The sequence below is a fragment of the Papio anubis genome, chromosome 7 (assembly GCF_008728515.1).
Source record: "Papio anubis isolate 15944 chromosome 7, Panubis1.0, whole genome shotgun sequence".
In the NCBI taxonomy this organism is placed as follows: Eukaryota; Metazoa; Chordata; class Mammalia; order Primates; family Cercopithecidae; genus Papio; species Papio anubis.
This window is the reverse complement of record NC_044982.1, coordinates 41,994,359-42,137,634: the sequence shown is the minus strand read 5'-3', so window position 1 is coordinate 42,137,634 and position 143,276 is coordinate 41,994,359. Positions and strand designations below refer to the sequence as shown.

The window sequence follows — 143,276 nt, the reverse complement described above, 5'->3', positions numbered from 1 at the left end:
GATAAAAATATACTGAGTTTTCACTTGCAAGCCATACATATTTGCATCTAAGTAGAAATTTGTCAAAGCTGAGTCTTTAGAAAAGCAGTGAGTACAAATATAATTTGTAAGCATTACGAGTTTAGTTTTAGAAGGCCATTTTGGGCCAGTAAGAATAGTGATTATAAAACCGTCTAGATTATGTACAAAAGTGTCTTGGCCCAAGTTAAAGGATACTAACTCCTACCGTCGTGTTGCTGAAGCAAAAATCACATGGGCAGCTCAGCTAGCAAGACTGAATAAAACAAAATTTAAAAGCAGGCAAGCCCCGCACCTCCTTTTGGTCTTGCAAAGTGTGAGCTGAGGAGGTGAGTGAGCAACTCCTGCACTCCCCAGCACTCATGCGTGTAAGGTGAAGGTGGAAACACCTCCTGCTACTGCTTGTGACCACATGGAAGATGACCGCGAAGGCTGGCATTTGGTTTGCAGAAGGACATGAGGAATCAGTTTCTTTCTTTTTTTTTTTTTTTGAGATGGAGTCTCGCTCTGTCACCCAGGCTGGAGTGCATGGAGTGCAGTGGCGCAATCTCAGCTCACGGCAACCTCTGCCTCCCAGGTTCAAACAACTCTCCTGCCTCAGCCTCCTGAGTAGCTGGGATTACAGGCACACGCCACCATGCCCAGCTAATTTTTGTATTTTTAGTAGAGACCAGATTTCACCATGTTGGTCAGGCTGGTCTTGAATTCCTGAACTTGGGTGATCCACCTGCCTCGGCCTCCCAAAGTGCTGGGATTATAGGCATGAGCCACCACGCCTGCCTGGGATCAGTTTCTAAGTCTGAGTTTTTTAACAGGATTAGTGACTTGATTTTTAATATGTAACAAGAAGAGTACCCACTTTATTGACAACTATAAAATGATGTTCTATCTTTGTGCCTTGGGCTTTCTTTCTGAAGGAAAAGTGAAAGTAAAGATGACTTTACGTTTATTTTAGACATGGCCTCGCTCTGTCGCCCAGGCAATGGGATGATCATGGCTTACTGTGGCCTCAAACTCCTAGCCTCAAGCAGTCCTCCTGCCTTAGCATCCCAAGTAGCTGGAACTACAGGCACATGCCATCATACCCAGCTAATTTTTTATTTTCTGTAGAGGTGGGGGTCTCACTATGTTGCCCAGAGTGGTTTAGAACTCCTGGCCTCAAGTGATCCTCACCTCAACCTGGTATTACAGGCGTGAGCCACTGTGCCCAGCTTTAGTTTATTTGTAATGCTTTTTTACATCCTAGATGAGCACAATGCCTGGACTCCCCACCCGGCCCTGTTTTTATGATATTGATTTGGACCCTGAAACAGAACAGGTGAATGGATTATTCTAAACAGGTAAGTTGTTACTGGGTAAGAATTTTGCTTTTTTCCTTATGTAGCTTATTTATGAATTATAGAGCTCAAACTGACGCTACAAAAAATCACATTCTAATGCTTTCAAAACATTTCTTTTCAGACTTCCCTGAGGGGAGAGGGGATAGGAATGAGAGTTGGCAATAACCAATGAGTTGAAATATTTATATTTCAACACATTTTTGGAAGAAGTGCAGCATGGCTTGTCACAGGTTGACAGTGTAGCGGAGAAAACTGCTGTCCAATAAACTACAGAGGAAACTACAGGAGGCGTTAGACTCCCTCTGCTGAAGCCCCAGGAGGCTTGGGGTTCAGAGTTGATGACACATTGCAGGTCAGGAACAGCTGATGGTCTATATACTCTGAATAGGGAGTTAGAAGGCAAGAGTTAGTAAATGTCTTAGGAAGTATAATAGAAAAGAGAAGGAAACAGGACCAATCTGGAAGTTCTTAGGGCCTTAGGTGAAAGGGCCCTGAGTACCGACTACAGTGAGTGACGTTGCATTGTTTGATATTTTTGAAATTTCAACAGGACGTGTCTCTCCTTAGGCAGGTCCTTGGGGCTGAAGAAGCAAGCTGCAGTGTGCACTTATATTCCTAGACACGTCCTGTTGAAATTTCAAAAATGTCAAACATGAAAATCCCAACATCTTTCTCCAGAGAATAAAAAAGTGGCTTGCCTATGAAAAAAATGAGAACTAGACTTAACACCCGTCTTATTGGCAATAAGAAGCTTTTAGACAATGGAGGAGTGTCCTGTAAGGTCACAGGGAAGATGACTTTCAACATGTGCTCACACCTAACCGAATCTATCTGGATGTTTTCAGACATGCGAGGGTTTGCCGCCCCATATCTCTTCCTAAGAAGTTATTTAGCAATGTACTTAGCAAAATGAGGAATTAACCAAGAAAAAAGGAAGACATGAGTTTTGGGAAACTGAAGCCTCATTTGCACATTAGTGAAGGGGCATTCTGATAAGCATGCAAATGACCTAGAGTTACAAATCCAGTGTGGAACAGGATGGGGAAGCACCTGAGAAAAACTAGAAAAAGCTGGAAAAGACAAGGATATCAAATGGTCATAGTACAAAACAAAAGCTCTTGCATTATTTGAGAAATTTAAGGTCCAAGTAGAAGCAAACTAGTTTGATGCTAGAACACTATTCAAGTCCATTTATGGACATGTCCTAGAAGAGCTGGTGGTGGGAAAGGATGTAAATGTTAACAACTTTGGCAATGTGAGTGGGTAATGGTGCAGTATGGAAGGAACAGGAAACATTTCAGTGCTTAGAGAAAACATTATTTCTTGTTTGTTTTTCCTTCCAGATCCTCATCCATCTTCAAGAAGCTACTTTGAAAGTCTGGCCAGTGTCTATTCAGGCCCACTGGGAGTTAGGAAGCATAAGGAAGCCAAGAGAAGTCAGCCCCTGCCCAGAAACTAATAGTAGGAGTTTCCCCGGAAGTCATTTTCAGCCTTAATTCTCATCATGTATAAATTAACTTAAATCATGCACATGTCTATTTACTTTAGTGACGTTCCACAGAATAAAAGGAAATAATTTTGCCATCTTGGTGTTGCAATATGAATTACAGCCTTAACAGACCGTGCCACAGGTCTCTGCCGTCCTTTGTGAGCTCATTTGTCAGGTAGACCCTTGGGCTGAAGATGCAAGTTGCAGTGTGCCCTTTATGATACTGTTGTGTTTAGAGGGAAATGTATGCATGCTTGTGTATTTCTGAGAGGACACACAATTCAGGGGACCTCCTGAGAGGGCCGGGTTGGAAGCTAATGACTTACCTTTTTATCTTACACCTTTCTATGTTGTTGAATTTTGTTTTTCTACCCTGAGGAAGTATTGCTTATACAAGTTTTTGCCTGAACTTCCTTGGAATTCCCATTTCTGTCACAGCTTTAGCACTCTATGTTTAGAGTTCTCAAGAAGGATGGTCATACAGCACCAGCCTTAGGTGAGCCTCTATTCTGTTGGTGCAGCAAGTATTCATTGAGTTTCTTCTAAATGCCTGGGCTCTACCCTTCCCTACAGACTTTCTTTTTTTTCTTTTTTTCTTTTCTTTTTTTTTTTTTGAGACGGTGTCTCTGTCACCCAGGCTGGAGTACAGTGGCGCAATCTCGGCTCACTGCAATCTCCATCTCCTGGGTTCAAGCGATTCTCCTGCCTCAGCCTCCCAAGTAGCTGGGATTATAAGCATGAGCCGCCATGTCTGACCTAGACTTTCTTTTTCCTAAAACATTAGGTTGGTAAAAACCACAATTACTTTTGCACCAACCTAATGTTTTTTTTCCTCCTCTTCTGGCTGGGCGTGGTGGTGGCTCATGCCCATAATCCCAGCACTTTGGGAGGCCTACGTGGGCGGATCACTTGAGGTCCGGAGTTCAAGACCAGCTTGACCAACATGGTAAAACCCTGTCTCTACCAAAAATACAAAAATTAGCTGGGTGTGGTGGCAGGCACCTATAATCCCAGCTACTTGGGAGGCTGAGGCACGAGAATTGCTTGAACCCAAGAGTCAGAGGCTGTAGTAAGCTAGGATCATGCTGCTACACTCCAACCTGGGAGACAGAGCTAGACTCTGTCTAAAAAAATAAAAGAAAATAAATATTTTTCCTTCTCTTCTTGTTCTTTATCTTCTATCTCTGTTCTTCCTCTCCCATTTGTTTCCTTCCCTTTTCCCCTCTGTCTTCCTCCACTGGATCCTTCCAGAGTATGCTGCATGTCACTGGTGCCAGTGCTAAACCCTGCTGATGTTGGCAGAGCAGTATTTTCCCCAGTGACCTTGGTTTTATTATTTTTAATTCCCTAGGTCCACATCAATGTTGTAATACAGTCAATTTTACAGTCCACAGAAATGATAGCAGTGCCTTGAGAGGCATATGGCAAAGGGGTCACAATGCAGAGCCCCAGCTCTGTGGCGCAGAGCCTCACCCACCTCCCTGCCTCCACATCCTCACCATGGAAATAGGAGCACTGTTGGTACCTACCTCGTGAGGGCGGTTCTGGAATTACTCAAACACATCATCTAAGATGCTTTGTACAGGGCCTGGCACATTGTAAGCACTTGTCAGTTCCTGTTGCAAAGCATCATCCAGGCCCTGTTTGCACAGTTAATTGCTTCTGGTACTTTCTTTTTTCTGGTGGGAGTGACAAGAGTCGTGCTTTGTTGCCCAGGCTGGAGTGTAGTGGCGTGATCTTGGCTCACTGCAACCTCTGCCTCCCAGGTTCAAGTGATTCTCCCGCCTTAGCCTCCCAAGTATCTGGGATTACAGGTTCCCACCACCATGCCTGGCTAACTTTTTGTATTTTCAGTAGAGATGGGGTTTTGCCATGTTGGCCAGGCTGGTCTCAAACTCCTGGCCTCAAGTGATCCTCCCACCTTGACCTCCCAAAGTGCTGGGATTACAGGCGTGAGCCACTGTGCCCGACTGCTTTCTAGTACATTTCTTAAATGTCCTATGAAACTTCACCTGGAATGGGATTTGCTGGGAATTAATTTTATAGACAAGGGAAGGATGCAGTCTTGTTAGATATGGTGACTTAAAGATCATCTTAAAGGATTTAGGTTTTCTTATATTGCCAAAAACCACATGGGTTTAAATCCTCAATACTGGTAGGGGCTGGGCATGGTGGCTCACACCTGTAATCCTACCACACTCAGCTGAGTTTTGGAGTTTTGTTTTTTGTAGAGATGGGGTCTCACTGTTTTGTCCAGGCTGCTGAGGCAGGAGGATCACTTGAGCCCAGGAGTTCAAGACTAACCTGGACAAGTCAGACCCCATCTCTACAAAAAACAAAACCCCAAAATTCAGCTGAGTGTGTGGTGCACGCTTGTAGTCCTAGCTGCTTGGGAGACTGATGTGAGAGGTTTGCTTGAGCCCGGGAGTTGGAGGCCACAGTGAGCTATGACTGAGCCATTGCACTCCAGCCTGCACAACAAAGGAAGACCCTCTGTCAAAATAAAAAAGAACTATAGAAGCACTCGTGCTTGGGGTAACTATTAGCATGTGCTGGCAGAGAAGGTCTAGTGCCTTTACCTTGGTGCTAAGAGTCCCTCCAGAGAGTGGCTTCCCCGTGCCCTTTCTCTTCTCTGGGCTGCTAATGCCTTCCTTCCCCATATTAGTAATATTACTGATAAACAAATTGTGCATTCTGTGATCTCACTTCAGAGACTGTTTCTGTGCATTGAAGATGTACATACAGTCTTAATTCAAAAGAGATAACATTCATGTGCTGCCACATTAAACAGATTGCAACAGTATTACTACTGAGTTTGTGTTGACTCTGTGCAACCCTCATGGTGCCCAGGAACACATGAAACCACCAGAGACTTGGAGCCTCAGGTTCATTCAATGGCGTCCCAGGGAACGGGGTTGAAGGGCTTACTCCCAGAAGGCCTCTGAAATGTAAGAGCTATTAACAAGGAGTTGTAAGTCATTTTTGGTAGCTATAGGCCCAGGCAGTGGGTAGGTAGAGATCAAGATGGGAGAAATGGTAAGATCAGTAGAGTATTGTTCAGATAAATATGTAAGCTGTTTTATTGGCACACTGTATCTGGTGATATTAACATGATAAGCTATAGTCTGGATACCAATTTCTCATCAGATTGGAGAAATATATTTATAGCCTATTTCCTGTTATATAATGAAAAGCTACTAATGGGGTAGTAGACAATGATATGGGTAATAGCTTAAACAGCCTTCGTTGTCACTTACCTGAATTCAGGAATGACAGGTTTCTTTCATGCATGAGGTACTGGATACATTAAACACACACACACACAGATATAGCATTGAGTTCTAGTCATATCCTAAAGAAAAACCATGGTGCGCTATGTTATAGTACTATACTATGTGTGAGTGGCTCTGTGTTGGTGGAGGTCAGGGATGACTTGTTTGTAATATACCTTAAGGAAGTCTGTCTGAATTTGCCCTTTAAATACTAAATAAATTTACCTCTTACCTCAAACTGCCTTTCAGTTCCCTTTTACTAATTTTGTTTAAAAGAAAGGCAAGTGAAGGCCGGGCGTGGTGGCTCACACTTGTAATCTTAGCACTTCAGGAGATCAAGGCAGGAGAATTGCTTGAGCTCAGGAGTTCAAGACCAGCCTGAGCAACATAGGGAGACCCCCATCTCTACAAAGAAAAAAAAGAAGAACCTGGGCATGTGGTCGCATACCTGTGGTCCCAGCTGCATGGGAGGCTGAGGTGGGAGGATTGCTCGAGTCAGGGATTGTACCACTGCACTCCAGCCTGGGCAACAGAGCAAGACCCTGTCTCAAATAAAAATAAAAATATGACAGCTATTCTACCCTGTCTTCACTTAAATAAGCTCATCTTATTTTTTGCCTGAAACTCTTGCAAACTCCCAGGACTGCTAGTTTTGAGATACCTTGGATCTCAATAAAGAATAGTTCTCAATTGCTTATGAGTATAATGTATTTCTTTTGGCTTAAAGTTCAACACTGGCAACAAGTAGGGCTAGCAACCCATAGAGAGATACGAAGACCATTTCCATAGGCGTGTTTGCTGAGTGAAGAAGGCTGACTGAATTTTTTTTTTTTTTCTTTTGAGACAAGGTCTTACTTTGTTGCCCAGGCTGGCGTGCAGTGGTACAATAGTGGCTTACAGCAGCCTTGACCTTCTGGGCCCAAGTGATCCTCCCATCTCAGCCTCCTGAGCTCCTGAGTAACTGGGACCATAGATGCACCACCATGCCCAGCTAATTTTAAAAATTTTTTTGTCTCCCTTTGTTGCCAAGGCTGGTCTCAAACTCTTGGACTCAAGCCATCCTCCTGCCTTGGCTTCCCAAAGTGCCGGGATTACAGGTGTGAGCCACTGCACCCGGCCCTGAATTCTTAATTACAACTAAACTAGATGCTTGTGGATTTTCCTGTTTTACAACTCTTGCCTCTTTTATCTGTAAATTTAAGATCTTGACAGTTTATATTTGGCTTTGCTTTTGTGTCCCAAGAGTTCTTTCCGTGATAAGCCTATGTGGAAACTACGGAACCTTACAAATATAAAACATTTCCAGAAAAACATACAAAAATGGACACCTGACATTTATACTCCCTAAGATCGTGATCCTCTTGAAGAAGGGAGATGAACGCGGCTGCTTTTCAGTAGTTCTTCACTCCACCTTACCAGGTTCTTCATCTGGATGCTATGCTGTGAGGGCCTGAGGAGGAGGCTAGGATTGTGATGGATCCTACTGGATTTTACAGCTGGAGCTCCCAGGAATGCCCTCATAGGGAATGTCCTGAAGGGAATCATGGGTAACTTGTAAGCTACCTCAACTTATTTTTGGAACTATGTAAGATATAAGATGGATGGAGCTGGGTTGCTGTGCCTTTCTCGCCTTGTCCGCATAGAGATGCAGCTGCTCCTGCAGGCCAAAGTTCTGCACGAATCACCTCCACCTGCTTCCCACTGGGAGACAAAGGTCTGAGAGCCTGTTTAGCGATGAACCATGATGATCTTTTTTTTTTTTTTTTTTTTTTTTTTTGGGAGACGGAGTCTCGCTCTGTCGCCCAGGCTGGAGTGCAGTGGCCGGATCTCAGCTCACTGCAAGCTCCGCCTCCCGGGTTTACGCCATTCTCCTGCCTCAGCCTCCCGAGTAGCTGGGACTACAGGCGCCCACCACCGCGCCCGGCTACTTTTTTTTGTATTTTTTAGTAGAGACGGGGTTTCACCGTGTTAGCCAGGATGGTCTCAATCTCCTGACTTCGTGATCCGCCCGTCTCGGCCTCCCAAAGTGCTGGGATTACAGCCTTGAGCCACCGCGCCCGGCCTACGATGATCTTATACTCAAGTCACTCCTGAGAAAGTCGGGTTTCTTTCTGTTTCCATTTCTATATGTAATTTTCGCTTCAAACAAAAATGACCTCGCTATTCTATACATAGTTTTGAATCCTGCTTTTAAAATGCGATGTCTGCCTTGTCTTTAAATATTCTGAGGGGGAGAAGAGGACATGTGTAACAGGACTGTCTATAATTTGAAACCGGACCTCACCATTTAGCGTCTCAGAAACGCGGGGTTCATTGCCCTGGCCGCTCCCCGCCTTCCCTCCGCCCCCCAACCCCGCCCCGAGCCTTCGGCTGGCTCTCGCGGTCCCCGCCTCGGCGCTAATGTAGTCTGGCGGCGGAGATTGGCGCCCGGGCGGAGCACGGTGGCCTTCCCCGCGGCAGACAGGCTGCTGCTGCAGGTGGGTCCCGGCGTCCGTGCCGCCCCCCGCCTCCCGCGGTCGCCCCGCCCCTGCCCGCCCGCTCGGCTCTGCTCCGCTCGCATTGGAGCTGCGGGCTGTCTGTCCCCGCGCGGTGGGGAGGGGGCGCACCCGGCGGCGGGCTCTGCAGAGGGCGCCTTGCTCCGGATGCGACCGCGGCTCCCTGGAGGCCTGGGCGCCGGGCCCCGCGAGCGCGCCGCCACCTTGGGAGCAGTGTTGGCCAAGGACCCCGACGCCCTATGTGAGTAAAGGCAGGGCGGGGAGCCTACTGGAGAGGAGGGTCGGGGGCAGTGTCCGGTCAGCGGACCGCGGAGTGGGCAAGAGGCGCCCACTGGACATGGGGGATGTGAGCCCCCTGAGGTGCTGGGAATAAGAACGCGGGAGGTCGCTTGTCCGCAGGAATCTGCGGCCAGGACGACCCTCATCAGGTCTGCCCACCTATCACCTTCGCGTTACAGCTTGTCTTAGAAGCATGGGTTGCCGGTGGCTTTTTTCCTTCTTTATCCCTCTTTGCGAAATGTGATTCTGGGTTTCTGGCCATTACATTATAATTCTGCAGACAGCTTGAAGCTGGGTTATCTGTTCCACGCCCCCGGCATTTTCCTTTTTGAGTACTTTATCCTGCGCTCTGTCTCCTGCCATAAGGGGCGTCAAGCCAGAATTCGAGATTCCTTCCTCCAGGAGGAAGCTTCGTGGTCCATATCTGGTGCTGGGAAAGATGCATTGCTTTCCTCGGGTAGTGGATGTTCTTTGCTGCTCAAGGGAAAAAGGAAAGGGAGTGTTTTCTGTGACATGAGACTTGAAATTCTATCAGGAAATGAGCACAGGGACTTTAAGATTTCCTGAGGCGATAAAGCTACCCTTGCTGGTTAAGAGCGAATCCTTTGCAGTCTGACATTCTGCAAAGTTTTAATGTCTACAGACTGCATTATTTTCCCCCTTCAGTTAAGTTTCTGTTTGGGCATTCGTTTTATTTCTAGTGTGTGAGACACATTCAAGTGAGCTTCTCAAACCATTGTCTTTGCGCAATCCACGTTAGTTTTAAATGATACACTCCTGAACATCTCATTTCAATATTTCTATTATGTGGTAATACAGCCTCTGCTTAACAAAAGTGCTCAGGTGTTGAAAACTCACAAGAGGTGAGAAGATTTAAACAGAGTTATCAGCTGAGGTTCTAGTGCTCACTGAAACATAAATGTGAGGAGAAACACTGTCAAATGTTCATATTTTAGTTCCATCATTGTTCTAGAATGACTTTATCTTTCTGTTAGAGGCATACAATATGAAACACCCAACCTAAGAGAATATTTACTTAGATCATAAACTGATTTTCAGGGTTCCAGTTCTTTCTACAGTTCATAAAATTATGGGTTACCCAAATGAAACTTCAGTGAAGGATTTACATAAAAACAATATAAAGAATGAGTCCCTTTGCTTATTTTAGGGCATCCACCCACTAAAATTCATAGGATCTTTGTTAGATAATCACTTCCCATTTCCATTCTTTGGTGCCATCGTACCATTCTGAGGATTAAATTTTCAATACACCTTTGTATTATCTAACAGTTTGCCAATTGCATAGTTTATCAACCTATTTTTGGCTGTTAAATTAGTTCCTGAACCAAAAAAACAAAATATAAAGAATTTCAAAAGCTTGGTTTTCAAATAACAAGAACTCAGACTACTCTTGGTTCAATTATGAGTTGATAAGTGCCTTATGATTAAATGACCATTAATCAATTTTTAAATTTTTTTACTAATGAATATACTGCAGATTAGTATCCCCAAACAATCCATTTTCTGATGAAACTCTTAAAGCCCAGTTTCAGAACATAAGCTTTAAGCAACAAGCAATCTTGTGTTTAATCTGAGCTCTGTTACAGCTCTGCCCTAATCTCAGCCAAATTGCTTCATCTGTAGATGGTGATACCACCATCTTTGTAATATCGTGGTGAGGATTACAGATGTATGTAAAAGTGTGTGCACCGCCTAATACCCAAGAATTGCTCAATAAATGTCAGTTATTGTTACTCTTACTGACCTCCAACTATGTGCAGATTATGGTGGAAACATGTGATACAGCAAATACAGTACCTAAATGAAAATGTCAAAATTATACAACTAATTTAAGAGTGGGAAATGACAGTAATGCTAAATTTTCCTAAGAATATGTATGAAAAGTAGCACTTCCTTGATGGAACATACATTTTTAGAACAGAAACCTTATGTTATAATGGAAAAACTAGAGAGTCAAAGTCTCTAGTTCTAACTCTGGCTATGACCTTATCTAGCTGCATGGCTTTTAACAAGACAATTGCTCCCCTCTGGAGTTCAGTTTTGTCATCTGGCTGGATTTGAGTAATCTCAAATAATCTCTAAAGTCCTTTACAGCTTTCAAATTATTTATTGAGTGTGATAAAAAATACATTAGCTTGTTTTTCATCCTGCACTTCATTTTTTGTTCTTCCTGTTGTTTGCTTAATTTGCACTTTAGAGCCATAAGCAATTCACACAGACAACACAACTAAAGAACTAATAATATCAGACTTGCAGGGTAATCCAAAATGAAGTTTCAACAAAGAGGATAAAACAATAGAATCACATTGAACTCTTTAACAGGGCCAAAGTAAACCCCAACGTTTATTCTCCAGTCATTTCATTATTATATGGAAAATATGCCTGGTAGAATCTTATACATTCAGCTGAAATAGTCTCCATAGAAAATAATAGGCTCATAGTGAAATAAAATACCACTTTCTTTTCTCTCATCAGGTTGATCTTTAAATAAAGCAAAAATTTATTCAAGAAAGGGCTTTCATCAAGAAATTAACGAGAGAAATTACAAGCAATAGAGAAACTGGCATTTCTATACTAGAGAAACCACCTAAAACAACTGTATGCAGTAAGATGAAAGGTATGAATATGCCTGGATGAAATTTTACCTAGTGTGACATTTTTGCCCATCTTTTTGTCACAAAAGGCTGCTAAGGAAGAGAGAATATAGTTTTCTAGAGAGTAAGAGTACAGTGTAAAAATGGAAACCACAGTTTCAGAAATTCATGTAGAAAACAAGGATGAGAAGAGATCAGCAGAAGGTAGTCCTGGGGCTGAAAGACAGAAGGAAAAGGCATCCATGCTTTGCTTCAAGAGAAGAAAGAAAGCAGCTAAAGCACTGAAGCCCAAAGTTGGCTCTGAAGCTGCTGATGTGGCAAGGAAGTGTCCCCAAGAAGCAGGAGCTTCTGATCAGCCAGAGCCCCCACGGGGGGCCTGGGCCTCACTCAAACGTCTTGTAACACGCAGGAAAAGGTCAGAGTCTTCAAAGCAGCAAAAGTCATTGGAGGCTGAAGTGCAACCTGCAGTAAACGCTGAGGATGCTGATCTTTCTAAGAAAAAGGCAAAATCTAGACTTAAGATTCCCTGCATAAAATTCCCAAGAGGGCCAAAAAGGAGTAATCATTCCAAAATTATAGAAGACTCAGACTGCAGCATCAAAGTCCAGGAAGAAGCTGAAATTTTGGATATACAAACACAGACCTCATTGAATGATCAGGCAACAAAGGCTAAGTCAACCCAGGATCTAAGTGAAGGCATCTCACGGAAAGATGGTGATAAAGTCTGTGAATCAAATGTAAGCAATAGCATAACTTCTGGAGAGAAAGTGATTTCAGTAGAACTTGGATTAGATGATGGGCATTCTGCTATTCAAACGGGAACTCTAATCCTTGAAGAAATTGAAACGGTCAAGGAAAAACAAGATGTTCAACCCCAGCAAGCAGGCCCACTTGAAACTTCAGAAACAGACCATCAGCAAACAGTACTTTCTGATGTTCCACCTTTACCTGCAATCCCAGCTCAACAAATTATGGAAGAAGCCAGTAACAATATCCTAAAAAGTGCACCAAATGGGAAAGACTATGAAAGTAGAGAGATTGTGGCTGAAGAAACTAAGCCAAAAGATACTGAATTGAGCCAAGAATCAGATTTTAAAGAAAATGGGATCACTGAAGAGAAGTCCAAATTAGAAGAAAGCAAACGAATAGAACCAATTGCTATTATTATTACAGACACTGAAATCAGTGAATTTGATGTTAAGAAATCAAAAAATGTCCCTAAGCAATTCTTAATTTCAACTGAAAATGAGCAAGTAGGGGTTTTTGCTAATGATAATGGTTTTGAGGATAGAACTTCAGAACAATATGAAACACTCTTAATTGAAACAGCCTCTTCTCTTGTCAAGAATGCTATTCAGTTGTCAGTAGAACAGCTGGTTAATGAAATGGCCTCTGATGATAATAAAATAAACAATCTTCTACAGTGACTTACTCTCCAGAGTCATGGCAGGAAAAACAAGCTTAATGAAGAATTCTTTTATACATTTGTGGCATTTCTTACTCAGTAACAAATGAGAGATTTATCATCTCTAGAACTTAAAAGGTACAATTCCAGCGCAGAAGTGCTAAAGATTAAGTCAAGTTTATAAAACTCTACCACTGAAATGCAGTCACTTCTGGATTGGAGGAAGTCAGCACAGATTGCAGTATAAAGTGACATAACATACAGGGAGTTGCTAAAACGGCATATGGAGATTGGAGTGCTTTGGGGGAGGAAGATGTATTTATTGAGCACTTATGGTATGCCATAAGCTTTTTAATGACCTCTGATATAACAAAGTCTGGTTTCCTTTTGATAATTCAGCTGTGTATAGGCTAACATCACATTGAGTTTTTAAAAACTTATTTTTACAGTGCACATATATGTTGTTTAAAATGGTGAATAAGGTGAGCTACTTTTGTGAATGTGATTTGTAATTGTTACATTCCTAAGCAGTAGGCTTAACTCAAAAAATACATTGCATTTTCCCAATTTCAGCAGATAGTGTGCAGAATACGCATATTGAAATTAAACGTGAGTGGTTTTCTAGTCTTAAGTCCCTTATAAGAGCTATTTGGACGGGTGTGGTGGCTCACACCTATAATCCCAGCACTTTGGAGGCCAAGGAGGGTGGATCAGCTAAGATCAGGAGTTTGAGACCAGCCTGGCCAATGTGGTGAAACCCCGTCTCTACTGAAAATACAAAAATTAGCTGGGCGTGGTGGCGTGCGCCGGTAATCCCAGCTACTTGGGAGGCTGAGGCAGGAGAATTGCTTGAACCCGAAAGGTGGAGGTTGCAATGAGCCAAAATTGCACCACTGCACTCCAGTCTGGGCACCAGAGCAAGACTCCATCTCAAAAAAGAAAAAAAAAAAAAAAAGGAGAACCATTCACAAATCCTTCAATCAGGCAAACTGTTACTAAGTGCAAAAGTGTAGAAACAAGGAGTGGGTTTTTCCCTCTCTTCTTTCTGCCTCAACAGATCTGTATATATCCATTTCTGCATGGATTTATCTGTGAAAAGTTAAAAAACGAAACAGCAAAAACAAAACAAGGGGAATATTATTCTTCATCCAGGAGAAGGGAAAATTCCCAATTAAATTATCATAGGTAATATAGGATTCATCTTGCAGAATTACTTCTTTAAGGGCCATATTCATCAACCTCTCTCCAAAGAGGCGAGAGTAGATTCAAAGCCAGGCTGGTAGTAATGGTCCTGGAAAATCCTAATAATCTAGTGCAAATATTATTTATTTTTGGCCAAAAATGAGCCATGAATGTGGGTGAATAGAAAGTGAAAAGTTAAAGCACATTATAATTTAAATGTCAATATTACTTCCTGTCTGTGTGTTGAGAGAAACCAGTAAAAACCATTTTACATGGATATTGAAAATTAACTTTTTCATCACTATTTTCCTTTCTTTTCTTTTTTTGAGACAGCGTCTTGCTGTCACCCAGGCTGGAGTGCAGTGGCGCGATCTCGGCTCACTGCAAGCTCCACCTTCTGGGTTCATGACATTCTCCTGCCTCAGCCTCCCAAGTAGCTGGGACTACAGGCGCCTACTACCACGCTAGGCTAATTTTTTGTATTTTTTTTTTTTTTTTTTTTTGAGACAGAGTCTCTCTCTGTCGCCCAGGCTGCAGTGCAGTGGCCGGATCTCAGCTCACTGCAAGCTCCGCCTCCCGGGTTCACGCCATTCTCCTGCCTCAGGCTCCTGAGTAGCTGGGACTACAGGCGCCCGCCACCTCCCTCGGCTAGTTTTTTGTATTTTTTAGTTGAGACGGGGTTTCACCGCGTTAGCCAGGAAGGTCTCTATCTCCTGACCTCGTGATCCGCCCGTCTCGGCCTCCCAAAGTGCTGGGATTACAGGCTTGAGCCACCGCGCCCGGCCAATTTTTTGTATTTTTACTAGAGACGGGGTTTCACCCTGTTAGCCAGGATGGTCTCGATCTCCTGACCTCGTGATCCTCCCGCCTCGGCCTCCCAAAGTGCTGGGATTACAGGCGTGAGCCACTGCACCCGGCCTTCATCACTATTTTCAATCCAGATATACTTTACAAAAATGAGAAGGGCTTATTTGCATTTTTATTTACATATTGAAAGGGAAGCATCTGATCTCATCAATGATTGCCATATTTTTTGAAAAAGTAATCCTATTTCAATCTTTCCTTGTGTGAAATGGCCATAATACCACAATGCACTTCCCTACCTCACAGGTTAGAATTCAAAGTGTGTATTCCCCCATTGTGTAAATTGAGTGATTGTGTTACTACTTGAAACAGATGAAGTAATAAAGATGAAGTACGAGATGTAAGGTATTTGTTCAAGAGCTCCATGTGGAGGAAAGAATGCAAATTAGATGATTTTAAATGATCTGGGTGAATTCTTGCATTGTGTATGGATTGCATATAGAAAGTATTTGCTATTTTGTCCTACAGAATCAGCTTCGTTTCTGTAAATACATATTGAGACCTCTATCAAAAGAAACTAATCTGACTTTGAAATTGAACCAAATCATGGATATTATTAGCAAGATTCTTTGCTGAAGTGCAAAAATATTTCCCCCAGATTTTCCTACCTTCACGCTTATAATCTTGGGGGGGGGGGAAGTCCTTCAATTTAGCAAGATGAAAAGTGTGTCATTCAAAACACATGACCCAAGAAGTAAATTTCTTTTAATTGTACAATTTTTGAACATAAAAAAAAAAAAGACGAAGTCATCTTCTCTGAAAACACTATTTAACTCACTATATATGGTGCTAATGGACTTGGACAGCTACCAACTATCATATTTAAAAGTGAACAATTTAAAAAACCTGACTAAGGTTGGTGCATTTTACAGTGTATTGAAGAATCCTGTCCTCATTTACTGCAAGGATGCCTCCAAGCCAATACACTTGCATTGTAAATGTTTAATAATCTCATGAACAAGCAAAAAGTATAGCACTTACTGTTATTGAAAATATTTTGGGGGATTTTAAAAAAAACAGATAAATGGTAAATATGTGTATTGAATTTTTTGGTTAAGAAAGTAAAATTTTATCTAATGCTAGGTTTTTACTTTTTTCACTGTGGTTTAATATATATTTTTGTTTAGAATGTATTGATTGTTTTTATGATGAGATGTATATTTTACTTGCATTCATTCTTAAGTGGTTTCTGTTTTTCTATTGAGAATAGCTGTTGAATTAAGTACGATTTCAGTTAGAAAAAGGAATTCAGAAATTAATTGGTCTCAATCAGATTATATGTGCTACATGGCCAAATCCTATTACAGTGAATTCTAAGGTGATTCAAATTGTTTTATTGTTATAGAAATATGCAGAAATCAGATGGCTTCAAAGTCATAAAATATTTTTCTTGTAATAGTATTTAAGCAATTTGACCTAATATGCAAACATTAAGTGAATATAAATAGGTTCTGGTTCAATTCATGTCCATTTAACGACATTAAAATAATTATTAGGAACACCACATGAATTTTCATTTACATTTGCTGTGGTATAAATTCTGCTTTTAATGAATGTTTATTTATTTATTAGCCATAATTAAGTTTCTCTTTGAACCCAGAATTTTACAAGGCTGGGGGTTGGGGACGGGGATTATTGGATACGTGTTAACTTTTTCAGCATATTATTCACTTTGCTTCTTACAACCCAGAGAAGGTGAAAATTCTCCTCTATTTTATGTAGCACTATTCACTTGACAATTTTTCAAAGCACTTTATAGGATATAAAAATAGTACCCTAAGTAAAGGTAGCAGAAAACAAAAGAACTTTCAAACAGAAATTATGTTCCCTGCCACCTCCTCCACCTCAAAGAATAATAAGCATGTGGCACAAAATGGAGTTCTTCAGAAAAGCTGTCTGCATAATTTTCCTTCAAGGTAATGTGTTTGACAGCATGAAGTTTGTGATGATCTTACTTGGTCTACTATTTAGTGGAGTCTTAGAATCTCTTTTATTTACTTCTGAGACATTGTTATTTCACCAGTATATGTGAACAGGCTTGCTAAAGGCATTAAAGATATGGATCATGAGGGCACCAAATTGGCTTCTGTATGCAATCCAGCATTAACTTCATCCATAAATTTCTAACTTCAAGTTGCCTTATTTTTTATAGTTAAGAATGTTTTTAGAGGTTTACAACAGAATTTTAAAAATAATTGTCAGGCTTTAGAATCCCATTGTTTGAAAAGATCCTTTTAATGTCAACTTTATTGAAATATGTAGTCTACTTTCTAATTTCATCTGATACTCAATACAGCAGGATTTGATTTTTCTGCCTGCCATTTCTGCATTAAAAAAAAAAAAATCCTCATTTAGGATTTAGAGTTATTTAGGTTCAAATTCCTATGATGTTTTATTGGGTAACATGAAGTCTCTTATACATAATTCAAAATTTCAATCCATGATATATTTTATGGTACATTTTTGAAAAGAAAATTTGTAATGCTCCTTAGTTACAAAAATTAGAAGGAAGCTACATAAAATGCAGGTGTCCTAATTAAATTAAATTTAATTCAACACACGTATTAGGCAAAACTCATACCTAACACTATTTGATAAGGGGGACAGGCTCCCTGCTCTCCAAGAGCTCAACCTAGGGAGCAGTGACAACAGAAACTGGGTTGGGGTTAAGGCAAAGAGCCATGGATAATGCTGCAACATGAGTGGCATAGACGGGAGTACACAGAGAGAGCAATTAATTTTGGTGTGGGGAAGGTGGTGATCTGAATACAGCAGCAGTTTGAAAGTGTTCCATTTTTAAATAAACAGTATGCTCATTTTTTGATTTGTGACTAGGTGTAGAAAAAAGCCTGCATAGTGTTACATATTTATAGTAGTTCTTTGTAAAAACGTTAAGTGGATGAGCTATTATGAGCTATTATGAAAGTAAAAGTTTCAATTTTTTCTCATTAAAATTAGTACTAAATTACTGTGGATCAGATGATAATATTAAATAATACTCTGTAGAAAAAACGTTTCAAGTTGAATTAATTTATGTACTGATTATTAATACAGAATAAATGTTATATTGACTCATGTTTGTTTATTCAGATCTTTTAAAAGAACTGTGGGCAAACTATGTTCATTTCCTAAAACTACAAAGATCACATTGATGGAACTACTGAGTTTGCACTACCAAAAGTTCTACTCTGCTAATTGGAAATTGGACAGAGATTTCACAGTAACACTCCTAAAACAGTCCTTCAGCAAGAGAAATAAAAACACCTAAAATGTTGAACTAATTCAACCAAAAGGGCAGTTCTGAATTTGATGACATTTGTGAATCTGACAAAAACACACTGTTTTCATCTCTTGCTATACTAATTAGTTGTTTTTTCTGCATTAACCTATGAATTGTTAATAATCTTTATGATTTTTCAAATGACTAATCAATGTGAAAATGCTAGAATTATTCAGATGGTACATACTAAAGGTGGGTGTTTAAAAAGTTCTGTATTTACTAAGGCACTGATTTCATTTTGGTAATGTTAACACCCTAACTTTTCGTAACCACAGTCCAATGATAACAATCAGGCTCTAGGAAGGAGTGTACTTTCCAAATCTTGGGACCAATTTAAAACTTGATAGTACCTTAAAAGTTGTAAAACTAAATCTGGCTTCAAAGCAAAATGCCTTCTTAATGTACAAACATGGTAATAGCGTAGCTAATATTTCACATTTTGCAGGATTTTTAAAAGTTTTATGGTCCAGCGCGGTGGCTCACGCCTGTAATCCCAGCACTTTGGGAGGCCAAGGCGGGCGGATCACAAGGTCAGGAGATCGAGACCATCCTGGCTAGCATGGTGAAACCCCCATCTCTACTGAAAATACAAAAAATTAGCCGGGCGTGGCAGCGTGTGCCTGTAGTCCCAGCTACTCGGGAGGCTGAGGCAGGAGAATGGCATGAACCTGGGAGGCGGAGCTTACAGTGAGCCGAGATCACGCCACTGTACTCCAGCCTGGGCGACAAAGCGAGACTCTGTCTCCAAAAAAAAAAAAAAAAAGTTTTATTAAATCTTATCTTCTTGGTTTAAAAAAAAAAAGATACACTACACTTCACAAAACTTGTCCTCACAGGCAATTCTGTTAATCCCTTTTTAGACCTACCTTTAATGCTGACGTCTGGAGTCCCCAGCCCTTCTGTGAATATCTACTTTTCTTTCTTTTTTCCTTCCTGAAAGCTTAAGCTTACTGAGGGTTAAGTTCCTGAGCTTAGGAAAGAGAGTATGCGTGTTTGTACACTACACATTCACAGAAAGTCCTCTGCAAAACTGGGTGTGGGCACAATGAGCAGTGAACGGAAACCTAGGTGAGGAGAGGACGGTGTGGCGCTGAGCCTGGGAAACTCCACCCTATCAATCGGAGCAGTGTACCCCAGTTTCAGGACATTAGCAAGACTAGATGCACTTTCCCCACCACTTGCTTTGTGGTGAAACTCAAAAAGAACTTTTGGCCTTGATCTGACAGTGCTACTATGGGAGAAGGATTATACACTTTTCACAGCTGTACTTGTGGTCTTAGGACCCAGGCCTTCCATTTCTGCACTCCTGGGAGATAGGGAGCACAAGGTGACACCGAAGCAGATGCAGTCATTTGTACACTTGTAACCGAACCTTTTATTCCCCAAACCCTAGTCTGACATCTAAGCTGTTAGGTCACAGAAAGGTCTGGTTAGTATGGCTACACGTGGGTTTCTGTACCATATCTGTGATAACCATCACAATGCAGCTTCAGGCATGCATGTGCTGCTAATCAAATATCTATAAATTACAATGCAAAGGTTCCATATGGAATGGCCATTTGCAGCATAAACTCTTTAGAATATCACTTCTGTTTAAACAGTTCTTTCAAAACTAGAGTATTTCTATCCTCCTGACAGAATGACTAAGTTAGAACTGCCTTGTACTCTACATGGCTGAGATGCAGAAAATGCCAAAACAATTGGTCACGACTCAATTCAGGTAAAAAAAAGTCAACCTGAGTTTTTGATCTTTTATCCAAATGTATCCTAAATGGCCTTATCAGTAATTGTCCTGATTTCAGGGTGAATTTGTTTAGAATTCTTTAAAAAACCCTCAGTATCTGGCTGTTGTGTTTTTCCTGAAGGATTACCAGTGAATAATGATAATCATTAGGGTTCATCAAACTCTAAGACATATTTTTCTGAGTGGTATGAATCTTTTTCTCATTGAGGTATAATTTACATACAGCAAAATCCGTCCTTTTAATACAAGTTCTACCAATTTCGACCAAGACATTAGTTGTGTCACCTACGGGTAATTTTAAATCTTATTCTGATTTCTATACCACTTGTCTTAGTTTAATCCTGACTATATCAGTGAAAACTGCTACTTGCTGCAGAAATTCAAAATAAGGGCTTCTTAAACCCAATGTTTAAACCAGGATAAGGAAACGCAAGGCTGTCATGCACAGCTGTGTCATCGGCACAGCACAACTTTGGGAGAAGCCTTCATTCAATTGAGGCACCCCTAGCACTGTCTTGTGTACTGTCTGCATGGCCATCATGGTGGCTCTGAGTGTAGCCAGCAGCTTGAGAGAGCAGCAAAAACTGTGGTATGTTGATAGTGAAATAGGAGATATTTAAGATTTAAAAAAAGGATTCTTCCCTTTATGTGTCTTTCCTCATAGACTTTAAAATACTGTGATAGAGAGGACAGAAACCACTGAGCTCACACCACCAGACCACACACATGTGAAAAAAGAGCAATGTTGGGAAATGAGAACTGGTCAGCTAGGAATATTGTTGAGATTCACTCCCCTCCAATCTTTGATCTGCATTGTAAAACCTCTCCCCTCGCCTTTGCAAATATATTTTCGCCTTCAAAAAGTAACCGGTGTGACTTCACTTTCTACAAAACCACTCCAGGTTCTTCAGGTTTTCCTCCCTATATAGTAGTTCATAAATGCCAGTTCAAAAAAAATTTTTTTAATTACCTGCATATGGTCTGAACTAAGTTTCATATGGCTTCCACTACAGAAAAAATGTGGCAGAGCTAAATGCACAAGATCCCATTCCTCAAAGGCCTGCTGGATGCACATAAATCTGACAGGGAACCTCCTGAAACTTGGTAATAACACAGACCAGACAAGGGATGACGACCACAGTGGGTGAGAGCAATCTTCTCCAGCCTCCCTCCTGGCACAAGCCTCTCCTGTTTCCAGGACAGTAGGGACACACCAGTTGTACAGAAAATCTCTCTTGGAGCAGTGTAATTCCTTCAGGCATGTGACATGAAAGGACACCATGGTGTTCCAGTAGCTTAACACTTTATTATTTTGATACAATATCACCAAATTGTTTCAATGAAAAAAGTTTCAAACTTGTATAAACAGTGGAAGAGAATGTATCTGAGGGAGAGTGGGTTCATTTTCCAAGTTGGCTTATCAGCTGTAAAATAAACTTAGGAGAAGCAATTGGTGATTAGGTACGAAGTCCTAGGATGATGAGAATAATATTGTAATCAGAAATGAAGGGGGAGGCAGACTGTATTCACTCAGTATTGGAAGGTGAGAAGAGTTGAAGGTAAGAAAACTCTTAACTTGGGGGGAGGGGGGAGGGATTGCATTGGGAGTTATACCTGATGTAAATGATGAGTGCTGGCGAGTTGATGGGTGCAGCACACCAACATGGCACAAGTATACATATGTAACAAACCTGCACGTTGTGCACATGTACCCTAGAACTTAAATTAAAAAAAAAAAAAACTATTCAGAATGGAATGGGTTGGAAAGTATGAGAGAAGAAAGTCAGTTGTTGAACCATAGTTGGAAAATAAAGTAAATTTCAGTAGGTAACATACTGGCCTACCTCATAGATTGTAGATGTACAAAAAATGAACAAAAGGCAAGAAAGGGAGCGTATTTACTCAAATGTCCTTCAATCTATGTCTTGACCAGGCAGAACACCAAAAACTGAGTGTGATGCCTGATTAGAAGAGCCCAAATTCCAAGGCCTCACAGTTAATGACTTGGAAAAATCTTCAGAAATGCTCAATGTATCACAATAATGTGATATTTTAAAAAGTTATCTGCTGAGATATGTACATGTAAATCAGAGGCATCTTGATTAAAGAGGGATGTCAAGATATTGCAGTACCTTATGAAATTTTAAGAAAATTCTCATTAGTCTTGACTCTATAAAGCATGATCCAAAAGTAGCTAAGCCCTAAATAATATTTACTATTAATAGTAATGCTGAATTCAAGTATAATGAACTTTTTAAAGGTACACTGGTGCCACCTTTTGGCCAGATTAAAAATTTACAGAAATTATAACCTACAATCTCAATTTCATGAAGAGACCTCTTTGGAGACACAATTATTTAGTTGAAACATTATATGAATAGTTTCAAAACTGTCTTGCTCATTAATACATCTGATTTTTAATAATCACATTTATTCCTTTTTAATAATCACATTTTAATCTTTTAAAAGCTGGGATCAAGGATAATACAAACAGAATTTAATTCTGAACACATCTCATACTCCAATACTTACTCTAAACATGACTGGGATAGAAATCCCCCAAATTAGGTTTCTTTGTATTCTTTTATTTCTGACAACCATCACAAAACTTACTTTAAGATCTTAGGTCAACCTCAGCTCTAATGACATTTTGAGGTACATATTCTTTATTGTGGGAAGCTGTCCTCTGCACTGAGATGTTTAGCAGCATCCCTAGCCTCCACCTACTAGATGCCAGTAGCAGCCTCCCTCATTGCCCACCCAACTGTGACAACCGAAAACATCTGCACATCGTCAAATGTCTCTATGGTGGGGGGATAGCCTTGTGTAATGGTTAATTTTGTGTCCAAATGACTGGGCCATGGGGTGCCCCAATAGTTAGTCAAACATTATTCTGGGTGTGTCTGTGAGGGTGTTCTGGAGGGAGATAAAATCTGAATCAGTAGACTGAGTAAAGAAGATCACCCTCCCTGATATGGGTGGCTCTCATTCAATCAGTTGAAGGCCAGAATAGAATAAAAAGAGACCTTCTCTGGCCTGACTGCTTGAGCTGCAATTATTGGTCTTTTCCTCCCTTTGGACCCAAATGGAAACATCAGCTCTTCTTGAGTTTCAGGCCTGCCAGCTTTTGGACTGGAACTTACGCCATAACCTCTCCTGGTTCTCAGGTCTTCAAATTCAGACTGGAACATCACTGACTCCCCTGGCTCTCAGCCTCCCAACTGCAGATCTTGGGACTTCTCAGCCTCCATAATTGCATGAACCAATTCCTTGTAACAAATCAATCTCTTTCTCTTAGTTCTACCTGTTGTTTCTTTCTTTTTCTGGAGAATCCTGACTAATATACCTCAGTTGAGAACTACTATTGTGGATCATGTTACTGGGGGCAAAAGGCGATACAGTAGACTGTAAATAGAGAAGAAAGCAGCAGCTGGGCACAGTAGCTCACACCTGTAATCCCAACACTTTGGGATGCTGAGGCAGGCGAATCACAAGGTCAGGAGTTCGAGACCAGCCTGGCCAACATGGTGAAACCCTGTCTCTACTAAAAATACAAAAAATTAGCCGGGTGTAGTGGCAGGCACCTGTAATCTCAGCTACTCAGGGGGCTGAGGCAGGAGAATAGCTTGAACCTGGGATGCGGAGGTTGCAGTGAGCTGAGATCACTCCACTGCACTCCAGCCTAGGCAACAGAGCGAGAATCCATCTCAAAAAAAAAAAAAAAAAAAAAAGAAGCAAAGCAAGAAACTTCTGGGAAATGACGAGATACTATCTTTCTTTCCAGAGACGGCAGTTGGAAAGCATTTGGTTAGGACATCAATTTTCTATTAACACAGATTATGGTTGGTAAGAATTAGGCCCACGAATGCATTCTTGCATCACACCTCCAAAATGTTACCCAGTACAAAGACTACTTACCTCAACACCAGGAACACAACATTTGTCAAACACTGATGTAAAATAAGAACACATTCTACAAGCTGAGCTAATAAACTTTTGATTAAGTCACATTAATTTGTCTTGATAAAATAAATGAAATTCATTGTTTCCATTTTTCCATTCCAACTAGAGGATACACAACATTTTTTTTTTTTTGAGGTGGAGTCTTGCTCTGTCACCAGGTGGAGTGCAGTGGCGCGATCTTGGCTCACTGCAACCTCTGCCTCCCGGGTTCAAGCAATTCTCCTGCCTCAGCCTCCCTAGTAGCTGTGACTACCTGCACGCGCCACCACACCCAGCTAATTTTTTGTATTTTACTAGAGATGGGGTTTCACCGTGTTGTCCAGGATGGTGTCGATCTCCTGACCTTGTGATCTGCCCGCCTGGGCCTCCCAAAGTGTTGGGATTATAGGTGTGAGCCACCGCACCCGTTTTTTTTTTTTTTTTGAGACAGTCTCACTCTGTCGCCCAGGCTGGAGTGCAATGGCACGATCTTGGCTCACTGCAACCTCCACTTCCCAGGTTCAAATAATTCTCCTGTCCCAGCCTCCCAAGTAGCTGGGACTACAGACGTGCACCACCAAGCCCAGCTTATTTTTGTATTTTTAGTAGAGACAGGGTTTTGCCATGTTGGCCAGGCTGGTCTTGAACTCCTGACCTCCGGTGATCCACCCGCCTCAGCCTCCCAAAGTGCCAGGATTACAGGCGTGAGCCACTGCCTGTGGCCAAAATTTTTGGCAGAGATGAGGTCTCACTATATTGCCCGGGCTGTTCTTGAACTCCTGGGCCTTGGCCTTCCAAAGTGCTGGGATTACAGGCATGAGCCACCATGCCCGGCTGATACACAACTTTCTAAAAGTATGTTTCTAAAGCAAATTCACAGTATATTAGGTGGATGAGTTTAGCCACACAATGTATTGTTGATTTTGGTCTCCTGTATTTGCTATGTTACATGTACTTTGAAGATTTTTTCAGTGGGTCTTTTCTATTGAACAAGTTTTTATAATCTAAGTTTATTTTAAAGTTTATATTTGATCCATTCTGACTAAATGACTTTATTTAGCACAAAATAGAGGAGCTGATGCCAGTTAATATCAATTGCACCAGAGCAATACTTACTAATTAATCAAGTGCAGTACAAATACATACTGAAGCACAATGAATTCTTCCACGTCTTCAAGACAAAAATCACAGTTTGTAATTCCTTGTATTTAAGACATCCAGGTTTGGGATTGTGTAATCTCACCAGTTTTCAAAATGTCTAACCATACAAACACAGAAGTACAGCAGAGAATAATCATTTACAGACTTCACTCTTAAGAAATTAAAAATTAACAATTTAAGTGCCACAGATCTATATGTAGTTCAAAACATATAAAGACACAAATTACATTATGAAAATTCTTCGCATGGCCCATTTTTACATCAATTACTACAAAAAATGGACATTTATCAAGTATCTGACTCACAACATCAAGAATGTGCCTGCACAAACAAACGTTAATGAAATTACACATTTTTCACACTATCTTTTTCCATGATTAATATGTATTTCCTTCAGTTTTCAGTGAAGACTTTTCTAATAATACTATGTTATTACCTTCAACCCATTTCCTGTCCTCATCTACTATTTAGATCACCTACATTAAAGAAATAAAAATGGGCTGGGCCTGGTGGCTCACACCTGCAATCCCAGCACTTTGGGAGGCTGAGGTGGGTGGATCACAAGGTCAGGAGTTCAAAACTAGCCTGGCCAACATGGTGAAACCCCGTCTCCATTAAAACTACAAAAATTAGCTGGGTGTGGTGGCGTGCGCCTATAGTCCCAGCTAATCGGGACGCTGAGGCAGAAGAATCGCTTAAACTTGGGAGGTGGAGGTTGCAGAGAACCAAGATCGTGCCACTGCATTCCAGCCTGGGCAACAGAGCGAGACTCCATCTCAAAAAAAAATAAAATAAATAAACATATTTCTTTATTGTTTTTGTTCCTTTTCCTTTGTGTAAACAATATATTTGGGAGAACTTTCAATAAAGCTGAAATTGACAAAGTTTTATTCCCAATAATGCCAAAGAACTAATATCCTCCTTACTGAAGGCTAAAAAGAAACAGTGATGATTAAATTACAGTAGAATAGGAATTCTAGCAACAGTATTGTTTCTAGAGTTATTTGTAAAAAATAACAATAAGAGTTCTGTCAATTAGTCATTGAATATTAGATAGTACATTACTGCTTTTAAGAACGTTCTAGAATTTATAGGCTGAAATACTAAAGTTAATACGTCTATCTAAAGAATAAATGTCGTTTATATGGTTGGTTTTAATCAATAATACTGAGAGAACTTAACACATTTAATATAAATCCTCACAACACCCCTGTGAGGTAGGTATTGCTTACACTCACTTTACAGATGAGAAATCAGGAAGAGCAAGAATTAACAATCTCAAGAGTTATAAATAAAAAAAATTCTTATTTTCTTATAAGGCAGACTGTGCTGAGTTCTGATGATATGCTAATAAGAACAAATACTAAAACAGTCTCTATTTTTCTCCAGAAAACAACTGTGTAAGATTTTGAAAGAAGGAAAAATTTTAAGCTGACTCACAGGGAAAATGTTTGTTTAGTATCTGCCTGATACACAGATGAAAGTGCATACGATATTTCCAGTTTCAAGCTTGGTAATCGTTATGCAAACTGCACCATATTATTAGGATACTGGCTAACCATATAGCTCCATTTTGTGGAGATGTAGTCAAAAATAAAGGTTTTAGCTGGAAGAACTTTTTTTTTTTTTTTTTTTTTGAGATGGAGTCTCGGCTCTGTCACCCAGGCTGGAGTGCAGTGGTGCAATCTCAGCTCACTGCAACCTCCGCCTCCTGGGTTCAAGCTATTCCCCTGCCTCAGCCTCCCGAGTAGCTGGGATTACAGGTGCCCACCACCACGTCCGGCTAATTTTTTGTATTTACTAGGGTTTCACTGTGTTAGCCAGGATGGTCTTGATCTCCTGACCTCATGATCCACCCGCCTCGGCCTCCCAAAAGTGCTGGGATTACAGGCGTGAGCCACCACGCCTGGCCTAGGTGGAAGAACTTCTAAAATACAAAGCAAATTTTCTCAGTGAGCAATCACATCTTTAAAAAATAATACTCAGGGCACAGTGTTAGGCATATGACAGTTACTTTAAAAGATGCCTGCAGAGACAGGCGACAGTGGCTCATGCCTGTAATCTGAGGCCAAGGTGGGCGGATCACGAGGTCAGGAGCTCAAGACCATCCTGGCCAACATGGCGAAACCCTGTCTCTACTAAAAATATAAAAATTAGCTGGGCGTGGTGGCATGTGCTCAGGATGCTGAGGCAAAAGAATTGCTTGGATCCAGGAGGCGGAGGTTGCAGTGAGCCGAGATAGCACCACTGCACTCCAACCTGGCGACATAGTGAGACTCCATCTCAAAAAAAAAAAAAAAAAAAAACAACCCTGCAGCATAAATGAAAACAACAACAACAAAAACTGGGGGTCAGTCCCACACCATTTACTACATCTCTGGAATTCAGCTTTTGGGACTTTTTTTCTATAAAATGAAGTTGATATTTTCCCACTTCTTAAACAGAATGAATGTTATAAGGAACAAGGAAAGAGCATTTGCTTTGAATTCCTAATATTAAAAGGAACTGTAAGAATAGAAATAGTTAACAACTATTTTCTTAACTCTCAACAAACAGATATATTTCTGCTTTAAATCAGTGTCGTCTATCACGGCCAATCAGCTGCTAACAAACTCTTACCATTTCTCCACACTCTGCCCTGACATGCTTGCTGTCTTATCCCATCATCCATATACAACTCTACCTCCACCCTTTAGCTATATACAAGGATTTCCTGCGTCAAAGAATAACGAGTGGGCTGGGCACGGTGGCTCACACCCGTAATCCCAGCACTTTGGGAGGCCGAGGCTGGTGGATCACCTGAGGTCAGGAGTTCCAGACCAGCCTGATCAAGATGGTGAAACCCCATCTCTGCTAAAAATACAAAATTAGCTGGGTGTGGTGGTGCATGTCTGTAATCCCAGCTACTTGGGAGGCTAAGACAGGAGAATCGCTTGAACCCAGGTGGCAGTGGTTGCAGTGAGACGAGATTGCACCATTGCACTCCAGCCTGGGCAACAAGGGCGAAACTCCTTAAAAAAAATAATAATAATAAATAATAATAATGAGTGGGCAAATGGGGAAGAATACAGAGAAGAAAAATTAAGGCTAGGAAATATATCCTAACTAGCCTAAAATACAAAAAATAAATGTTAATACTTGTGTTCTTCCAATGAGATGAAATCTTTGAGGGCAGTACAAATTTGAATAGTTGCCTAAGTGAATTGGTAGGAAAAAGTTTAAGATTAGATGAAGTTCTGAGTTCTGACCCCAAAGAGCAATACATTTGTTTTAATTACTCCCAATACAATTGATCTTATAAATAGTTAGATTTGTTCTCAACACACATCAATCTTGACCATAGGAGCCTTTACTCACTTGTCTAAGGCAGAAACTCAATTGCCTGACACAATATCCAGTAGTTTTTTCTTCATTCAATCCTCAAGAAAAACTTACCACTTTGTAATTTACCTAAACTGTTTATCTAGAGAAAACCTTTGTGTCCTTAGAATTAGGTGGATTACTCTTTGAGCTCCCTCCTGACTGAACGCTGATGCTGTTGAATGTGTCAGGAAATATCCTCGGAAGTGGAGGGAGCTCAAGAGTTTTGTAAGTGGTTAAATTCTAAGGCTCACAAACCAAATTTTTTAGATGTATTCAAATGCCTATGAAGCTTAGAATTTAACAAGAGGGCAAAAAAATATGTCTGTTTTATTATCCTTGACTATGCGGTGTTTGAAATTTAAACATTTCAGAAACAATTTAGATGTATCCTTTGTGGTGAAGCTTAACCAGCTATTTCCCAGGTATATAGAGCCAGGGAATCTGTAATTTATTCCATCAACTTTAACTCTCCTGGGGTTTTAGCTTTGTAAGTGTCACCATTATAAAAGAGGGTTAAGTTGATTTATAGAGGGAAAGCTAACATCATGGATTTTAAATGCAGTTACAGAACACTGAATGTATCCACTTTGCTGGCTTTATGGATCAGGAAAAAAGTAAAAACTGTGCCACTGAAAAACTACTTTTTCAAGTGGTTTTTAGAAAATTAGTATCAACCCAGGAAGCCCCAAAAATCCTCTGACATTGAGGGTAGAAAGATGATTTATATTTTATCATCTTTCTCTTTCAACTCATGTAAACCTCTGGTCATAAAAATCTCAAATTGCTTTTTAAGCTGTCTAAGAAAACACTATACACCAAGGTAACAACCCTGGGGTTTTTAGTCAATGTAGTTCTAGCTCAGTCTCTGTCTCTGCATGTTTATCTATGTGTGTATATCTTACTGTTTCTTAAAGATTTTTTAATTTCTCTCTGACTCTTCTCCCTTTCTTTTAACTGTTTCTTATTAAAAATGAGGTATACCATGCCTGTAATCCCAGCACTTTGGGAGGCCGAGGCGGGCGGATCACGAGGTCAAGAGATCAAGACCATCCTGGCTAACACGGTGAAACCCCGTCTCTATTAAAAAAATACAAAAAAGTTAGCTGGGCATGGTGGTAGGCGCCTGTAGTCCCAGCTACTCAGGAGGCTGAGGCAGAATGGCGTGCACCCGGAGGTGGAGCTTGCAGTGAGCCGAGATCACGTCACTGCACTCCAGCCTGGGCGTCAGAGGGAGACTGTCTCAAAAAAAAAAAAAAAAAAAAAATGAGGTATACTCAATGTTAAAAAGTAAAGAGAAGCCATGTAGGTAAGATGTTGTAGAGCTAGTTGTTAAAAAATAAAACTACTCATGATTTGGTATATCTTAAAATAAATTTTTATACATTATAACATATGTATAACATATAGTTATGCACTAAAATAAGTATTAATTTCCTATATGGAAGAAAATATTTAAAAATAATTCTTGTAGGAGTGAATTCATGTGAAATGTAGGCAGAAGTGATAGTTTAGAATATGCTTTAAAACAGATTTCATTTACTTTATATTCAATCTGATTTTACTGGTTCTGTAACTGGAAAAACTTAGAAATTCTATAAATAACTATTTAAAGTTTCCATATTTCTACATTGATTTCTGATTTCTAAATTGTAATTTCATTTGTGAAAAGTTCACAGTAGTAATTGAATGTTACATTTTAATAGCCACATATTAATATGTCTTATGAGAAGATCTAATATATACAACCTTAAAACCATGGATAAGCTGTGAAGAAAAAAAGTCAACCAAACTTGAGGAGGAAAATAATTTATGAATAAAAAATGCCATGCGAATTTTCTTTTTCAGAATTGGTATAAAAATTCTGAAAGAGAAGCTGCTACTCAACTAGGATAGCATCCACATTTTCTTGTGTAAGCTCTGACTCTAAGGCACAAGGCAAGTCTAAGTGTTCTTGTGACAAGCGAGAACTTTTCAGGGAGACATGAGACCAGTTGTCACAGTATGGCTGAAATCTCTGGGCCAATGCATTACCAAACCTTTGGCATCGGTTATATCTGTAAGATTTACCTTTGTGTGTATACATGTGTTCCAACAATTGGCTCTTTCGAGGGAATTTATGACCACAGATGGTACAGCTCATTTTTCTTTTCCTTGAAAAAGAAAAATTACAGTTTAATTCTACTGGCTCTGCGTCTTTGGAGATCAAAGATACTTGACTGATCTGCAAAGGCTCTGTGGTATCCCGGTTGGTGTGGTCTGGCTGCTGTTCATTCTCCTTAACAATGAAGGAGCTGAGCCTGTGGCATTCAAGGGCCTTGCTGTTTTCATTAAGGGGATGCACTTCACCAAGGTCATTGCTTTCCAGAATGGAAGCAGGAACACCGAATGGCAGGGATCCAGACACATGTGTATGGAGATGTTGCCTTAGCTTACCACGGGAATCAAAACGTTCCCCACAGTAATGGCATAAGTGTATTTTGATACTGTTTTCAGTAGAAGTGGGGCCTGTCACCTCTGATGAGGGTGAGGGGTGGCTCTGGGAGATCACAGATTCTGGGTCACATCTCTCCTGCTTGATGGAAACTGGGGGCTTCTGGTGCTCCTCCAGCGCCTGGGTGACAGGATGGGCCCTCTGCTGGTCTGCAGTGCCATCATCCAGACCAATAGCAAGAGACAGCTGTAACTGGGGGTGGTCACCCTGGACAGCAGCTCTGTTTCCACTGTTACTAGAAGGAGCTTCTTTGACCTCCAGTCCTTGTTTCACAACTGTTTTTTGGGTTGTTGAGATCTGAATGCCATATAAATTTGAGGACTGCACAGTCTCCAGTGAGAACACTTGATTCATTTCAGTTGCAATGTGAGAAAGGTAGTCGGCGTGAAGAAATCGAATCCCTTCCTCCAAACGACTATGATCCACAATCTGCTTTGGCCCTTTCCCCGTGTACATAATATGCAACAAATAGCTGAATATGTCAGGTTGGATGTCAGTTGGCTGTATTTTTATGCATTCACTGTTAAAAACAAAAACAGACCCACAAGAAATGAAACACAACCTAGTTGGCCTTTCAGCTAACAGCATAGTCTGAGACTAAAGCAATTTCTTCCTAAGAAGTTCAAACTTAGCAATCTGCCTTATAAAACATGGCAACACTTAAACTTTCATTTTATACCAACTTTATGGCCTACCAAAAAGTCTTCCTGTATTCAATCTACTGCCTAAAGTTAGGAAACATAGACACATTCCGATTAGTTCAACGTTAATCGAATGACTCCTAAGTGATATGCACTATACTAGATGCCAGGGGTAGAAAATTGATGAATAAAATAGGTACCCTGCTCTTAAGGAATTTAACAGTCTGTCGAGTAAACAATCAAAAGAACTAAAAACAGGGACTCAAAACAGATACCTGTATGCCAATGTTCACTGCAACATTACTACAGTAGCCAAAAGGTAGAAAGAAGCTGAGTGTCCACCAAAAGATGAGTGGATAAACACAAGATGGCTTACACATACAATGGAATATTATTCAACCATAAAAGAAGGAAGTTCTGATACCTGCTACAACGTAGAGAACCCCGAAAATATCATGCTAAGTAAAATAAGACAGACACAAAAGGATGAGTATTGTATAAAATATCTAGAATAGGGAAAGTCATAGAGATAGAAAGTAAATTAGCGGTTTCCAGGGGTTGAGAGGGTGAGATGGGGCATTATTGCTTAACGGGTACAAAGTTTCTGTTTGGGGTGATAAAAAAGTTTTGGAAATAGATAGTAATAATGGTTGTACAACATTGTGAATGTGATTATCACCACTGCATTGTATAATTAAAAATAGTTAAAATGGCAAATTTTACATGTTTATAGCCACAACAAAAATATCTTAAAACTGTTGAAAGAATCTATTGAAATCGGCCAGGTGCAGTGGCTCACGCCTGTAATTCCAGCACTTTGGGAGGCCAAGGCAGGTGGATCATCTGAGTTCAAGACAAGCCTGACCAACATGGTGAAACCCCGTCTCTACTAAAATTACAAAAAACTAGCCGGGTATGGTGGCACACGCCTGTGGTCCTAGCTACTAGGGAGGCTGAAGCAGGAAAATTGCTTGAACCTGGGAGGCAGAGGTTGCAGTGAGCTGAGATCACACCACCACACTTCAGCCTGGGCAACAGAAAGAGACTCTGTCTCAAAAAAAAAAAAAAAAAAAAAAAAAAGAATCCATTGAAATTGATAATATTTAAAATCCAAATGCTAATCTTATTTTGGCTTCCCAAATATATTCATATATGTGTTCTTTAAACCACAAATGAGAGGCCAGGCATGGTGGTTTATGCCTGTAATCCCAGCACTTTGGGAGGCTGAGGCAGGTGGATCACTTGAGCTCAGGAGTTCAAGATCAACCTGGGCAACACAGCAAAATCCTGTCTCTACAAAAATACAAAACAAACAAACAAAAAATTAGCCAGTCGTGGTGGCATGCACCTATAGTCCAAGCTACTCGGGAGGCTGACATGGCAGGAACACTTGAGTCCGGGAAGCAGAAGTTGCAGTGACCTAGGATCGTGCCACTGCACTCCAGCCTGCGCAACAGAGCCAGACTCTGTCTCAAATAATTAAAAATAAAAATAAATAAATAAATCACAATGAATACAGGTATAATTTTGAAAAGCTTAAAAATAATCCCAAATTTCAATTTTTACATATGAATCTAGAATTCAAGTAATAGATGGAAATAAGTATGTAAGAAATCAGACATATCCCTGCAAAATTAGAATAGAGACAACCTGAAGGAAATGTTGCTATCAAGGAACAATGAAATCAGTGAATGGACTTACCTTCCCTGAAGCATAAGTTTATATCAGTGCATCAGATTGCTCTGGGTGGCAGTATGCTGACAATCCATTGCTTTAGTCTTGATACCTTAGGACTTCCCTCTTCCTCTACTGGGTTCCACTCTTAGCTCTAACCCACCCACTAACATGGTTTGTGGCAGGGCTTTTAAAAATATCAGTTCAGGGTTCTAATAACATGATTTTTAGTTGCTCAATACAGAGATACCACATAGCAGGCCTACCTTTGTATCACCTGGGTTCAGTTTAGCAAGCACATAACAGGTGCACTGAGAGCTGAACCAGCTCACAGCTCTCAAGAGACTGCTCTGAAGGTGGCGTTTCCAATATAGTGAGAGTAATCTACACTGACACTTAGGTCAGATAAGAAACTCCTTCATTTGCCAGAAAAAGTTGCCCATTACTTGTCCCCACTCCAATCTCCTCTCCACTTTGTGCCGTATGTTTCAACCATTCCGATCTATTCTGTGGTCTGAATGAGCTGGCCTGGTTCATATATCTGTATATGTTTTCATGCCATTTTTTCCCTCTGCCTATGATGCACATTCTTGAGTCCTTCTACAACATCTGAAAAACTCCTTCTGATTCTTCATGATCCAGGATCTCTGTAAAGCCCGTTCCAACCTTCTCAAAATAGGGCCACTGAAACCTTACTCTATCTTGTATACACTTCTATGACAGACTTAAGGCATTATTATTAACAGTAACAGTAGCTAACAGTGCAAAACTTTATTCTAAGCATTTCAATACTATTAATCCATTTAATCTTCTCAGTACCCATGGGGTGAGTATACTATTCAAACATTTTATAGATAAGGAAATGGAGGCACAGAAGGGTCAATTACAGCACAACTATTTGCTTTATACACATTACTTATTAGACTATGAATTGCTCAAAGACAGAGATTATAACTTACCTGTTATTGGGTGATATGGTTTGACCCATATCACCCAACTCTCATCTTCAATCGTAATTCCCATAATTCCCATAATTCCCATGTGTGGTGGGAGGGACCTGATAGGAGGTAACTGAATCATGGGGTGGTGCCTCCATGCTATTCTCATGATAGTAAGTTCTCACGAGATCTGATGGTTTTATAAGGGGCTTCCCCCTTCACCTGGCTCTCATTCTTCCTCTTCCTGACACCATGTGAAGAAGGAAGTGTTTGCTTCCTCTCCTGCCATGATTGTAAGTTTCCTGAGGCCTATCAAGCCCTGAGGAATTGTGAGTCAATTAAATCACTTTCCTTTTTAAACTACCTAGTCTCGGGCCAGGTGCAATGGCTCATGCCTGTAATCCCAGCACTTTGGGAGGCTGAAGCAGGTGGATCACCTGAGGTCAGTAGTTCAAGACCAGCCTGGGCAATGTGATGAAACCCTGTCTCTACAAAAAATACAAAAATTAGTTGGGTGTGGTGGTACACACCTGTAATCCCAGCTATTTGGAGGCTCACAAGAATCACCTGAACCTAGGAGTTGGAGCTTGTAGTGAGCCGAAATCACACCATTACACTCCAGCCTGGGGGACAGAGTGAGACTCTGTATCAAAAAAAAAATTTAAAAAAACCCCCCAGTTTCAGGTACGTCCTTACAGCAGCATGAGAACGGATTAATACACTGAGGTATAGCACAGAGCCTTACATATTGAATACTTATTCAATAAATATTTGAATGAATAAACAATTAAGGCCGGGCATGGTGACTCACGTCTATAATCCCAGCACTTTGGGAGGCCGAGGCGGGTGGATCACCTGAGGTCGGGAGTTCTAGATCAGCCTGACCAACATGGAGAAACCCCGTCTCTACTAAAACCACAAAATTATCAGGGCGTGGTGGTGCATGCCTGTAATCCCAGTTAACTCAGGAGGCTGAGGCAGGAGAATCACTTGAACCCAGGAGGTGGAGGTTACAGTGAGCCGAGATTGCACCATTGTACTCCAGCCTGGGCAACAAGAGTGAAACTCTGTCTTCAAAAAAAACAAAAACAAAAACAATTACAATGTATAATTGAGGCTGAACTCCTATTTCAAGTAAGGTTATTTAAAAAAACATAGAGTGTTCCGTCACTTTCAATCTAGGATGGAATAAAACTACTCTACCAAAAGGTTAGAATCTGAATACCACTTTCCTTCCCCCTCCCTATATACCTAATATGTTGGATTAACCCAAATTTGAAAAAGCAAAGTAATTTTGAAAAAATATTTGAAACAAGTGACCCTTAAACTATAATACAGACCATATGGCAGGTAGAATTAGGATACTGAAACTTTGCTATGAAAGTGTTATATGAGCCCGGGTGCAGTGGCTCACGCCTGTAATCCCAGCAATTTGGAAGACCAATGCGGGCAGATCACCTGATGTCAAGAGTTCGAGTTCAGCCTGGCCAACATAGTGAAACCCCATCCTTACTAAAAAATACAAAAATTAGCCAGGCGTGGCGGCACACACCTATAGTCCCAGCTACTTGGAAGGCTAAGGCAAGAGAACTGCTTGAACCTGGGTGGTGGAGGTTGCAGTGTACTGAGATCGCACCACTGCACTCCAGCCTGGGCAACAGAGCTAGACTCCATCTCAAAAAAAATAAAAAATAATAAAACAAAAGTGTTACATGAAATAAAAATTAACAGCTTAGTGACTAAAAGCATAGACATAGCTTCAGACAAATCTGTATCAAACTTATTGGCTATATAATCCTGCATGGGCAAGTTACTTAACTCAGTCTCAGTTTTCCTTTCCCTAAAATAGGGAGGGCAGTAGAATTTACACTACAGGGCAAATACTTAGTGCTTTGGTATGGGATAAGCCTTCAGTAAATTTTAGCTATTTTTTTTTTTTTGAGACAGAGTCTTGCTCCGTCACCCAGGCTGGAATGCAGTGGCATGATCTCGGCTCACTGCAACCTCCACCTCCCAGGTACAAGTGATTCTCCTGCCTTAGCCTCCCGAGTAGCTGGGACTACAGCTGTCCACCATGCCTGGCTAATTTTTGTATTTTTAGTAGAGACGGGGTTTCACCATATTGGCCAGGCTGGTCTCGAACTCCTGACCTTGTGATCCGCCTACCTTGGCCTCCCAAAGTGCTGGGATTACAGATGTGAGCCACGGCAACTGGCCAATTTTAGCTATTCTTAGTTTCATTCTTATTTTCCACTATGGAGCCTACCCACTGAGTATAATTACTAATGTATAAAAAATTATTATAATTTAGCCAGGCACAGTGGCTCACGCCTGCAATCCCAACACTTTGGGAGGCTGAGGCAGGCAAATCACCTGAGGTCAGGAGTTCGAGATCAGCCTGACCAACATGGTGAAACCCTACCTCTACTAAAAATACAAAAATTAGCCAGGCGTGGTGGCACGCGCCCATAATCCCAGGTACTCAGGAGGCTGAGGCATGAAAATCGCTTGAACCTGGGCAGTGGAAGTTACAGTGAGCCGACATTGCGCCATTGCACTTCAGCCTGGGTGACAGAGCAAGACTCCATCTCCAAAAAAAAAAAAAGAAAAAATTATAACTTTACTTCTTAGGGTGACTCTGTAACAAAGAATTTCCAAAATGATATTATAATAAGGCTTATATAAATCACAATATTAAAAATTCTTATTTACAAAAACACATCCTTACCTTGTTTGGTGAATAAATATCATCTTGAAATAGTTAGAAAAAGCAGCAAGCACCGCTCTGTGGGCTTTGAAGTAAACATCTCCAATTGCAACTGTGCAATCACACAGAAAACCAAATTCTCGCTGCATGTTCAGTTGTTGGAGAAGAACAAGGCTATGGCTGGCAGTGTCCATTGTGGTTCTGAAAAAACGACAAGATAAATATATATAGGTGTGTATTTATATACGCATTACTTTTTATTAACATAAAATTGTCTACAGTTCACACAAACCTACAAAGTAACAAGGAAACCTAAATTTAAATGAAATTATTCAAGTTTTCCATCCTATTACTTTCACTGCAAACACGGCTAACACTAAATTCCTCCATTATGCCAACTGATATAAACTCTGCTGAACCATAAAATATGACCCTTTTTCCTCTGATAAGAAGATAGCTTGGTATGAGTGACACACGAAGACAGACCTGTCCTTTTCCATCTATGTGAACACAATGTTTCTAATCTTGTTTCCTCATTAGAAAAATGAAAATGAGATACTGATTCCTGCCTCAGAGTTAAATGAGATAACTTATGTGAAAACCATGTTGTAATGGAAACTGCTACTTGATGTCAGCTATATGTTAATAACATAACAGGGTATCCTGGCTGAGCTAGAGATGTCACTCCTCCTCACGGATCCTCTGGTACTCAGGGGATACTGGCCTCCCACCTCTCATCAAATGTTTAGGGGACTTATCAGTCACAGTAGCTCAGGAACCCTTAAAATAGATGTCAAGCCACATCCCCAATTTAATTGTGGCCCAAGAGCCTCATGAGAAAGAACTTAAGCCGGTGCAGTGGCTCATGCCTGTAATCCCAGCACCTTGGGAAGATGAGGCTTGAGCCCAGGTATTCGAGACCAGCCTGAGCAATATAGTGAAACCTCATCTCCACAAAAAATAAAACAATTAGCTGGGTATGGTGGCATGCACCTGTACTCCCAGCTACTTGGGGGGCTGAGGCAGGAGGATCACTTAAGCCTGGGAGGTCAAGGCTGCAGTGAGCTGTGATCACACAACTGCACTCCAGCCTGGGCAACAGTGAAACTGTCTCAAAAAAACAAAACAAAACAAAAAACCAAAAAAAAAAAACCACAAACAAAAAAGAAAGAACTTAAACCCTGATCTCATCTGGATTCAGATGCACATTAGAATGTAGGTTCCCAAAGGAAGTAGAAGGCAAGGTGGAACAACTGTCGGGGGAGCCTATATGAGGAAGAATATGCAGAATTCTGGCCGAGAAGCCGAGTATAAGCAGCAAAGACATTCAGAAGTGCCCTGGTTTCAGGCAGGTGCGAGACTATCTCATCTTCTCTACCCTACTGTGGAGAGAGCCCTGGTAGCTGTAGTATAAAGGGCATCACTGGGTGGCCAGGAGAACATCCTTTGAAAGAGCAGACACTGAAAAAAAGAATGAGGTTTCCACACCAGCCAGTTAGACCAAGGTCTAAGGAGGTCAGTGATGGAATGCGGGGTTAGCCGTCTGGAGACAGGCAGTGGCTTGGGCAGCAGACAGCTAAGTGATCAGTAATATAATAAATATAGCTAACATTTTATAGTGCTTCCTATGTGTCAAAAATTAGCCAGGCATGGTGGTGCATGCCTTAGTCCCAGCTACTTGGGTGGCTGAGTCAGGAGGACATCTTGAGCCAGGAAGATCGAGGCTACAGCGAGCCATGATCATGCCACTGCACTTCAGCCTGGGTGGCAGAGCGAGACCCTGTCTCAAAAAAAAAAAAAAAAGCCGGGTACGGTGGCTCACGCCTGTAATCCCAGCACTTTGGGAGCCCGAGGCGGGCGGATCACGAGGTCAGGAGATCGAGATCATTCTGGCTAACACAGTGAAACCCCATCTCTACTAAAAATGCAAAAAATTAGCTGGGCATGGTGGCGGGTGCCTGTAGTCCCAGCTACTTGGGAGGCTGAGGCAGGAGAATGGCGTGAACCCAGGAGGCAGAGCTTGCAGTGAGCCAAGATCGCGCCACTGTACTCTAGCCTGGATGATAGAGCGTGACTCCGTCTCAAAAAGAAAAAAAAAAGGTAGAATCTATTAAAACTACATATTTAATGTACTGATGTGGAATAATCCCCAAATTTTATTATTATTATTATTATTAGAGATGAAGTTTTGATCTTGTTGACCAGGCTGGAGTGCAATGGCTCCATCTCAGCTCACTGCAACCTCCGCCTCCCAGGTTTAAGTGAGTCTCCTGCCTAGCCTCCCAAGTAGCTGGCATTACAGGTGCCCGCCACCATGTCCAGCTAATTTTTGTATTTTTAATAGAGATGTGATTTCACCATGTTGGCCACGCTGGTCTCAAACTCCTGACCTCAGGTGATCTGCCCACCTCGGCCTCCTAAAGTGCTAGCATTACAGGCATGAGCCACTGTGCTGAGCCTAACAAAATAAAAATCTATATTGACAATTTCAGCATGTGAAAAACGTGTCTTAGAATCAATGAAATGATTATTTTTTGAATAATAATCAATTTTTTGAAAAAACTGAAGTATCTTAAATTAGCCTGATAAATTGTCTCAAAAAACAAAAACAAAAACAAAAAAACACCAAACCCTCAGATCATAAACATTTTCACCAGTTCTTCCCATTATGTAGTACAATGAACTACTGAACCACAGGGAAATGAGACATAGCACACTAATAAGCCACCCATATGGGAATCTTATGGTTAATGGTCTATGGGTAATAGTTAAATTCTTCACTTATTCAACAGATTTTTTGAAGAGCAATTTAATAAAGAAAAAATATGTAAAAGCGTGCATTGTACAAGGCATGGAGACAGAAAAAAATGACAGATGTTACACTCAAGATTACAGGCTCACAGGAAAGATAAAACATCAAACCATAATTATAATATGAAATAAATGCATTTAGTAGCATAGAGCAGTTAGAGAACATGCTATCAGAGGGAGACAAACACAGGCAACTCAATGGGAAAGAAGGCCAGGCAGAAAAAAAATAAAATGAATAAAATTACTGGGAAGAATATGAATATTTAGGTAACAGAAGGATTCAGTCTGGCATAGAAAAAAAACCAAAGTAACAGAAATAATGAGATGTGGTCAGCTCACAAAGGATACTGAATATAAGACTGAAAAGTAGTATAGTGTTTGAAATCAACTATCTAAGACGTTTGAGTAAGAACAGCATGATCAGTTACCTTACTCTGTGGGAGGGAGAACAGAGTGTGGTAGTTAAAGCTTGAACTAAAATCAGACAGCTTAAAATTTTAGCTCTGCCATTTACTAGCTGCATGGTCTTGGCAAGATACTTAACTCTCTGGGCCTCCATTTCACTTATAAAATATGGATAATGACAGTATCTAACTTAAAAGTTATTTGAATTTAATGATATAATGCACTTAGAAATAGTGGGCCCATAGTAAGTGCTTAATAAATACGAGGCATTATCATCATCACCATCATTAGGCATGAATCAAGACTGCTCTAATAGCAACATATAAAAAATATTAGCAAGGGAAAAGGCATGGAGAAAGAAAAGACTGGCTAGAAGCCTACTATGATATCAAAGTAATTGTGGTGGGAATGGAGGAAGGAATACAAGAGATACATTAGACACAAAACTGACATGACTTGGCAACAGATTGGATGTGGTCACCACAGAGATCAAATCAAAGGTGAGTCTCAGAATTCCAGCTTGGGTAAATAGAAGAATTCATCCATTCCTTCAGATCACATTTTCAGAGTAACTGCCACGTGCTAGGTGTTGATATAAAGGCAGAGTCCCAGAACATTAGAGAAGTAGTACAGAAACTGGCTTGATAAGAGGCTCCCACCTCAAAAAAAAAAAAAAAAAAAAAAAAAAAAGGCCAGGTGCGGTGGCTCACACCTGTAATCCCAGCACTTTGGGAGGCCGAGGCGGGCGGATCACCTGAGGTCAGGAGTTCGAGACCACCCATGGTCAACATGGTGAAACCCCGTCTCTACTAAAAATACAAAAAATTAGCCAGACGTGATGGCGGGTGCCTGTAATCCCAGCTACTCAGGAGGCTGAGGCAGGAGAACCGCTTGAGCCCGAGAAGCAGAGGTTGCAGTGAGCCAAGATCACGCCATTGCACTCCAGCCTGGGCAACAAGAGCGAGTTCCGCCTCAAAAAAAAAAAAAAAAAAAGAAGAAGAAGAAGAATAGAGGTTTCACCTCAGACACCCTGAGCTCCAAATGTCTACCAGATACCTAAGTAGAAATGTTATGTTTAGTGATCAGCAGAGACAAGAAGCAGGACTGGGCTCTAGAGAGAGCAGAGCCGGGGAGGGAGAAGAGGCCTCTAAAATGACAAGGCTGAAGTAACCAAGTATGAAAATAATAAAGTAGACTAAAAAGTAGAATGAAATAAGAGGGAAAAAAGCTAAGAATGAATCTTTGGAAAACAGAAAAGACACAATAAGACAGAGAAGGAGAAATAAGAAAACATCGTCATTGAGGAAAAGCAATGACCTTGCAGAAAGGAGGTGGCAATGGTGCAAAATAACTGACGAGAAACATGGGGGTGAGGCCCATTACAAACATGTCGAGTGTAATGACCAAAAGATTCCTGGTGACCTCTGACAATAGCACAGGAAAGCAGCAAGGGCCAAATATTTGACTGCAGGGGATATTAGAAACCAGAGGCTAGGCCAAGCGCAGTGGCCCACGCCTGTAATCCCAGCACTTTAGGAGGACAAGGTGAGTGGACTACTTGAGGCCAGGAGTTTGAGACCAGCCTGGACAACATGGTGAGACCCCGCCTCTACTCAAAATACAAAAATTAGCCGGGTGTGGGAGCATATGCCTGTAATCCCAGCTACTTGGGACGTTGAGGCCGAAGAATCACTTGAACCCAGGAGGCAGAGGTTGCAGTGAGCTGAGATCCATTGCACTCCAGCCTAGGCAACACAGCGAGATTCTGTCTCAAAAAAATAAAAATAAAAATAAAGAAACCAGAGGGCATAAAGCCTAGACACAGACATGACAGGACAAGACAATAAGGGAGCTTCAGATCAGAAGAAGACCCAAATGCACCTCTTCCCTTTACATATGAAAGAAACCTGGAGTAATAAACTCTGAAACTTACATAGAGCACTGAAGTTTACACAGAACTTTCATATACAATAATTTATCTACTTCAGATTAGATAATTTCTATTAATCTATCCTCAAATTAAATGACTTATCTCTTCTATCTGCTCTGTTAAATCTATTCAAGATTTTTGTTTCAAATACTGTATTTTCAGATATAAAATTTTCATTTCGTTCTTTTTTAAAGTTTCTAGTTCTCTGCTGAGATTTCCTATTTGTTCACATATACAACATTATTTTGCTTTACATCCTTGAGCATAGTTATAATAGCTGCTTTAAATCTTCTCTGCTAAATCCAACCTTTGGCTCATTGTGGGGTCAGTCTCCACTGATTAGGGTGATGGTTTCTGGATTATAGCCTAGATATTGTGATTAATACAAATGACTCTAGATTCTGTAATATTCTTCCAAAGAGTGTTTATGTTTTTGTTTTTGTAGACAATTACCTCAGCTAGACTTAAACTCCAAGTTCTGCCTCCCCTGTGGTGGACAGTAGCTAAAATCTCTGCTCCTCTAGCCTTAAGTGTGCTGTTTGGAGGCTGCTCCACACATGTACAGTTCAGGGGTTTGCAAGAAATTCAAGCAGAGTTTATAAACAGTGTTTGGGGTTCTGCCACTCCAACATTCTTTCTAGGATTTTCTCCTGCACTTTCCAGCTGCGTGATCACTGTGAGCTCTGTCCCCATTTCTTCTAGAGAGATTACAGGTTGTTATTACAGTTGTAGCCACCTCTTCATATCACCAGCTGGGACCTATGCCAGTCTAAAAGCCATAAAAACAGAAGCTTATTCACTGCTGTTCTCCTCTTCCAATTGCAGACCTCAATCTAGTTTCTGTAATTCTCAAATGTCACCTAGTCATTTTTAAAACTTTCATCAGCTGGGCACAGTGGCTCACGCCTGTAATCCCAGCACTTTGGGAGGCAGAGGTGGGCAGATCACCTGAGGTCGGGAGTTCGAGACCAGCCTGATCAACATGGAGAAACTCCGTCTCTACTAAAAATACAAAATTAGCCGGGTGTGGTGGCACATGCCTGTAATACCAGCTACTCCAGAGGCTGAGGCAGCTGAGTTGCTTGAACCCGGGAGGCGGAGGTTGCGGTAAGCCGAGATCGTGCCACTGCACTCCAGCCTGGGCAACAAGAGCGAAACTCCATCTCAAAAGGGGAAAAAAAAAATTTATCAAGTTTATATTTATCTGCAGGAAATTGTCCTGATAGGAACTATTCAACCATTGCCCCCTCCTCCAACATTTTGTGTTTTTTTTTTTTTAAATGAAAGCAATTTATTAGAAAATAAATAAAAGAATGGCTACTCCATAGGCAGAGCAGCCCTACTCAACCATTACTGTTTATCAGCAGTTCTAAAAACCTGTGGTCTCATGATCCATTTACACTTTTTAAAAAAAGTATTACAGGCTGGGTGCGGTGGCTCACACCTGTAATCCCAGCACTTTGGGAGACCAAGGTGGGCAGATCACAAGGTCAGGAGTTCAAGACCTGCCTGGCAACTTGGTGAAACCCACCTCTACTAAAAATAAAAATAAAAATAAAAATAAAAAAATAGCTGGGCATGGTGGCATGTGCCTGTAATCCCAGCTACTTGGGAGGCTGAGGCAGGAAAACTGCTTGAACCGGGACCTGGGAGGAGGAAGATGCAGTGAGCCGAGATCACACCACTGCATTCCAGCCTGGGCTACAGAGCGAGACTCTGTCTCAAAAAACAAGTATTACAGATTATGAAGAGCTGCTGTTTATATAGATTATATTTATCAATATTTACTATATTCAAAATTAAAAGACTTTAAAATATTTATTTAAAATAGCAATAAACCCATTACATACTAACATATTTTTTCCTTAAAAAACTTTCAAAAACAAGTGAGAGGAGTGGTATTAATTTACATTTTGCAATCCTCTTTAATACCTGGCTTTAACAGATGCAGCTGGACTCTCTTATCTGATTCTGCATTCAATCTGTTGTCATATGTTGTTTTGGTTCGAGTATATTGAGAATCTGTTCTTACATAAGGGAGATCCTTATTGACCCATGAAACCTTCAGTGGCTCCTTGGACCACACTGAGAACCACTGCCCTACACTATCTTTTTTTCTTTCTTTTTTTTTTTCTTTTAAATCTTGTGAGGTAGTAGAGCAGGTACTATCAGTTCCATTTTATGGCTGGGAACCACAGGCTCAGAGAAGGCAGGAAACATACCTGAAGTCAAACAACTAGCAATTAAATGGTGCTGGTAATACCTCAAGACTGACTTTAAACCCAGGGCCCTTTCTTTAAAACCCCATCTAGAACTTTCAACATTTATACTGTTGGCAGATTTTGCAAATATGTTGAATCAAATAAGGGAGTAAACTTTTCAAGTGTATAAAATGAAACAAAATCTATTAAAAAAAAAACACCAAGTACACATGAGATGCGTTCAAACTTGTTTTGCATAATAGACCTTTGATGTTGTAATATATCAGATTACTTCAAATCAATAGCCCCATTCCAGTGCAAAGTTATTAGAACATTTTCTAATACAACCTACTTTGCAAACTATTAGCTAGACTTTTTGTATAGCCTTTGCTCATCATTCTTTGACTGTCTATTTTATTTTCTCTAGTATGTGAAAAAGCTAAAGTTTCCCATGAATACAGAAAGAGCTTAGAAGTTACATTTGAGACTTTCTGATGAGAATTTTAAGATGTGAGAGAAATTACGGAAAAATAATGTATCATTTTATTATACTTATAAATACTAGAATCAAAATGTAAGAGTGCTACCTTTTTAGAAGTTTTATCTGTCATCAAAGTGATACATTATCATAATATGTTTAGCATTGATATTTAAGAGATTACAAAAACCTTCTTTACCTTCTAGATTGTAGTAACTCTGGATTACTTCAAATTAAGATGGAACAACTTTATACTAGTATCTATGTTTGTTTAAAGCTGGCTTGATAATCAATATATATCTTTGATTCTTATGTATTTAGAAAAATCTACTGTACTAGACTGGACTCTCAGATCTATGGTAGCCAGACTGATATCCTGGACTACACAGCTCTTCATTCTCTCAGGCTGTAAGAATCTTTAATAAAAAAGGAACAAAAAGAGCAAGATGACTGTTTCTGTAGGAAAACAGTCTTAGATATTTTCTCTGTCAATGCTTACCACTGAGACTTTATGATGAATTATCATTCAGACAAGGAGACAGGAAAGTTGGCAGAGGAATATGTACAGCTTTTTTGAGCTACTTACTCACGGCTATAAATACAAAGGCAAAAGCAAAATATTTCAAGTGCCATATGATAAAAGACTTTATATAGCGACTAACTTTTTTAATGGAACTTTCACATGACTGTAGAGGTGTGACATTTTATTACCTAGAGAATGAAAAAATGTTTGTAGAAATCATTTTATCCTGAAACAGAGGTTCTTATTGCTGACTATACTGTAAAACCTTCTATGAAGAGCTGTATTGATGTCTGAGTCCCAACCCAGGCTTAGCCCAAACAGAACTGAATTCCTAGGGGTGAGGCACAGACTGTTTTTTTTTTCTTTTTTAATACAGAGTGTCGCTCTGTCACCCAGGCTGGAGTGCAGTGGCGTGACCTCAGCTCAATGTAACTTCCGCCTCCTGGATTCAAGTGCTTCTCTCTGCCTCAGCCTCCGGAGTAGCTGGGACTACAGGCGCCCACCACCACATCTGGCTAATTTTTGTATTTTTGTGGAGACAGGGTTTTGCCACGTTGGCCAGGCTGGTCTCGAACTCCTGACCTCAGGTGATCCACCTGCCTTGGTCTCCCAAAGTGCTGGGATTACAGGCGTGGGCCACTGTTCTCGGCCAGATTCTTTTTTTAAAAAGCTTCCCAGGTGATTCTAACATGACACCTCAGTTAAGAACCACTGCTGGCCGGGTGCAGTGGCTCACGCTTGTAATCCCAGCACTTTGGGAGGCCGAGGTGGACGGATCACGAGGTCAGGAGATCGAGACCACAGTGAAACCCTGTCTCTACTAAAAATACAAAAAATTAGCCGGGCATGGTGGTGGGCGCCTGTAGTCCCAGCTACTCAGGAGGCTGAGGCAAGAGAACGGCGTGAACCCGGGAGGCAGAGCTTGCAGTGAGCCGAGGTCCAGATCGCGCCACTGCACTCCAGCCTGGGCTACAGAGCGAGACTCTGTCTCAAAAAAAAAAAAAAAAAAAAAAAAAAACCACTGCCTCAGAGGAACAGGGGACCAAGGAAACCCAAGAAATTATTTCACACTCTACAATTACAGTGATATTTAAGAGACTATAAAAAAAAACCTTCTTTACTTTCTAGATTGTAGTAACTCTGGATTAGTTCCAACTAAGTAAGATAGAACAACTTTATACTAGTCTCTATAAATAAACAATTCCTTAAGAGCATTCAAAGTGTGGAAATTATGTTGACTACATTAAATGAACAAATATCAACAACTGTAATTCTAATTGTAACCTTAAAATATTGGCCAGATTGGCCGGGCGCGGTGGCTCATGTCTGTAATCCCAGCACTTTGGGAGGCCGAGGCGGGCAGATAACGAGGTCATGACCATCCTGGCTAACGCAGTGAAATCCCAATTCTACCAAAAATATTTTAAAAAGTAGCCGGGCATGGTGGCGGGCACCTGTAGTCCCAGCTACTTGGGAGGCTGAGGCAGGAGAATGGCATGAACCCAGGAGGCGGAGCTTGCAGTGAGCCGAGATCACACCACTGCACTCCAGCCTGGGCGACAGAGCGAGACTCTGCCTCCACTGGCCAGATTAAGAAACAAAAGTGCTCCATGGCCGGGCACAGTGCCTCACTCCCAGCACTTTGGGAGGCTGAGGCAGGTGGATTATCTGAGGTCGGGAGTTCGAGACCAGCCTGACCAACATGAAGAAACCCTGTCTCTACTAAAAATACAAAATTAGTCAGGTGTGGTGGCACATGCCTGTAATCCCACTGCTTGGGAGGCTGAGGCGGGAGAATCGCTTGAACCCAGGAGGCGGAGGTTGCGGTGAGCCGAGATCACACCACTGCACTCCACTCTGGGCAACAAAAGTGAAACTCTGTCTCAAAAAAAAAAAAAAGAAAGAAAAAAAAGAAACAAAAGTGCTCCTAAACTGGCAACCCGGCATGGGTGGGGAGGCAGAGGAACACACTATTTTCAGCCTTCTTTTCAAATAGTACTTAGGAAAAAGAAATATTTACTCTCTTACTCCATTACACCTAGATTGGAATTCATAACATCTAAAAGTGATATAGAAATTCCAAATCTGAAAATACTGTTTGAGGTAAAATCTGCTATAATTCCAGACATCTGCTTATTAAGATATACTGAGAATGTTAGCAAAGAGGGTACGAGGTGGAGGTGGTAGATGATACAGGAAGAGTAGTTATGCTCTAGAAACCTTAAATGGAACTGGGAAACATTAGTTTGGGGCCTCCTGCCTGTTGGCAGACATAGGCAACCTCCAAGCACTTCTAACTCCCATCTAACCAACATGACATTGTAGGATGCCTGATAAAGCCAAGCACACAAGAAAACTAACAACAGTGAGCACAAATTGTTAACAGACCTTTAAAAAAAAATCAGAACCCGGAGAAAGAAAGGAAAAGATTCTTCTTAGTCCATTAAAGACAGACCAAATTTCTAAAAGAAAAAATAAGGTACTCGAAGGACAGGAGAAAGCTGGAAAATTACAATGCTAGTACAGACCTAGACAGTACAGACAAGAGTAACTAAAACTTCTGGATACAGGTAAACTAATATTTCTTTCGCAATGGAACGGTACTCCCATGAACCCATTACTCAAGTGGGCTAATAAAACCCTTTGCTTAAAGTGCCTGGAGATTTCAGGAAAAACAAAACATCCATGCATGACTGATTTGTAACCAGAGAAGAAATGAATTAGAAAAATATCAAAAATAACTGAAAACTCTTAAGTACTTTTTCTCCCAATAAAGCGCACACACACACACAAAAGAGAAAAAATTCCTGTTAGCAAAGGGAAAGTAGAAGTGTAAATAAAAGCCTGTAATCCCAGCACTTTAGGAGGCCAAGGAGGGCGGATCACCTGAGGTCAGAGTTCAAGACCAGCCTGACCAATATGGTGAAACCCTGTCTCTACTAAACATACAAAAATTAGTTGGGCATGGCGGCAGACACCTGTAATCCCAGCTACTTGGGAGGCTGAGGCAGAAGAGCTGCCAATAAGGGGGAAAAACTCAAATGTCCACGGATAATCAAATGGATAAAGAAAATATGGGACAGGCACAGTGGCTCACACCTGTAATCCCAGCACTTTGGAAGGCCAAGGTGGGCGGATCACTTGAGGTCAGGAGTTCAAGACCAGCCTGGCCAACATGGCTAAACCCCGTCTCTACTAAAAATACAAAAATTAGCCAGGTGTGGTGGCAGGCGCCTGTAATCCCAGCTACTTGGGAGGCTGAGGCCAGAGAATCACTTGAACGCAGGAAGCGGAGGCAGCAGTGAGCCGAAATTACGCCGCTGCACTCCAGCCTGGGTGACAGAGGTAGACTCTGTCTAAAATAAATAAACCAGAAGTATAAATAAATTTAATAAATAATCCTGAAACTGGTGTTTCTTCTTCCTCCTCTATCCCTAAGCAGGTTCAAATAGCAGTATCTTTCCTTTCTTAAGGAGAATACTACTATTCTGGTTATTTTCAAAACCTATTATTATAATAAATACTATATGCAAGGCCTTGTGCTAAGTGCTGTATATACATTATCTCTTAAAATCCTCACTGTGATGACTAATGTATTATTTTCATTTCCATTTTACAAATGAGGAAAAATCCTATGCTTAGGACACACAATCAACAAATGGTATAAAGCGGAGATAAAAAGCCAGGTCTGTCTCCATAGCCTGTGCTAATAAACTGGAGCAGTATTTTCTTAGCTTTCTCTCCTTAAAAGACTGAAGTTCACATGCTATTTGGAATAAATATGCAGAAAAGGGGCACAGGAAGTGGTGTAGAAAGAAGCACTTTATAACTTATCAAGATAAGAGCACCTGCACTGCTTGTTTAAAACAAGGAAAAACCCTGCAATAACATAAAACCCCCAACTCTTTTCTGGCCCTGTTATTGCTAAAACCGACAAGTTGGTCAGGCACCACCTACGAACCATAGTAAATAAATCACTTTGGTTCAGTAGTGGGGAGGGCATTATGCAACACTTCCCAGCACAGTCCTGGCCAGGATATTTTACGGCCAAGGCACTTGGGCCCCTCCTCCCCAGCTAGACAGCCTGGCTCCTTCACATTCCCCTCAGGAGATAGGGTGGAAGCTCACAGCTCCATTTTGTAAGGCATAGAGGGCAGCTGAAAGTCCTGCTTGGCCTCTCTGGGCAACCACAGGCGCCAATAAATCAGCCACAGGCGATTCTCTCATTCCCTTCCTGGCTGAAGCAGGAGCAAGACATAATGCAAAAGAGCACTGATTGGACTTGAGAGATAAGCAATCTAGGCTTAAATTCTACTGCAAATGACTATATCACCACAGCCCAGGTAATGGCCTGTTTCCTCAGGCTTGTAACATGAAGACAGTACCATCTCCTTTTTGGTAAAGATACAAAGTTCATCTATGAAAGCAGCTAGTATGATACTTCCCCCACTGCAAGTATTCAGTAAACAGCGGCCAACTTGAGCAGAATCCATCTCTAATACATGCAAATAAGACATTCAAGGTAGGACTGGACAAAAAAGGTGTAGCAGGTTATGTGGGTTCCTCTCTGCTTTCTTCCTGACCATACCTTGATACTTCATTGATTGCCAGCTCTCAGAACTAATCTATTCCATGTCCTGTCCCATCAGTGTTCTGTTCCCTGTTAAGGAGCTGATGTCCGATAACGGATTCATGATTTGCCCTTAACTAAAATATATGAAGATTGTTAAAGAAGACTTTGATGCCTTAACATAAGCAACCAACCAATGCTGCAAATAATGGTTATTCTTGAAGAGAACAGCAATGAAATTTTCAAGGGTGGCTGAGGGGTGAAGCCTTTTAGTTCCAAAAATACACCATAGCTGGCCTACCTCACCTAGAAATACTATCAAACCCACACAGTGGCCATGCCTGACTTCTCCATAATCTGAATCAAGCCAAGTATAATGACCTCCGCCGGATACATTCTCTACAGGTGAGTGGGGTAAACTGGCACTGCGGTCCTGGCATAGTGGAGAGTGCAATCACCAAGGTGTCTGGAGCCTTGGAGTCTTAGCTATCAAGAGGTGTAGCTAGCTCCAGTTACATCACGCTCTTTAGGCCTGGTGTCTTCTCTGTGATGATCAACAGATTTTCTGTAAGGCACCGCTCAGCTCTAAAATTTGAGATTCCAAAGTGTACTCTACACACTTGATAGTCTTGTGAGAGGATCAACAGCTGTGCCAGACGAACTTGAGTTTCAAGAGAAAGAATGCCAAATTTAATCCCTTGGGGAGACCCGGGCGCTGACTGTTGAAACATGCTAGGTGCTGTCAGGTTCTAGGTACTACGCTGTGCTATGCGCTGCCTCCGCAACTGATAACACCTGATTACTCCAAATAATGAGTGCCAGAGAAGGCGGTGATGGGTCAAGCTTCAAAAAGAAAAACTGGGCCGGGCGCGGTGGCTCAAGCCTGTAATCCCAGCACTTTGGGAGGCCGAGATGGGCGGATCACGAGGTCAGGAGATCGAGACCATGCTGGCTAACACGGTGAAACCCCGTCTCTACTAAAAAATACAAAAAATTAGCCGGGCGAGGTGGCGGGCGCCTGTGGTCCCAGCTACTCGGGAGGCTGAGGCGGGAGAATGGCGTGAACCCGGGAGGCGGAGCTTGCAGTGAGCTGAGATCCGGCCACTGCACTCCAGCCTGGGCGACAGAGCGAGACTCCGTCTCAAAAAAACAAAACAAAACAAAACAAAACAAAACAAAACAAAAAGAAAAACTGGATTTGCTTAGAACAAGATAAACATTTGAAGATAGAAAATAAATTATGAGGGCGCGGGGGAAGTCTTCTTGCCCTAGAAACTAGGTAATCACAAGCTGGGAGTGGAAACACTAGCCGCAGCGTCCTCGCAGCATCTGGAAAGTCGCCCGCTCCTAAGAGCGGTGGGCGCCAAGCGGGGGAGGCCGCAGGCCTATTGGGGTTTCCTGCTAGGGGTCGCACCCGGACCCGCAGTACGGACGGCTCCGCAACCTCGCGGCACCCCGTGTGCCACCCTGAATCAGGCCCCGGCGGCCGCTCCTAGGAGCAGCAAAGGGTGGTTCTGGGTATTGTTGGCCCAGCGCTCACTTGCGGATGTATTTTCCTCCTGTGCCCTGCCTGACATCTCAATGGGACCAAAAACACCCCTCTCCCCAGCTACTTGCATCTCTCCCGTGACCGGTGCAGCTGCAGGCCGCCGCCCTGGGCGGCTCGCGGCGGGAGGGACTGAGACCGGGGCAGCCCACAAGGGCTGGGCCGCGTCGCTTACCCAGATGCCGCCGCGGCGGCAAGCCGACTCCTCCGTGCAGGAGGGGCGGGCTCCCAAGCCGCGCACAGCAAGCGGTGGAGCCGGCTCACGCACCCCGCGGCTGGCTCTCGCGCGGCTTCCCGCGCCGGCAGCCCGCGATGGCCCCACGTGACCGCGTGTCTGGTAGCAGGGGAACGAGGGGCGCCAAGGCCAGGGTGTGCGTGCGTGCGTGCGTGCGTACGTGCGCGCCCTCCCGCCCGCAGCCGGGCGGGGGTCGGCCCGCGCTCTGAGCGCTGCCGCTACAGTTCGCAGTCGTGACTCTGTAGGCGGAAGCACAGGGACGAGCCTGAGCGTCACAGGCTCCCCACAAAAAACCGCGTGACCCGGGGACTTTCCCCAGGGTGTGCAAAAGCACAGGCACCCCCTCAGTTCTGGGGTGAAGGTGGGGGTGGGGAAGGATGCGCCCGCGTGTTCGCTGGGGAAGGGATGAGGGCGCGGGGCCAGGGAGGCCGAGCCGCGGGAGCCTGGGTGGAGAGGCGGACTGGGCGAGGTGGGGCAAGGCGAGGGAAGTGACTCAGGGCCAGAGGCGGACAGGCCCACGGAAGGTGGGGTGGGGGGAGCGCGGGGACTAGGCGACCCTGACCCGACGGGACAGAGCGAGGTTGCTGAAGCACTCGAGGCGGACCGCGAGGGACGGCCCAGCTGCTGGGCCCAACGGGGCAGGGGTCTGACATCTGGACAGAGTGGGAAAACAGCCGCGCATACTGCCCTGGGGAGTCGGGAGGAGCCCAGTCACATCCAGCTGTGCAAACAGGAGGAGGAGGAGGTCCCAAGCCTACCCTTGAGAGAGGGGCGAGAGGGGTGGTCAAGCCGCCGCTGCCGCGACGGCCCCCGCGGTGCGGGTTGCGCCAGCCTCCTCGGAGCCCGACGCAGAAACTTGTTGCAACAAACAGGCGACCGCGGGTGCCCCTAGCAGCCAGCGGCAGAGTGGGTGGGCGGGCGAGAGGGAGGGGAAGGCTGGCGGACGCCGCAGCGAACTGGTGGGCAGACCCGGAGTCGCCGCGTAAGCGGGGCCGGCTCAGTGCGGTGCGGCAGGCGCGGCTGTGCGGCAGCGGAAGTCCTTTGTTGCAGCACAGTCCCTGGCAGAGCCAGAGCCTCTCCGCGCAGCCCAACCCGAGCGCCGAGCGCCGCGCGCCGCCGCCACTGCAGCTCGCGGCCCCTTCGCCTCCGCCCGCCTTTGCCGTGGCTGATTTGCCTTAAACTCCCTAAAATCTCCGCAGCTCTGGTTCCTGCTGCGGCCGGTAAGTATTTGCCAGTTGTGGGGCTATTTGCGCAACTTTCGCCCGGGCCGGAGGGCGACGGGCCGCGGGCCTGGCGGAGTGCGGGGCCGGAGCGGCGCCGACCCGTGCGGGGAGCCGGAGCGCGGCGGACGCGTTGCAAGGACCCGGTGACGGGCGGCTGCCAGGCCGCCTGCTTGTTGCCGGCGCGTCAGGTCCCGGGCGTGCGGCCTCCCTGAGTCGGAGGCAAAGCCCTTACGGAGACTAGTTCCCAAATTAGTTACCTTCTTTTCTTTCTTTCTCTGCCTTTATTTTTTTCGAGGGGGGAGGGGAGGTGTAGACGGGAGGCGGGAGAACCCGGTTGATTGACGTGCCTGGAGCCCGCTTCTCTCAACTTACAGCTGCGGCTCCGCGGCGGGTGGGAGGGGAAGTGTCCCGGAGCCCGAGGCTGCAGACTTGGGCGCGCTCCGAGGGAGGAGGCGTAAGAGCCGTGCAAATTCTTGCTACGCTGTTTCCCACCCCCTCTCGCCGGCACACACGCTTTTTGTTCAGTAAAAAGTGGAAGGTCTGAGTTTGGGAATTTTAAGTGGAAAAGATCTGTTTCCTGGGAAGGAAGTGCTTTCGCTTGCAGCGGTGGGCGCTTACTTAGAAGTTCGGTAAATATGTTGGATGCAGATCGGGAGTCGTTTACTACTAAAGTATGTAGGCAAGGTCTGAGCTCAGCCACCCCACCCAGTCTCCCTTTCTACCTAAGCAACGCGTGTACATGATCTGAAGGGTTGACATGACATTTTCTAAATTGGGCGCATCAGGAAGAGTTGATGAAAATCCTTGACGTTTTCCGGGGATAGGACATTTGTATGTGTGTGATAATGTTCTTAAATCGAGTTTCAGTGTGGCGGTGCACGCAGATTCTTCATTGGTGTTAGTGTATTTCCATACGGTATGTATCACTACAAGAACAGTGTTCCCTTTGACACTCGAACCCAAGGAATGGTCCGAGGCTTTTTGAGGCAACCTAGGATCAATGTCTTGAGTTGAAGTTGGAGGCACTCTGAAGCAGATTTGGTGAAGGATGCAGTTCTTGTAATTTACAGAGCAATCACAGTCTTCTTTGAAACGGAGAAATTAGATTCCATGAAATTTTATCAGTGCAGATAGATATGATGTGGAGAAACGGGGAAAATTGAGTACAAAAAGATGAGGCTTGAATGATGGCTGGCCATCATTTGCTCAGAACCTCAAAACTTTGCTTTTGAATCACTTGCTGGATATCTAATAAAGTCTCAATAATAACTGGATGACTTTGGGAGCTAGAAAGGGGCTTACTCCTCTTAAAGAAACAGGAAACTGGGCCGGGCGCAGTGGCGCACGCCTGAAATCCCAAATGCCGAGGCGGGTGGATCACCCGAGGTCAGGAGTTCAAGACCAGCCTGGCCAACATGGCGAAACCCCATTTCTTCTAAAAGTACAAAAATTAGCCTGGCGTGGTGGCGGGCACCTGTAATCCCAGCTACTGAGAAGGCGGACGCAGGAGAATCGCTTGAACCCGGGAGGCGGAGGTTGCAGTGAGCCGAGATCGCGCCACTGTACTCCAATCTGGGCAACAAGAGTGACACTCCGTCTCCAAAAAACAAACAACAACAACAAAAACCAGGAAACTGAAGCATAGTGGAGGTGAAATGCTTTTACAAAGGTTAGTAGACACAACGTCTACAGTAGAGCCTTCAGTTAACCTCTTACATTCATTTTATGAGCAGTCTTTCTCCATTAATACCACATTTTCATGGTACTGAATAACTCGGGTAGAGCAGTCTTTCCTGAAGCCTTTCTATTCTTCCCACTCCTAATATGATGGCCTACTTTTTCGAGTTTTTTGTGGGGAAGGGACTGGTGTATCATTGTCAGAGAAAAGAGAAACCATATTTAACCAGGGCCTTAGCAGGGCATGAGCGCAGACACAGCCACTTGCTCTTGACCTTGTGCTTTGATCTCACTTTAACACTTCTAAATTTTTGTACTGCTTCCTCATTCTCCTCTTTTGCCAGGCTCTGGGGAAGATACAGTTCATGGACCTTTTTAAGAGTATCTCGTTTTATTTGTAGCCTCATTTCCCTTTCTAATGTGCAGGAGAAAAGAAGTACCTGCTTTCAGACTTGCCCTCTAGCCAGGAAAAGCACTAAGCCTTTGCTCTTCACCTTCTGGTGCAAAGGAGAGGAAACTGTTGATACAGAAATACAGAAAAATTCCCGTAGATTTTTGTTAATAAGCTGCAATCTGTTGTCTTCCCAAAAAATTGAGATATATTTGAGAAACATCTTCTTGAGAGGTCACTTTGGTCTCTACAGAATGTTTTCTCCTGACATTTTCTTCTGTGCTAGTATCTCATGCTAAAACGGAAATTGTTTTTTCTCATATTCTTATGTGAACCAAATTAAGGGTTATTCATGTCTTTTTCCTCAAAATGTCTAAGTAATTTTTTATTATAAAATCCATGCTCTTTGTAAAAATTCAGCCTGTACTGAAGTATATAAAATACAAAAATGAAAGTCATTTTGACTCCCACTTCCCAGAGATAATCACTGTGTACAGTCAATTCCTTGTTTAAAACCTGGTTACAGCTGTGCTGCTGTGTGTGCCTCACTCTGCCTGGGGATGGCCTGTGGTGATTCATGGACTCATGTTCTCTATTCACGTTACTCAGGTTGGTAAGAATTGCCAAGTAAAGGAAAGGGGAGTGTTTTGCATTGGGCTGATTTAAAATTATTTGATTAAGTAACTGGGCTGCTATTTTAGGTTTGTCCTTATTAAATACTTACCGTATCATGGTGGACTATTTTTCATACTTTGTTTATGTTAATGTTGTTGCCCAGCCTCTGATGGATTGATTTACAGCAGCCAAACACATCAAAACAAAAGCAAACCCTCAGCTTTATAGTTTCATAATTTATAATTAGGAAGGAGTGGGTATACTTGCCATGAAGACCACTGCCAGTATATCCCTATGCTGATATACGATGGGGTTCCTCTTGATCAGCACCAAAGATTGCATGCTGAACATATGGAAAGGAAATTAGGAGAAAGAAGGGTCAATGACTGCTGTTTTCAGATGTGGCATGGAAGAGACTGATATTGGGGAGGAAGCGGCGGGGACTCACTCCTTAGATGTGTATTTAAGAATGAACTGTGAAGAAGTTGATGATGATCTAAAAACAGAGCCCCAAAATAGTACATAGAAAGTTAATTAGAACATTGGTTATTTGAGGCTGTTGGGGACATGGGTGGTTTTTATACTACTCTCTTTGAATTTAAAATTGTTTTCAAAATAAAATTTGAAGATTAAAGAATTATTAACCAGATTTTCTTTTGTCTATATGAGATGCATGCAGTCCTTTTCAGAGATAACTGAAGAGCTCCATCCCCACTTTGAAGTATTAGAAGAGGCATGCTCTGGTGGACAGTGGGGAGTTAGCAGATGGAAGGGGATTTAGGGAAGGGACAGGACCTTCCTGCAAGATGGGGCAGTGAGAGAATGATGAGAGCTTTTAGATTCGTAAAAAAGGTGACTCAGGGAGGCTTAGAATGTTCCAAAGGGGCACTTCAGCTAATAGTCATATTTAGAAGAGTGTTGTCTGGTTTACACAAACTGAAACTTAGGGCTTTGAATCAAGAGTCTCAGCTTCTACTTAGAAGATAAGCAGTTTCAGGGAAGTCAACCACTGAACCTGTTTCATTTACAAAATGAGGATAATAAAAATACCTATCTCAGGATGGTTATGAGATCAGTTGTATTAATATACGGGAAATGCTTTGTAAATTTTCAACTACTATGTAAAAGTTGCCGTGATTGAAATAAACAAAAAATTGATAAGCAAAATAAAACTTCCGTGTTTAAACATGTATTCATTCAAAAACTCATCAAATATCAACTAAATGTCAGACATTTAGTAATGAATGAGATACTGCCCTGGTGTCAAGGAGCTTACAGTAAAGCAGGGGAGCCAAATAATTGCAATACCTGCCTTAAGTGTGTAATAGAGCATCATAGTTTGGATGATGCATTATTGGTACCATATAGTTGTATGTATAGGCTGTTTTGGCAGCACGGAAGAGAGGCATCTGCCTCACCCTAAGATCAGAAAAAACTTCCCAAAGAGGCCAGGCACAATGACTCTCCCCTGTAATCCCAGCACCTTGGGAAGCCTAGGCAGGCGGATTGTTTGATCTCAGGAGTTTGAGACCAGCGTGGCCAACATGGCGAAACACTGTCTCTACAAACAATACAAAAGTTAGCTGGGCGTGGTGCCGCATGCCTGTAGTCCCAGCTATTCGAGAGACTGAGGTGGGAGGAACGCTTGAGCCTGGGAGGCGGAAGTTGCAGTGAGCCGAAATTGCCCCATTGCACTCCAGCCTGGATGACAGAGCCAGACCCTGTCTCAAAAAAAAAAAGAAAAGAAAAAATACTTCCCAAACAGGGTGAGCTAGACATTGAAAAGGTTTGAAGCAAAGGAACAGCATGTGTGAAATGGCAAGACTTTTGGGGTGTTAGGTTATTTGGGATGAGGGGGAATCTTAAGGCTTAAAAATGGAGTTAAGTTTCTTAGAATGAACATACATTTTATGATACTTTTTATTGGTTTCATTTTGTTGAAGTTTAATTATATGATTGTGATGTTTTCAGGATTTTGGTTTGAATTAAAACTGGTGCCACAAAATTGGAAACAATACAATTTTTTAAAAAATGTGTAGGATCTGGCTGGGTGTGGTGGCTCACGCCTGTAATCCCAGCACTTTGGGAGGCTGAGACAGGCGGATCACAAGGTCAGGAGATGGAGACCAACCTGGCCAGCATGGTGAAACCCCCGTCTCTACTAAAAATACAGAAAAAAATTAGCCAGGTGTGGTCATAGTGGTGGGTGCCTGTAGTCCCAGCTGCTCGGGAGGCTGAGGCAAGAGAATGGTGTGAACCCGGGAGGCGGAGCTTGCAGTGAACTGAGATTGCACCACTGCACTCCAGCCTAGGTGACAGAGCGAGACTTTGTCTCAAGAAAAAAAAATGTATAGAATCTGCTCAAAGAAGGAAACTGGGTAATCCCTCCCATCATCATAGAGCTGCCTCACCAGTTATTCGTTTAGTAACATTTACTGAATACTTAATATTCCAGAGAAATGAAAAAGCCAAAGTCCTTGTCTCAGAGTTGTTCACAATCTCATGGGGGAGACCAACACATAATTATAACCAATTCTTATTTAGCATTTACTCCCTGAGAGATACTACTTAACAATAACTCCTAAGAGGTAGAAAGGATTACCATCCCTTCTTAGATGACAGAAGTGAAGCACAAATTGACTAAGCAGCCTACTCAAGGTCACACAATAAGTGGCAGAGCCAGAATTTGAACCCAGGCAGTCTGGTTAGTTTGTGCTTTAATGCTTACTTTATGTAGCTGTTCTGATTATTAAAATACAGTGTAAAAAGTGCAAAATAGAGAAATAATACACAATGAGATCAAAACCTAAAATAGTGGGAGAGGAAGGTGTTACAAAGGCTTTCTGCAGGAGGTGATAAACTGATTTTTAAATGATACGTGGGAGGTTCAGACCTAAAGAACCTATTGGTATGAGTAAAACGGGAGGGGAGGTAAGAAATTCATGAAGCATGCTGGGTGTGTGTGGAGGAGGGTGAAGGTGGTGACGAGCAGTTTTATGTTGCTTGAACATGAAGTTTGGAAGCAGGCACTAGCTAAACATGTAAGACTAGATGAGTGGGCATGGGGGGCTTTGTATGCCTCAATAATGATTTTATACTTTAGCCTGAGGATATGTGAGGGGAACCATGGTAGAATAGTGTGATATGATTTTTCTTCTTCATGAATCATCTTCAAAACGGCATTGCTCTTGGAAGGAAAAAAATTACCTGAGAGTGAAGGATTTGAGGGACTGGTTGAGAAGCCTATTTTAATAACTCAGGAGTGGTAATAGAGGCCTTATGAGAACAGGAAAGGTAGGGATGGAGTAGATGGGCAGATTTGTGAAATATTTAATGGGAAAATTGGCAACACTTAATGGTTGATTATGAGGGAGAGGTTCTAGGCAGCTCCCAGGGAGTCTAGGTGATTGGTACATAGTGGTGGCAGCTGAGACAGAATATGGGGGAGGGGCATTTTTAAGTGGGTTCCAGACAAAATCAGATTCCACAGAATTAGTACTTTCAAATAGAAGTCCTACAAAACGGACCCTAAGAATACTAATGCTATGGGCAATAAGAGATTTCCTGGTGAAGCACATTTGGCTGAAAGAGCCTACTGTTTACACAGTGCCCTCTGGTGGTCAGAAGATGCTGTGCTGCCTCTTTAGCATGAATGGATTAAAATGTACTTTTCCTCCTCTACTTCTGGAGGGAGAGGGGAATATTCCAGAAGCCACTGTGTTCCTTCTGCTTTCTGTGTGGATAAGTTCATTTCTTAGAACTATAATGCAACTGAACTACAGGAACATCTCAGTTATTTGTAAGTTATATGGTTGGCAACCTCAGCTATCCAGTGCTTTGGCCTGATGCAAAAGAGGAAGGAAATTTGATCGCCTGTCAACAAAATTCAGGAATTAAAACTTTACATCTTATGAGCATTTCCCTAGGTCTTCAGAAGATGCTGTGCTCCCTCTTGAGGATGAATGGATATGTAGATTCAATTTTCAATGAGTTTTTGTCTAATTTCACAGCCAAGAAGAGATTGAAATGGTGGGCCACAGAAGATCAGCACACCTTTAGGAAGTGACAGTTGTTGGCTTGCAAGTAAAGAGACAGAAAAATACTAACCAGCCAACAAAGCACAATCTCCAAAAGCATAACAGTCTGATCTGAGGCCATTTTGTGTAGATGCAAACAACCCTTGCAAATTTGAACAACTACTGTATTTCAGCAAAACATAATTGTTTCAAAGGAGAAAACAGCCAGCCAGGTGATGCTATATGTGTAGGCTGCAGTTAGAGTAGTATGAAGAGCCCTAGACCAGGATTGAGGAGACCAAGGTCTTATCCTGACAGCCACTAAAACTAAATGTGACTTTGAACATACCACTTAATCTCTTAGGGCCTCAGTTTGCTTTTTGATCTGTAAAGCAGTGGGTTGAACTTGATCATTTCATAAAATTCTATAAACTATAATTATGACATTAATTTTTTAAAAATTGTACTGTGCTTGGATTGAAAAGGCAAAGGAACATTTGTCATCTCTAATTTATGTAAGAGTCCTGTGAGAAGTATGATTATCCCAATTTTATAGATGAGAAAATGGGCTTAAAGAAGTAAAGAAGTTCCCGCATAGCTAAACCTAGTGGTAGAGTTTGTATTCAAACAAACAGTATATGCTCTCTGGGTTCTTTTTTATTTCCTTCACTTGACAAGCACGTATTAAGTGTCAACTATGTGGGAAGAGTGTGCTAGGCACAAGGAACACAAAGGCCATTAAGCCTTGTCCCTGTCTTTGAGGCTTCAGTACAGTAGGCATTGCTATGTCACACTGCTCCTTGGATCTCTTGTCAGTGCTAATGATACAAGTAATACTACTGCACTGTTAGGCTTAATATACAGCTCCATTATGTCTTTAAGATGTGGGTATAAAACTAAGCCACCATTTATATTATTGTTTCTATGGGAATATGTGTTTCAAGTTCCAAATAAATTAAAAATAAAGTTTTAGGATATAACCCAGTTATAATTGCAGAACTTCCCGTACTAAGTACTGAATTTGGAGTCTAATGCACAGCCACTAGTGCAGATAGTGAATAAAATTTTCTAAACTTGATCATATTTGTCACTTAAGTGCATTGAAATAAAATCTCTTATCTTTGGGAGCCTCTACAACTGGTTATTCTTGGAAGTTTCAAGGAGAAACCAAGAGAATGTAATAGAGATTGGACCCTATACCCTGCAAGATGGTATTCTAGGAAAGAATTTTACCAATGTGACGTTATTTTTATAGATGGCAAAATCTTTAAGGTCATGATCTTGGGCTCTAGAGTCATTGCCTGTGTTCTAATCCCACGAAGTCCTCTCTTTGTGATATTACAAAGGTTATATAACACTGTATGCCTCTGTTGTTTAATCTTGAAAATGTGTCTTATAGCAGCATCTACTTTGTGGGGTTTGTTATGAAGATTAAATGCTAAAATGATTCTTACATATGCATACATATACAAAATGATACCTATATATGCATATATACACATATATGCACATATACACACATACATGTATATATATCCATACGTGTGTATATGCAATATATGTGTGTGAGATATGCACACATATATATTGCATATATCCATATGTATATATGTAATATATGTGTGAGAGATATATACATCTCCCTATACATCTGCCTGGAATAGAGCCTGGCATATAGTAAGAAATAACAAATGTTAGCTATTCACATTATTATTGTATTACAGTTGTCATTTACTCTACTTTGATAACCTTCATCTACCAGTCCAGTAAAGCAAATATACCTTCCCTCCCATTACATTTCCAGCCAAGCTGCTGTGTACCCTTGTCAACTATTTACATACACATCTATATAAATACTTGAAATGCCTCACCCTTGCTTTCTGTTTATCCTACTCATTCATCAAGGCTTTACTCAAATCCTGCATCCTTCCTAAAGCCTACTATTTTGGTATAATTAATGCTTTTCTTCTAAACCTTTGCTGAACTTTATTCAGTATAGTTATTTTTATTTTTATTTTTGAGATGGAGTCTTGCTCTGTTGCCCAGGCTGGAGTGCAGTGGCTCAATCTCAGCTCACTGCAACCTCTGCCTCCCAGGTTCAAGTGATTCTCCTGCCTCGCACCCCCCGAGTAGCTGAGATTCCAGGCATCCGCTATCATGCCCAGCTGATTTTTGTATTTTTGTAAAGACGGGGTTTCACCATGTTGGCCAGGCTGGTCTTGAACTCCTGACCTCAGGTGGTCCACCCACCTCAGCCTCCTGAAGTGCTGGGATTACAGGTACGAGCCACTGCACCCGGCCTCAATATAGTTTATTAAACTCCTCAAATTGTTTCTTGGTTTCAAATTTAATTCCTCATATACAGTTATCTCTATTGTACACCATCCTTCTCCACCCTCCATTTCAATGCTTTATCCAGTGTTAGGAACATTATGAGTATTCAATACATTCTGATATTCTGATGTTAAAATGTAAGAATCCTTTCATTACATTTTAGACTTTTAAAATACTCTGTAATCCTCAAATCCATATGCGTACATACGTTCGACCTATAAGACATAGAAATAGGTAAAAGGAAACATACATAAATCTTCCTTGAGATCCAGAGGTAATTGTAAGTCAGTCAGAGATTGGGGTGCTGAATTGGGACTGTGATGCTAGGCTCTCTAGACTTTCACTGAGACTAAGCAAATCTTCTTCAAATGCCTCATTGGTGCTGCAAGTCTATGACACAATTTAAAGGGTGATTATTTGCCTCACAGAAACACTTTAAAATTCCTTTAAGTTACTTCTTTATTCATCGAATATGCTTGTTTATAGACCCTCAAATTATCATTTACCAAGGCTGGAGCAAGAGAAACTTCCAGCAAAACTGTTATTTCCAATTTAACAGATCTAGCAATGAGGAAACATATTTCTGAAATCTTACTATGTCAGTGAGAAATTTACTGAAATAGCTTACACAGTGTAACTTAGGGAACACATTTATCAAATAAGACTAGATTGACAAGCTCCGCCTCCTGGGTTCCTGCCATTCTCCTGCCTCAGCCTCCTGAGTAGCTGGGACTACAGGCACCCGCCACCACGCCTGACTAATTTTTTGTGCCTTTAGTAGAGATGAGGTTTCACTGTGTTAGCCAGGATGGTCTCGATTTCCTGACCTCGTGATCCACCCGCCTTGACCTCCCAAAGGGATTACAGGTGTGAGCCACTGTGCCTGGCCTCAAAAAATTTTAATGAAAAAATTATCTTCAAGAGATAAGCTAAAAGTCTCACAGGAATTTAGATCCCTCCTCCCCTGCCCCATACGCCTCTACCTCTTTTTGGTGTATTAATCCTTCTTAAAGCCTTTCTGGGCTGGGCACAGTGGCTTATACCTGTAATCCCAGCACTTTGGGAGACTGAGGTGGGAGGATTGCTTGAGCCCAGGAATTCGAGACCAGCCTGGGCAACATAGCAAGACCTCATCTCTACAAAAAATATACAAAAATTAGCCAGTCATGGTGGCGTATGCCTGTAGTGCTAGCTATTCAGAAGGTGCGAGGTGGGAGGATTGCTTGAGCCCAGTGAGCTGTGATGGCATGCCAACCTGGGTAACAGAGTGAGACCCTGTCTCAAAAAAATAATAATAATAATTAAAATTTAAGAAAAAAGAAAAAAGCCTTTCTGAATGAGGTGTAACAAGGACAAAGTTGCTGGTGCTAATGTGTGAATGATTGCTATCATAAGTTACTCTGCCTAAAATCAGTTTTACTCAGAACTTGGACATTTGCATAATAATGTTACTTAAACTACAATTCTAGGTCAGCCTAAAAACTGTTGTGTTAGAATTAAAAATTAGACACAGCATTTGTTCAGCTTTCATTTGTTCAGCTTCCAGCTCTATAGGGGGAACATAGGAGTATAAACATGGAGGCAATGGGATTCACACTGTGATGCCTCTGACCCAGAGCACTTGTTCTTTCTACTACAGCATGATGCCTTCTTCTGTAGAGTGGGCACTTTACAGAATACATGTTGAATGGAATCACTGATTTAGGAAAAGTAAAACTTCCTCAAATGATGTTTCCTTGATATTACAGAAAATTTGTGCTACTGCTGATGATCAATACTTTATACAGTTCCTGGTATGCCAAAGGTACTCAATAAATGTTTGTTGAATGAATAAATGTGCATTAAAATGCTATAAGTGCTCTTATTTGTTTTAGTGCTTTATGTTAATAAAAGAATATGTATTTTTACTCAATTGAATTGTGACTATAGCTATAGATGTGCCTATCATATTGATCTTCTATGTAGTTGTATTAATTTTGGTTGCTGATAATAAAACTGCTGTTCATCTAGATAAGAAAGGGTCCTTGGAACTTCTACGCTCTTTATATCATTATTTCAAGCCTGGACTATTTAATACTTGAAAGTTTTTATAGATTAACTACTGGCTTTCTAATGGACTCTTATTTGGAAGGAAATTTTAAGGTTATCAAGTCAAACTTACCCTGATGCTTAAATAAGCATCGCCACCATTACAACATCCACTGTTACTTTCATTATTACATGCCAAGCACCATACATTTTACACATTGCCTCTGTGAATCCTCATATATGATATTGTATTTGAGGTATTGTTATTCCTATCTTCACAGTTCAGGAAACTTAGGGTCAATGAGGATAAGCAAGTTCCCAAAAGTGGGAAAGCTAGATAAGAAGCCAGGTCTGTCTGATCCCAGGCCCATGCTCTTTTCACTACTCTACTGTCCTCAGTAGCATCCTGTTCCTGCTTTAATATGGGTACTCATTCTCCAAACAAGTTTGTTTCATTCTTGAACTACTCTTATTAATAGAAAGTTTTGGTTTTTTGGAAATAATACCTATCCCTCTGGCTCTTACTCTATGGTTGATTATTAAATGTCTCTCTGAATCCTACAAAAATGACTATAGACATAGAAATTTCATCCTACTTAAAACGGGCTTGGGTCAACATTTTTGTGTATTTTTTTCATCTTTTTCCCCCCACCTTTTGAATAAGGTTGTGGCGTGGATTTGTTTTATATAATTCTAACATAATTTTGTATCTTGTGTTTATTTATTTGGCTCTCCATCTTGAACATTTTCCCACTTTGGTAGTTTCCATTCAGAAATATAATTTTTAATTCACTGCCATGTGACAGTGAATTCTGGGGCATAGATTTACCTTAACAACTCCTTTTTTTACTAGGCATTCAAATTAGAAGTAACGCATTAATGAGTATATTTGTGCATACATTGCTTTTTGTATCTAGATACATGCTGAACATGATTCCTCACAGCTTTTTACAGATACCTGAGTTACAGAGGTTTGAAATATTGTACCTACTTGAAACTTGATCTGGCTTCCAGAAAAGGTGCAGTGGTTGCAATTTTAAGAAGGTAGCAGGTCTCATCATAAGCCATCTTCATTTCACCAGTCCCATATCTCTGGCTATGGAACTTTATGTCTTAGAGGTGGCAGGATGGGCATATAGGTAGTAAAAGGGGTGTGTGACCTATATATGATCTGTGAGGAATGGATAAAAAGCAAGTAGAAGTACGTAAACTTAGATACCCTTAAATTACTACTACAGAGCTTGAAGAGTGAACATTTCTCTGAACAGCTTGTTACGTGTTCTTTTTAAGTTCAGTCAAATTGCATAGGAACTTATTTTTAAGTAGAAGATAGATTCTGAAGCTTTATGTATATGGATTAAAAATTGAGGCTAAAATTTGATCTTATTTTAACTTTATAGTTTGATAGGATTTTGAGTGCTTTTAATATTTCCTCTCCTTTCTTCCTTATCCAAAGCTCCCTACACTAAAAATACTTAAATGCCCACTCATATTAAGTCTAATGTTAAGTGAAGAAAAATAGTTGCAGAGAGGTATATATAGTATGATACCATTTAGGTTAAAAAACACAACAAAAGCAAAACTATTTGCCTGGCATCTCATAGGTACTGTATATGCTAACTATGTACATGTGCATCTCAACAGATCTGAAGGTATATAATCCAGAGTGTTTGAAAGGGTTACCTCTGAAAAGAGGTATGTGACCTGAGGTATGTTTTTAGTCTATATGCTTCTATGTTTGAATTTTTTGCTACTTTTTTTTTTTTTTTTTTTTGAGATGGAGTCTGGTTCTTGTCGCCCAGGCTGGAGTGCAGTGGCATAATCTCTGCTCCCTGCAACCTCCACCTCCTGGGTTCAAGCGATTCTCCCACCTCATTCTCTCAAGTAGCTGAGATTACAGGCACCCACTATCATGCCTGGCTAACTTTTTTTATTTTTAGTAGAGACAGATTTTCACCATGTTGACCTGGCTGGTCTCGAACTCCTGACCTCAGGTGATCTGCCCACCTCAGCCTCCCAAAGTGCTGGGATTACAGGCATGAGCCACCGCACCCAGCCTTACTTTTTTCTTTTAACAATTAAAATATATATATATATATAGAAGAGGTCAGGTGCAGTGGCTTACACCCACAATCCCAGCACTTTGGAAGCCCGAGGCAGGAGGATCGCTTGAACTCAGGAGTTCAAGACCAGCCTGGACAACATAGCAAGACCTTGTCTTTACTAAAAAAATTAAAAAAAAAAAACAAAAACCTGGATGTGGCGGCATGCGCCTATAGTCCCAGCTACTCTGGATGCGGGAGGATTGCTTGAGCATGGGAGATTGAGGCTGCAGTTAGCTATGATCATGCCACTGCACTCCAGCCTAGGTAACAGGGTGAGACCCTGCTTAAAAAAAAAAAGGAAGAAAACTTTACACTCTCAGGATAAATAAAATACCTTCTCAAATAAACCCACGCTTCCTTATACCATGAAAAGCATGTTGAGCAACACGAGACACATTCTAACTCTATAGACCTATTGCTTCTCCGATAATTCAAGAAAAGACAAAGGCACTAATCCAACTTATTTGTTTGGTGCCATTTCTGTATAATCTAATAAGGTTTTTCTGTTTTGTTTTGTTTTTGAGATGGAGTCTCGCTCTGTCTCCCAGGATGGAATGCAGTGGCATGATCTTGGCTCACTGCAAGCTCCACCTCCTGGGTTTACACCATTCTCCCACCTCAGCCTTCTAAGTAGCTGGGAATACAGGTGCCCGCCACCACGCCTGGCTAATTTTTTTTGTATTTTTAGTAGAGACGGGGTTTCACTGTGTTAGCCAGGATGGTCTTGATCTCCTGACCTCGTGATCCACCTGCCTCGGCCTCCCAAAGTGCTGGGATTACAGGTGTGAGCCACCGTGCCTGGCCCTAATAAGGTTTTTTGAATTTTTATTTTTGGGACAGAGTCCTGCTCTGTCACCCAAGCTGGAGTACAGTGGCGTGCAATCATGGCTCACGGCAACCTCAAAATCCTGGGCTCAAGACATCCTCCTGCATCAGTCTCCCCAGTAGTTGGGACTACAGGCGCATCATCAGGCCGGGCAATTTTTTTTTTTTTTTAAGGCGAGGTCTTGCTATGTTGCCCAGGCTTAATAGGGTTTTAAAAATAGATTATTTTAGCAACACATGGCCAATCTTGTATCATCTATTGCTGCCCACACCCACCCCATTTATTTTTAAGCATATATCAGATATATAATTTCATCTGTAAATACTAAAGTATGTATATCCAAAAGATAAGGATTCTTTTTAACACAATGAAAATACCTTTCTCACACTTAAAAAATGAGCAATAGTTCCTTAGTATTAATCATCTAGTAAGTTTTTAATACTTTACAATCTAATTGTTAACTTTCAGTTTAAGTTGCTGTTTTATTTACTTTAATTACTCATATCCTTAAAGAGTTTTTTTTCTTTTCTTCTTTTTTTTTTTTTTGAGACAGAGTCTTGCTCTGTCATCCAGACTGGAGTGCAGTGGCGCGACACAGCTCACTACAGCCTCTACCTGTCAGGCTTAAGTGATCCTCCCACTTTAGCCTCCCAAGTAACTGGGACTACAGGTGATGCCACCACACCTGGTTAATTTTTTAAACTTTTTTGTAGAGATGAGGTCTCACACTATTGCCCAGGCTGGTCTCAAACTCCTGAGCTCAAGCAGTCCTCCTGCCTCAGCCTCCCAAAGTGTTGGGATTACAGGTGTGAGCCACAAACTTGGCCTCCTTCAAGTATTTTTAAATTAATGTCTTTTTTTTTCTGTTCAAATTTAGTGTACATGTTCCCCCCAAGAGTTGTAATGAAACTAAAACTGTCTTTTGCTTTTGATGCCTTTGTTCAATTTGAAAAACCTGAATAAATGGCTGGATGTCTTCATCTTCAGATTTAAATAATGATTCAAGTATATATTGTTGAGTTTTACTATATAAAGAATGGAAAGCTCTTAATTTCTTGATTGTAATAGCAAAGTCATGCAAGTCACAAATCATGATAACAATTACTTTTTTCAAGTGCTTTTCTATATCTTGTCTGACTTTAATATTTTTGTTTTACATAGGTGTCTAATTAATAGAAGATGGCAAAGCCCAGCCACAGCAGCTACGTCCTTCAGCAGCTAAACAACCAAAGAGAATGGGGTTTTCTCTGTGACTGTTGTATTGCAATTGATGACATTTACTTTCAAGCACACAAGGCAGTTCTAGCTGCCTGTAGCTCCTATTTTAGAATGTTTTTCATGAACCATCAACATAGTACTGCACAACTGAATCTCAGCAACATGAAAATTAGTGCAGAATGTTTTGATCTCATTTTGCAATTTATGTATTTAGGAAAAATTATGACAGCTCCCTCCAGTTTTGAGCAGTTTAAAGTGGCAATGAACTACCTACAGCTGTACAATGTTCCTGATTGTTTAGAAGACATCCAAGATGCAGATTGTTCTAGTTCAAAATGTTCCTCTTCTGCTTCCAGCAAACAGAACAGCAAAATGATATTTGGTGTAAGAATGTATGAAGATACTGTGGCTCGAAATGGCAATGAAGCCAACAGGTGGTGTGCAGAGCCAAGTTCAACAGTAAATACACCACATAATAGAGAGCCTGATGAAGAGTCTTTACAATTAGGTAATTTTCCTGAGCCACTATTTGATGTATGTAAAAAAAGTTCCGTGTCCAAATTATCTACTCCAAAAGAACGTGTGTCAAGACGCTTTGGGCGGAGTTTTACCTGTGATAGCTGTGGATTTGGTTTTAGCTGTGAAAAATTATTAGATGAGCATGTGCTGACCTGTACTAACAGACATTTATACCAAAACACAAGATCTTACCATAGAATAGTAGATATTAGAGATGGAAAAGACAGTAACATCAAAGCTGAATTCAGTGAAAAAGATTCTTCTAAAACATTTTCTGTACAGACGGACAAATACAGAGGAGACACAAGCCAGGCTGCTGATGATTCAACTTCAACCACTGGAAGCAGAAAAAGTAGTGCAGTGGAGTCTGAAATAGCCAGCGAAGAGAAAAGCAGAGCTGCTGAGAGGAAAAGGATTATTATTAAGATGGAGCCAGAAGATATTCCTACAGATGAACTGAAAGACTTTAACATTATTAAAGTTACTGATAAAGACTGTAATGAATCCACTGACAATGATGAATTAGAAGATGAACCTGAAGAGCCATTTTATAGATACTATGTTGAAGAAGATGTCAGCATTAAAAAAAGTGGCAGGAAAACTCTAAAACCTCGAATGTCAGTAAGTGCTGATGAAAGAGGTGGTTTAGAGAATATGAGGCCCCCTAACAACAGCAGTCCAGTACAAGAGGATACTGAAAATGCATCCTGTGAGCTGTGTGGACTTACAATAACCGAGGAGGACCTGTCATCTCATTACTTAGCCAAACACATTGAAAATATCTGTGCATGTGGTAAATGTGGACAAATACTTGTAAAGGGTAGGCAGCTTCAGGAACATGCTCAGCGATGTGGTGAGCCCCAAGATCTGACCATGAATGGGTTAGGAAATACTGAGGAGAAAATGGACTTGGAAGAGAATCCTGATGAGCAGTCCGAAATAAGAGATATGTTTGTTGAAATGCTAGATGATTTTAGGGACAGTCATTACCAGATAAACAGTATCCAAAAAAAGCAGTTATTTAAACATTCTGCCTGCCCTTTTCGATGTCCTAATTGTGGCCAGCGTTTTGAAACTGAAAATCTAGTGGTTGAACATATGTCTAGCTGCTTAGATCAAGATATGTTTAAGAGTGCCATCATGGAAGAAAATGAAAGAGATCACAGACGAAAGCATTTTTGTAATCTGTGTGGAAAAGGATTTTATCAGCGGTGTCACTTAAGAGAACACTATACTGTTCATACTAAGGAAAAACAGTTTGTTTGTCAAACATGTGGAAAGCAGTTTTTAAGAGAGCGTCAGTTGCGACTGCACAATGATATGCACAAAGGCATGGCCAGGTATGTCTGTTCCATTTGTGATCAAGGAAACTTCAGAAAACATGACCATGTACGGCATATGATTTCTCATTTATCTGCTGGTGAGACTATATGCCAGGTCTGCTTTCAGATATTCCCAAATAATGAACAGTTGGAGCAGCACATGGATGTTCATCTGTATACATGTGGAATATGTGGAGCAAAATTTAATTTGAGGAAAGATATGAGATCACATTATAATGCCAAGCATTTGAAAAGAACCTAAGTGATTTTCTACTGTACTAATGTTTAGGTGATAGCAGGTAAAACACCAAAGCAAAGGATATGAGCTATTTAGGAATTGATTATATAAGATGATTTGTTAGAAACAAATTTCAAGGCCCTTTTAACTTTAATATTTTTGTTAGGATTTTAAGTATCTACATGTAGGTATTAAATGTTTATCATTTTTGTTGTTTCTTAATAGAATTATTTGTTTTTAGTTTTTCTTAGCTATGATTAAAATTACTTTTTAAATGTAGACTACAAATGGTTGTTACCCATTCAATGACTATTAAACTTTAGTTTTTCATCAATAAGGTGATGACTTCACTATTTCTATGTGGGTTTTTTTTTGTTTTTTTTTTTTTTAAGGTTATGTGAAATTTTAAACCCAGAATCATTGGCCATTTCTGTTTAAATTTTTAAAATTCTTTAAGTAATTACTTGAAACTATCCCATTCACTTCTAGTGAGTTAACTACTCTTTATTCCCCCTTATTAATGAAATTCACATTCTTAAATTGACAAGCTTATTAGGCAAGTTAGGTGCACTGAATCTAACCTTTAAGGTTGACATGGGCTCAAACTTGGCCTAAAAAGATTGATGGACCTGAGGAAATTTTTATAAATGAATATTTCCTATAATTGATAAAATATTATCATTTAATTATCACATTTAAAACTTATATTAAGTGTAAATTCCAATGGCTTTACCTCACTTGAAAAATTAGTGAGGATAAGTCATTTTGTTTTGTGATATTAAATTTAACTATGATAGTTAATTAAAAAGACATATCTTGTATTCATTAAAAATATTTTAATTTAAAATATTCTGATTTCTAAAGTGTGTTAGTTTATCAATTATTTTTGTTTATAAATAGACTTTAATAGCTCTCTAAGAATATGACATCTAAAGGAAAAAATGATTTTTTACAATTACATACTTTTGGAATTTTGAGATTTGAGAAAGCTTCCATGTATATTGATAAATCTAATAAAATAAAGAGATCAATTATAAACCTGGTTGTTCTATAAAAGTAGAGTGCACAAAAAAATGTCTTGTGTTTTATACTGTCTTAAGGTTTGGAGGAAATGTGGCAAATTGCAGTTTATCGCCATTTATTATCATTTTTTTCTGTAAAAGACTATAAAACGAGGATTATAAAATAATCACAGTTTATCAATGGAAACAGTTTATCGTTTTTTTCAGTTAAAGTAGTATTATTGTTAGTTGTTGCTGACACAGGGTCTACATAATTACATGTGAATTAAAACATTGGCAAAACTGACCCACAATAAACACATCTATTGAATAGAATGCCTTTTAATGTGAGTTACTTGCAATGTAGTACCCTTTTCATAATGAAAGGGATTTTAATTAACTCCTAATTTTAAAAATATAAATTTGTGATTCTGAACACTAATTTGACAGCATTGCTCTTTTTGTTCACATCATATTTAAAGTATGCAAATCATATTTTGTATACAATTTACATAAAAGAACAAGTTGCCAAAAGAACTGAGAGACATACTGGCGAGTACAGATTTAGTTGAAAGCATTAGAGCACAATGTGAGCTCAGAGATTTGTGGGGATATGTTGAAGTGTTAAGTAAGGATAGGAACAGCACAGGAACCAAGTGCAGAATTCAAATAATGGGAAATAGGCAGGGGACGGGTAGAATACACACAAAAATTAAAACTTTAACAGCAAAAGCAGGAAAAGTGATTCATCTTACTCTTACTTAGATACAATAGTTTACCAAGTAATTAAATTTGAAATCCAACTTAAAATGAAATGTGGTATGTATATTACTGATAGGAACCAGATAAAAGTTCTCTAACCCAGAGACCATCAGAGAGTAGTATAAAGAGATCAGATAAACCAAGTTTCCAAACTACAGTGTATAGTATCATAATGGACATAATTTTCTTTGAGATCACTTTTTTTGTGACTTCAACATTTTTCTTGCAGTGGCTTTCCCCATCATTAAAGAATAAGGCTTTTTCTAAATACTACCAGTCTTTGAAGAATAATCTATTCCATTAGGAAGGGGGCTTAATTTAGTGTTTTGACATGTACTAACAGCTGACAATTAGCAAGCAAATATATAAACTTTACTGTCTAATTTTACATGACAGATGTTTATAGTTTTAGAAAGCCATACCTCAATTTATTTTTTATTTTGTTTTTATTTTTTTTGAGACGGAGTCTCACTCTGTTGCTCATACTTCTTGGCTCACTGCAACCTTCACCTCCCAGAATCAAGCAGTTCTGTGCCTCAGCCTCTGAGTAGCTGGGATTACAGGCGCACGCCACCACGCCCGGCTAATTTTTGTATTTTTAGTAGAGATGGGGTTTCACTGTCTTGGCCAGGTTGGTCTTGAACTCCTGACCTTGTGATCCACCCACTTCAGCCTCCCAAAGTGCTGGGATTACAGGTGTGAGCCACCTTAATGTTTTTTTTCTGAGTTTCATGTTTCACAGAACATACTTTTTTTGTTTTGGAACTAGCTACAGGGAAGCACAGGCTTCTCTAAAGTAGAATGTACAGTTCTCCTTATCAAGGCAAAAAGTTAACTTAAAGACTACTTGCTTTTTAAAATTAGGGAGAATGAAAAATATCCAGCACTTTTCTCCAGCCCAGTTCTCCAACCCAGTTCCTTCATATCTCCTTCCTCTCCTGGGGCAGAGCTGCAGAGCTGTCATTCCTTGCTGTTGCTTCTTGCCCTCCCTGGGTGTGAAGATAATGAAAGAAGTTTGTAGAAGCTGCCAGATCTTCTGCCTTTGTAACTTAGGTGTTTAGGTTCCAAATATAAAAATGAAAGGAGAATCTACAGAGATAGATAGTGGAATCAAATTCTCTTTCTGTCTCATGAACACTGTGAGACTCTTTTGCTTTGGCCCTTTTATTCTACACAGCAAGAAAACCCAGAGGAATGGTTCGCAAGTTTGCCATCAATTATAGTACAATACAACTTGCATGTTCTACGATTACTTAGTAAACAGGACTAAGAATCTCAGAAATTAGGCCGGGCGCGGTGGCTCAAGCCTGTAATCCCAGCACTTTGGGAGGCCGAGACGGGCAGATCACGAGGTCAGGAGATCGAGACCATCCTGGCTAACACGGTGAAACCCCGTCTCTATTAAGAAATACAAAAAACTAGCCGGGCGAGGTGGCGGGCGCCTGTAGTCCCAGCTACTTGGGAGGCTGAGGCCGGAGAATGGCGTGAACCCGGGAGGCGGAGCTTGCAGTGAGCTGAGATCCGGCCACTGCACTCCAGCCTGGGTGACAGAGCGAGACTCCGTCTCAAAAAAAAAAAAAAAAAGAATCTCAGAAATTAATAAAGCACAACCAAGGCAGCAGTGGGTTAGGACTCAGAAATGTGTCTTTATCTCCCTCATGTTTTTAAGGTAAAAATATTCAGAGAGGCCAGGTGTGGTGGTTTGCATCTGTAGTTCCGGCTACTTAGGAGGCTGAGGCAGGAGGATCACTTGAGTTCAGGAGTTCCAGACCAGCCTGGGCAACATAATAAGACCCTATCTCTACAAAAAAAAATGTTTTTAATTAGCAGGGCATGGTGGCATGCACCTGTAGTCCCCAGCTACTCAGGAGGCTGAGGTGAGAGGACCAGTAGAGCCCAGGAGTTCAAGGCAGCAGTGAGCTATGATCATGCCATTGCACTCCAGCCTGGGTGACAGAGTGAGACTCCATCTCTGAAAAAAATTAGAAATGACGCACATGGGTTAAATGGTATATGGCAAATGTTTAATGTGTAACTAACAGTTTGAGTATGGACAAAAATTCAATTAGAAGAAAGAATTCCAGAGGGGCTAATTATTTTTTTTTAAAAAAAAAAGTTTGCTAGAGCAGTCAAGACACTAATTAAAAGGAAAAGTAGAGGCTGGGCACCAGCACTTTGGGAGGCCAAGGTGGGTGGATCACCTGAGGTCAAGAGTTTGAGACCAGCCTGGTCAACATGGCGAAACCCCATCTCTACTAAAAATATAAAAATTAAGTGAGGCGCAGTGGCTCAAGCCTGTAATCCCAGCGCTTTGGGAGGATGAGGTGGGTGGGTCACGAGGTCAGGAGTTTGAGACCAGCCTGGCCAACACGGTGAAACCCCATGTCTACTAAAAATACAAAAAAATTAGCCGGGCATGCTGGTGCATGCCTGTAATCCCAGTTACTTAGGAGGCTGAGGCAGGAGAATTGCTTGAACCCAGGAGGTGGAGGTTGCCGTGAGCCAAGATCACACCACCGCACTCCAGCCTGAGTGACAGAGCGAGACTCCGTCTCAAAAAAAAAAAAATTGGCTGGGCATGGTGACATGCACCTGTCATCCCAGCTACTTGGGAGGCCAAGGTAGGAGAAACTCTTGAACTTGGGAAGTGGAGGTTGCAGTGAGATGAGATCACGCCACTGCACTCCAGCCTGGGCAACAGAGCAAGACTCCATCTCAAAAAAAAAAATTAATACACATGAAAAATCATGTTTTACTATAGCTAAAAAATATATGAACAGGATATAAGAATTGAATAAAAATCAAACATTTGAAAATTATAGGTGAAATGAGTAGGGATTAAAAATAATATGATTATAATTATAGAATGCCTAATGGAACAATTTTATGAACATGCCAAGGATATGCCTAAATAATTGAGATTTTTGTAAGTGATGAGAGAGGAAAAAATAATTTAGATACTATCTTTTATATTCTAAAAAAGTAGGAAGAGAAGCTGGTGGTTGTTGACAACTTTTTCCCTGGTTAAACAATACTTATTCCTCTAAGTCAGTAGTTAAGGAACTTCGTATTTAATAAATTTCTGGAAAATCTCACCCAAAACCAGTTTAACCGTTGTAGTATTTAAATTAAACATAAAACTTGTGTCACTGTTGTTAACAAAAAGCCAAATCACTACCAAAAGAAAAAAATCTGAGTGTATGTGCACACATGGTTGAAAATAAAGAAATCTGGTATACCTAATTTTAACTGGGTTTTTATCATGAATTAAAAGTGAAAACTTTTTTTTTTTTGACATTCATCTATTTTGATCAGTTCCTCAACTTTCCTTACTACTCCCATCTCCTTTGTAACATATGCTTCTCAGTGACAAATGGCCTGTGCTCTCCAGGCATCCTAGCATCAACAACTTCTAGGATTGCAGGGTACCAAAAAGCTCTGGGGGAACATATGCTTGTAGAATCCCTCCTACATCCTTGATAACCTGAGGTGCACTAAACTGGGGATGATAGCATGAATGCCAGGAAACTAAAGCAAGTAGGGTTATATTTGGTGTTAAGAACTTGAAATTGCATCCCATATTTGGGAACCCATGATCCATCCATCCTAGGGCTGTCAATAACCTCAGCATCCATTTATTTAGCACTCTCTATACTCCGTGAAGTGCTCTACATACATAATTTTAATTAATCCCTACAGCCTTATGAGGTAAGTATCATACTAATTTTCCAGATGGGGGACTGAGGTTCAGAGAGATTATTTTTCCTAAATCACACAGAAACTATATATATTAGAGCTGGAGTTTGAACCTAGGTTTCTGACTTCTACATTCCTGTACTCCACCTACCAAGAAGTATAAAGAAGGGCCTTTCAGCCTAGGAACACATGTGATAAAGCTCCTATGAGACTGTGCTCCTTGTTCATCTGTCAACTGCTGTGCCTGGTAAGGTGGCTAGTAATAGTGGGTACCCAAGTAACATGCTGAATAATGTGAAAACATGTGAGTGGAAAACAAAACTTTATTTAAATGGTTGATTAAGAATGATGTTTTAGAAATAAATAAAAAATGCTGTTATTTTTTGATTTTCCTTCATTTAAAACAGTTAGTGGTACTGTCAGCCATTTTGAGGGGCCCATAGTAGGTGCTCAATTAAAAATTAATTTGAATTCAACTTCCACATTTCTGTGTCTGTGACCTTTTCATCCCTTATTTTCCCTATTCCTGTCCTTTATGTTTTAATCTCCCACCAATCTCCATTTCCTTTTATTGGTTATGAGACTGTTGAGATGAAGGACTCAAATCATTTGAAAATAAATATTCCCAAGAAAAAGCAGGATAACAGAATAACCAGTTTCCTCTTTTTGCCTTAACAGATGATGTGGATAAGAAATTCATCATTTTAGCCAGGCACGGTGGCTCACACCCATAATCCCAGCACTTTGAGAGGCTGAGTTGGGAGGATTGCTTAAGCCCAGGAGTTTGAGACCAACCCTGGCAACACAGCGAAACCCATCTCTACAAAAATTTAAAAATTAGCTGGGCATGGTGGTGCATGCCTGTAGTCCCAGTTACTTGGGAGTCTGTGGTGAGAGAATTGCTTGAGCCTGGGAGGTCGAGGCCACAGTGAGCTGTGGTTGTGTCACTGCAGTCCAGCCTGGGCAACAGAGCGAGACCCTGTCTTAAAAGATAAATAAATTCATCATATCTTTGACTAATAAGCAGAATAACCCCCTCCCCCAGTTACCATATGTGATTGATTTGATTAAGATTTATAGAGCAATCTAAGTTTGCCTAAAAACAAAAGTTAGTTAATCTAGCCACTTATAATTCAATTTCCCAAAATACCTATGGATTTCTAGGGTAAACTTATAGAGACAGTTTTACTCATAAAACAAATGAAAGATAATTTCAGGAAATGACACATAGCTGCATAACCACCCTAACCTAGCAGCAAATTTTTAAAAAGGTTATTTAATGGTTTAAGTGAAACAATCTCCCTCAATTTAATATTATTTTAACTTTATGCATCTATTACCTGATTTCTATACTACTATGTTAAACCTACTGCTTTAATGATCTGGCTACCATCTGCCAAATGTCACTTTTCAAGTAAGAACAGAAGAATGACATGGTGAAGATTCTGTGGACAATGTCTATATAATCATTTAAGCATTAAATATAAACTAAACGATAATAGCAGCTTGTAAATTAATGCCAATTCTGGCCGGAAGCAGTGTCTCAGGTGGCTCACACCTGTAATCCCAGCACTTTGAGAGGGCGAGGCAGGTGAATCACCTGAGTTTAGGAGTTCGAGACCAGCCTGGCTAACCTGATGAAACCCCTCTACTAAAAACACAAAAAATTAGCCGGGAGTGGTGGTGCATGCCTGTAGTCTCACCTACTCTGGAGCCTGAGGCAGGAGAATCGCTTGAACCTGGGAGATGGAAGTTGTACTGAGCTGATATCGTGCCACTGTACTCCAGCCTGGGAGACAGACAGACTCCATCTCAAACAAACAAACAAAAATTTAATGTTAATTTTGAACAAACAATACCACTCACATTTATATGCACACAATTGGTTGAATTTAGCATTAAGAAGTTCAAATCCTACTTAAATTGTTTCCTTATTCAGGAGAACCAAATCACTGTAGTCAATTAGTAGTGTCAAAATTGCTCATTCTTTCCATCAAAATCCACCACAGATCACTAAGGGACAGAAAGCCATTATAATTTCTCATCATCCGTCTCAATTGTTGACCAAAAAAGATAGTATGAAGATTACAATTAAATAGTTGGCTCTGAACTGAACGTATCAATGTACTAATCATTATTGTATTAAGTGAAAACACAGGAATGTCTAGGGCCAAAGGATGACCAAAATTTAAAAGATTATTTCATATCAGAGTCAGGGATATTAATAATTTTATGTGAGAAAATTTGCAGTTTGTTTTCTCCTTTTTGAGGAAGGAACAGTTATACAGCTTACAAAGCCCCCACTTACTTAAAAAGTTAACGTGTTTTTGTTCTCCTTAAACCAACTTTTCATATCAAACACAATCAGGAGAGCTCATTTTTAGATAATAGAAACATTAATTCTAAGCATCCAGATTATGAACCATCTTTTTTTTTTTTTTCAAAAGCTTATGTTCCCTGATGTGAGCAAAACATCTTAAGACAGAATTTATTTTATTAAAAAAAAATTTTTTTTATTAAGGATCTTATTATGAGGGCAAAGCACTGTTGCCAAAAATACGATTTTACTCAGAATCACTAGGGCAGGTTAGGAGGCTTATAAGCCTAGGAATTTGCAGAAAAACCCCTCCTCTTCTTTTGTGTGTGTATTTGTATGTGTGTGTATGCTTCATTTTCATTTGCAGAGTGGCTGAAGACAGTAAAAAGAATATGAACTTTAAAAAAAATTGTTAGATTTATGTTTCAATCAGAGATTTGTCATTAACAAGTTAAAGTACATTGTAAAATTATTTTATTTGAAGGAAAACACTTCTTAACTGCTTCCTTCCTCCCTACTTTCCTCTACTTGTCTGACCCCTATCTTTTTTTATGTTATATATTTATATGTCCTACTGATAGATTAATAAGAACATCTTATATTTGAACGGTACAAGTTACATTCAGGAAGTAATTAATTTAAATTCTAGGGGCTATGCTTGTGTTTCCATGCTCTGTTCTGTTAACAGTGTGTTGGCCTAGTGCCAAAGCCAAGAAATTCTGATCTAAGAATTATGTTGTATCTTGTAGAGCAGTCAACTTGTAATATTATTTTTCTTGAGTTTTGTCTTTTTCTGTGTGGCAGTGGTGAAATAGGGCCTTCTAAACCTGTGGAGAAGTGAAAGATCTGAATTTGGAGAGGACATGGGGAAGAATCAATCTTCAACAGATAATCTTTAAGTGCAGACCCAGGAATATCAGATCTGAAGTGGCACCATCTTTTCTGTCTTCCTGACAAACTTCATCAGCCCAAAAAGTTCCAGTTGCAAAGATCCAAGAAAACTCAGTAAAGATCACTTTGGAATCACTTTGTTGTAACAAAATTGATTCATGGTGACTCTCTAATATTTGTGTAAATCTGCTAAAGAAAAGTAACTAGAAAATTCATACAACATCAGTGGTTACAGCTATACTAAAATAAAACTTTATATGCTAATTATCTTCAAGGGTCTTTCTAAAATAAAAGGGGTTGTTAGGCTACTGCAAATATAAAGAGACATAATCACAAATCTATTTATATAGATATATATAATTCTAAACTTAAAATCACTAGAATTGTAGCTTAAATATTACGAAATGTACTTAGGCAACTTAAAAAGTTACACCAAAAATCTGTAGTTTAGAGTGTAAGAAGTAATGGGTACAGAGAAAAAAATTTAAGATCAATATTTTAACAGGATAATTTGGTTATTACTCACTATAGTAAAACACTTGCCCTTCTTCCTTTTCCACTGTAAATGCCAGTCACAATCTTGATCATTTATATTAATGAAACTCCTTTTTAAATCTGTTAACTTGAAGGAGAATAGAAGTGGTATTACTTCAATAGTAGTAGATTTCCACAAATCAGACACATTATTTTTTTCTGAACTTGGCAGTATAACCTAATAAGGCAGAATTAGTTTCTGTTAAAGTACTTATTCTCAATATTTATGTATAAACTATGCTTCTCAGCTTTCAAATTTCAAGATAAAATTTAAGTATTCAACGAAACGATGGTTAACAGATTTTTAAAAATCTTTAATGGAGAAGTTAAATATTTGGTGAGATTTTAGCTTGGCTATAAATGCTTTGTTTTATACATATATATGCACATATACACATTACTTAACCATATGCATTTTATTTCCTTATTCTGAATATACTTGTAGTTTTACTTCTTTCTGTTTATGTACCCAATTCCTTATGATTTTTCTTTTTTACTTTCTTCTGCTGAACACTTACTTTTTAAAAATTTATTTATTTTTTATTATACTTTAAGTTCTAGGGTGCATGTGCACAACGTGCAGGTTTGTTATGTATGTATACATGTGCCATGTTGGTGTGCTGCACCCATTAACTCGTCATTTACATTAGGTACATCTCCTAATGCTATCCCTCCCCACTCCCCCCACCAATTCCTTATGATTATTTTGTTTCTTCTGCAATATCAAGATGTTATATATTTTGAGAAATGCTTATTTTTATGACTATTTATTCCAATGTTTTAACAAGAAGCACAGAGATTTGCAGTATTCTTAATAGTATGTACAGAAGTTACATAATTTAAAAAACCCTCACTATAAAGTAGGATAACTTGAATATTCATTCTAATAATTATACTAAGTGAAAATCTAAGAGTTAATTGCAATGTGATAGTGGGTAGAAAGAAGAGAAAAACCCACTGAAGTGTTCAAATACATGTGAATTCAACTGCTTTAAGAGAAATAAAACAAATAAGCCTAGGGAAGTGTTAGAGTCTAAAAAACCCTAGAGTTAATCTCTTTTGGGAACATGAGGAGGTGTACAGAACTGCAGACTTCTAAACATAAGTAGGAAAAAGAAAAATAAAAGAATATTACCAATAATTAAAGGTGCCAGATCAAAGGAGTAATAAATCAACAAATAATTTTTGATTGACTGGTGGAATTAGATTTACTAAATAAAAATGGCTTAAATTTTGACTGTACTAACTATAAATGTAATGAATTATAATAATTATAAATGGTATAAATGCATTCTACAATGTGATTATTTTCTGTATTTTAGTATACAGTATAAAATGGAATTATTGGGTTAAAGTACTTTTGTTACATTTTTTAATCCATTGTTTTTACCTAATAAAATTTCCTCCTCTATATTCCAAAGTTAAATTGTCTGTATATTACTTTTATTTATACTGTATTTTTTTCAATCTGGCCATTGAAAAAAATTACTAGTTTTGAAAATTATTAACTCCTTCCATCCTCTAATACCACAATAATAAGTATCTGATATAGCTAAGATGATGTTCTCAGGTAGCTTAAGATGTGCACAAAGAGAATTAACTAAAATTCTTATTGCCAGATCCTGATTTCTTTCAATATAGAAGAATGATCTGTTACTCAGCCTGGAAAGTAGTGGCAAGATTATAGCTCGCTGTAACCTCAGACTCCTGGGTTCAAGGGATCCTCCCACTTTAGCCATCCTAGTAGCTAGGACTATAGATTCCCACCACGATGACTGCTAATTTTTAAAATTTTTTGTCGAGATGGGGTCTCCCTGTGTTGCCCAAGTTGGTCTTGAACTCCTGGGTTCAAGTCATCCTCCTGCCTTGGTCTCCCAAGTGCTGGGATTACAGGTATGAGCCACTGCATCTGGCCTGGGTTTCCTTCTTAATACACAAAGAAATAATTATTTATAAATATCCACTGATAAAGTGTTCAGCTCTTTCGGAGGCTTAATTCATTTTTCAAATAACAAACACAATGTACTGTTCAGAGAAATAACTTATTTGCCAGTATAATTCATTTTTTTTCAGTTTAAGAATTAAATAAGTATTAACAATAATTGCATATTGAATCTGATTCTCCAAGTATAGGACAGCCTCACTTTTTCCAGATTATTTCAGTCTCTTCCACAAGGGTCTATAAGGTTAGCACTAAAAGCTGAAGTAGGTACAATTTGTCTGCTATTGTCATAGATTAACTTCTCTTCTGGAAAAAGCCTTCCAGGTTCAGGTCTCTTACCCTTCCATACCAGGCATAGAAGTGTCTTACCCCAGCCTACTGTGTATCTACAGCTTAACTGTAACTCCAAGACTGAATTTTTTAAGACTTTAAAGAAACAAATGGCAAGTTTTTTCCTGTAGTGATAGGTGAAGAAATATTTTGGGACACAGCACTTTGTAAGAATTATAAAATGGCAGTATTTATAGAGATCTTTAAGATAATCATTAGTTGAACTGCAGTTTGCTCAAGGGCCCTCAAATGAGAGGCTGTTATTCCATCTTTTCTTCAGGCCAACATTATCTCCTCAAGAAAATCTACAACCCTTGTGAAGGTTGTGCCTGTGTAGAGATTGAGAGGATTTTAGGAAAATTCACAAGTTTGGCATTTTTTTCCCTAGTAATTCTGCAAAAATTTATTATTGCTCAGTCTCCTTAGGGCAGGTCTAATACTCAGGCACATAGTTTTAGGCCATATCTTATTCACCTTTGTATCTCTAGTACAAATATTTTCAGATATGACTTTATTTCAACTTTTGGTCTCTGCAGTGTCATTTAGTACAGAAATATAAGAGGTAGGCAGAGTATCTTCCTACTATAAAGAAAAAAATGAAGTTATTATTTTCAGTTTTTTTGTTAAATAATGTGTCTCAGGTCACTTTTAATAGTAAAATACTAAGCTAGTGATTTACTACTGCTTTCCAAGCACTCTTCTGGGTGCTAGGAATTAATTACAGAGGATTTGACATATGTTAAAGCTCTTGTTTTTCCCACCATTTAATCTTGTGGTACCTTAGTCTTTGGATTTAAAAAATACTTTAAAACACCCTAGTATTTATAATCTGCCAAAGAGTGAGTTCACTTGTTGAAAATCAGTAATAATTTCTATGTAAGACTAATAAACTTTGTTTCAACTGTTGATATGGTTTGGCTGTGTCCCCACCCAAATCTCACCTTGAATTGTAGCTCCCATAATTCCCATGTGTTGTGGGAGGGACCTGGTGAAAGATAATTGAATCATGGGGGTGGTTTCTCCCATATTATTCTTGTGGTAGTAAGAGCTGATGGTTTTTATAGGGGAAACCCCTTTCGCTTGGTTCTCATTCTCTCTTGCCTGCTACCATGTAACTGGTGGTAGTGAGTAAGATCTGATTTTTTCTTTTTTTTCAGCATCCAAAATCTTTTTAATAAGAGAGTAGGATCCAAGGTTAGTTTTTGTAGCCTCGGCTGGCCTGTCGGCCTCTGGTGCACTAGAACTTTCACCCCTTGGAGCAGACGTAGGGTTTGGTGTGGCTGTGTGGGGTTCCTGGGCCTTGCTGAAATACTGGTACACCTTTCAGCCCTTGCAAGGACTGGAAAGCAGGACGGTACCACAGCCCTTGGGGGTGTCCAGGGGCAAGATCTGATGGTTTTATAAGGGGAAACCCTTTTGCTTGGTTCTCATTCTCTCTTGCCTGCTGCCATGTAAGATGTGACTTTTGCCTTCTGCCATGATTGTGAGGCCTCCCTAGCCATATGGAACTGTGAGTCCACTAAACCTCTTTTTCCTTTATAAATTACCCAGTCTTGGGTGTCTTTATCAGCAGTGTGAAAATGGACTAATATAGCTGTTAATAGTGAAGTTCTCAAAATCAATTGTAAAAGTACAGTAAGGAAACTTAGAAAAATTACTGATAATTCTACCTTCTAGATAACTAATTTTGATGCATTTTAAATCTATATAAGATTATCCTATATATAAGAAGATACAAGTTTCATATATTTTGTTCACTTAATTATACCAAGAAAATTTTCCCATGTCTTTAAAAATCTTGCAGACCATGTTTATGGCTGCGTAAGAATTCATCATATGCATGCACTAAAATTTAGGTAATCTCTTATTTTTGGATATTTAAACCCTTTCCTTTCTATTATCATTAACATAAATAATACTACCTGCATTTTCTATTATTTCCTTAGAATAAATCCCACGATGAGTAATGCTAAATAAAAGGCATGATCATATTTAATGTAAAGAAAAAATATTGGCCAGGTACGATGGCTCACTACTATAATCCCAGCACTTTGGGAGGCTGAGGCTGGTGGATGGTTTGAGCTCAGGAGTTCGAGGCCAGCCTGACCAACATGGCAAAACCCCATCTCTACAAAAATACAAAAATCAGCTGGGCATGGTGGTGCATGCCTGTAGTCCTAACTACTCCAGAGGCTGAGGTAGGAGGATCGCTTGTGCAAGCTGTGAGCCGCCACTGCATTACAGCCTGGGTGACAGAGAAAGTCCCTGTCTCTTAAAACAAACAAACAAATTAAAAAAAAAAAACCCCAAAATACAAATACAGTGTATTTTTTGGGAAAATCTTAGGATGCCACTTAAACTATGGAACATATGAAACATAAATTAGAGCAGAAAAAAGTCTACACGGCTAATGAAAATGCGGGTATAATTGCTACTGTGGTTTCAGAAAGCTGTGTTAAAGATGAATGCGGTGGTCAGATTGCAAGATGTGTTTGTAATAACTGGGCACAGAGGTAGCACAGTTACTGTGCAAAAGAAACTATTCCTCTGAAGCTCTAATTTTAGTGTTTCTATGTGAGAACCCTGGCCTGCTTGCTCTTTTGCAATCTTGGTTTGCTTGAAGCAAGTGTGTGAGGGCTGACTGAATGCAAGAGATCTAAAGAATTTGTGTTTCTCACATTCTTTTTTCAGTTGTAGCTGAGACTGTATCTCTAAGCATATATCATCAGTTGTACAAAGAATATGCATTGCTTCCAGCCCACTAATTCCCTCTTTTCTAAAAAAGAAAAGAAAAGAGAAAAGAAAAACTCAGGCCTGTAATGCCAGCATGTTGGGAGGTCAAGATGGGCAGACAATTTAAAGTCAGGGGTTCAAGACTAGCCTGGCAAACATAGTGAAACCCTGTCTCTACCGAAAATACAAAAATTAGACAGGTGTGCTGGTGCACATAAGTAACCCAGCTATCTGGGAGGGTGAGGCATGAGAATCTCTTGGACCCAGGAGGCAGAGGTTGCAGTGAGCCACTGCACTCCAGCCTGGGAGACAGAACAAGACTCTGTCTCAAAAAACAAACAAACAAATACCCCCCCACCCCGAAACTACACAAAAGAGAAGAATTTCCAAGAATAAAATCAAGAGATCTGTACTCACAATTCATGACAGTTTCAATTAGAAAAGTCTGGGTTTTATCCTTGTTTTCCTAATATTTTCTTTTCTTTTTTTTTTCTTTTTTTTCTGAGACAGTCTTGCTCTGTTGCCCAGGCTGGAGTGCAGTGGTGTGATCTCAGCTCACTGGAACCTCCACCTCCTGGGTTCAAGCAATTCTCTGCCTCAGCCTCCCAAGTAGCTGGGATTACAGGTGCCCACCACCACGCCTGGCTAATTTTTGTATTTTTAGTAGAGACAGGGTTTCACCATCTTGGCCAGGTTGGTCTTGAACTCCTGACCTCGTGATCCACCCACCTCGGCCTCCCAAAGTGCTGGGATTACAGGCATGAGCCACCGTGCCCGGCCTTCGTAGTATTTTCTTTAAAAGGTCTCCTTTTTCGAAATTTTTTCAAATTCATGGAAAAGAGGATAGGAATTATGGTTAAAACTAGTACTAACTGATGACACTAACCGATTAATAGCAAATTATGTTCTTAAAAACTGGAAATGATATACACCACTACATAAAATAATCTTAAATGTTCATTGACTGACTTTATAGAATTCTGTCAACGTTACTTTTTGGTCACAGATAACTTCTGGGTTGACAAAAGCTTTTCTTGAGCGCCATTTCATACAGCTTTTACATGGCTGCACATCACTAGCCTGCTTTAAAGGATGGTGCTCCCAGCCCAAAGCCTCAGGAAAAAGACCATGGCCCAGAAAGCTCTGAGATGTATCCTATCCACCCGAAGAGCCTATTGCTTGCCTGTATCCCTCCCTTCTAGTGACACTAATCTTCTGTACAGAAATCCTAGTTCCCCAGCAAACACTGCTCTCATCTTCGCCCATACGCAATCTATGTAAAGAATGACTTTCCTACTCTTTGCTGGCGAACTTCAGCTCCTGGCTCAGGCATGCCACCTCTTCCAGGTAGCCCTTAGCAACGCACTTTTCCCTCAGCCTGGTTGTGCTCCCTGTGTTCCCATGGCGCTTTGCTTTCAGTGCTTCTCCTAAATTATGTTTACCGCTTTATTAGACTCTCTACCTCTGAAAACCAGGCCATGTCATTTGGTTTTTACTGCCATGTAGTAGGTACCCGTTCAAGCTTGATGGAAGGACATCCCCAGCCTCCCCACACATATTATGTAAAGTGATCGCTGTCTTTGCATCCACCTGGAGACCATTTATTTTATTTTATTTTTTTGAGACGAAGTCTCGTTCTGTAGCCCAGGCTGGAGTGCAGTGGCGCGATCTCAACTCACCGCCTCCCAAGTATCTGGGACTACAGGGCGCGCGCCACCACGCCCAGCTAATTTTTGTATTTTTAGTAGAAACGGGGTTTCGCCATGTTGGCCAGGCTGGCCTCGGAACTCCTGACCTCGTGATCCACCCGCCGCGGCCTTTCAAAGTGCTGAAACTACAGGCATGAGCCTCCGCGCCCGTCCAGGAGCCTATTTATATGGGAGTCTGCTTCTACAGATTATCACCCGGTACCAGGGTATTTTCCAGATCTGTCCTCACATTCGTGTTAAACAGGAGGAAGTGGATCGCGCTCCTTTTCATCTATCTTCTCGGAGGGTTTATGCCTTCAATAGTAACCTCAGCACAGCCAAAGAAAATCATTCCATTCCATTGAGCGGAGTCAGAAACATGACTAGGTCACGATCACAACCGCGTGTGTGCCAGGGTGACCGAGACTGACTGACTTTATGGTGTTTCAACGTGTGGGTTTTGACTGATTATATTACAGGTTTTCCAGTCAAGAACTCAAAGCAGTGGATAAAGCACTTGCGACCTAAAATAAGCAATGGAATGAACAGGAAGGCGAAACCAGAGTTTAAAGCGGCAGGACAAACAGGAAAAAGAAAGAGTGAGGCAGGAAGCGTTTAAATGTAGGCTCCTCGGAGGACGAGTCGCCGCCACACCCGTCTGCCGTCCCTCCAGCCGCCCTCAGGCGGCGCGGGAAAACGGTCGGCCTCGCCCTGGGCTCAGGTTCTCTCCGCCCGCCAGGCAGTGGGTTTTGTTTGTTTGTTTTGTTGTTGTTGTTTTTGAGACGGAGTCTTGCTCAGTCACCCAGGCTGGAGTGTAGTGGCGCGATCTCGACTCACTGCAACCTCCGCCTCCCGGGTTCAAGCGATTCTCCTGCCTCAGCCTCCCGAGTAGCTGAGACTACAGGCACGTGCCACCACGCCCAGCTAATTTTTGTATTTTCAGTAGAGACGGGTTTCACCTTGTTAGCCAGGATGGTCTCGATCTCTTAACCTTGTGATCCGCGTTAAGCCAAAGGCTGGCATTACAGCCGTGAGCCACCGCGCCCGGCCCCAGACAGGCAGTTTTAATTGAGTGCTCACAACCACTGAGACTCAGCGAAGCACGCACCGTAAAATCCCAGGAGGCCGACCGCTGGTTCAAACTTTGTCTTTTATCCGCGTCCAAGAGATCCGCCCTCACCCCCTACCCCAGCCACGCCAACTCCCTATTCCCTCCCCTTGGACGGCGCGGGGGAAAACAAGCTGCTCGAGCGGTAGTTCTTCGGTGCAACCAACTCAGAATGAGTTCCTCCGCCCCTGCGTGCTCAGCGAGTCCGCACCCTAGCACTGAACTGCATTTAAAGCCTCAGGAATTGAGCTAACCCTCCCGGGGGCTTTCCTCACCCGGCTCCCCTTCCACGCCTCCTCCCCGTGCCACGCCTCAGTCCGCGCTGCTCATTGGTCGCGTGCCCTGCCAATCCGATGCCCATCGGCTAGGGCAAACACCGCGAAAAAGCGCGTACACCTGGCTCTGGGAGCGCGCGCCCAACGCCAGCCAGCAGCAGGAGGCGCGCGAGGCGCCGCGGCCCGGCGGCCGAGAGTCAGGGAGGAACCTTATTTACATAACGGCCGCCCCTCTCTCTCCTGGCGGGGGCCGGAGTCCCGCCCCTCGTCCAACTTGAAATCTGTTGGGCCACGGGCCAGTCACTCCGACCCAGGCAAGCCTGTGGTGGAGCTGGAAGAGTTTGTGAGGGCGGTCCCGGGAGCGGATTGGGTCTGGGAGCTCCCAGAGGCGGCTATAAGAACCGGGAACTGGGCGCGGAGTGCTGAGAGTTGCTGGTAGTGCCCGTGGTGTCTGGTGGGAGGTGACCGTTAGTTGACTCCGCGGAGTTCTTCTCCCTGGTTTCCCCATCCTAACGTCGCTCGCCTTTCAGTCAGGATGTCTGCCCGTGGCCCGGCTATCGGCATCGACCTGGGCACCACCTACTCGTGCGTGGGGGTCTTCCAACATGGCAAGGTGGAGATCATCGCCAACGACCAGGGCAACCGCACCACCCCTAGCTACGTGGCCTTCACGGACACCGAGCGCCTCATCGGCGACGCCGCCAAGAACCAGGTGGCCATGAACCCCACCAACACCATCTTCGACGCCAAGAGGCTTATTGGACGGAAGTTCGAGGATGCCACAGTGCAGTCGGACATGAAACACTGGCCATTCCGGGTGGTGAGTGAGGGAGGCAAGCCCAAAGTGCAAGTGGAGTACAAGGGGGAGACCAAGACCTTCTTCCCGGAGGAGATATCCTCCATGGTCCTCACGAAGATGAAGGAGATCGCAGAAGCCTACCTGGGGGGCAAGGTGCACAGCGCCGTCATAACGGTCCCTGCCTATTTCAACGACTCCCAGCGCCAGGCCACCAAGGACGCTGGCACCATCACGGGGCTCAATGTGCTGCGCATCATCAACGAGCCCACAGCGGCGGCCATCGCCTACGGCCTGGACAAGAAGGGCTGTGCGGGCGGCGAGAAGAACGTGCTCATCTTTGACCTGGGCGGTGGCACCTTCGACGTGTCCATCCTGACCATCGAGGACGGCATCTTCGAGGTGAAGTCCACGGCCGGCGACACTCACCTGGGCGGTGAGGACTTCGACAACCGCATGGTGAGCCACCTGGCGGAGGAGTTCAAGCGCAAGCACAAGAAGGACATTGGGCCTAACAAGCGCGCCGTGAGGCGGCTGCGCACCGCCTGCGAGCGCGCCAAGCGCACCCTGAGCTCGTCCACGCAGGCGAGCATCGAGATCGACTCGCTGTATGAGGGCGTGGACTTCTATACGTCCATCACCCGCGCCCGCTTCGAGGAGCTCAATGCCGACCTCTTTCGCGGGACCCTGGAGCCGGTGGAGAAGGCGCTGCGCGACGCCAAGCTGGACAAGGGCCAGATCCAGGAGATCGTGCTGGTGGGCGGCTCCACTCGTATCCCCAAGATCCAGAAGCTGCTGCAGGATTTCTTCAACGGCAAGGAGCTGAACAAGAGCATCAACCCCGACGAGGCAGTGGCCTATGGCGCCGCGGTGCAGGCGGCCATCCTCATCGGCGACAAATCGGAGAATGTGCAGGACCTGCTGCTACTTGACGTGACCCCGTTGTCGCTGGGCATCGAGACAGCTGGCGGTGTCATGACCCCACTCATCAAGAGGAACACCACGATCCCCACCAAGCAGACGCAGACCTTCACCACCTACTCGGACAATCAGAGCAGCGTGCTGGTGCAGGTATACGAGGGCGAACGGGCCATGACCAAGGACAATAACCTGCTGGGCAAGTTCGACCTGACCGGGATTCCCCCTGCGCCTCGCGGGGTCCCCCAGATCGAGGTCACCTTCGACATTGACGCCAATGGCATCCTTAACGTTACCGCCGCCGACAAGAGCACCGGTAAGGAAAACAAAATCACCATCACCAACGACAAAGGTCGTCTGAGCAAGGACGACATTGACCGAATGGTGCAGGAGGCGGAGCGGTACAAATCGGAAGATGAGGCGAATCGTGACCGAGTCGCGGCCAAAAATGCCCTGGAGTCCTATACCTACAACATCAAGCAGACGGTGGAAGACGAGAAACTGAGGGGCAAGATTAGCGAGCAGGACAAAAACAAGATCCTCGACAAGTGTCAGGAGGTGATCAACTGGCTCGACCGAAACCAGATGGCAGAGAAAGATGAGTATGAACACAAGCAGAAAGAGCTCGAAAGAGTTTGCAACCCCATCATCAGCAAACTTTACCAAGGTGGTCCTGGCGGCGGCAGCGGCGGCGGCGGTTCAGGAGCCTCCGGGGGACCAACTATCGAAGAAGTGGACTAAGCTTGAACTCAAGTCAGCGTAAACCTCTTTGCCTTTCTCTCTCTCTCTCTCTCTCTTTTTTTTTTTTTTTTGGTTTTGTTTCTTTGAAATGTCCTTGTGCCAAGTAGGAGATCTATTGTTGGAAGTCTTTGGTATATGCAAATGAAAGGAGAGGTGCAACAACTTAGTTTAATTATAAAAGGTTAGTTCCAAAGTTTGTTTTTTAAAAACATTATTTGAGGTTTCTCTTTAATGCATTTTGCGTGTTTGCTGACTTGAGCATTTTTGATTAGTTTATGCATGGAGATTCGTTTGAGATGAGAAACCTGAAGTTTGCACACCTGTTCTATAGAAGCTTGGAAACAATAAAATATATAGGAGCTTAAATTGTTTATTTTTATGTACTACTTTAAACTGAACACTGCAGTACTGTTAAGGACAGGTATACTTTTTGCAAACAAATGCATAAATGCAAATGTAAAGTAAAGCTGAAATTGATCTCAAAGTTACTGTCTTGGAGTTTTCAATTTTCCTTCCTTTATATTTTACGCATATTAGTCTTTTAAGATATTAGTATGATGTGAAATTTATCTGACCAATCTTGTTTAATTCCCAGATGAGGGTGCTGCCTTGAATTCCAACAACTTAAGGGGAGAAGAATCTGGGTAAACTTCACCCACCCTTAAATACAGAAACCTGACTGGGGGTCTTCCTAGTGTACCCAAACTCCTACAACTTAAGTGTCCAAATGAAAATTCACCTGAATATTCCAGGAAAATATGAGCTATATTCTGGGGTTAAGTATAAAATGAGCCTTTAACAAAAACTGGGCAGAAGTTGTCTTATAATTGCCAAAGAAAGTATGGAAACAAGTTAATTTTGTGACATACAGGAGCCTGAAACAAGAGACAGCAGGCAAGCTTTCAAGTGATTTAATAGTGAGTATAAATTTAGTCAAACTTGTTTAATTTTCTAGTAAAACAGCTCAACTTCTAAGCTTATGGCAAATTCTAATAACATGTTTCCTGCAGTTAGAATTACTTGGGTAGGGAAACACAGATTATTATTTTTTTTTTCTGGTTTGGGGATCGTAATGCTTTTGCAATATTTGCCTTAAATCACTACAATAGATTTCTTTTTTAAAAGGCAAACTGTACTAGATAGTCTTGTATTTTGTTAATATACAACTTGTCCATTTTCCTCCATATCCAATTTGAGATTGTTATAGATAGGAATATTGCAACCCTTTGGTGATCCACTATCCTGGACTTAATCTTTAAAATTCACATCCTTCAGAGAAAGGAATTCATTTTTATTTTTTAGTGAAATGACATGACTACTCTTTTCTTACTTTCTTTAAGGAGAACTTGGGAGAAATTCAGTAAAACCAATAGGAAAATGCATAGTTAACCTAATGTTTTTACTGCACATAGACATTTTGATATCTTTCCAAATGATATAGGTTTGCTTCATGTTGCTCATAAGACAAGTTATGAAAGCTTTATCTTCAATTTAGTAGTGGACCCATCTATGTCATTCAGAGAGATTAATTTTATGAATAATGGAATGAGTAATAATTTTAAAACTAGGTAAGAAGTTAGCCTAAGAATACTGGCCTTTGGTAATGACCCTTTCATACAAGAGTTGACTCTTAAGTACAGATAAGGTTTTTTTTGTTTTTTTTTTTTTCCTTTTTAGCAAGCTTCATTTGGGTAGAGGGGAGGAATATAAATAGCCAACAGTGAAATTGCTTCAAAATAAACTTAAAAACTTTTTTTTTTTTTTTTTTTTTTAAAAGGAAACTGCTTTTTATACTGTGAAAAGCTAAAGGTAACTCCAATTTATCAGTGCTGGTGTCACATTGGTGGAAATTTTTCAGCAACAAGCATTTAATGGTGTTTCATGGACTATAGGCATAAATATGTGACAAACTACTATGGTACTACAAAATCAGGTTAATTGTAGCTTTAGAGTGACGTTTACTGTGAGTTTTACCAAGTACCCATTCTGTTACCCTTTTATTAGTCCTTTATTTGTTGAAAGTGTTCATTCCTTGCTCTAACTTCAAAATATAATGAAGTCCTTCTGTAAATGTAGTTTGGTATGACTCATTTTAGACCTCACTTAAGAGATTAGTTTCTAAAGTATCAGAAAATGACCATTGGTAGTTTTTGATCCTGCGGCCTGGCCTCCGGTAACTTGCTATAATACTAACATCAATCTGGGCAGATACTTCATTTTCTATTTTGAAAAGTAATTTGTAAAACTCCTAGCATTCTTGAGAGTGTTTCTTATTTAATTCTCTCTTTTCAAATTTACCTAGATTTGCATATTACTAAGATAAAGCCACCTAAGTAGCCATTCACTTTCCAGGGGTCAGTTGAAACTGGTAACCTGATAACTCCTGGGAACTCCTTTGCAGATGTTAGATCAGCCATAGTCAAATAACAGTGGAAAAGTACTTGATGTTAGGATGGGGCTAAATTACAGTTTAAGGAATAACTAGTATCATTTGAACTAAGTAGTGGGTTATGTTGGGGACTAGAGGTCATGACTGAAGCAAATTCAATATATATATATAGAGAGAGAGTGCGAGTGAGAGTGTGTGTTAAGGGACGGAAGAAGTACATTTCTCTGACAGGCACTTATCTAAAATTCTTTTTTTTTCTTTGAGACGGAGTTTTGCTCTTGTTGCCCAGGCTAGAGTGCAATGACTTGATCTCGGCTCACTGCAACCTTCGCCTCCTGGGTTCAAGCAATTCTCCTGCCTCAGCCTACCAAGTAGCTGGGATTACAGGCATGCACCACCACGCGCGGCTAATTTTGTATCTTTAGTAGAGATGGAGTTTCTCCATGTTTGTCAGGCTGGTCTTGAACTCCCAACCTCAGGTGATCTGCCCGCCTTGGCCTCCCCGAGTGTTGGGATTACAGGCATGAGCCACTGCACCTGGCAAAAGCCCAGTATTTATTCTTTTTTTTTTTGAGACAGAGTCTTGCTCTGTTGCCTAGGCTGGAGTGCAATGGTGCGATGACTCACTGCAACCTCTGCCTCCCGGGTTCAAGTGATTCTCCCACCTCAGCCTCCCGAATAGCTGGGACTATGTAGTAGAGACAGGGTTTCACCATGTTGACCAGGCTGGTCTGGAGCTCCTGACCTGAAGTGATCTGCTCGCCTTGGCTTCCCAAAGTACTGGGATTACAGGCCTGACTCACCATGCCTGGCCCCAGTGTTTATTCTCGATATAGCCATTTTTTTTTTTTTTTTTTTTTTTTTTTTTGAGTCAGAGTCTTTTTCTGTCACCCAGACTGGAGTGCAGTGGAACAATCTCGGCTTACTGCAACCTCCGCCTCCTGGGTTCAAGCAATTCGAAGCAGTTCAAACTTAGCCTCTGGAGTTGCTGGGATTACAGGCACCCGCCACCACGCCTGGCTAATTTTTGTATTTTTAGTAGAGACGGGCTTTCACCATGTTGGCCAGGCTGGTCTTGAACTCCTGACGTCAGGTCATCTGCCCGCCTCAGCCTCCCAAAGTGCTGGGATTACAGGCCTGAGCCACTGCACCCAGCCTTGATATAGCTTGATATAGCTTTTGAAATAGAAATATTTTAGGGTATATGCATTTCTGAAATTTAATAGGGTGATGCTTAATGTTTAAATGTCTTTCCCTTAGAACATACCAAGATGTCATAGGCCCTTTCTTCCCGTGTCTTTCAGTGTAGATTAGGTTGTCTTTTAATTGAAGGCTTAGTAAATAAACACTCAAAAATGGAGCTGCTCGCCCGGCGTGGTGGCTCACGCCTATAATCCCAGCACTTTGGGAGGCCAAAGTGGGCGGATCACTTGAAGTCAGGAGTTCGAGACCAGGCTGGCCAACATGGTGAAACCTTGTCTCTACTAAAAATACAAAAATCAGCCAGGCATGGTGGCGTGCCCCTGAAGTCCCAGCTACTCGAGAGGCTGAGGCAGGAGAATCGCTTGAGCCTGGGAGGCAGAGGTTGCAGTGAGCGGAGATCAGACTACCGTACCCCAGCCTGGGCGACAGAGTGAGACCCTGTCTCAAAACAAAACAAACGAACAAACAAAAAAACAGGAGCTGCCATCTCTAGATGTATAGTGTCAGAAAAAAAAAAAAAAATTTTTTTAAAGGAGTTGCTGATTCAAAATTTTGCATTGCTGTTTTCTTCTGTGGAAAGTTAATTTTTTAAGGTAGAATTATAAAACCCTGTCCATTGGCTGGGCTTGGTGGCTCACGTCTGTAATCCCAGCACTTTGGGAGGCCGAGGCAGGCGAATCACGAGATCAGGAGATCGAGACCATCCTGGCTAACATGATGAAACCCCGTCTCTACTAAAAGATACAAAAAATTAGCTGGGCATGTTGGACGTGCCTGTAGTTCCAGCTACTCAGGAGACTGAGGCAGGAGAATGGCGTGAACCCGGGAGGTAGAGCTTGCAGTGAGCTGAGATCGTGCCACCTCTCTTCAACCTGGGCGACAGAACAAGACTGTCTCAAAAATAATAATAATAATAATTCTGTCCATTATCTTTTTTATAGAATTAGCACGCATTATATTCAGTTAATGTCTTGGACCTAAAATCTGGGACCAGCAATTTAGTTATATATTATATGCTCTTAGATAGTTATATGACCTTAAGGTTCTCTTAATTAGGCAAAAGAAAATTCCCCCAGCACTTTGCGAGGCCGAGGCGGGCGGATCACGAGGTCAGGAGATCGAGACCATCCTGGCTAACATGGTGAAACCCCGTCTCTACTAAAAATGCAAAAAATTAGCCGGGCGAGGCGGCGGGCGCCTGTAGTCCCAGCTACTCGGGAGGCTGAGGCAGGAGAATGGCGTGAACCCGGGAGGCGGAGCTTGCAGTGAGCCGAGATCGCGCCACTGCACTCCAGCCTGGGCGACTAAGCGAGACTCTGTCTCAAAAAAAAAAAAAAAAAAAAAAAAGAAAATTCCCTCACAGGACACTTGGAGTTATCAAATATTTAGAAAGTACTTTCATCCCTACTTTAAATATCATCAATTGTGTTTTTTTTTATTTAAAGGGAAAATCATATTTCCAGTTTTAGTTGTGAGTTTCTAATGTCATTTAAAAAGAAACCTAATTGGTGAAAAATGTACCTTAGGAAATAGGTAGGTCACTTTTTAAAATAAGTACTGTAATGATTTAGAGATGTAAAAACAATCTTTTCTTCCTGCTTTTGTTTGGGGTAAAGTGATAGAGAAGTATAAGATTGTCCCTTCGGAGTTACTGAAACTTTCCTTTAAATATTATGTCCCTCTATCATATGCGAAATAAATGCTCCTTTAATTTTTAAGTAGATATTGTTTTGGACTCTCAACTTTTATTTTTACCTAAGTTTTGTACATTAGACATCCTAAGTTTATTCTGTGATAAGATATATAGATCTTAAGTTTTCTGTCAGCACTTCTCCACATATTATTGGGATGAACTGAAGAGGTTTACTGACCACTAGTTTGTTCTTCCCGGTAATGATTGTGTAGTGATTGGATGCCATCCAGATTCCTTGGTCTTTCTTCATCTTTTCTGGAGCTTTACCTCATTATTTCCCTGTCCTGTGACCCCAAGTTATGTTCGCTACTTGGTGAAAAGCTCTCGGCATATGGGATATTCTCCTTTTCAAGCGTGTCATCATGTAGTAAGAAAGCCTTGTCTGCAGCCAGTATATAGGTGGGTTTCCATATATCTGGACCAAATGAACAGCTGCCAAAATGGACTCAAGTGAGCAGAACATGAGCCTAGATGATTACTATTTAATTGCTGTAGCCAGAAATTGTGTATTACCAAGCAGTGAGACTGGGAGGGTGGGAACAGAAGAAGCAGTGGGATGCCTACTGACATAATTTAAAAGTTTATGGGAGTATATACCCACTACTTATGAGCCTCTCATGCCAATTACACTGTGGTGATACAAAAGAATATACTAGGCATTCCCAATCATGTTGCATCATCTAGCATTGCTCACTCAGAGCTGGAAGGAAAAAAAAAAAAATCAACCAGAATCAGCATTATCAACTCAGTTGCAAGAAGGAATTACAAGACATATGATTTGAAAAGTGTAAATGTAAAAACATCAATTGAATACCCATTGACACTAAGGAAGGTTCTTTGTTTTTGAGCAACACTAATTTTGAGTACTTAAGACTGGTGCTTTACACACACCACTCCTTAAAAATCCACATAACCCCTGATTTGGTGTTTTCAGAAGCAGGATCAGAGTAGTCTTGTCCTAGGTTCCACAGCTCGTTAAGCAGCACAACTGTTCTTTTTTCCGTACCCAGGTTCTCTTCCACGAGGCTACCCTGCTTCCCCACCTCAACCCTGCTCTCCTCATCAACCTAGGTCCATCCTGGATTTGAACTTAATAATAGTGGTAATCATGAAAGTTTGGAAGAGATGGATCTTTCTTCCCTTAGGACTGAATGTAGTTACTCCAATTAAAACAGTAAAGTGAATAACTCATGAAGTTTACGGTTGGAATGCCATGAAGCATGATGCCCTGGGCGGCTTTTCAATGGATAGGCCAATAAGTCGCCACGGCTTTTAAGACTGGGAAACAGGGCACCAGGCTGGGCTTTGGAAATCTCGGCAGAAGCCTGCGTGCGGCAGCAGCCCGCGCGGCCGAGGACGGAAGCGACGCCCCGCCCCGCTCAGCGCCCCGGGTCGCCGGGTGCAGGCGCCTGCGAGCGGTATCCTCGGCGACGCCGTGTGGCGGCCAGGGAGAGGCCATGTACCGGGTGCCCGAGTTTTATGCGAGGAGGAAGCGGTTAGGTGGGCAGACGCCTTACTTAATGGATGTAAGTGCAGCCTTGGTCGCCCCCATACCTGGGCTGGGAGCAAGGCGGGCCCTGCTGCCCCCAACCGGCTCTCGGCGCCGCGCCCCTCGCCCTCCTCCAGAGGCAGGTCGTCGCCTTCGTCCCGGGCTGGCGGTTCTCAGAGACACCTGGCCATATTTGCCTGGAAAAAAAAAAACCTCTGGTGTATTTGACAGATGGTCAGAATTGAATTCTGGCTCCCTGCGCAGGTAGTTAGGTATTTACGAAATCCCACCTCACCACCTCAAATTGGTTGTCTGCAAAATAAGGATACCTACTGCGGGGGAAGCAGCCCCGCTCTGGGTAGAAAGGATGGTGGGGTGCTAGCTTCCACAGGTGAAAAGGGTGTACTTACTTTTTGCCACTGCCTGTGAAGGGCAGTGTTGGAGCCCGGAAAGCTCCAGAACTAGACAGCTGAGGTTACCCTGGGCATCAGTTTATTGTCTGAATTCCAATTAATTGGTAAATTGCTATGATGAGCTATATGTAGTCTCAATTTCCTTCCTTCCTTTCGCCCTTCCCTTCCTCCTCCTCTTCTTTCCTCCTTGTCTACTTTCCTCCCTTCCTTTCTTCCTCTCCCTCCTTCCTGCCTTTTTACTGAAACCACACCTAAAATCAAAGGGATAAAATCCTAGCTTCAAGTTTAACACTTTAGGATTCTACACTCTTATTGGAAGTGTAAAGAGGAACTAGTAAGAACCATTGTTTTTTGTTTCCTTTTTATTACTTAAAAGGTGTGTTAGTAAGTAGGAATTATTGTTAAAGATTTGTTGTCGCATGTGGATTGTAAATTGAGCTTTTAATTATTTTTGCTGCAATCATTTCGTTTTACAGCAGTTGGGATTGCGATTAGGGATGTGGTACTGGAAAGATGAAACCAGAACTCTTGAATTCAGAAGGTAAATTTTAACAACACTTTATTAGAGTTTTTATAAAAATTACATGTGCCTGGGGGGAAAAAAAGCAACACAGAAGAGTATAAAGGATAAATACCCACTGAAACCTCACCATCTGGAGACAATCATTTCAGTGAACGGCCTTTCTCTGAACACTTATCAGCTGCTTCATATGGACCAGACACTGTGCTAACCAGTTTACCAACTCTTTGAAACAGCTGCATGTTAACCAGTTTACAGATGAAGAAACTGAGGTATCAAAGGGTTCAGCGATTTGAGGAAAATTAAGTGACTTAGCCCAATCACACAGCTCAGAGGTGACTAAGATTATTTAAATGTAGGTATGTTTGATTTACAGAGTCCATGTTTTTAATTACTTTATAAAATTGCCTTTTTGAGTTAGAGAAATACAGTTTTACATTAATGGGACCATATTATACCTGCTGCAATAGATGGTGAATCTCACAAGATAAAATTACTAAATTAGGAAAAACTGATTCTAATCTCTATTAAGAAGACACTGACTCTTAACAAGTGTATAGCTAAACTAATAATACTAGACACTCTGTTGTGCACTGATTATGTGCCAGATATTTACATATTTTTCCAATTCTTAAAACAACTGTGGAAAGTGAACATTAATGTCCTCATTTTATAGATGAAGAAACAAGGCTCAGGGAGATTAAGCAACTGAACCAAAGTCATACAGCCAGTAAGTAGCAGAACTGATAGTTTGAACCAAGATTTGTCTAATGCCAAAGCCCTTTTCGTGTACTCACTGTCTCCCTCAACTAGACAGTAAGCTCCTCAGTGGCAGAAACTGTCTTATGCATCTTCAGGTCTCTGGAGCCATCTACAGAACCTCTTAAGTAGGTACTCAATAAATATTTATTGAGCATGTTCAAAGAATCTGCTAGATTCAAACAGAGGAAGAATAGATGCAGGTGATCAATTAGAAGGCCAGTTATAGGATTACAGATAATTATAAAAGTAAGCAATAGCGAGAGTTAGAATTAACTCCATGTTGGTAAAAATAGAAAGGCAAAGGACTAAGAAATACTTAAGAGATAGGATTGACAGGATATTTAGATAGGATGTGGGGATTGGATGTGAAGAGAGAGGGAAAAGCAGGTGTTTAGATTGGCTCCTAGTTGTGTCTGACTTGGGTGATCAGGTGGCTGGGATTGTCCTTCACCCATATACAGCATTAAAGTGACAAAACTGGCGGTCGGTTTGGTGGCTCACGCCTGTAATCCCAGCACTTTGGGAGACTGAGGTGGGCAGATCACTTGGGGTCAGGAGTTTGAGACCAGCCTGGCCAACATGGTGAAACCCCATCTCTACTAAAAATACAAAAATTAGCCGGGTGTGATGGCAGGAGCCTGTAATCCCAGCTACTTGGGAGGCTAAGACAGGAGAATTGCTGGAACCTGGGAAGCGGAGGTTACAGTGAGCCAAGATCGAGCTACTGCACTCCAGCCTGGGCAACAGAGAGAGACTCCATCTCAAAAATAAATAAATAAATAGCATGACAAAACTGGCCGTATGTTTCAGGTTGCTATGACTTGTTCACATTAATATGTCTTGGGCTGTTGGACAAATAGGGCTGGAGGTCAGGAAAGGAGTTAGCTAAGCAGACATATATATTTACACTAGATGTTTATAGTTACATTATAAATATAATGACATGTAATTAAACAATAATTCAAAGGCTTAACATTTTATTACAGTCAAAATCAAAAGTTGACATTTTATAGAATATATATTTGAGTATTTCTGAGTAACCCATCACTTCAAAGCAGTAATTTCAGTTTTCTTTCTCAGGTTTGCCGCAGAAGATTCTGTCCAGTGGCTCCTGAAACATCACCCTCAGTAAGTGTGAGATAGACAGTGAGATAGCTTTGGATTAGACGGACAAGATAGTTACAGGAGTCAAAATACATGTTAAAGCACAAGAGAATGTGTATATAAATATTAAATGCCTTTTTTTTTTTTTTTTTTGAGATAGAGTCTCACTCCTGTTGTCCAGGCTGGTGGACAGTGGCATGATCTTGGCTCACTATAGCCTCGACTTCCCAGGCTTAGGTGATTCTCCCATCTCAGCCTGGTCCCCACACGACCATGCCCAGCTTATTTTTTGTATTTTTAGTAGAGACAGGTTTTCACCATGTTGCCCAGGCTGGTCTCGAACTCCTGGGCCCAAGTGATCCACCCTCCTAAGCCTCCCAAAGTGCTGGGACTACAGGTGTGAGCCACTACACCTGGCTGACAGTATTTTTCAAACTAATTTTTAGTGCTAATCTGACGACCCACCCCAAATGGTGCCATTTCATATTTGAGCCTACTAATAAGTTCACGGCTATCAGTTTCATATCATCTTTCATATCTGTAAAATATTCGTATTCATAAACTAAAGTTTCTTTTTGTTTGTTACCAAATTGTTAAACTGTGGCTTGATTTGATTTCCACTAATTTTGGAGAATAGCTACATGATGGTATGATTTAAAATGTAGGTTATATGACAAAATATAAAAACATGAGCAAAAGAGGCCAGACCCAAAAATGTAAATACTGCCTGATTACATTTGTATAAAAGTTTTAATAAGTAGGCAAAAAATAACTTTAATGATAAGAGTAAATAAAAAATAGTGGTCACCTTTAGGGGGTTATCAACTGGTAGCAGTGGGAGACAGTATAAGGAAACCTTCTGAGGTGGTAGAAATGGTCTATATGTTGATCTGGGTGATAGCTTTGTGGGTATATACATAGTAAAAAATTCATCAAGCTGCACACTTTAAGATTTATGCACTTTACTACATGTAAGTTATAACTAAAAAAAAAAAAAAAAAAAACCAAAAAAAACCTCCAAACCCCAGACTATGTGGAGTACACAAACTGGGGGGCCATTAAGGGAGGTGGAAAAGGAATATTATGAAGAACAGATGGGGTTGAGCCAGCCCGTTTTTGGTAGAGCTGCTTTGTGTTTAAGTAACTTAATGTGGTGAGCCTTATAGTATCAGGATTACCTTGGGCATCTATCTGCTCAGGTAGAGGAAGGCAGACCCTTGTGTATTTTAGGTCAGAGTTGGTATTTGGATTCATTGGAAATACAGGTATTGGTTCCCTGTTAAAGTCTGAGCATATTCCATCATAATTTTTTTTTTTTTTGAGATGGAGTCCCTCTCTTGTTGCCCAAGTTGGCAGTGGCACAGTCCTGGCTCACGGCAACTTCCGCCTGCCGGGTTCAAGCAATTCTCTTGTCTCAGCCACCCGAGTAGCTGGGATTACTGGCATGCACCACCACACCCAGCTAATTTTGTATTTTTAGTAGAGACGGGGTTTCTCCATATTGGTCAGGCTGGTCTCGAACTCCCGACCTCAGGTGATCTGCCCGCCTTGACCTCCCAAAGTGCTGGGATTACAGGCATGAGCCACCGCACCTGGCTTCATCACAAATTTTAACAGATAGGTTTCAAGTCAGAGAGGACTCTTTAACTGGAACATGCTTTTTCTGTCACGGACAGTGCTACTGGGGACTTACGTTACTCCAGTTGGTAGTGAAGGGGCAGGGCTGAGGCAGAGGTGGTTGAAAGTAGACAGTGGTAGGGATGGAAGCTGCAAAGGTAGCAGGTGTGTTCAGTGACTGCTCTCACACCCAGCAGGGCAAGATTGGAACTAGGCAGACAAGACAATTATGCAGCAATCCAAGACGGAGGTGACTAGGACCCAGAGGAGCTCTGGCAGGCGAATGGAGAGATAAGCAGGGGTGGGGAGAGCCAGTAAGTGTGTGGAGTGGGTAAAGGGTAACAAGCTTATTTTTTAAAATGCATACTATTCAAGGTGCCTGCCAATAGGACCCCAGGTTAAGAATCCAGTAGGCAGGAGTTTGGCCCTTAAGAGAAAGGCAAGTGCAAAATTAGAGTGGGAAGTGGAATGATTGAGGCCAGAACCCTAGGAAATACCTTCTTAAAAAAATTATGAAATATATTTTTTTAAATCATACTATTTAACCATTTTCTTGTTTGCCTAGAGAATACTCTCCAGTGGCGCTTGCAGCTACAGCGTTTACCCCAAGATAACTTTGCCATGAAATATCTCGCTTTCCTTATTATTTTCTCATCGTTCTAGTATATTGACTTTGGAAACAAAAGACATTCTGTTTATAGCATTCGGTTTTTAGTGGTATTACCACTTACGAAATATAGTAATTGTCTATTGCTGAAGATTTCAAATCCTAGAAAACGTAGCATTCCTACACATGATGTTAACATCGTTCTCGAACAGTTGTTAGCCAAAGATTCGGTTGATGAATATGATTGTTCTGAAATAGATGATTCTGATGATTGAGATGATTCTGATGTTAGTTCTGTTGAGAAATAACTCTAAGAATAGTTTTATATTTTATTTTCACATGGAAAATCAGTCAGATTTGCTTCAGCCTCAAAGAGGGTGTTTATGTAAAATTAAATGAATGCTGGCAGTGAGCTACACTTTTTTTTTTTTTCTAAATAGGAAAAGGGTTAAAAACATCAGTGAGTGCCTGTAGTCCCAGTAAGTCGGGAGGTTGAGGGGACAGGATTGCTTGAGACTAGGAATTTGAGGTTATATTGTGCCATGATCACACCTGGGAATAGCGTCAGCCGCTGTACTGCAGTCTGAGCAACATAGCAAGACCCTGTCTCTTAAAAAAAAATTGCAAAATACTAATAAGCAAAAATAAAGCACAGTCCCACCCAGCAAGTAACTGTTAACATCTTATGGTATACATATATAGCTTTCCAAATCTTCTTCTGATGTTCCCCTCTCTCTCTGTCTCTCTCCACACACACACTCTCTTAACATTCTGCATTTCCATCATTTCATATCTTTTTCCTCATTAAAAAATTGTACATATCTACTGAAAAACAAGTATATAAATGTACAAAGCAGAAAGTGAAGATTCTACCACAGTTGTATACCCAAAGACCACCAGTGCACCAATGTTAAGAGTTACCATGTTATTTTTATTTTGTGTTTTCTTTTTTTTTTTTTTTTTTGAGATGGAGTCTCGCTCTGTCGCCCAGGCTGGAGTGCAGTGGCCGGATCTCGGCTCACTGCAAGCTCCGCCTCCCCGGTTCACGCCATTCTCCTGCCTCAGCCTCCCGAGTAGCTGGGACTACAGGCGCCCGCCACCTCGCCCAGCTAGTTTTTTGTATTTTTAAGTAGAGATGGGGTTTCACCGTGTTAGCCAGGATGGTCTCGATCTCCTGACCTCGTGATCCACCCGTCTCGGCCTCCCAACGTGCTGGGATTACAGGCTTGAGCCACCACGCCCGGCCAATTTTGTGTTTTCAACATACTGGTTACATTTACTTTACATTTTGTGACTGATAATTCCAAAATCTGAAGTCTTTGTAGGTTCAGGTTCGTTTTTTTTTTTTTTTTTTTTTTTTTTTTGAGGCAGGGGTTCACTCCCATTGCCCAGGCTCACTGCAGCCTCCGCCTCCCAGGCTCAAGCAATTCTCCCTTAACCTTCCAAGTAGCTGGGACTACAGGCAGATGCCACCGTGTCTGGCTAATTTTTGTGTTTTTGTAGAGACAGGGTTTTACCATGTTGCCCAGGCTGGTCTCAGACTCCTGAGCTCAAGCGATCTGCCTGCCTCATGCTTCCAAAGTGCTGGGATTGTAGGCATGAGCCACGGTACCCTGCCCTGCAGGTTTGATTTTGTTGTCAATTTTATTTTTCTTGCAGCATTATTTTAAAAACTTTAAAAAATAAGTATAAATAGGCTGGCTGTGGTGGCTCACATCTGCATTCTTAGCACTTTGGGAGGCTGAAGTGGGAGGATTGCTTGAGCCCAGTAGTTTGAGACCAGCCTGGGCAACATAGTGAGACCTCTGTTACCACAAAATTTTTTTTTTTTTTTTTTTTAATTAGCTAGGCCTGGTGGTATGCGCCTGTAGTCCCAGCTACCTGGGATGCTGAGGTGGGAGGATTGAGGCTGCGGTGAGTCATGATTGCACCACTGTGCTCCAACCTGGGTGACAGAGTAAGACCGAATCTCCAAAATATGTGTGTGTGTGTGTGTGTGTGTGTGTGTGTAAACATTTAAAACTTTTTATTTTATTTTAGAATTTTAGAGACAGGGTCTCACTTTGTCACGTAGGCTGCAGTACCGTGGCATGATCTTGGCTCAGTGCAGCCTTGACCTCCTGGTCAAGCGATCCTCCCATTTCAGCCCCCACCACGCCCACCTGCTGCCCCCCAGCAAATAGCTGAAACTACAGGGGCATGCCACCAGGTCCAGCTAATTTTTTTGTATTTTTTTTGTAGAGATGGGGTTTCGCCATGTTGCCCAGGCTGGTCTGGAACTCCTGAGCTCAAGCAATCTTCCTGTCTCTGCCTCCCAAAGTACTAGGATTACAAGTGTGAGCCACCATGCCTGGCCACTTATAACTTTTTATATTAGAAGATTTCAAATATATAAAGATAGGGAAGATGTTGTAATGAACCCCAACCAACCTATAACACAGCATCAACAAGTACCAAATTAAAGTCAATTTCATATCTATACCTCTGTCTACCCCACTCCTCAATTATTTTGAAGCAAATCTCAGGCATCATATCATCTGTAAATATTTCAGTATGTATCTCAAAAAATAAGCACTACCTTAGAAAACACAACCGATGTAGGTTGGGAGTCCCAATATATAAAATAAGAAGAAGAGGCCGGGCGCGGTGGCTCAAGCCTGTAATCCCAGCACTTTGGGAGGCCGAGACGGGCGGATCACGAGGTCAGGAGATCGAGACCATCCTGGCTAACACGGTGAAACCCCGTCTCTATTAAGAAATACAAAAAACTAGCCAGGCGAGGTGGCGGGCGCCTGTAGTCCCAGCTACTCGGGAGGCTGAGGCCGGAGAATGGCGTGAACCTGGGAGGCGGAGCTTGCAGTGAGCTGAGATCCGGCCACTGCACTCCAGCCTGGGTAACAGAGCAAGACTCTGTCTCAAAAAAAAAAAAAATAATAAGAAGAAGAAGGGGAAAGAGAAGGAGGAGGGGGACAGAGAGGGGGAGGAGGAGAATACAACTGAATTACTATTTATATACCTAAAAATACAAATGGTAATTCCTTAATATCATATATTCAATTATATTCAGTCGGTATTCAAATGTCCTCTGTTGTCTGATATTTTTTAAGTTTGTTTCACTCAGTCTTTAAAATAAGGTTTGTACATTACAATTGGCTTGATATATGTCTTAATTATTGTACACATTTTAAGCCTTTGATCGGTATCTTCATACTGCTCTCAAGAATAGGAGACAGGCAAAGAAAGAGGAATTGGCCAAAGACAGAGAAAGAATGGGCCGGGGGTGGTGTCTCACGCCTGTAATCCCAGCACTTTGGGAGGCCTAGGTGGTGGATCATGAAGTCAGGAGTTCGAGACCAGCCTGGCCAAGATGGTAAAAGCCCGTCTCTACTAAAAATGTAAAAATTAGCCAGGTGCGGTGGTGGGCGCCTGTAATCCCAGGTACTCAGGAGGCTGAGGCAGGAGAATCGCTTGAACCCAGGCGGCAGAGGTTGCAGTTAGCTGAGATTATGCCACTGCACTCCAGCCTGGGCGACAGAGTGAGACTCTGTATCAAAAAAAAAGAAAAAAAAAAGAGAGAAAGAGAAAGAATGATTAGAAAGATCAGAGGAAAAACCCTGATACAGATAGGCCTCAGGGGCAAAAGAAGGTTCTCCAAGAAAGAGGATTGGGCAGGGAGGGGCAGCAGTGTCACAGGCTGGAGAGTTCTGAGGAGGGCACATACTGCAAAGAGGCCTGTGGATTTAACAAGTTAGGGATCTCCAGGGACTAGGTGAGAAGCAGCTTCGGGAAGGCTGTAGGGTATACATCAGATGACAGTAGTTACAGGTGAGAATCTAAGATAAAGATGAAAAACTAGCAAAAATAGAGTACTTAGCCAGGTGTGGTGGCTCACTCCTATAATCTCAACACTTTGAAAGGCCGAGGTTGAGGGTCACTTGATCCCAGGAGTTTGAGACCAGCCTGGGCAACATAGCAAGACCCTGTCTCTCCCGAAGATGGACAGAATTAGCTGAGCATGGTAGTGCGTGCCTGTGGTTCCAGATACTTGGGAGGCTGAGGTGGGAGGATCACTTGATCCCAGAAAGTTGAGGCTGCAGTGAGCCATAATTCTGCCACTGTACTCCAGCCTGGGCAACAGAGTGAGACCCTGCCTCAAAAAACAAACAAACAAAACCCCCAAAATAGAGTACTCTTGTTTTTTTTGGTTTGTTTTGTCTTTTTTTTTTTTTGAAATGGAGTCTCGCTCTGTTGCCCCAGGCTAGAGTGCAGTGGTGCAATCTCAGCTCACTGCAACCTCCCCATCCCGGGTTCAAGCGATTCTTTTGCCTTAGTTTCTTGAGTAGCTGGAATTACAGGCACGTGGCACCACGGCTGGCTAATTTTTGTATTTTTAGTACAGATGGGGTTTCACCATGTTGGCCAGGTTGATCTCAAACTCCTGACCTCAGGTGATCCGCCCACTTCGGCCTCCCAAAGTGCTGGGATTACAGGCGTGAGCCACCGTGCCTGGCCCAAAATAGATTACTGTCATCAGTAGGTTTACCGGTGAATGAAGGAAAGAAAGACATAGTAACCTTTAGTGGATCTGGGAGTAAGGCAAGGTTTTGGGAATTTTTGTTAGTTTTGATTTAAAGGTAGGAAAATCTTAAGTGAATTTGTTATGGCAGAAAAAATGAATAGACAGAGAAAGTAAGGTGGGACTGGGATCAAGATCAGAGATCAGGGTTGGAAGAGAGAGCCGCAGCTTTTCCACTGAGTGGTGGGAAGGAGGTAATGCAGACAGCTTGGGCATTTGGAGGTACAGGCAGGGGTATCCATGCTGTCCTTCTTACTGAAAAGAAACCAGACCCTTCCAGGCTATAGTCAAAAAGAGAGCTTTTTGTTAGCAGTGCTGTTGAACCGAACTCTTTTTCCTTGAGATTGCTGCTTTGCTTGGGGCTCGCTTACCAGGAATTGCTGCCACTGCCACACTGGGCTGGGCACCAGGGCTGAGGAAAGTTGTATTCACCAAAGTGGCCTGATCCAGATATGGGACCTGGATTTCCTGAAGTCCAGTGGACAGAGGAGACGGAGAAGGCTTCCCAAGAGAGGTGATATCTAAGCTACGACCTGAGGAAAAATAGGAATTGGCAAGGTAAAGGGCCATTTGACTGGGGAGGAAGAGAGTGCATTCTAGGGAGAAGGAACGTGGGCAAAGCCCAGACCTGCAAGCACATGGGCCATAATGTGGGGACTACAGGTGGTTCATTGGGCTGAGTATATGGTCCCAGACGAAGTAGATTTAAACCAGGGCCAGATTATAAAAGCTCTTGTATATCATGGTGAGGAATTAGAACTTTATTTAGATGGCATAGGGGAGTCATCAAAGCAGAGAAGTCACCTGTGATTAGAATTGTATCTTAGGCCCGGGTGCAGTGGCTCATGCCTGTAATCCCAGCACTTTGGGAGGCCAAGGCGAAGAAATACCTGAGGTCAGGAGTTCAAGACCAGCCTGGCCAAAATGGCAAAACCCATCTCTAGTGAAAATACAAAAATTAGCTGGGCGTGGTGGTACCCGCCTGCAGTCCCAGTTACTTGGAAGGCCTGAGGCAGGAGAATCGCTTGAACCCGGGAGGCGGAGGTTGCAGTGAGCCGAGATCACGCTGTTGTACTCCAGCCTGGGCAACAAAGCTAGAATCTGTCTCAAAAAAAAACAAAAACAAAAACAAACCACATCTTAGAAAAATTGCTGGGCCAGGCACAGTGGCTCACGCCTGTAATCCCAGCGCTTTGGGAGACTGAGGCAGGCAGATGGCCTGAGCTCAAGAGTTTAAGACCAGCCTGGGCAACATGGCAAAACCCTATCTCTACCAAAAAGTACAAAAATTAGCCAGGCATGGTGGTGCACACCTGTAGTCCCAGCTATTTGAGAGGCTGAAGTGGGAGAATCATCTGGGCCCTGGAGGTTGAGGCTGTAGTGACCATGATGGTACCACTGCACTCCAGTCTAAGCGACAGTGAGACCCTATCTCAAGAAAAAAAGAAAAAGAAAAAAGAAAAACGACTGGCTAAAAGATGGAAAATTGTTTTGGGGGAGACAAGACTGAAGGTAAGGAGATCAGTTAAGAAACAATTGCAGAAATTCAGTTGACAGATGGCTAAAATTAGGATGGTGGCAATGGAAAGAGAGGGAAGTAGCTTAAAAAGATATTAAAGAATTTAGTGATTAGTGAGCCATGAGGGGTGAGGGTGATGGAGGAATCAAGGAAGACACCATTTTCCAGCGTGAGCACCTGGTTTGATGGTGGTACTTATTTACTGAGATGGGGGAAACAGGAGGCGGGAATACACAGTTAAGGGGGAATGTGTTTATTTTGGACAGACTGAGTTTGAGATGCTTCTAAGACAGCTGATTGATGGTGTTCAATAGACTGATGTGTCACTTTATAAGTGTGCAGAAAGATCTGAGCCTTGAATATAAATTTGTGTGTTATTGGTGCTAGTGAAGTAGATGGAATTATTCAGAGGGAATGAGAAGAATAACCATATGGAGTTCTGAGAGGGCCTTCATTTAGGGAAGGAACATTCCTCAGAAAAGGAGCTTTAGAAGGAGACCAATAAATTGTAGCCAGAGAGAGGGGAGGAAAATGGAGTGTCCTGAATCCAGATAATCTGTTTCATAAAGTAACATCTTGATCTCGGGGGGCATTCAAGTTTTATCCCATCAACTTAAGACCCTGAAAGTTCTGAGGTTTTAGTCCTCTTCCACCTGGGGTAGGCCAGCTTCTATACCACTAGCCAAGAGGAGTGCTAGACTTCTAGGTATTCTGAAGTTCAGATCAAGAAAAGATGATCCCTTTCCCCTCCCCCAGCTTGAACTCCCTGGCCTCTCTCCTGGTCAAATGACAACGGGAAATCTTACCCTTAGAGACAACCTAGCTCCCTACTCATAGGCAAGTCTTGTCTTACTTTTGCAGATTATACCCTGATGGGGATGGCTATCAGAATACAACAGATACCCATAACCTCCATGCCAGAAATGCCAGGGAAAGGGTGGCCATTATTTCTTTCTTTCTTTCTTTTTTTTTTTTTTTAAGGTTTTTTGGCTGTAAGTTTATTCAATGCAAAATAATCCTCTTCAATTTTACTGAGGTGGCTGACTACGTCCACAACCAAATCCACCTCTAAACTGAAATTCGGTTGCTGACCCAGCCCCAGCCTCGGCTTTCTTGTCGGTACCAGGTAGCACAGCACTCCATCTGTAGGCATCTCTGTCAGCTTCCCCTCTTGTGAGTCTCACAGGTCGCTAACCCTCCAGACCTTTAGGCCGAGGCCTGCCAGTCTCTGGACGGCTACGGCGTAGGGTGGCAGGCACAGTCTTCAGGGGCAGATGAAGATAATCACAGAGATACCGGATACCCTCATTGGTAAGGTACCAGTAGAAATGTCTCCAGGAAACTGTTCCTTCACGTAGCCTCGGGACTTGAGAGACTGCATGGCCTTCATGACATGAAGGTTGGGCATATTCTTGTCTGCCAGCTCCAGGTGCTTAGGCATGTGGACATCCTTCTTGGCCACCATGACTCCCTCCTTAAAAAGGAGTTCGTAAATGGCAATCCGGTTCTTCTTAAGCATCAACGTCTCGGCGGCTGCAGCGTCTGGGGCTGGGGCTCCCATTATTTCTTAAGAGGTAGTTAAGGAAGAGCAGTGGAGAATGGTTTGAAGGGAGATCTGGGTTCACATCCTAGCTCTGCCCCTTACTAGATGGTTATCAGTTGTCAAGTTACTCAGCCTCAATAATTCTCAGCTCCTTAATCTATAAAATGAAATAATAATGCCTCGTGAGAAGTAAACGAGGGTGCTGGTATAGTTCGTCAGCATGCATGCCCATTTCTTATTTGGTAAAGAGATAACACCTTTACTCACAGGCATCATCTAGGTTGGCCCACGAGGCAGACTTTTCTCTCTCACATAGTACCTGTTATCCTTTCCCTTCTTGCTTCAAGTGCCCCTATTCCAAAGCTGGGAGGGAACCAGCAGTCTGCCTGAATCTTTGCCAAGGTCATGGACTCCCCTGAGGACATAAAACCAAGGAAACCCTACTCTATGAGTAGACTCTGTGAGAAAACATTGAAGAGGTCTAACTTGTGTGGAAGCCAAAAGCCCTCTGCATTTACGTGATGGATTCTAGAGAGAAAATATGAATTGCTTTCCTGTTTACTTCAAGGCAAGGGGAATGACATGAATATATTGTAATATTAGGAAATTATATCCACCTTGTACTCTGGTGATAGTAGGAGGGTACAGGCTAGCTAGCCCAGACTGTGGTTTGGGCACCAATCAGAGGTTCAATTCACAGTGCAATTTTCAATTATTGGCTGGGTGTGGTGGCCCACGCCTGTAACCCCAGCACTTTGGACGGATCACTTGAGGTCAGGAGTTCGAGACCAGCCTGGCCAACATGGTGAAACCCCTTTTCTACTGAAAATACAAAAATTAGCAGGATGTGGTGGCAGGCACCTGTAATCCCAGCTACTTGGGAGGCTGAGGCAGGAGAATCACTTAAACCTGGGATGAAGAGGTTGCAGTGAGCTGAGATCGTGCCACTCCAGCCTAGGTGACAGAGTGAGACTCAGTCCCCCCCCCAAAAAAAAAAAATTCAGTTATTTCTAGTGTTGTTTCTTGGTGAGTCCAAATGCATTGTGAGCATAGGCTGCTTTAGGGCTATAGCAGAGCACTCACTCACAAAGTGGAACCTGTCTCACTAGCCAAGCTAGAGAATGACATCAGTGAAGTGAAAGCCACTCAGACAAGTGTGAAGTAAAGAAGGTCTGTCCAGAGGTCAGAGCATAAGGACTAAAAGCTTAGCAGTAAATGCCAGGCTATTTACTGGCAGGCACTACCTACCAGGTTCTAACACTGGGACATGGGTCAGCCTCTCCAAGCCCTAGTTCTCCATCAGTAAAATGACAGCATTATACTAGATGATATTTTTTACTTCTAATAACCCCCAGATTCTATGATTTTATGATTTTATTTTTTATTTCATTTTGTTACTATTGTTTTTTTTTGAGACGGAGTTTCGCTCTTGTTGCCCAGGCTAGAGTGTAATGGTGTAATCTCGGCTCACTGCAACCTCCACCTCCCAGATTCAAGCGATTATCCTGCCTCAGCCTCCCAGGTAGCTGGGATTACAGGCATGAGCCACCACGCCTGGCTAATTTTGTATTTTTAGTAGAGATGGGGTTTCTCCATGTTGGTTAGGCTGGTCTCAAACTCCCAATCTCAGGTGATCCACCTGCCTCGGCCTCCCAAAGTGTTGGGATTACAGGCGTGAGCCACTGCGCACAGCCTCGCTTTTTTATTTATTTTTAGACAGGGTCTCACTCTGTCGCCCAGGCTGGCTAGAGTTCAGTGGTGCAATCTCAGCTTACTGCGATCTCCACTTTCTGGACTCAGGCAATCCTCCCATCCCAGCCTCCCAAGTTGCTGGGAACACAGGCACCTACCACCACACCCAACTAAAATTTTTTTGTATTTTTAGTAGAGACAGGGTTTCACTATGTTGCCCAGGCTGGTCTCAAGTTCTGGGCTCAAGCGATCCCCTGGACTCAGCTTCCTCCCAAAGTGCTGGGATTACAGGTGTGAGCCACCAAGCCTGGCCAATTTTATGGTTTTATAGTTCCAAGTTCATCTGACTTAGTTCATAGACCTGATCTATATAAATAAGATAGTCCCAAATATATCCTTCCAAATTTCTTATTTTAAGGCTTTCTTGTCTCAGAACATCTCAGGCAAACTAGTATAGCAAGAAACTTTGAATTATAGTGATGGGCCGAGAAAAGGGGGAGGAGACACAATTTTATTTGACATTAACTTAGATTTAGTGTTTCTACCTTCTCTCATCTTCTAGAGAAGAGAAACCCAGGAGAGAGCTGGGAGCACCTGGGATTTCTTTAGTCTGTATATCGTGTTTTGAAAAGTTATGCAGGTAATACATTTTCATAAAAAATTCAAATAATGCAGACGTATACAGATGTGAAATTGAGATCTCTTCATTACCCTCTCTCCTTCTTGCTCCGTCTGATCCCCCACCCCTCTCTGGAGGTAGCCACCACCAACGTTTGGTATCTTTCCATTTCTTTTTCCCTGCACACCTCCACCTCCAGTATTTCAGCACACCCCGCCCCATGAATACCCATTTCTTGGAGACCGGTGATAACAGCAGCACCAGAAAGAATGAAAAGCTTAGAAATCATCACTGGCCAACTTGATGCCAGTCATCTTAAAAAAAAACAAAAAACAAAAAACAGTGGAATAATTTTAAAAAAATCATTCTCTTGAGGTAATATTGTGTACGTGCTTTTAGGAACTAACCTACAACATGAATATTGCCAGGCAGTTGGAGAAACTCCTGGAAGAAGAAGAAAGTACCAAGCTGACTTTATGACTCTCATGGGGAGGTATTTCTTTAACAAAATTTATTTGTGGGATTTACCAAGGAAATAATAAAGTTCTCATGATTGATATTTGTCTTTAGAGAATGAATAAAGTTTAGGGGAAGTGCTTCTATTACTGCATCTGCATCTCAGCTTAACAGAGGGACACATAACTTTGGGCAGAGGGTAAATTTCTGCATTGTGTTATCAATGTGGCATTGTTATAACCCGCAATGGGTTTGACAGACACCACAGTTCTCCCAGAAAATGTACTATCTATAAGGCAGGAACCTCGTCCTGTTAGTCTTCAAAACACTTTTCTCTGTTTTTCTGTTAGCATTTGCTGAGACTCTCAAAAGTCTATTCAATGGCTCTGATGCGAAACCATCTTATTTCCAATGTCATAGCAATTCCTAACACATAGTAAATCGTCAGTATAGATTTGTTACTTAATTGGGTTCCTGTGTTAGTCAAACTCATTACGGCTTAGTAGTGCTCGTACAACACGCTGAGAAACTCTGAGTTAAGTAAAAGGTCCTGAAACCCACCTGGAGATGGAGATGGCTGAGGCCTTTAGAAGAGTCCACAGCAGTGAATACTGAGATTGCTGTTTGGGAGGCAGGATTGCCTGGTGGCTCAGCACTCGGCTCTATGGCTAAAAACCTAGGCACCAGTCGTGACTTTGCCAGTTGCTGTTATTTTAGTCAAGTCACTTAATTTCTCTTTAAGTTTCCATTTTTCTTGTATGTAAAGATGGTGATCATATTTTGTGTTAGAGTTTCCATGAGGATTAAATGAGATTGTGCCTAAAAGCACTTGTCATATAACAAGTACCTCAATAAATAATCCTTTCAAACTTGCCAAGAGCTTTCTCTTTCTTACGAAGTTGCTACAAGATTTTTCAGATACTCTGTGTGTGGTGGTATTCTGGAGACTGCTGATGGTTACAGGCTGAATGTAAAGTCTGAAGTTTTAATTTTTCTCTAGATAAGTATTCCATCTATAAATACATGAATTGAACACTGCTGTGTCTCAGATTCTCTTCAGCCTCTGCTGATAATATATGCTAGTCCAAAGATTATGAGCTATGATATGATTTGACTTGTTTTCCCCTAGAAAAGGTGAAGTCCCTAATTATCTCATTTTTATTGCAGTTTTACACCTGCAGTAGAAGTCAAGGAAAAAGGAAAGAAAGGCAAAGCAGTTCACTTTGCAGAAATTGATGGTCCAGCTTCAGACAGGTAGATTAACTTTCCAGTCATGCCAGAGTTGCATAGCATCTCTCAGTGGAATGGCTTCAGCCTTTACAAACTACGAAAATACCATTCCTATTATTCTAGTTTGCAATGCGAATACCCATCAAAGAAAGAACATGCGCTGTTTCAGAATTGTGGTAGGAATTACAATAGTCTCGATAAATGTATTCTGTTAACCTGGCTGTTAGCACATCTTCAACTTTTTACAGTTTTTTTTTTTTTTTTTTTTTGAGACGGAGTCTCGCGCTGTCACCCAGGCTGGAGTGCAGTGGCCGGATCTCAGCTCACTGCAAGCTCTGCCTCCCGGGTTCACGCCATTCTCCGGCCTCAGCCTCCCGAGTAGCTGGGACTACAGGCGCTGCCACCTTGCCCGGCTATTTTTTGTATTTCTTAGTAGAGACGGGGTTTCACTGTGTTAGCCAGGATGGTCTCGATCTCCTGACCTCGTGATCCGCCCATCTCGGCCTCCCAAAGTGCTGGGATTACAGGCTTGAGCCACCGCGCCCGGCCCAGATGATTTAAATGATCTATTTTGGATGGTATTTGTATAAACATTTTATATCAGACAGTGAACATCCCTCTTGCCTTAACATAGTAAATAAAATGTTTAATAAAAAGCATTCCAAAATGATCTTACATCAAACAAAACCCATGTATGACACTCAGGCTCTTATTACGGTTTAATAAATGCTTTCTGCACCTCAGGATAGATTGAATACAACTAAAATATATTAAACCACTACTGGCAACTGTTATATTCCAAAACAGGTTGACAGATAAAAGACTTGCTGCAAGAGATGATAAGTCAGCTAAAACTTTAGAGAAACGAGGTCAGCAGGGCACCATTACACTGGATGATGTTAAATGTGAGTAACTGTTTCTTTATCCATACATAAACATTCGTCTGTACAGGCATACATAAACATCCATCCATCCATCCGTACATAAACATCCACCCATCTATACATAACATCCATACATAAACATATCTTGTGTGACTCTCTAAGGCAGCTCTTTGTGCCTCTCTCAATTGTCCATTTTCTTTTTTCAGTTGTTACTTTGCTTTTGCTACAAGATACTGAGATGCAGCGGATCTGTTCTTTTACAACATTTATGAGGTATCTATTGCTTATGAGGCATTTTAGATCTTTTATCCTTTATTTTTCAGTAACTTCATCTGATAAGTGATGACAAATCTGATTTTTAGAGGAAGAGTGTGAGACTGGCTCTATGCAAGCCATCCTAGTCACAAAGACTGCGACCAAAGAGTTGGGGAGAGGAAGCCAGAAGTCATAGGAACCCCAAATAAAATCCCAGGGCAAGTAGTATGGAGAGCATGCTGTCAGAGTCTCACATGGACTGTGCTATTTTTATATAATAGTTAAAGGATATACCCATTTGCTGGCCAGGTGCAGTGGCTCACGCCTGTAATCCCAACACTTTGGGAGGCTGAGGCAGGCGATCACAAGGTCAGGAGTTCGAGACCAGACTAGCCAATGTGGTGAAACCCCGTTCCAAAAAATACAAAAATCAGCCGGGCATGGCGGTAGGCGCCTGTAGTCCCAGCTACTTGGGAGGCTGAGGCAGGAGAATCACTTGAACCTGGGAGGTGGGGGTTGCAGTGAGCTGAGATTGCGCCAGTGCACTCCAGCCTGGGTGACAGAGCAAAACTCCGTCTCAGAAAAAAAAAAAACAAAATACAAACATTAGCCAGGCATGGTGGCAGACGCCTGTAATCCCAGCTAGTCGGGAGGCTGAGGCAGGAGAACTGCTTGAACCTGGGAGACAGAGGTTGCAGTGAGCCAAGATTGTGCCATTGCACTCCAGCCTGGGCGACAGAGTGAGACTCCCTCTCAAAAAAAAAAAAAAGATCTACCCATTTACTGAAGATCACTTTTCTCTACTAGTTATGTTTGGCAGCCCCAGGATGTGCTAGGTGTGTGGCTCTGGGTGAGTTTCTTGACATTTATTTATTTATTTATGAGACAGAGTCTTGCTCTGTCACCCAGGCTGGAGTGCAGTGGCGCGATCTCGGCTCACTGCAAGCTCCGCCCCACCCGGGTTCACGCCATTCTCCTGCCTCAGACTCCTGAGTAGCTGGAACTACAGGCGCCCGCCACCACGCCAGGTAAGTTTTTTGTATCTTTTAGTAGAGACGGGGTTTCACCGTGTTAGCCAGGATGGTCTCGATCTCCTGACTTTGTGATCCACCCACCTCGGCCTCCCAAAGTGCTGGGATTACAGGCGTGACCGTTTCTTGACCTTTCTAAGCCTCAGTCTCCTCAGCTACAAAATTGGGAAGCAATTGTGTAATTGTGTCCCCTTTGTGTGGCTGTGCGTGGCTGTGCCTCACGTGGCCTCTGCACCAGGAACGCTCAGTGAGAGTTGGGTGCCCGATGCCATTTGCACCCCTCCCCATTCCCTTAGCATACACATGCAGGCTGCTTGTGGCAACTGCCTGAGACTCGGCCTGAAGGCTTCATTCCACCACAGGCACACACTCAGCCTGACTGCAGGGCAAGCTCGGAGCTAGGGAATCAGTGCCCTAGAAGCAGCCCTTATTCAATGCCCTGCTGGAGGAGGAGTTGGTAGGTAAATTCTTGAGATGTTTTCTACGCTGTCTCCTAGAGTCCCCACAGGACTGAACTCCACTTACTTGTTAACACCCTCTTTGTTGGCTTCCTTTCCTGCCTCATTTCCCCACTTTCCTACTGATATTTCCTGAGATCACTTCCAACTAAACTGATATCACTTCCAATAACTCCCCTGAGACGGGGAGTTATTAATATCTTGAAAAGAAAATCTGTAATGCTCACCCTCATCCTGCTCTTTAGGTATAGTTCAAGAAAGCAGTGCCGGAGAAATAATTTCCATTTGGGGCCACACAGAAGGCAGCAAAAGTCTTGAAAAAATATTTAGAAAGAAAACAGTGACTTCTAGTTAAAAACAAATGAGAGAGCATTGTAAATCAGTGCAGCCTTTTCAGAGAGCGAGGCACATACACTCTGTGGTAGCAATTTCACTTCTGTCTATAATATTTTTTTAAAAAACTAAATACCCACAATAGAAGACAGTTAAATATGAGGTATAGAATATTCTATTCAGCTCTTTAAAAGAATGAAGAAAATCTACATATAATATCATAGAAAGAGATCTATGCTACACAGAAAAGTGACAAAAGCAAGTTGCAAAGAATTGTATATATAGTATTACCCCACTTATTACCAAAATACATTTTTTTTTTTTTTTGAGACAGAGTCTGGCTCTGTTGCCCAGGCTGGAGTGCAGTGGTACGATCTCGGCTCACTGCAAGCTCCGCCTCCCGGGTTCACGCCATTCTCCTGCCTCAGCCTCCGGAGTAGCTGGGACTACAGGCTCCCACCACCACGCCCAGCTAATTCTTTTTTGTATTTTTAGTAGAGACGAGGTTTCACTGTGTTAGCCAGGATGGTCTCAATCTCCTGACCTCGTGATCCACCCGCCTTGGCCTCCCAAAGTGCTGGGATTACAGGCATGAGCCACTGCGCCCGGCCACCAAAAAACATTTTTAAGGCATGTATTCTTATACATGTGTATATGTTGGTGGAGGAGGATGAGGAGGATGTTGTATGTGATTGTCTTATGTTTTAGAAAGTTTAGAAAGGATTCATACCAAACTCTTTTTTTTTTTTTTTTTGAGATGGAGTCTCGCTCTTTTGCCCAGGTTGGAGTGCAGTGGCACGATCTCAGCTCACTGCAACCTCCACCTCCTGGGTTCAAGCGATTCTCCTGCCTCAGCCTCCCAACTAGCTGGGATTACAGGGATGCACCACCACGCCCAGCTAATTCTTGTAATTTTTAGTAGAGATGGGGTTTCGCCAGGCTGGTCTCGAACTCCTGACCTCAAGTGATCCACCCGCCTTGGCCTCCCAAAGTGCTGGGATTACAGGCATGAGCCACTGTGCCTGGCCCATACCAAACTCTTAGTAGTGGTAACCACTAGGGAGTAGGATGGTGACAGATGTAGGAGGAGAGAACTTTTTACTTGATACATTTCTCTATATTTTTTAAACAATGGAAATATATTGTATAATAACTTTTTAAAAATGAAAATTAATTAGTAAGCACAACTATAAGAATTTAGTGTCTGACCTCTCCAAAAGTTTTACTTACAAAAACCAGATTTCTTAAATCTTTAAATATATAGTAGATAGAATTTTAAGTGGTAAATTAGTTCTTTGATAGGCATGATAACATGGTTTTCTATTTATTCTTGTGTTGTGTGCTCAATTTTTTTTATGAGAAATCTTATGTTTGAAATAGGTTAGCATTGACTCTTTTTGTTGTTTCAAATATCCCCATAGGAATAAGAATCTTGATAATTTCCTCATGGCATTATTGTACTACTTAGCTCGTTACTTGGAAAAAAACTCACTGGAAAAGAAACCCAAAAGCTATATGGTGTAAGTAAGATTTTATAGTGTGCTTTAGAGTTTTTTCACTGCCAGTATTAAAAGTAACTTTTGTCTAGGATAAAGAGATGATGGAAATTTTTAAATCTTTGAGATGTACTGAGACATTTTACATAGGAAGAGTGTGTCAGTTTTTAAAGCTCACTGGATAATTTATATGTGTATTCCAGTAACAAAATATTCCAACTGATACAGACTAGCACTGCACAATAATGAGATAATGAAAGCCATGTATGTAATTTAAAATTTCTGGTAAACATATCTTAAAAATGTAAAAAGATACATGTGAAATTAATTTTAATAGTGTCTTTTATTTAACCCAATGATGCAAAAAATATTATCATTGCAACAGAAGTTGATATTAGGAAGTTATTAATGAGATACGTTACTTTTTTGTAGTAAGTCTGGTATCTAGTTTATACCTATAATATATCTCAATTCATACTAGACACATTCTCAGTAGCCACATGTGGCTAGTGGCAGCCATCTTGAATGGTGCAGATATAGTTGTTGTTTGTGTGCTTTTTATGCTTACAAAGTTCTTGCTAAAGGGCTTGTAAGCATCCAATTAAAAAACATCTAAGAATTAAAAAAATTCATAGATTTGGCCAAAGTGGCATTCCACATCACAGGAAAAAATCCAAGGTTTCTTAGGCTACTTATAAAGAATTTAAATGCTTTAGCTTTAGGCAGAAGTGGCACAGAGGTGTACACCAGGGCAAGAATCTGGGAACTCAGAGTACAGAGCAGAACAATGCCTCTCAGCCTTGGTGACCTTTTGCAAACCATGGAACTTTCCACGTGCCAGGCTGCCCTCCCCAGTAAGTGTGGAACCAACCCAATGATTTAGCTGTTAGGAATGCTGGGTAGAGTAATTAACTTGTTGCTGCAGGATGTTTTCAAAACGCAAAACCCTGTATACAATCAAGCAGTTGGAAAAACATCTTATGGACGGAATAAATGTATCTGGATGGCAGTTTTGTAAAGAACCAAATAAATAATTTAAAAACTCTTGTTCCTGTAAAACCATCATAATATACAACATCAGTGTTATTTTGGGACTGTATTTCACAACAGGGCAGCCAGAGCATGAAATGTTTCTATGGTAGCAAGCAAAAGGGTTTAAAGCCAGCTATGGACTTAGAAGGTTTGAAGATTCTTACTATTTCCAAATAGAAACTTATTAGACATTTTTTGCACTTTGGCTTATATTTTTATGGTATTTCCTCTTCTGAGGCTTATTGCTAATCTAGCAAAAAGATTTGTTTAATTTCTTTTTTCTTTTTTTTTTTTTTGAGATGGAGTCTCGCTCTGCCACCCAGGCTGGGGTGCAGTGGTGCAATCTTGGCTCATTGCAACCTCCACCTCCCAGGTTCAAGCGATTTTCCCAACTCAGCCTCCTGAGTAGCTGGGATTACAGGTGCCCACCACCACGCCCAGCTAATTTTTGTATTTTTAATAGAGATGGGGTTTCACCATGTTGGCCAGTCTGGTCTCGAACTCGTGACATCAGGTGATCTGCCTGCCCCAGCCTCCCAAAGTGCTAGGATTACAGGTGTGAGCCACCATGCCTGGCCTACTTTCTTAATTGATAAGAATAGATAATAAGACAGGTTTTCTAGTTAAAGATGCAAACAAACATATTAGAACACAGTGGAATAAGGCAGACTGTTCCTTAGAAGGAATCAGTAACTCAGATTGACAAAAACAAACCAATCAAAGCCTTAAAAGTATGAATTTTGGCCGGGCGCGGTGGCTTACGCCTGTAATCCCAACACTTTGGGAGGCTGAGGTGGGTGGATTACAAGGTCAGGAGTTCGAGACCAGCCTGACCAACATGGTGAAACCCCATCTCTACTAAAAATACAAAAATTAGCTGGACATGGTGGCACACGCCTATAATCCCAGCTCCTCAGGAGGCTGAGGCAAGAGAATCGCTTGAACCTGGGAGGCAGAGGTTGCAGTGAGCCGAGATGGCACCACTGCACTCCAGCCTGGTGGACAGAGCGAGACTCTGCCTTAAAAAAAAAAAAGTATGAATTTTATGGTGTGATTCTAAAAATAAAAATTACAACTCTTTATTTTCAGGCTTCCTGTGGTCAGTTGGTTTACTTACTATAATAGAATTAAATGTTGATTGCATTGAGGTATCTGCACAGAAGAAAAAAATTGATTTCAAATACCAAGATAGAGCATAGGGATAGTAATAGCATTTAATTCACAGAGTTATTATACAGAAGTAGATGAGACAGTGTTTCTTAACCCAGTGCATGGCACTTGGGAAGAAAGCCTACAGCCATGAGAGGAAAGCAGAAAAGGGTGAAAATGGATGGCAGAGGTATACTTAGATGATGTCAGGTGATTAAAAGCCCTACTTCCAGAAGAAGAAGTCTTATCTCTGTTTTACAAGTGAAGAAATTAAGGCTCACAGAGGTTAAATAGTTTGTTGGGGATTACGTACTATACCTAGGAGATTACATTATAGTTCCTAGGTGGAACTGATGTTAGAACCCAGGTCTGTTTAACTCCAAGGCTTGTGCCTGAACCACTGCACAACATGCCCAGCACTTCCCACCAGTCAACTGCACTGTTTTCCAGAGTTTATCTGTCCATAATTAGAATTTTTAGCTTCTGAACAATTATGTATGTACTGTCTGTTTGTTTGAGACAGAGTATTGCTCAATCAACCAAGCTGGAGGGCAGTGGCACAATCTCGGCTCACTGCAACCTCCACGTCCTGGGTTCAAGTGGTTCTCCTGCCTCAGCCTCCTGAGTAGCTGACACTACAGGCATGTGCCACCATGCCTGGCTAATTTTTTATATTTTTGGTAGGGATAGGGTTTCACCATGTTGGCCAGGCTGACCTTGAACTCCTGACCTCAGGTCATCCACCCACGTCAGCCTCCCAAAGTGCTGGGATTATTGGACTGAGCCACTGTGCCCAGTCTGTATGTACTTTTAAACATAATATCATATGTACTTTCAAGTTATTATAATCTTCATAATTATAATTTTTAATGGTAGCATAGTTTTCCATCAAGCCAATGTGTGTGCATTGACTTACCTACTAAGAGGCAGTATATTGTAGTGGTTAAGGGTAAAGATTTTGATGCCTGGGCTACATCTCGTGGGAGACTCACTCATAAGTTAGGTTAATAAGCATCAAGTCCTTAAACAATATCTGACTGTATTGCTGCTCCCTTTATCCTTCTGTATTAGTCTGTTCTCATGCTTCTGATAAAGACTACCCAAATGAGTAATTTATAAAGGAAAGAGGTTTAATGGACTCACAGTTCCACATGGCTGGGGAGACCTCACAATCATGGTGGAAGGCAAATGAGGAACAATGGCACATCTTACATAGTGGCGGGCAAGAGAGCGTGCGCAGGGGAACGCCCCTTATAAAACCATCGGATCTCATGAGACTTATTCACTATCATGAGAACAGTACGGGAAAGACCTGCCACCATGTTCAGTTACCTCCCATTGGGTCCCTCCCATGACACATGGGAATTATGGGAGCTACAATTTAAGATGAGATTTGGGTGGGGATATAGTCAAACCGTATCACCTTCTATTTTATATATTATGGCAATTTCTAGTTTTTCTGATATATAAATAATGATTGCATTGAATGTCCTCATGCATAAAAATTTCCTCCTAATTTTGGATGATTTTTTAAAAAGAATAAATTTCCAGGAGAGATGATATTGGATCAAAATTTATGATAATTTCTATGGCTCTTGAAATTATTTTCAGTTTTTTCCCCAAAGGATTATGCCAATTTTCTTTTACAAGCAATGCATAAGCACATCCATTTCAGCAAAATTTTGTCAGCATTATTGTTTGCATTTTTAAAGAATGTGCTTTAAAAATGAACCACTAACTGGGTTTGTATTTAAGGCAGTTTTACAAAATTAGATGAAAACAGTATGGGGGAATGGTTTCCAGACACAGAAATGTGGTGCAAACAGGCCACCTCTGCCTGGAGTTTTGTATATAGGTTAGCTTCTCTTGAGTATTTTTTTTTTTTCATAGCTTTTTCCTTTTTTTTCCATTTCAACACATCAGTCCTTTATGTATATGTGCATATGTGGTCTAGGGACCACTTGCCTTGGAATCATTTGGGAAGATTGTTTTAAATTTCCTGGGCTAGACCCAGACTCCTGAGCCAGAATCTTGGAGAGAGGATTGCACTGGGAATTTGTACTTTTAGCAAGTATCCCCAGTGATTCTTTCATAATTCATAGGTTTATTAAAACTTGAGAAGCATTGGCCTAAAAGCTTCAAGGCATTCCTTGGTGGTTGTAGTTTGATTTGGTTGTTTTCTACAGCAAAAGAAGAATATGAGCTACTGGCAGCTCTGGCAGAGTAGGGTGACCAGTGAGGGTGGGGCTGCTGAAGGAAACAGGCACAGGGGTGTGGCCACTGGGGTGCGTCTGGAGGGGTGTGTTTGGGTTATATGGCATTTGGGCACTTAACGTTGGAGCTCACTTTATTCCAGAAATCCATTTTATTCCAATGACTCATAAGCCTTTTCATCACATGTGATAACATTTTCTGCTTTGAAATGTCTGTATTATCCTTAAATACACCCCCTTCCCCTCATGGCATATCTTCTTGGAGTCAGTCTAATGGTTATATCAGAAGGGGCAGTCATTTGTCCCTGTTTAGAGTAAATATCATTTGGTGTCTAGTGACACCTCACTTTTCAATAAGAGTACAACTCACTTTTCAATAACAGTACGTTGGAATGTATCATCAGCAATATTGTTTCCTACTGTATTGTACAGCAGAAACTTAAAATCTGGCTTCAGACATGCTGTAACCTAAGAACAGTTTGTCTTTGAGAAAGTTCATTTGCAATTCAATTGGAACTGCGGCTGGTTTCACAGGGAAGCAGTGTTATTGTAATTGATGCCAAAGTTCCCAGAGTAGTAGTCCACAGATGCCTCCTTAGCAAACACAACTACACTCAGAACTGAGTGTCGGTCCTTGTTCACATGCTGAGCCCCCAAGCTCAGTAATGACATAGAGAACACAGGGGACGCTGAGGTACATAGCCTCCACGGTTGTTTTAGGAAAATAGCAGGAAAGTAGGCTGCTAACTGCCTCAGCAACCAGTATAGATAATTTGTTAGTTGAGCTGTTCTGTATAAATTAGGACTACCTGCATATAAAATTGGGGATACATAACATGAAGTATAATCTAATAAAAAAGCAAAAATAGGCCGGGCGTGGTGGTTCATGTCTGTACTCCCAGCTCTTTGGGAGGCCAAGGTGGGTGGATCACTTGAGATCAGGAGTTTGAGACCAGCCTGGCCAGCATGACGAAACCTTGTCTCTACTAAAAATAGAAAAATTAGCCGGGCATGGTGGCAGGCACCTGTAATCCCAGTTACTCGGGAGGCTGAGGCAGGATAATTCTTTGAACCGGGAGGTGGAGGTTGCAGTGAGCCAAGATCATGCCACTGCACTCCAGCTTGGGTGACACAGCAAGACTGTGTCTCAAAAAAAAAAAAAAAAAAAAAAAAGCAAAAATACACCGTAAACTTGAGATGCTGATTCCATTGATTAAATACGAAGGGACTTTAAGGATTTTCCTATATCACTGCTTAAATAAAATAAACTCATTGGTAAGTGAAGTCTGTTGACTCACTTGTATTTCTTTCAAAATAGTTTATGGCTGGGCACACTGGCTCACACTGCCATCCCAACACTTTGGGAGGCCAAGGGGAGGATCACTTGAGTCCAGGAATTCAAGATCAACCTGGACAACATAGTGAGACCCTGCCTCTACACAAAATAAAAAAAGATTAGATAGGCATAGTGGCGTGCACCTATAGTCCCAGCTACTTAGCAGGTTGAGGCAGGAGGATTGCTTGAGCCCTGGAGGTTGAGGTTGCAATGAATTATGATTGCACCACTGCACTCCAGCCTAGGTAGCAGAGCAAGACCCTGTCTTAAAAGAAAAAAAAAATTATAATTCTGACTTTTTGCTAGTTAATATAGGAATTTATGAAAATTAACCCAAATTCTCTTTTTTTTGTCCCCCCCCCCCATCAGAGGCCTTGTAGAGAAAAAAGAAATGGAATTGGTTTTAAGTGAATTAGAAGCAGCACAGAGGTACTTGGCGCAGAAGTACTGTATCCTTGTGCTGGGCTTGGCAATGCCGGATAAGCATCACATGTGCTGTGGAAAGTAAGCACACATTTTACACTTCATTAGATCATCACTCCATCATAGACCCACACCCTTAAGATGCTTACATTTGGCTTTGGTTAACTTGAGAAAATGTTCCTTCTTCTGTTGTCCAGAGTAATTGGGCTCAGGTGAGAATCTGTCCCAAACCCTTGTAATGTCTCCTTTGAGAGAGCGAAGTGCATGTGGAAGAAATCTCAGAATCTCAGCTGATATTTTTAAAACTTTCCACTGCTTGAGATTGAGTGACATGGTCTCTCAGTGAAATCTTGCTCTCAACCATGAAGGGCTCTTGCTGCCAGACTTGGCTCCCTTGGGCAGGAGGCTTGTGGGGCTGGTAGTGCAGGGGGATTAGGTGTCTCCCTACCCTTTCACTGCTTATTTTGCAGCAGCAACAATTGTGAGTAGGAGCTGCTAAGGTGTGGATTCTAAGATGGTTCTTTGTGGGAAGATCATTTTTACCTTAGGATGACTATTTTTACACCACTGTAATTAAAACTTAAAGAGGAGTCTCATCACAGGTTTGGGATCACAAGGTCGAAAATATCAACCCTTAACTCAGAATCTCCTTCTCTGAGTTTCACAACAGGCCCCAGATCTACACCATGTCAGCCAGAACAGCTTTTTTCCCCTATAGGAAAATAATTTTCCCCTCCATAGGAAAAGAACCTAGTATATGATGTGTCTCTTTCTACATTCTCCACATTTTCAAAGACCGGCTTTGTTAATGAGCATACTTACACAGTTGTTGGTATATACATTTTTGTATTCTGTATTTCTGGGGTACTTTCTCTTATTATTCTGATTATATGATTTCACTTACCACTTTGAATAGGATTCTGTTATGTAACATACATATTTGCTTAACCATTCTTTTTGTGTACATTTGCATAATTTTAGTTTTTGTGTGTTATAATATTTCTGCATTGAATAGCTTTATACAAACTGCTTTGTTCATTTGGACTATTTCCTTGTGGCTTATTTTCCACAGTATATTTACCTAGAAGGCCACAAACAGTTTTGTAGCTCTTGATACATACTGCTAGATTGTTCTCTAAGAAGGTTAAGACATTTTGTATTACCATCAGCAGTACGTATATCTGGTTGCGTTGGATTTTATTACTTTAATATTTTTGACAGTTTAAAGGTGTATAAAAAGCTTAAAGATGTTTTATTTGACTATCTTTTTTTTTTTTTTTTTTTTGACGAAGTCTCACTCTTGTCCCCCTAGTCTGTAGTGTAATGGCACGATCTTGGCTCACTGCAACCTCTGCCTCCTAGGTAGTAATTCTCCTGCCTCAGCCTCCTGAGTAGCTGGGATTACAGGTGCTGCTACCATGCCCGGCTAATTTTTTGTATTTTTAGTAGAGATAGGGTTTCACCATGTTGGTCAGGCTGGTCTCCATCTCCTGACCTCAGGTGATCCTCCCACCTCGACCTTCCAGAGTGCTGGGATTGCAGGCGTGAGCCACTGAGCCCGGCCTTGACTGAGTATCTTTTATGATGGTGGAGGCTGTGATCTTTCTGTGTAAAATAATTTGCTGCCTGCCTGTTCATTTAGTTTTAACCATCTATTAAATGGAAACTGGGAATTTGTATAATTTTTTTTTTTTTTTTTTTTTGAGACAAGTCTTGCTCTGTGGCCCAGGCTAGAGTGTAGTGACAAGGTGTGATCTCAGCTCACTGCAACCTCTGCATTCCGGGCTCAGGTGATCCTCTCACCTCAGCCTCCTGAGTAGCTGGGGCTACAGATGTGCACCACCATGCCCAGCTAATTTTTCTATTTTTAGTAGAGATAGCGTTTCTCCATGTTGCCCAGGCTGGTTTCAAACTTCTGGGCTCAAGTGATCTGCCTGCCTTGGCCTCCCAAAGTGCAGGGATTACAGGCATGAGCCGCTGTGCTCAGCTGAAAATTTGTATAATTTTAAAATATGTATCCCATAGCAAGGATTGGTCATTTGTATTTCTAGTTTGTTGCTTTCTTTTTGGTATTTATGTTTTTACATATTAGGAAAATGTTTCACATTTTTATTTATTTGAATACGTCTACCTTGTTTCTGATGCTACTCGAGAGTCATGCAAGTTCTTGCCATTCCTAGGTTAAACTATTTACCTTTCTTTCCTAGTTTTAAACAATAAGGTTTTTAAAAAATGTTGATCTTTGATCTATTCGAGATTTGTTACAACATATAAGAAGAGTTATGAATCTTAAGATATTTTGTCTTTACTAATATCCAACTTTCCAATACTTAGTGATTTTAGTCTCTACACTCTGTAACATTTCTTATTTATTAGGTGTTGAATTTTTCTAATATTTTAACCCAATTTGGGGAATTCCTATTGAGTTTTATTGATCAGTTTTTCTGTTATAAATACAGGACTATATGGCTGATATTTTTCTTTGATTTATTCAACTCACGTTGAGTGCCTGTTATGTGGTAGTTATGGTGCCAAGTGCTAGGGTGCAAAGAACATACAGTCTTCAAGGAGTGTGTACAGTCTAATGGAGGAGTCATCAAGTAAGGAAAGCAAAGATTGCTGGTCAGTACAATAGCGGCATAGACAGATAGTGGGCACCTGTAGCAGGAGAGTGAGGGGTGTCTCTTAGGGACACTTGACTGAGGAGCATAGGTGGGAGCCAGGCAGGAAAGGGTGTGACTTAACATCTGATAACAAGAGTCGCTCCTCTTACCTTTGGCAATGTTCTATCTGGCCATTTTGCCTATTTGAGATAAGTTGCTAGTTTGTTCTAAAGATAAATTCCTTAAACTAGAATTCCTGAGTCAAATAGTATGCACATTTAAATGTGATATATCATGTGTAAATTTTAAGAGTCTTATTCAAGAACACATGTTGCTGTGACAAAAGATAAATGGAAAAACATAATTTGAGGTCCCTTTTTTGGGTTAGTCTTGGTAATTGAAAATGCTTCATGAAATTCTGTGTTTATATTTTGCTGTTCTTACCCTATTTTTCCAGTTTATTTTTTCTTATTACCCAACTCTTACTAAAAGTTTTGCTTAATCTGTGTTTTAATGTCTTTCATTTGAGCATCAATTTCTACCCTCCCATATAATGAACTTTAAAAATATGAGATGTGGTTGCAATTTTTTTTTCTTTTTTCACTTTTTCTGGATGTTCCAATCTTTTCTGACTACCTACAAAAAGAAAAGGCAGGACAGAGACTGTATGTGGCTAATTCAGTCTTTTTTTTTTTCTTTTTTTTTTGAGATGGAGTCTCGCTCCGTCGCCCAGGCTGAAGTACAGTGGCACTATCTCTGCTCGCTGCAACCTCTGCCTCCTGGGTTCAAGCAATTCTCCTGACAGCCTCCCGAGTAGCTGGGATTACAGGCACACACCAACAAGCCTGGCTAATTTTTGTATTTTTAGTAGAGATGGGGTTTCATCATATTGGTCAGGCTGGTCTCAAACTCCTGACCGCAGGTGATCCACCCACCTCAGCCTCCCAAAGTGCTGGGATTACAGGCATGAGCCACGGCACTCGGCCCTAATTCATTCTTTAGTTGGGTAGATTTTTTTCCAAGTTACCTAGGGTCTGAGGGGCACAGGCATATATTCTCTAATTTCTTCTTGGCTATTCATAAGGAGCTATATTAGTTTATAAAGTTAAAAAACAGATATACATATGAAGTTTCTCTCGGCTGGAACTTGATATTTATTGATGTTTGCATCGATATACTTTCAGTTCAGGCTCACTTTCTTTGTGTTTTGGTTGTTTCTTGTCATTGTTGGCCATTTCGCTTCTTTCACACCCCTGTTTCTATAGTGGTAGATGTCCTCGATCCACTTCTGAGGCCCACCATCTGTGTGATTCGATTCACCATGTGTGTGTGATTTTTCATGACTTGGGAATACACTCTTAATGTGTATCCCTGACAGCACCCATTCTTTATTCTACTACATCCGTTCTGCAGCTTTCAAGTTTTTGCTGCTGCAGTTCTTTTATGGAGTTGACAAATTTGGTTCTGCTTTCCAGCATGGGACCATGAAAATGTGGCACTCAGGGAGTGTAACTGAGCAGTGGCCCCAGCTGTTGCGCCTGAATCCACCACCAGGTCTGCACTGAGGCCACATGTTTTAGCCTGTTTGGGTTGCTATAGCCAAGTACCATAGACAGGGTGGCTTATAAACAACAGAAATATCTTTCTCACAGTTCTACAGGCTGCAGGTCTAAGATCAGTATACCAGCATGGTCAGGCTCTGGTGAGGGCCCTCTTCTAGGTTGCAGACTGCCAGCTTCTCATTGTATCCTCAACATGGCAGAAAGAAGATGACAGAGCTTTCTGGGGTCTCTTTTCTAGAACACTAATTCATATATAAGGGCTCTATGTTCATGACTTAATTACTTCCAAAGTCCTCACATCCTGATACCATCACACTGGGAGTTAGGATTTCAACATACGAATTTTGGGAGAACACAAACATTCAGCCCATTGCACCATGCTTCCCATAGGCTGCCTCCTGCCAGTGTCTGAGTGCAGCAGGCCCATTCCTCACGGTTGCGGGACTCCTCTGACTGACAGCTTCAGCTCGAGGACTCCCCTTTGGCCTGGTCAAAACTTTCCTAGAGCTTTGCCACTGTCTGAGTTCCTTCCTACCCAGACCCTCCTGCCTTTCCTCTCTCACAGGGTCAGACATGCATTGAGGTGTGACAGCGCTCCTTGCCTTCTCCAGTTCTCTCATTTTCTGTCACCATCGTTTCCTCCAATAAATCTCATGTCCAGTCCTGTCTTGGTGTCTGCTTCTGATAACATATCCAACATCATAGCATTTTTAAGCTTTGCTGCCATGATTACTATTTTTTCTTTTTTTTTTTTTTTTGAGACAGAGTCTCGCTGTGTCGCCCAGGCTGGAGTGCAGTGGCGTAATCTCAGCTCACTGCAAGCTCCCCTTCCTGGGTTCACGCCATTCTCCTGCCTCAGCCTCTCAAGTAGCTGGGACTACAGGCGCCCGCCACCATGCCCTAATTTTTTGTATTTTTAGTAGAGATGGAGTTTCACCATGTTAGCCAGGATGGTCTCTATCTCCTGACCTTGTGATCTGCCTGCCTTGACCTCCCAAAGTGTTGGGATTATAGGCATGAGCCACCACGACTGGACTTTTTTTTTTTTTTTGAGACAGAGTTTCACTCCTGTTGCCCAGGCTGGAGTGCAGTGGTGCAATCCTGGCTCACTGCAACCTCTGCCACCACGCCTGGCTAATTTTTTGTATTTAGTAGAGATGGGGTTTCACTGTGTTAGTCAGGCTGGTCTTGAACTCCTGACCTCAGCTGATTCACCCGCCTCGGCCTCCCAAAGTGCTGGGATTACAGGTATTTCATCACCGCGCTTTTTGTATCTTTTAAAAGTACAGTCAGTCCTCGTCTTTTATGCATTCAGCTTTCTACAGCCTGTTGTTCTTTCTTACAGTAATGTTCCTAAACCAATGTTTTTCAAAGTACAAGTTACAACACATTAATGGATCTCAAAATCAATTTAGTAAGTCTTGAAGAGAATAGACTAGAACTTTAAAAATCAGAGTACATCATAAAAAGTAAAAGTAAGTATTGTTTTAGGAGACTTTTGTTTCAGTGTGTATTGAGGACTCTATTAAATATATTTCTTTCTGTGGGTTACAGTAAAAAATAAAAACCACAATGAGATACTATTTCATACCAGTCAGAATGGCCATTATTAAAAAGTCAAAAAATAACAGATGCTGGCGAGGTTGCAGAAAAAAGGGAACCCTTATACACTGTTGGTGGGAGTGTAAATGAGTTCAACCACTGTGGAAAGCAGTATGGCAATTCCTCAAGAGCTAAAAGCAGAACTACCATTCGACCCAGCATTCCCATTACTGGGTATATACCCAGAGGAATGTAAAGCATTCTGCCGTAAAGACATATGCATGCGAATGTTCGTTGCAGCACCGTTCACAATAGCAAATACATGGAATCAATGGAATCAACCTAAATGCCCAACAATGACACACTGGATAAATAAAAGGTGGTATGTTTACACCTTGGAATATTCTGCAGCTATAAAAAAGAATGAGATCATGCCTTCTGTGGGAACATGGATAGAGCTGGAGGCTATTATCCTTAGCAAACTAGCACAGGAGAGGAAAATCAAATACTGCATGTTCTCATTTATTTATAAGTGGGAGCTAAATGATAAGAACTTATGAACACAAAGAAAGAAGCAACAGATACTGGGGTCCACTTAAGGTGAGAAGAGTAGGAGGAGGGAGAGGAGCAGAAAAGATAAGTATTGTGTACTGAGCTTAATACCTGAGTGATGTGATAATATGTACAACAATCCCCCGTGACTCGTGTTTATCTATGTAACAAGACTTCACATGTACCCCCAAACCTAAAATTAAAAGAAAAAAGAAACCCAAAAGGACAAGAGCATATATAAAATAATGGAATTGTTACATTTAATATCTGTGATGAGCGTGGTATAGTAGTAGATATAACATAGAGATACTTAGAAGTTGGGGATGTTTCAGCATCAAAAATACCTTTCTGTGATCCAAAAACAGGAAGCTTTTGCTGGTGTCTAGGGCTGCTGGTGGAGGTTTAGCTTGCTGTAGACTTCATTGTTTAGAAAGAAGTAGTGTTTTCTCTTGACAAAGTTTTTAAGAAAAGCATTATGATAAAATTACAGTTATCTTTACAGTTTCCTACTCAATCATTTACAATATCACTATTGACACTGATCTCTTGTCTTTAAAGTGTCACTTCTAGTTAGAAAACTAGGATTTAAGGTTAAAAAACCTGCTCTTGGGCTGGGCACGGTGACTCACTCCTGTAATCCCGGCACTTTGGGAGGCTGAGGCAGGCAGATCACGAGGTCAGGAGATCGAGACCATCCTGGCTAACGTGGTGAAGCCCAGTCTCTACTGAAAATACAAAAAATTAGCCGGGCGTGGCGGCGTGCGCCAGTAGTCCCAGCTACTCAGGAAGCTGAGGCAGGAGAATGGTGTGAACCTGGGAGGCGGAACTTGCAGTGAGCCGAGATCACGCCACTGCACTCCAGCCTGGGGGACAGAGTGAGACTCCACCTCAAACAAACAAACAAACAAACAAACAAAACAAAAACCTGCTCTTAAGAAATGATTTTAGCCAGGCACAGTGGCTCATGCCTGTACCCAGCACTTTGGGAGACTGAGGCAGGAAAATCACTTGAGCCCAGGAGTTCAAGACCAGCCCGGGCAACACAGTGAGACCCTCTCTCCAGAAAAAAAATTTAAAAATTAGCTGGGCATGGTGGTGCATGCCTGTATTTCCAGCCACCTGGGAGGCTGAGGTGGGAGAACTGCTTGAGCCAGGGAGCTTGAGGCTGCAATGTGTCGTGATCGTGCTGTTGCACTCTAGCTTGGGTGACCGAACAACACCCTGCCTCAAAAAAAAATTTTTTTTAAATTTCTCATACTTAAGGTTTAATCTTTAAAAACACATATACATTGCAAACTAATGTTGGGATAAACAGCAAACTATAAACAATTATACCATAATTAGAGAATTTATAATATTTTTTAGTTCTCGGCATAATTGTACCACTGAAGTAATTGTACTTTTTCCAAGGCAATTTTTATATAAACCTTTAAAGGAACGCATATGTTTGAAAGTAGGTGATGGCCTCTGTTTAGCACTAGCTCATTTCCAGATGGTGCTAGTCATTTTTGCACCGTGTGCGACATAACCCATGTTTCCTCTGCCTGCTGGATAGCAGTTTATAGAAGAATGAGCGTAGATCTCACCACCCACATAACAAATTCCATACAGGTCAGACGCTGAACAAAGGACACAGAAGACAGACTGGAACAGGTTTTTGCCATGATTCAGAAGTTTATATTGTTCTTTTGGTGGCTTTTACGTAGGAGGAGATGAGGACAATGTTTTTGCCAGTTATGGTGATTAACTCATTTTAACATTTCACTTCTTTCCGATTTCAGTAAGCTAATATTTGCATGTGTGTTTTCTGATTTTTCTCTCTCAGATATGTGTTACCGAAGTGAACTGGGGTCTGCTTGCCTGATGCAGTCAGGTGAAACATCCACACTGTGGTTTGTAATATCAGGAGAAAGGAGAGCATTTATTTGCAGGTCGCCAAGCAAGTAGAATCAGGCAGCTCTCGCTTAAGACCTGACCTCTCTGATGGCTTGCAAGCAAGGGTTTTTAAAGGCAGGAGTAAATTTTAGGAAAGCAGAAGTTACCGGCAAAATTGTAAATCAATACATGGAGGTTATATATTGGTTTGGACTGAAAAGGCAGTATATTTTGAAGCGGGGCCTTACAGGTCATAAGCAGATTCAAAGATTTTCTGATTTGGTTAAGGTAGAGCAGCTTTGTTTAAAAAACTTGGGGTCTGTAGGAAGATGTGTTAGGTCTGGCTCGTGGACATGACTTCTTCTAGGCCTCTCAGGAAGAACTTTAGAACAATGAATGCAGTCAGAGTTCAGTCCTCAATCTCCTCTTATCTGAGGTCTACATGCCAGTGGACCCATTTGGTGGGAGTCTGAGTTTCTAAAAAACAACGCAGGGACGTATGTTAAAATGTTATTTTTACTTTATATAGAGAACCAAACATCTTGTGACTCTAACTTCCTTGGCTGTCTTTTAAGCTACTGTTACCTTCTTGCTTATCAAGTTGCTCATTTACTTCTCAGAGCTAGCTAGGTGCCTGGAATTTCCCTTAAAGGAACTCAAGGCTTTCCTTTATTTTCATGTTTGGGGGTGGGGGTCGGGTGGCAGGTCCCTAAGTGTAGGGGGGTTGGTCCCTGTTTTGTCTCATATGCACACTTAATATTGGACTACAACACGTTATGCTATTTATCTCTAGGATTAAAGATTTTAGTAGAACCAGCAGTTTGGGTGCTGTTAATTTAGTGCTTTCATGTCTCTTGAGAAGTAGAAGCATGTGCCTTTAAATGTCTGAGGAACCCTGACAGCCCAAAAGCTTTAGCAGAATTTTGATGAACATGTTCAATAAAAGTTCTCTGTGTTTTCCAAGTTAAGATATGAAAACCTCCTTGGTGGCAGGCACATGCCATAGTTAGATCTTTTCTTTGGTGATGGCCAATGCTGGCTCCACCCCCACCTTGACCCTAGCATTTATACCTTCTTCCACTGTTCTCAGTGCAGCTGTCACTTGATGGGTGACCAGAGAGGCTAGCGGTGGGGCTGACGGGGAAAAAGGGAGTCTTTTTGAAACTCAGGTGTATAAATTATCCCTAAGCCCTGTTCCTCTGCCCTTACCCCCAATCACATGCTGCACCAAAGCCTCTTTCCCCTCCCCTAAAATACATCCCTTTGATACTGTCTTGTATAGAGCAGACCTTGCCCTTCATTGAAACCTGATTATACCTACAGCAGCAGGGGGCAAATAGGGGAGCACAACTTTTTTTTCTTCCCAGCCCAGAAGTCTGGGACTAAACTTTGTTTCCCTTTAGGAATGACAAATCATAAAATATACTTTCTTCATTTTGATTTGGAGCCAAGAGTCTAAGGTAGCAAGAAGGAATAAGAAAGCATCATAACAGGCCACTAAAAATCTCTAGATTTACTACCAGGCTGGCTTTCCCCTCTTTCCTTTGGGTTGTGTCCTCAAACATGGAATGCATGGCGTCCGTGCTCACCAGCATGGTGGCCACTTGCCACAAGTGGCTAGTGAGCACTTTGAAATGTAGATAGTCCAAATTGAAACATACTGTAAGTGAAAAATAAGCACTGTACACAGAAAATCTAAAAATGAATAAAATATCTCAGTACTTTAGAAATATTGCTTCTATATTGAAATGATAATGTTTTGGGGGGTTTAGATAAAATATATTATTAAATTAGCTTCACTTGTTTCTCTTCACTTGTTTTTCTTCTAGAAAATTTAAAATTACATTTATGACTTGTATTGTATTTCCACGGATTGTATTGTTTAAACCCCATTTCTATTTGCAGACAATTTTGAGAGGCTTAAATTTTGTTATTTTAATTTTTTAAAATTAAATTAAATTAATTTTTATTTTTTATTTTTTTGAGATGGAGTCTCACTTTGTCACCCAGGCTAGAGTGCAGTGGCACTATCTCGGCTCACTGCAGCCTCAACTTCCTGTTCTCAAGCAATGCTCTCACCTGGCCCCAAAAGTAGCTGGGACTACAAGGTGTGTGCCACCACTCCCAGCTATTTTTTTTTTTCTGTGTTTTTTTGTAGAGATCGGGTTTCGCCAACTTGTCCGGGCTGGTCTTGAACTCCTGAGCTCAAGCGATCCTCCTGCCTTGGCCCCCCAAAGTGCTAGAATTACAGGTGTGAGCCACCACACCCAGCCAATTTTATTTTATAATCAATAAAATTTTAAATTTATAATCAATTTATTTTAAGTATATGTACTTAATATAAAAATTATAAAATACCAAAAAAGACAGGAAAACGACTCAAAATATACCAGCTAGAAATAAATATGTAGAGCTTTTAACTTTGAAGTCCCCAAATGTATTCATTGTATGCACCCATTTCCTGGGCGCATTTCTATTTCATATGCAGGGCTAAATCAGAATGGTAAGAAGAAACCCACGACATTCTGTACTTAATTTTTGCAGTATGGGTTACATCAGTTTGCTTTGGGCATTAAGAGAGAAAGAGTTAGGCCAGGCGCCGTGGCTCACACCTGTAATCCCAGCACTTTGGGAGGCTGAGGCAGGCGGATCACCTGAGGTCAGGAGTTCAAGACCAGCCTGACCAACATGGAGAAACCCCATCTCTACTAAAAATACAAAATTAGCTGGGCGTGGTGGTGCATGTCTGTAATCCCAGCTACTTGGGACACTGAGGCAGGAGAATCGTCTGAACCTGGGAGGCGGAGGTTGTGGTGAGCCAAGATCGTGCCATTACACTCCAGCCTGGGCAACAAGAGTGAAAGTCCATCTCAAAAAAAAGAAAAAAAAAAAAAAAAGAGAGAGAAAGAGTTCCAGTGTGTATGGCAACTTGAGAGAAAGTGGAAAGAGGTTCATGTTACCTTCTCTTCTTCTTTTTTTTTTTTTTCTCTTTTTTTGAGATGGAATCTTGCTCTGTGCCCAGGTTGCAGTGCAGTGACGCGATCTTGGCTCACTGCAACCTCCACCTCCTGGGTTCAAGCAATTCTCCCTGACTCAGCCTCCTGAGTAGCTGTGATTACAGGCAACTGCCGCCACGCCCGGCTAATTTTGTATTTTTAGTAGAGATGGGGTTTCTCCATGTTGGTCAGGCTGGTCTCGAACTCCTGACCTCAGGTGATCCAGCTGCCTCGGCCTCCCAAAGTGTTGGGATTACAGGCGTGAGTCACTGTGCCCAGCCTTACCTTCTCTTCTAATATCTAAAAAAAGAACCCAGAAAGAAAAGGAAAGAAAATGTGTTTCCTGGGCAATCACTCTCATTTCAAAACCGTGCTAAGATGGTGCTGGTTTGCCTTGTGCTGTTGTGAGCTCTGCTCTCGATCTCCCAGAATGCAAGCTGACTTTATTCCCAAAACAGACTTTGGCTGGTTTTCTTGCTTCAGCTTGGCAGGTGTTCATGGTCTCTGGTTTCAGCTGGCAGAAGATTTACAGTTGGTTACAGAAGAGGAGCTTTGAAAGGGCAGAAATTTCACATCAGCACACCCCTCAGGTGGAGGCCTCAGGTTGCACAGAAAAGAAATGCTGAGGGTTGCTCCGAAAAGTTTCCGCTGAGCTCTGTTGTTCAATATGTTTATCTGCAAACTATTTTAAAGAAAAAAGCTTATTCTCCTCACATTCCAGTTATGAGGACAGATGTGGGTATCTGACAGGCCTGATTTTTAGTACAGGATCTGCCCCTAATTAAATATATGTCTTTGGACTTAAGTCTCAACTTTAGTTTCCTCAAATTGAGAATTGGGAATAATAATGTTGACTATACCATAGGGATGTTATGAAGACCAGATATGATCATACATGTAAAGGGCTTAGCATGGTGCGGGATGTTATGAAAACTAGATATGATCATACGTGTAAAGGGCTTAGCGCGGTACCCGGCACATACTCCATACTTAGTCCATGTTCACTGTAATTGCTATTGCCGCAGTTCTTTATTGAAGACTTGCACATGAAGAAACCAATATATAATGAAGAGGTCTGTAGGAGGGGAGGGGCAGGCCCCAGTAACCACCTCTTCGGCCTCATTCCCCAAGTGAAGGGCTAGTTTAGGCCCATTCAGACCAGGAAGTCCTTGTGAGAAGGCCGAAGGTCCTGTGAGATTTGGGTCATCTTTCCCAGACTGTGGGAGTTCAGGATGGTTCTGGAGAGCCTGGTACCAAGGCCAATCCTCAGAGTCACAGTTCCTCCAAGGAAGGCTCCAACAAAAGCAGAAGCAGGTCGGGCACCTTGGCTCATGCCTGTAATCCCAGCACTTTGGGACGGTGAGATGGGTGGATAGCTTGAGCTCAGGCATTCGAGACCAGCCTGGCCAACATGTGAAACCCCGTCTCTACAAAAAATACAGAAATTAGCTGGTCGTGGTGGCGTGTGCCTTAGTCCCAGCTACTTGGGAGGCTGAGGTGGGAGGATCACCTGAGGCTGGGGAGGTCAGGGCTGCCGTGAGCCATGATCATGCCACTGTGCTTCAGCCTGGGTGACAGAGTGAGACCCTGTATCAAAGAAAAACAAAAAGCCAGTGTGGTGGTGTATACCTGTGGTCCCAGCTTCTTATGAGGCTGAGGTGGGTACCAGGCTCTCCAGAACCATCCTGAACTCCTACAGTCTGGTGGGAGGATTGGAGGGGGGAGGATTGGCAGGTGGGAGGATTGCTTGAGCCCAAAAGGTTGAGGCTGTAGTGAGCTATGATCACACTACCGCACTCCAGCTCTGTCTTAAAAAAGAAGCAAAACTAGGATCAGCCTTGAAGTGTCCAGGGTCTGGCCTTGGCTGCTGTGACTGATGAAGTGATTGCAGATGCATAGCCCCCTCAATCAACTCTCAAGGGCTCCCCAGACCAGGTCTGGTTTCCTAATGCTGGGAGTCAGAATCAGAATTGTTAGGAGGGGAGGCCATGTTCACTAATTGTGCCCATGCCAGTTTAGTATGTTTTTTTTTTCTTTTTGAGATGGAGTCTTGCTCTGTCACCCAGGCTGGGATGCAGTGGCACAATCTCGGCTTACTGCAAGTTCTGCCTCCCAGGTTCAAGCAGTTCTCCTGCCTCAGCCTCCTGAGTAGCTGGGATTAGAGGTGCTCACCACCACACCCAGCCAATTTTTGTATTTTTAGTAGAGACGAGGTATCACCATGTTGGCCAGGCTGGTCTCAAACCCCTGGCCTTAAGTGATCCTCCCACCTCGGCCTCCCAAAGTGCTGAGATTACAGGCATGAGCCACTGCGCCTGGCCAAGTATAGTATTCTTAACATTGAATTTGTGTTCCAAGGACTCCTGGTAAGAGAGAAGACTCAGGTTTGCCCATGCCCATCAAAAGGAGGAGCACACTGCTGTTCTCAGTCTATTGGTTGTTTTGGCATAGATCTTTGTGGCTTTTGTTTCTGTTTCTTTTTGTACCCAATAGCCATAACTATTGTTTGCTAATTATTTTCCTTTTCTTTATTGCAGCCTTACCTTCTAGTTCTCTGCTTCCTCTTTATCACCTTTCCACTCTCCTTACCTCCCCAACACTCAAATTACTAGAAGTCTTTGGAAAAATACATTTCCTCACTGGTTTGTTTACCCCAAATTTATATCGATTAACTTTTTACCATTCTAGGGATTTTTATCTGGGTAACATAGGAAGTTGAAGAAGAAAGTATTGAGACTCTTTATGAAGGCCTTTTGATAGCATTTGTGTAGCTGAAAATAATCTTGGGGCCAAGATAATGACCCTAACTTTAGAGGAAGATAAAGACTAGGTCCCTGAAAGATTGAACTTCCCTCTCAACCTATAGTTGTGACTTGTTATGTTACAGGGAGAAAATATCAGATACACAGAAAGACTGGAAGTTCTTTGAGGTGAGTCACTTATGTTTTGGTGCTTTTTGATATGAAACAATTTATACCAACAACAAATGACCATTTGTCAGACACTTATTTTTAGCGAATATCCTTTCTAAAAAGGATGCTAACAAGCTATGTGCTATACCTTAAATTGTTGGTCTGATCTTTCTTGTGCAAAAGTGAGTACATGTGTAATTTTGCACAGTGTTTCAGGAATATTGGGAAATTGGGTCATCTGGGTTTGTGTCTGCTTAGCTGTGTTATATAGACAGGTGGGAGTTTTCCATTTCACAGCTAAGGATTGTGATTCTTGTCTATTTTTTGTTATAGTCCTTTTACACTTTCTGTACATATGTGGCTTGGATTGTCTTCCGACGTCAACACTTGACAGAGATTGAAGAAGAAGTAGGGAGACTCTTTCGTACCAATATGTTCAACATTCCTCGCAGGAGGCGTGAAGATGAGGAATCAGGAGGGGAAAAGAAACGCATGACTTTTGTTCAGTTTAGGTATGACCTTTTGACTTTCCTATGCTCAAGGATATTTCTTTTCTTCCTTTCTTCCTTTCCTTTCTTTTCTTTTCTTTTTTCTCCTCTATTTTATTTTATTTTATTTTTTTGAGACAGAATCTTGCTCTGTTGCCAAGGCTGGAGTGCAGTGGCACAAGCTTGGCTCACTGCAACCTCCAACTCCTGGTTCAAGCAATTCTCCTGTCTCAGCCTCCTGAGTAGCTGGTATTACAGACATGCACCACCACGCCTGGCTAATTTTTTGTATTTTTAGTAGAGACGGAGTTTCACCATGTTGGTCAAGCTAGTCTCGAACTCCTAACCTCAGGTGATTCACACACGTCAGCCTCCCAAAGTGCTGGGATTACAGGTGTGAGCCACCGTGCCTGGCCTCGTCTTCTTTTTTTCAGACAGCATCTCATTCCGTCACCCACGCTGGAAGGCAGTGGCATGATCATAGTTCACTGCAGCCTCAACCTCCCAGGCTCAAGTGATCCTCCTATAGCTAGGACTGTGGGCATGCTGTCTCGCCTGGCTAATTTTTGAAATTTTTTGTAGAGATGGAGGTCTTGCTATGTTGCCCTGGCTGGTCTCGAACTCCTGGACTTAAGTGATCCTCCCGTCTTGACCTCCCAAAGGGTTGGGATTACAGGCATGAGCCACTGCACTTGGCCTCAAGAACATTTCTAGAAAACAGGGTTGTATGACCTAAATGTCACCTTCCTCCCCGACAGGAGAATGATGGCAAAACGCCCAGCAATTAAAAAAGCCATCAACATGCGTTCTCCAGTCATGTCTACTCTGCTGCCATCTCTCAGAGAAAAAGCTCAAAACGTCTTTGAGAAAAAGTATCATCAAGTAGACGTCAGATTCCCAGCTGAGATGCAAAAGCATGTGGGAGCTTTGGACTCTGTGTCCATGCCAGTGTAAGTGGCTTGGCAAGAGAAACATGAGTGCCTTGAGGTGGCATCCCAGGTGGGACTGGAAGGGGCAGGGGCCCTCTGCCAGGGAACTGAGCCATGATGACAGCCCCCATTTTCTTACTTCTGCCCTGCTGCCCTCCTAGTTTCCTTTCTAGAGAATCTTGAGGTACACCCATCTAGACCAGAAAAAAAATTGCTAGAAAGTGGTGCTAGACTCCAAATAGTTCTAGTTTGGAGGAGTGAGTAACTGATTTATTTATTTATTATTATTATTATTGTTATTATTATTATTATTTTTTGAGACAGAGTCCCTCTCTTGTTGCCCAGGCTGGAGTGCAGTGGCCCAGTCTTGGCTCACTTCAACCTCTGCCTTCCGAGTTCAAGTGATTCTCCTGCCTCAGCCTCCTGAGTAGCTGGGATTACAGGCATGCGCCACCAGCCTGGCTAATTTTGTATTTTTAGCAGAGATGGGGTTTCTCCATGTTGGTCAGGCTGGTCTCAAACTCCCGACCTGAGGTGATCTGCCCGCCTCGGCCGCCCAAAGTGCTGGGATTACAGGTGTGAGCCACCGCGCCCGGCCCTGTAACTGAATTTTTTTAAGGCTGAGGCTTTTCTATTAGTAGAATCATTTTTGAGAAATGTGGGAAGCGCTACTACAAAATCTTGCTAAGAATTTACTTTTGGACTCATATATTAGACTACAGTAGTAGTTCATGGAAACAGGGAAGGTTTTTAAAAAGGGAGAGAGTGTATCTTAGCTTTAGTGTATATACACACACACATACACACAACCACAATCACAGTCTCAACTCTCCACGTCAGTCTTTGGCCTCACCACTTCAGCTGTCCCAATAATTCTTTTCACAGAGTTGGCATCTTGGGGGAGCCTCGATGTCTATTCAACCCCCATACGCTTCACCCCCTTGATCCAGAAGAAAACACAAAATCATTCGGGAGACATCCTTCCCTGATGGAAACAAATAACATAAGGATTCAGGATACACTGGACTTGGTCATGAAGACACTGTGCTCTCAAACATCATGCCCTAAGTAACCTGGTACATTCCATTTCTGTGATAAGTCCCTGTATCTCAAGTAAACTACTTTGACTTTATAGAAGATGGTTATTCGTTATTATTAAGCTTTAAAAATTTTTCAGATTGTCTGGTTAAAAGTTGAACAGCAGACAAAGAATTCCTGAAAGCTCTTGAAAAGCTCATTTTCCTATTTTTAGTAGTTTGCTTTATTGTTTATTTATTTATTTGAGCTCTATGTGACTACTAAGAGTAATGTATTAGAACATTTAGTCAGTGCTCTAGTGTACTAGTGAAGAAACATTAGTTTATTTTTCGAATTTTTTTTTTTTTTTTTTTTTTTTTTTGAGACAGAGTCTTGCTCTGTAGCCCAGGCTGGAGAGCAGTGACGTGATCTCGGCTCACTGCAACCTCCACCTTGGTCAAGCGATTCTCCTGCTTTAGCCTGAGTAGCTGTGATTACAGGCGTGTGCCACCATGCCTGGCTAATTTTTTTGTATTTTTAGTAGAGATAGGGTTTCACCATGTTGGCCAGACTAGTCTCCAACTCCTGACCACAAATGATCTGCCTACCTCAGCCTCCCAAAGTGCTGGGATTACAGGTGTGAGCCACTGCACCCGGCCTTGTTTGTTCATTTCTAAGTTCATTTTTGCCTTATGAGATGTCTTCTTTGGTACACGGGGAAACAGAACTTCATAATTAAAAAGGCAAATTAATACTTTTTAACTTTAATCTCTTTCTATGACTATATTATTATTGTTATTACTGGCATTGGGATTTAAACTATATCAGATTCATTTAGAAGCCTTTTAACATTCGTTCTTTCATTCAACAACAAATATATATTAAGCCCCTATTCCATCCAGAGCCATGTACTATGTTATGTAGGAAAAAAGATGAAGACAAACACAATATCCTCCAGGTCTATGTAGCAGAGAAGATAAATAAAATACATCATCACAATATAATATTAAATATGTTGTTAGCCACAGAAGTGATAAACGCACGAAGTGCCTCAGGAAGACAGAGCCATGGAGCAGTCAGTTCTGAGGGCAGCAGGAGAGTTCTGATTTGAACTTAGCTTTGGGGAATTCGGTGGTACTGAAAGGGAACTTGCAGTTAGAGGAAGAGCGCTTGCAAAGCCACAGAGTTGGGAAAGTGGACCCTGTGACTGCGGAGTGCCAAGAGCATGGTGTCTGCAGTGGGCAAGCCTGAAAGGTCAGCTGAGTCCTGGACATCCAGCTAGGGAGGAGTTGGATGTTATCTGGTAGGCAGTGAAGATAAAGAATCGCTAATAAAACCAATTCACTAGATGGAATATAGAGCTGTTGATTATATAATATCATTTTAAAAGTCTTGTAAAGGTATAGAATTTAGTCACCTGAAACAATGGGACTAAATTTGCCAGGCCACAGGTTTATCCTCAGACTTCAACATCCTCCTTCCGGCATTCAGCTTCATAGAAAAACTGTACACCTTTCCCAGATTCAATATCCAGGGCAGAGGAACATCAATTCCAGCCTATTGATATTGGGGCAGCTTTTTAAACATGCACTCTGTCTTTACCCTCTCATCCTTTATTACCGACGTCAACTCTTGGACTATTGGCTAACCCTGGTTGGCCTTTTTTTTAAAGTGGAGAATTAGATTATAATAAACTCTGTTATAACAAATTTTTAACTAGAATATGTTGACATGGTTTTTTTGTTTGTTTTTTGAGACAGGGTCTTGCTCTGTCAAAGAGGCTCCCAGCCTCGAGTACAGTGGCACATTCATGGCTCCCTGTAGCCTCCACCTCCTGGACTCAGGTGACCCTCCCACCTTAGCCTCCTGAGTAGCTGGGACCACAGGCACGTACCACCACACGCAGCTAATTTTTGTATTTTTTGCAGAGACAGAGTCTCACCATGTTTCCCAGGCTGGTCTCGAACTCCTGAGCTCAAGCAATCTGCCTGCCTTGGCCTCCCAAAGTGCTGGGATTATAGGTGTGAGCCACTGCACCTCCTGTTTTGTTTAAAAAGTCTTTTTTTTTTTTTTGAGATGGAGTCTCGCTCTGTCGCCCAGGCTGGAGTGCAGTGGCGCCATTTCGACTCATTGCAAGCTCCGCCTCCCGGGTTTACGTCATTCTCCTGCCTCAGCCTCCCAAATAGCTAGGACTACAGGCGCCAGCCACCACGCCTGGCTAATTTTTTATATTTTTAGTAGAGACAGGGTTTCACCGTGTTAGCCAGGATCATCTTGATCTCCTGACCTTGTGATCCGCCTGCCTCAGCCTCCCAAAGTGCTGGGATTACAGGCATAAACCACCGCGCCCAGCCCGTTTAATAAGTATTTTTTAAAAAGAAAATCCTGGAATTATGAGACTTTTGTAACTATCTTTACTAGGCTTTTCTCTCCCTCCTTTCTGAACTATGAGGCTTAGATGTATTTATTTATTAATTCATTCTTAAGTTTACATTTTTATTCCTACAATTACTATGTCCCCATTCTATGCTAGGCACCACATTAGGTGCTGGGAATTCAGTGTGGATGAAATAAATATAGCCTGCTCAGTTATGGAACTGACAGTCTTGAGGGAAGACAGGCATGAAACAAATACTCAGATTATGAACAAATTGTCATGGTGATGAGTGCTGCAAAAGAGAAGAGGATGCTGTTAGAATGTATCATCAGAGGCCTGCTGGTATGGGGGAGATTGTCAGGGAAAGGGAAAGTCATCCCTGAGGAATCGACATTTAAATCTGAGAACTGATGACTCAAAGGAGTTGGAGAGGTGGAAATTTAGGAGGGGAATATTCCTGGTTGTCTTCATTATCTACTGCTGTATAACATTACCTCAAAACATTGTGACTTCAAACAGCAACATTTATTGTCTCACA

General features: G+C 41.7%; 6 protein-coding genes, 2 long non-coding RNA genes and 1 pseudogene across 18 annotated transcripts in view; 5 read left to right on the top strand and 4 right to left on the bottom strand.

Annotated features, from left to right (window-relative positions):
* Positions 1 to 2,944, top strand: part of MTHFD1 (methylenetetrahydrofolate dehydrogenase, cyclohydrolase and formyltetrahydrofolate synthetase 1) — a 63,984-nt gene extending 61,040 nt beyond the window's left edge. Inside the window, exons 20-21 of the mRNA XM_031668972.1 lie at positions 1,265 to 1,358; positions 2,702 to 2,944. Of these exons, the coding sequence (XP_031524832.1) occupies positions 1,265 to 1,354 (90 nt within the window). The 3' untranslated portion in view covers positions 1,355 to 1,358; positions 2,702 to 2,944. The remainder of the gene's footprint in view (positions 1 to 1,264; positions 1,359 to 2,701) is intronic.
* A 5,743-nt stretch (positions 2,945 to 8,687) lies between these two features.
* On the top strand, positions 8,688 to 14,011 carry AKAP5 (A-kinase anchoring protein 5). Its single transcript, XM_031668064.1, has 2 exons — positions 8,688 to 8,855; positions 11,390 to 14,011. Exon 2 carries the CDS (start codon positions 11,652 to 11,654, stop codon positions 12,933 to 12,935), a length of 1,284 nt encoding a protein of 427 aa, XP_031523924.1. The 5' UTR covers positions 8,688 to 8,855; positions 11,390 to 11,651; the 3' UTR covers positions 12,936 to 14,011.
* Positions 14,012 to 29,801: 15,790 nt separating this feature from the next.
* ZBTB25 (zinc finger and BTB domain containing 25) lies at positions 29,802 to 52,457 on the bottom strand. 7 transcript variants are annotated; one of them, XM_031668062.1, is made up of 3 exons: positions 52,358 to 52,457; positions 36,922 to 37,101; positions 29,802 to 31,460 (listed from the first exon to the last, which is right to left on the bottom strand). In XM_031668062.1, the coding sequence occupies exons 2-3, from the start codon at positions 37,092 to 37,094 to the stop codon at positions 30,326 to 30,328; spliced, it is 1,308 nt and encodes a 435-aa protein (XP_031523922.1). In that variant the 5' UTR covers positions 37,095 to 37,101; positions 52,358 to 52,457; the 3' UTR covers positions 29,802 to 30,325. The 7 variants fall into 7 exon arrangements, with proteins under 7 accessions (XP_031523922.1, XP_031523918.1, XP_031523920.1 ...); XM_031668058.1 differs by lacking the exon at positions 52,358 to 52,457 and adding an exon at positions 51,540 to 51,708; XM_031668060.1 differs by lacking the exon at positions 52,358 to 52,457 and adding an exon at positions 51,359 to 51,531.
* Positions 52,457 to 79,042, top strand: ZBTB1 (zinc finger and BTB domain containing 1). Of its 3 annotated transcripts, none has more exons than XM_031668055.1 (3): positions 52,457 to 52,819; positions 67,976 to 69,891; positions 78,692 to 79,042. In XM_031668055.1, the coding sequence occupies exons 2-3, from the start codon at positions 67,994 to 67,996 to the stop codon at positions 78,726 to 78,728; spliced, it is 1,935 nt and encodes a 644-aa protein (XP_031523915.1). In that variant the 5' UTR covers positions 52,457 to 52,819; positions 67,976 to 67,993; the 3' UTR covers positions 78,729 to 79,042. The 3 variants fall into 3 exon arrangements, with proteins under 3 accessions (XP_031523915.1, XP_031523913.1, XP_031523914.1); XM_031668054.1 differs by lacking the exon at positions 78,692 to 79,042 and adding an exon at positions 63,604 to 63,659 and having other exon boundaries at positions 52,546 to 52,819; positions 67,976 to 71,448; XM_031668053.1 differs by lacking the exon at positions 78,692 to 79,042 and having other exon boundaries at positions 67,976 to 71,448.
* Positions 61,850 to 65,136, bottom strand: LOC116275711. The gene is made up of 2 exons (XR_004184885.1): positions 64,875 to 65,136; positions 61,850 to 62,245 (listed from the first exon to the last, which is right to left on the bottom strand). It is a non-coding gene; the product is annotated as an uncharacterized LOC116275711 (long non-coding RNA).
* On the bottom strand, positions 77,340 to 87,378 carry LOC116275712. The gene is made up of 3 exons (XR_004184886.1): positions 87,114 to 87,378; positions 79,305 to 79,400; positions 77,340 to 77,381 (listed from the first exon to the last, which is right to left on the bottom strand). It is a non-coding gene; the product is annotated as an uncharacterized LOC116275712 (long non-coding RNA).
* Positions 87,379 to 87,542: 164 nt separating this feature from the next.
* Positions 87,543 to 90,327, top strand: HSPA2 (heat shock protein family A (Hsp70) member 2). Its single transcript, XM_031668056.1, has one exon. It carries the CDS (start codon positions 87,924 to 87,926, stop codon positions 89,841 to 89,843), a length of 1,920 nt encoding a protein of 639 aa, XP_031523916.1. The 5' UTR covers positions 87,543 to 87,923; the 3' UTR covers positions 89,844 to 90,327.
* A 6,167-nt stretch (positions 90,328 to 96,494) lies between these two features.
* PPP1R36 (protein phosphatase 1 regulatory subunit 36) lies at positions 96,495 to 140,476 on the top strand. Of its 3 annotated transcripts, XM_009211726.3 has the most exons (12): positions 96,495 to 96,654; positions 97,507 to 97,571; positions 99,393 to 99,440; positions 113,213 to 113,299; positions 114,083 to 114,180; positions 114,366 to 114,432; positions 117,658 to 117,756; positions 123,832 to 123,966; positions 137,903 to 137,945; positions 138,261 to 138,439; positions 139,174 to 139,365; positions 140,230 to 140,476. In XM_009211726.3, exons 1-12 carry the CDS (start codon positions 96,586 to 96,588, stop codon positions 140,414 to 140,416), a joined length of 1,269 nt encoding a protein of 422 aa, XP_009209990.3. In that variant the 5' UTR covers positions 96,495 to 96,585; the 3' UTR covers positions 140,417 to 140,476. The 3 variants fall into 3 exon arrangements, with proteins under 3 accessions (XP_009209990.3, XP_017816733.2, XP_017816732.2); XM_017961243.3 differs by lacking the exon at positions 123,832 to 123,966 and having other exon boundaries at positions 96,505 to 96,654; XM_017961244.3 differs by lacking the exons at positions 117,658 to 117,756; positions 123,832 to 123,966 and having other exon boundaries at positions 96,504 to 96,654.
* LOC110743794 lies at positions 108,699 to 109,268 on the bottom strand (annotated as a pseudogene).
* Positions 140,477 to 143,276: the final 2,800 nt, after the last annotated feature.

Bases quoted from the DNA above. Each gene is read 5' to 3' on its own strand.
- ZBTB25 (XM_031668057.1), bottom strand. From the start codon at position 50,258: ATGCCAGGACCGCAGTGCCAGTTTACCCCACTCACCTGTAGAGAATGT. The intron at 37,102-50,199 runs GTCATTATACTT...TCGTTTTTTCAG, and splicing joins AGAGAATGTATCCGGCGGAG to AACCACAATGGACACTGCCA. The intron at 31,461-36,921 runs GTAAGGATGTGT...TGTTTTTAACAG, and splicing joins ATATTTATTCACCAAACAAG to TGAATGCATAAAAATACAGC.
- ZBTB1 (XM_031668053.1), top strand. From the start codon at position 67,994: ATGGCAAAGCCCAGCCACAGCAGCTACGTCCTTCAGCAGCTAAACAAC.
- HSPA2 (XM_031668056.1), top strand. From the start codon at position 87,924: ATGTCTGCCCGTGGCCCGGCTATCGGCATCGACCTGGGCACCACCTAC.
- PPP1R36 (XM_009211726.3), top strand. From the start codon at position 96,586: ATGTACCGGGTGCCCGAGTTTTATGCGAGGAGGAAGCGGTTAGGTGGG. The intron at 97,572-99,392 runs GTAAATTTTAAC...TTTCTTTCTCAG, and splicing joins AGAACTCTTGAATTCAGAAG to GTTTGCCGCAGAAGATTCTG. The intron at 114,181-114,365 runs GTGAGTAACTGT...TTCTTTTTTCAG, and splicing joins TACACTGGATGATGTTAAAT to TTGTTACTTTGCTTTTGCTA.
- AKAP5 (XM_031668064.1), top strand. From the start codon at position 11,652: ATGGAAACCACAGTTTCAGAAATTCATGTAGAAAACAAGGATGAGAAG.